The sequence below is a fragment of the Oncorhynchus nerka genome, linkage group LG16, assembly GCF_034236695.1.
Source record: "Oncorhynchus nerka isolate Pitt River linkage group LG16, Oner_Uvic_2.0, whole genome shotgun sequence".
Classification (NCBI taxonomy): domain Eukaryota; kingdom Metazoa; phylum Chordata; class Actinopteri; order Salmoniformes; family Salmonidae; genus Oncorhynchus; species Oncorhynchus nerka.
In genome coordinates, this window is record NC_088411.1 from 22,104,674 (window position 1) to 22,220,015 (window position 115,342).

Sequence of the window (115,342 nt, forward strand, 5' to 3'; positions counted from 1 at the left end):
ATTAAAAGAGATCTTAAAATACATATGTATAGCTTTGCTTTTAGGGTGCTTTTTAGTTCCGTTTGTGTCATTATTTGTGTCTGTGTCATAATTTTCTTTTTTTGTATAGTAAATATTTCAGCTTTTATTTACATTTTTATATTTGTTTTTCCTGTAAAGCATATTGCATTTCATTCCATGTCTGACATTTGCTGTATAAATAAAGCTTGATTTGATTTGCTTCATACATGTTTCTGTGAACACATACACACATAGTCACTGTTCTATTACCAATGGCAGTTCGGATAGGTGATTTCTGACACACAAACAGGTACCATGTTGAAGTTTAAATAGGTCAGATAAAACCTACCCAATTATGGTCCCTCCATCAAACAACTGAGGCTGCAATCTGGCATCTACAGTCTATCTGTATAAATAGGCAGAGTTGAGGCAGAGTTCATCAGTGACACATGGACTGAAAAGAGTGTTGCAAATACTGGATATTTCTGCTGTACTGTATTATTAGTAATCACTTTCAGTCGCACATTGTGGATGTGTTGAGTGCCAGGTCTCTCTCGACTCAGAGACGTCAGTATCAAGCCTGTCTGTTTGTCAGGACTCCATCACATCCTCTTGCAAGTCTCCAAGTGCTGGCTCCATACATTCTATTTATTACTGTTTTATTTAACCTTTATTTAACTAGGCAAGTCAGTTCAGAACAAATTCTTATTTACAATGACGGCCTATCAAAGGCAAAAAGCCTCATGCGGGGATGGGCTCTGGGATTAAATAAAAATAAAAATAAATACAATATAAATATAGACACACATCACAACAAGAGAGACTGGTAAAATGTTAAACACAGTGATCAGACTGGTTCCACTAGGCTAGGTTATGAAGGTGAATTGGGATAAAACTCCAGGTCAAATGTCACCAACCCGACTCAAGTGTCCTCCCTCTTCCATTTATAGGAATGCTCACAGCGAGGCCATGTCTGCGTGATGATGAGGGGCCCCTTACTGGTCTTCTCTATGTTGCAAACAATAGACAGCCAAGTGGTAAATTGCATTTTGTTATTAAGAAAGGCAAATGCTTTTTGATACCGCACTTCACAACCAAAATGACTCTACTACTTGTATCTGCTTGTTTGGGTAATTACCCTACTAATTTATCAAACCGTGTATTTTTTATGCAACATTTCACATAACAGACATTACCGTTGTTGATGAAGCCATCTGTGTCTTCATGGCAGCAACTCAGGTCAAGCTAATTCTAGGTCGTCACTAATTACCACAGTCATAAATGTGATTTTAAATGTAACCGTTGCCCACCAAGCTAGCGTTAATGTTGCAGAGTTGGGGACCGACGAACTACCACCACTTTTCCGCATGTGTCACGCCCTGACCTTAGAGAGCCTTTTTATTTCTCTATTTGGTTAGGTCAGGGTGTGATTAGGGTGGGCATTCTAGGTTTTCTGTTTCTATGTTGGTGTGTTTGATTCCCAATCGGAGGCAGCTGTCTATCATTGTCTCTGATTGGGAATCAGATATAAGTTGTCAGTTTCCTTTTGGGTTTTGTGGGATCTTGTCTTTGTTTGTTGCTTTATGCACGACTAGCTTTACGTTCGGTTTGTGTTCATTGGTTTTTCCCGGTGTTACGTTTTCAAATAAAGAGAGAATGTACGCCTACCACGCTGCACCTTGGTCACGGTCATTTATCATACGACGACGAGCGTAACAGCATGCTAGGTCCTTCAGCAGGGCTTGCAAGACATAGAACTTTGTCTGTGGAGGCATGCTCAATCCGTATAGGGCTTTTCAGTCTTAAACGGCCATGATCCTTTGAACGCATTAGGGCAATGAAACAACTGTGACGACCCTCCCACTCTGTCTGCCGTATTCTGTCTTTGTTCTTGTTTCCTTATTAGGATGCCGGTGGGCGGAGTTGGGAGGGTCGTCAGCTACATGGGAAACACCTGGGCCAGGTGTCTCCCAGGATAAATAGACCTCTTCCACATTCATGGAGGAGACTCTCTCCATGCAGACAACTTTGTAGATTGTGTTGTGATTCTTGGTGGCCTTTTGTTTGTTTGCTTTGGCACCTTTCATCACCCTGCATTATCACATTCATGCATGCAAAACACTCACTTACACTACTGATTACTGATTACACACACCATTGTATATTATACTTAGTTACTTATTTAATAAATATATATTTTGCTACGCCTTATCTCCACGTTGTCTCCCTTTTACGGGCTTTGAGCCGGTTCGTGACACAACAGAGCTCCGTTCAATGAAGGAAAGCGAAGTGGGCAGAGACAATTTGCACATGGACCTTGGCCAAAACGAGCACAATTTGTTGACATAATTGTAACCCATAATTGTAATCCAAACCCAACTTTCGACCTTCCCCGCTCTGCCCTTTCATCGCCATTTAACCGCTCTCCTGATCATTTGCTTTATGCCTCTCTCTAATGTCAATGTGCCTCGTCTACTGCTGTCTTGGCTAGTTTTTATTTCTTTATTTCACTGTAGAGCCCTCAGTACCGCTCAAAATGCCTTAGATAGCTCTTTCGTCCCACCCCGCACACATGCAGAGACCTCACCTATGTTAATTGATGCCTCCAGAGACGAAACCTCTCTCATCGTCACGTAACGCGTAGGTTTACCTCCACTGTACTCACATCCTACCACACCCTTGTCTGTACATTATGCCTTGAATATATTCTACCACGCCCAGAAATCTGCTCCTTTTATTCTCTGTCCCCAACGCACTAGACGACCAGTTCTTAAAGCCTTTAGCCGTACCCTTATCCTACTCCTCCTCCGTTCCTCTGGTGATGTAGAGGTTAACCCAGACCCTGTAGCCTCCAGTTGCAGTCCTATTCCCCAGGCGCTATCATTTGTTGACTTCTGTCAATGCATGTTAACATCAGAAGCCTCCTCCGTAAGTTTGTTTTATTCACTGCTTTAGCACACTCCGCCAACCCTGATGTCCTAGCCGTGTCTGAATCCTGGCTTAGAAAGGCCACCAAGAATTCTGAAATTTCCATCCCCAACTATAACGTCAAGATAGAACTGCCAAAGGGGGTGGAGTTGCAATCTACTGCAGAAACAGCCTGCAGAGTTCTGTCATGCTATCCAGGTCTGTGCCCAAACAGTTCGAGCTTCTACTTTTAAAAATCCACCTTTCCAGAAATAAGTCACTCACTGTTGCCACTTGTTACAGACCCCCTCAGCCCGCAGCTGTACCCTGGACACTATATGTGAATTAATGGCCCCCCATTAATCTTCAGAGTTTTACTGATAGGTGACCTAAACTGGGATATGCTTAACACGCCGGCCGTCCTACAATCTAAGCTAGATGCCCTCAATCTCACCCAAATGATCATGGAACCTACCAGGTACAACCCCAAATCCGTAAGCTTGGGCACCCTCAAAGATACCATCCTGCCCAACCTGCCCTCTAAATACACCTCTGCTGTCTTCAACCAGGATCTCAGCAATCACTGCCTCATTGCCTGCATCCGTAATGGGTCCGCAATGGGTCCGCGGTCAAACGACCACCCTTCATCACAGTCAAACGCTCCCTAAAACACTTCAGTGAGCTGGCCTTTCTAATCGACCTGGCCCGGGTATCCTGGAGCTGGTCATGGGTGCACCTCAGCGACGCTCAAGGTCCTAAACGATATCATAACCGCCATCGACAAAAGACAATACTGTGCAACCATATTCATCGACCTGACCAAGGCTTTCAACTCTGTCAATTACAGCATTCTTATCGGCAGACTCAACAGCCTTGGTTTCTCAATTGACTGCCTTAACTGGTTCACCAACTACTTCGGAGGGCCTGTTGTCTGGACCTCTGGCAGCCTCTATAGGGGTGCCACAGGGTTCAATCCTTGGGCCAACTCTTTTCTCTGTATACATCAATGATGTCGCTCTTGCGGCTGGTGATTCTCTGATCCACCTCTATGCAGACGACACCATTATGTATGTCCATTCTTTGGACACTGTGTTAACTAACTTCCAGATGAGCTTCAATGCCATACAACACTCCTTCCATGGCCCCCAACTGGTCTTCAATGCAAGTAAAACGAAATGCATGCTCTTCAACCGATCGCTGCCTGCACCTGCCCGCTCGCCTAGCATCACTACACTGGACGGTTCTGACTTAGAATACGTGGACAACTACAAATACCCAGGTGTCTGGTTAGACTGTAAACTCTCCTTCCAGACTCATACTAAGCATCTCCAATACAAAATTAAATCTAGAATCGGCTTCCTATTTCGCAACAAAGCATCCTTTACCCATGCTGCCAAACATACCCTCGTAAAACTGACTATCCTACCGATCCTTGACTTCGGCGATGTCATTTACAAAATAGCCTCCAACATTCTACTCAGCAAATCGGATGCAGTCTATCACAGTGCCATCCATTTTGTCACCAAAGCCCCATATACTACCAACCACTGCGACCTGTATGCTCTCGTTGGCTGGCCCTCACTTCATATTTGTCGCCAAACCCACTGGTTCCAGGTCATCTATAAGTCTTTGCTAGGTAAAGCCCCGCCTTATCTCAGCTCACTGGTCACCATAGCAGCACCCACCCATAGCACACGCTCCAGCTGGTATATCTCACTGGTCACTTCCAAAGTCAATTCCCCCTTTCCTTCCAGTTCTCTGCTGCCAATGACTGGAATGAATTGCAAAAATCACTGAACAGGAGACTCCTAGCTCCCTCACTAGCTTTAAGCATCAGCTATCAGAGCAGCTTACAGATCATTGCACCTGTACATATCCCATCTGTAAATAGCCCATCCAACTACCTCATCCCCATATACTTTTTTTCTTCTACTTTGCACCCCAGTATCTATACTTGCACATTCATCTTCTGCATATCTATCACTCCAGTGTTTATTTGCTAAAGTGTAATTACTTCGCCACTACGGCCTTTTTATTACCTTACCTCCCTAATCTTACTTCATTTGCACACACTGTATATAGACTTTTCTATTGTGTTATTGACTGTATGTTTGTTTATTCCATGTGTAACTCTGTGTTGTTGTTTGTGTCACACTGCTTTGCTTTAACTTGGCCAGGTCACAGTTGTAAATGAGAACTTGTTCTCAACTGGCCTACCTGGTTAAATAAAGGTGAATTTAAAAATACATATTTTTACTATTTGTGACTCACTGAGGTTCCAAAATCCCGAGAAATCCCGAGATTTCAAATAAAATCTCATTCACTTATATGGCCCTTCTTACATCAGCTGATATATCAAAGTGCTGTACAGAAACCCAGCCTAAAACCCCAAACAGCAAGCAATGTGGGTGTAGAAGCACGGTGGCAAGGAAAAAGTCCCTAGAAAGGCCAAAACCTAGGAAGAAACCTAGAGAGGAACCAAGCTATGAGGGGTGGCCAGTCCTCTTCTGGCTGTGCGGGTGGAGATTATAACAGAACATGGCCAAGATGTTCAAATGTTCATAAATGACCAGCATGGTCAAATAATAATAATCAGTAGTTGTCGAGGGTGCAACAAGTCAGCACCTCAGGAGTAAATGTCAGTTGGCTTTTCATAGCCGATCATGAAGAGTATCTCTACCGCTCCTGCTGTCTCTAGAGAGTTGAAAACAGCAGGTAACACGTCCGGGGGACAGGTAACACGTCCGGTGAACAGGTCAGGGTTCCATAGCCGCAGGCAGAACAGTTGAAACTGGAGCAGCAGCACAGCCAGGTGGACTGGGGACAGCAAGGAGTCATCATGCCAGGTAGTCCTGAGGCATGGTCCTAGGGCTCAGGTCCTCTGAGAGAGAGAAAGAAAGAATTAGAGAGAGCATACTTAAATTCACACAGGACATGGGATAAGACAGGAGAAAGACTCCAGATATAACAGACTGACCCTAGCCCCCCGACACAAACTACTGCAGCATAAATACTGGAGGCTGAGACAGGAGGGGTCAGGAGACTCTGTGGCCCCATCCGATGATACCCCCGGACAGGGCCAAACAGGCAGGATATAACCCCACCCACTTTGCCAAAGCACAGCCCCCACACTACTAGAGGGATATCTTCAACCACCAACTTACCATCCTGAGACAAGGCCGAGTATAGCCCACAACGATCTCTGCCAAGGCACAACCTTTCCGTTCACCTTCACACTCCTGGACCAGACTACACTCAATCATATGACCTACTGAAAAGATGAGTCTTCAGTAAAGACTTAAAGGTTGAGACCGAGTCTGCGTCTCTCACATGGGTAGGCAGACCATTCCATAAAAATGGAGCTCTGTAGGAGAAAGCCCTGCGTCCAGCTGTTTGCTTAGAAATTCTAGGGACAGTAAGGAGACCTGCGTCTTGTGACCGTAGCGTACGTGTAGGTATGTACGGCAGGACCAAATTGGAAAGATAGGTAGGAGCAAGCCCATGTAATGCTTTGTAGGTTAGCAGTAAAACCTTGAAATCAGCCCTTGCCTTAACAGGAAGCCAGTGTAGGGAGGCTAGCACTGGAGTAATATGATCAAATGTTTTGGTTCTAGTCAGGATTCTAGCAGTCGTATTTAGCACTAACTGAAGTTGATTTAGTGCTTTATCCGGGTAGCCGGAAAGTAGAGCATTGCAGTAGTCTAACCTAGAAGTAACAAAAGCATGGATTAATTTTTCTGCATCATTTTTGGACAGAAAGTTTCTGATTTTTGCAATGTTACGTAGATGGAAAAAAGCTGTCCTTGAAACAGTCTTGATATGTTCGTCAAAAGAGAGATCAGGGTCCAGAGTAACGCCGAGGCCCTTCACAGTTTTATCTGAGACGACTGTACAACCATCAAGATTAATTGTCAGATTCAACAGAATATCTCTTTGTTTCTTGGGACCTAGAACAGGCATCTCTGTTTTGTCTGAGTTTAAAACTAGAAAGTTTGCAGCCATCCACTTCCTTATGTCTGAAACACAGGCTTCTAGCGAGGGCAATTTTGGGGCTTCACCATGTTTCATTGAAATGTACAGCTGCGTGTCATCCGTATAGCAGTGAAAGTTAACATTATGTTTTCGAATGACATCCCCAAGAGGTAAAATATAGAGTGAAAACAATAGTGGTCCTAAAACGGAACCTTGAGGAACACCGTCATTTACAGTTGATTTGTCAGAGGACAAACCATTCACAGAGACAAATTTAAACTTTGCAGTCAATTTTGACACTAGAAGAAGTATTTCTGACTCATATCAATGCCACATGTAGGCCATTTAAAAGGGATATTTGCTTTTTAGGGGCACTTGCTCTTGAAGTATTTTTTCTCCAATTTATGCTTTGGCCACAAATACAAGCATTATTTGGGTATGAGTTAACAGAATATGAACTTTTAAATGTGTGATTTTCCCTTGACAGTTACTGTACTTTAAAATCAAAGAACCCTTTAATTATTTGAAATAGCCTACAAACAGTCATTTCAAGGGTTAGGCCCACACCAAAAACCTGGTTGTTACATACAGCGGTGTAAAGTGCTTAAGTAAAAAATACTTTAAAGTACTACTTAAGTAGTTTTTTGGGGTATCTGTACTTTACTTCACCGTTTATATTTCTGACTACTTTTTCTTTTACTACACTACATTCATAAAGAAAATTATGTACTTTTTACTCCATACATTTTCCCTAACACCCAAAAGTACTAGTTACAATTTGAATACTTAGCAGTACAGGAAAAAGGTCCAATCCACACACTTATCAAGAGAATGTCCCTGGTCATCTCTACTACCTCTGATCTGGTGGACTCACTAAACATAAATGCTTCCTTTGTAAATTATGTCTGTGTTGGAGTTGGCCCTAGCTGTCAAAAAAAAGGAATACCGAAAGGAAATTGTGCCGTCTGGTTTGCTAAATATAAGGAATTTGATGTGTAGCATTTACTTTTACTTTGTACTTTTACTCAAGTATGACAATTTAGTACTTTTTCCACCACCATACTTGAGTATTATTTAAAATGTGATACGTTTAGACTTTTACTGAAGTAGTATTTTACTGGGTTACTTTCACTTTTACTTGAGTAATTTTATATTAAGGTCTCTTTCATTTTAGCATGACAATTGAGTACTTTTTCCACCTCTGGTTAGATATTTATATTAGCCATTATCCACCATCAAGCCATTGATGTATGCTACAGTATCTACCAGTAATGAATAGATTTTTGAAAGGGGATTATCTTTGTCTTGAGCATGGTTCCACTGCATGTGCCTTTGCTAAATGGTTTTTGTATCTGGCTTTGTGAATGGCTTTTTAATTAGTCTGAATGTACAATCGCATCTGTTTTAGTGCAGCGGAGGAGGCCTCGGACTCAGCACACAGGCTTCAAATGGATTTTAGTTCAGGATCCATTCAGCACTTTTCCAGGCGTGGATGGGCTGTCGGTGCACAGAGAAAAAACAAGGTTTGGGGGGGGGAGTCCTATGAATGAATGTGAACCATAGGGCCTAATATGGTTTTATATAACATTGACTAACTTTAACAGTGATGTCGACCTGTAAAGATCGTTGATTGAAGCTCATTGTGGTGTTGTGCTCAGCTCATCTCATCTCATAATGAGACTTGTTGTTAAGGCTCTAACCTACCTGGAGTGGGTGATTCAATAGCTCGCTATCCATCTGCTCTCAAAAAACACTCATCACTCCATTACATTAGTGCACCTTTTCAGTGTGCAATAGCCTATATACCCTCTGGTGAGTAGGCCTATGGTATAACCTTGTAGCTGTCTCTCTTGTTGAGAGACTCTGCTTAGCTTCGATCCCCTGAGTGATGTCATCCTGAAAGGCTTCTTGTGTGCTCAATGATTCATGTGCACTGTGCACATCTCATACAGATATGGTAGTGTCTACACTAGATTTCTTATGTGTGATTTTTCTGAACAACTTTTTCCTGTCGGCTTTTCTTTTCTCTCCGTCTCTGAGGTGTTATTTTTCCATCCATAAATGATTGGCAGAAGGCAGCTCTGACCGATCCTGATGCCCCCCTCACCCCATAAGTAACTGTTGGGTGTCGACTCAGTGCAGTGACTAGGTGTTGAGGACAGAGGAGAGACTCAAAACAGGAGTAATAATTGGTCAGCAGCCAATCCCCAGTTGCTAGAACTAGGCCTATACCTACCTGATTGTCTCTTCCTCACCTTGTGAAGCCAAGGTGTTGATGGCGGACCACTGAGGCTATACCAAGGTCCTCTTGTACTTGCTCTGCCAATCACTTCACTGTGTCATTTTCTTGATATTTTCTCTGTACTTTTTGGCAGATAAGATATTTGACCAAATATATACAGTGGGACAAAAAAGTATTTACTCAGCCACCAATTGTGCAAGTTCTCCCACTTAAAAAGATGAGTGAAGCCTGTAATTTTCATCATAGGTACACTTCAACTACGACAGACAAAATGAGGAAAATAAATCCAGAAAAACCCATTGTAGGATTTTTTATTTATTTATTTGCAAATTATGCTGTTCAGCAACATTCCCCATCCAACCTGACAGAGCTTGAGAGGATCTGCAGAGAAGAATGGGAGAAATTCTCAAAATACAGGTGAGCCAAGCTTATGACGTCATACCTAAGAAGACTCAAGGCTGTAATCGCTGCGAAATGTGCTTTAACAAAGTACAGAGTAAAGGGTCTGAATACTTATGTAAATGTGATATTTCAGTTTTTTTTGTATATATAAATAAGCAAACAAGTCTAAAAACCTGTTTTTGCTTTGATATTATATTATTATTATATATTATGTTTGCAGATGGATGAGGGATGAGGGGTAAAAAAATAATTGAACAAATTTTAGAATACGATTGTAACCTAACAAAGTGTGGAAAAAGTCAAGGTGTCTGAATACTTTCCGAAGGTACTAATATATATATCAAATCAAATCAAATCCAACTATTTGTCACATGCGCCGAATACAACAAGTGTAGACCTTACTGTGAAATGCTTACTTACAAGCCCTTAACCAACAGTGCAGTTCAAGAAGAGTTAAGAAAATATTGGGTGTTGGTCAGTCCAAAATAATGATGATATTTTTTTTATTTTACCTTTATTTCACCAGGTAGGCTAGTTGAGAACAAGTTCTCATTTGCAACTGCGACCTGGCCAAGATAAAGCGTAGCAATTCGACACATACAACAACACAGAGTTACACATGGAATAAACAAAACATACAGTCAATAATACAGTAGAACAAAAGAAAACAATAAGTCTATATACAGTGAGTGCAAATGAGGTAAGGAAATAAATAGGCCATGGTGGCGAAGTAATTACAATATAGCAATTAAACACTAGAATGGTAGATTGGCAGAAGATGAATGTGCAGGTAGAGATACTGGGGTGCAAAGGAGCAAAATAAATAAATAAATACCAGTATGGGGATGAGGTAGGTAGATAGATGGGCTGTTTACAGATGGGCTATGTACAGGTGCAGTGATCTGTAAGCTGCTCTGACAGCTGTTGCTTAAAGCTAGTGAGGGAGATGTGAGTCTCCAGCTTCAGAGATTTTTGCAATTCGTTCCAGTCATGGGCAGCAGAGAACTGGAAGGAAAGACGACCAAAGGAGGAATTGGCTTTGGGGGTGACCAGTGAGATATATCTGCTGGAGCGCGTGCTATGAGTGGGTGCTGCTATGGTGACCAGTGAGCTGAGATAAGACAGGGCTTTACCTAGCAGAGACTTGTAGATAACCTGGAGCCAGTGGATTTGGCGACGAGTATGAAGCGAGGGCCAACCAACGAGAGCGTACAGGTCGCAATGGCGGGTAGTGTATGGAACTTTGGTGACAAAACGGATGGCACTGTGATAGACTGCATCCAGTTTGTTGAGTAGAGTATTGGAGGCTATTTTATAGATGACATCGCCAAAGTCGAGGATCGGTAGGATGGTCAGTTTTACGAGGGTATGTTTAGCAGCATGAGTGAAGGATGTTTGTTGTGATATAGGAAGCCGATTCTAGATTTAATTTTGGATTGGAGATTCTTAATGTGTGTCTGGAAGGAGAGTTTACAGTCTATCCAGACACCCAGGTATTTGTAGTTGTCCACGTATTCTAAGTCAGAGCCGTCCAGAGTAGGGATGCTGGACGGGCGGGCAGGTGCGGGCAGTGATCGATTGAATACCATGCATTTAGTTTTATTTGCGTTTAAGGTTAGTTGGAGGCCACGGAAGGAGAGTTGTATGGCATTGAAGCTTGTCTGGAGGTTAGTTAACATAGTGTCCAAGGAGGGGCCAGAAGTATACAGAATGGTGTCGTCTGCATAGAGGTGGATCAGAGAATCACCAGCAGCAAGAGCATCATTGATGTATACAGAAAAGAGAGTCTGCCCGAGAATTGAACCCTGTGGCACACCCATAGAGACTGTCAGAGGACCGGACAACAGTTCCTCCGATTTGACACACTTAACTCTATCAGAGAAGTAGTTTGTAAACCAGGCGAGGCAATCATTTGAGAAACCAAGGCTGTTGAGTCTGCCAATAAGAATGTTGTGATTGACAGAGTCGAAAGCCCTGGCCAGGTCGATGAATACGGCTGCACAGTAATGTCTCTTATCGATGGCGGTTATGATGTCGTTTAGAACCTTGAGCGTGGCTGAGGTGCACCCATGACCAGCTCTGAAACCATAGCGGAGAAGGTATGGTGGGATTCGAAATGGTCAGTAATCTGTTTGTTAACTTGGCTTTCGAAGACCTTAGAAAGACAGGGTAGGATAGATATAGGTCTATAGCAGTTTGGGTCTAGAGTGTCACCCCCTTTGAAGAGGGGGATGACCGCGGCAGCTTTCCAATCTTTGGGAATCTCAGACGATACGAAAAAAAGGTTGAACAGGCTAGTAATAGGGGTTGCAACATTTTCAGCAGATATTTTTAGAAAGAGAGGATCCAGATTGTCTAGCCCGGCTGATTTGTAGGGGTCCAGATTTTGCAGCTCTTTCAGAACATCAGCTATCTGGATTTGGGTAAAGGAGAAATGGTGGGGGCTTTGGCGGGTTGCTGTGGAGGGTGCCAGGCAGTTGACCGGGGTAGGGGTAGCCATGTGGAAAGCATGGCCAGATGTAGAGAAATGCTTATTGAAATTCTCAATTATAGTGGATTTATCGGTGGTGACAGTGTTTCCTAGCCTCAGAGCAGTGGGCAGCTGGGATGAGGTGCTCTTATTCTCCATGGACTTTAGTATCCTAGAACAAATTTATGTTTGAAAAAGCTTGCCTTAGCTTTTCTAACTGCCTGTGTATATTTGTTCCTAACATCCCTGAAAAGTTGCATATCACAGGGGCTATTCGATGCTAATGTAACGGATGTGAAACAGCTAGCTGGTTAGCGGTGTGCGCGCTAAATAGCGTTTCAATCGGTGACGTCACTTGCTCTGAGACCTTGAAGTAGTAGTTCCCCTTGCTCTGCAAGGGCCGCAGCTTTTGTGGAGCGATGGGTAACAATACTTTGTGGGTGACTGTTGTTGATGTGTGCAGAGGGTCCCTGGTTCTCGCCCGGGTATGGGCGAGGGGGCGGTTTAAAGTCATACTGTTACATTGGTGCCGTGACCCGGATCACTGGTTGCTGCGGAAAAGGAGGAGGTCAAAAGGGGGGTGAATGTAACGGATGTGAAACGTTAGCGGTGGTTCGCGTTAAATAGTGTATCAATCGGTGACGTCACTTGCTCTGAGACCTTGAAGTAGTAGTTCCCCTTGCTCTGCAAGGTCCGTGGCTTTTGTGGAACGATGGGTAACGATGCTTTGTGGATGACTGTTGTTGATGTTTGCAGAGGGTCGCTGGTTCGCGCCCGGGTATGGGCGAGGGGACGGTCTACCAGTTATACTGTTACACTAATGCAGAACGCCACATGATGTTTTTGTGCTGGTCAAGGGCAGACAGGTCTGGAGTGAACCAAGCACTATATTTATTCCTAGTTCAAAATTTTTTGAGAGGGGCATGCTTATTTAAGATGTTGAGGAAAGCATCTACTTCATGAGGATATCTACTTCATGAATTTGAATCAAGACTGTCACTTTTACGGCAAGCTTTCCATGATTGAGGTAGCAACTGATGGTAGTGTCTTCTTATATATATACACTGAACAGAAATATAAACACAACATGCAACAATTTCAAAGATTCTAATGAGTTAGAGTTCATATAAGGAAATCGGTCATTTGAAATGAATTCATTAAGCACTAATATATGGATTTCACATGAGTGTGAATACCAATATGTATCTGTTGGTCACAGATACCTTTAAAAAAAAAGGTAGGAACGTGGATCAGAAAACCGGTCAGTATCTGGTGTGACCACCATTTGCCTCATGAAGCATGACACATCTCCTTTGCATAGAGTTGATCAGGCTGTTGACTGTGGCCTGTGGAATGTTGTCCCACTCCTCTTTAATGGCTATGCAAATTTTCTGGATATTGGCTGGAACTGGAACACGCGGTCGTACACGTCAATGTTCAATGAGTAGCATGTCTGGTGAGAATGCAGAGCATGGAACTGGGACATGTTCAGCTTTCATGAATTGTGTACAGATCCTGAAACATGGGGCCGTACATTATCATGCTGAAACATGAGGTGATGGATGAACGGCACAACAATGTGCTTCAGGATCTCGTCACTGTATCTCTGTGCATTAAATTGCATTGATAAAATGCAATTGTGTTCGTAGGCCGTAGCTTATACCTGCCCATACCATAACCCCACCACCACCATGGGGCACTCTGTTTACAATATTGACATCAGCAAACCGCTGTCCCACACAACGTCTGCCATCTGCCCGGTACAGTTGAAACAGGGTTTATACCACGAAGAGCACATTTCTCCAGTGCGCCAGTGACCATCGAAGGTGAGCATGTTCCACTGAAGTCGGTTACGATGCTGAACTGCAGTTAGGTCAAGACCCTGGTGTAACGATCATCTGTGGTGGAAGAAGGTGAGGACCAAAGCGCAGCGTGGTAAGTGTTTATATTTTTTTATAAAATAACTAAACACTGAACAAAACAATAAACGACAAACGAACAGTCCCGTAAGGTGAATGGAAAAAAACACTAAACAGGAAATAATCACCCACAAAACACAGGTGGTAAAAGGCTACCTAAGTATGATTCTCAATCAGAGACAACAAACGACACCTGCCTCTGATTGAGAACCATACCAGGACAAACACAAAACCACAACATAGAAAAAAGAACATAGACCCCAACTCACACCCTGACCAAACTAAACAAAGATATAACAAAGGAACTAAGGTCAGAACGTGACGACGAGGACGACGAGCACGCAGATGAGCTTCCCTGAGACGGTTTCTGACAGTTTGAGCAGGACTTTGTTGGTTGTGCAAACCCAGAGTTTCATCAGCTGTCTGGGTGGCTGGTCTCAGATGATCCCGCAGGTGAAGAAGCCGGATGTGGAGGTCCTGGACTGGCGTGGTTACACGTGGTCTGTGGATGTGGAGGTCCTGGACTGGCGTGGTTACACCTGGTCTGTGGATGTGGAGGTCCTGGACTGGCGTGGTTACACGTGGTCTGTGGATGTGGAGGTCCTGGACTGGCGTGGTTACACGTGGTCTGTGGATGTGGAGGTCCTGGACTGGCGTGGTTACACGTGGTCTGTGGATGTGGAGGTCCTGGGCTGGATTAGAGTGGCCTTTTATTGTCCTCAGCATTTGAAATAAATAATATTTTTGTGTGTATGGAACATTTTTGGGTTCTTTTATTTCAGTTTATGAAACATGGGACCAACACTTCACATGTTGCGCTTATATTTTTGTTCAGTAAAGATACAAAGATATTCTATCTTTACCAGCTGAGCTCTGAGCCCTAATGCCAGTATGCCACACTGTGTCATAGATCACTAATTGGCTGGTTAGTGACTGTTTTGGATGCCACATCCAAAGCCAATCCCACCCGTGGTACATAGCTTCCTGTCTTCCTGTCCGTGCTCCTCTCTTGCTGTTAAGGTGCTATTGCCTTTCAGATTTCCCAGTCAGACGATGCAGGTGATTCTGCTAATTGTAGTCCTGTGTAGCGCAGTTGGTAGAGCATGGCGCCAGGGTTGTGGGTTCGAGTCCCACAGGGGACCAGTACGAAAAAAACATTCAAATCAATGCAGGCGCTCTGGGTAATTGTGTTTGCTAAATGACGTAAATGTAATGGATTACCCGCACATCCTTTGTCATGAACATTGGTAGATCACCAGTGTTCTTAAGGCAGGCTGACATAATCAGTGTGGATGGTGGCAATGCTAAACGAGCAACAGTGTATATCCTTATATAGTCCGGTTAGACATCTGTTCCCTTGTCAACTCTACTCACCTCATTTTCCATCATTCCATCGACTTTCCTATCCTCCTTTCCATCATCTTTCCGGCAGTGTCTAGTTTTATCACACCAGGCGGTTCTCGATTTGTCCATGGGTGGTATCAAGATTATTCATAACCCTCTCGCTGTGCCTGTCTGTTTAACAAACTACCTATCCTTTCACCCGTGGCCCCAGCAGCATGTAAGTCAAAAACTTTCCTCCAATCAGGAACTGGAGGAAGTAACCGTCTAAGCGCAGGGTTATTAGGCTATTGGATAAAGAGCCTGCCAGTACAGGTTTGATGGAACTGAACCATATGTGTGAAGCCTTTTCCTAATTTATTTAATACTATTGTTTTTCTAAGGATATAGAATTTTGGACTAGTGGACATTGTTTAGCTCATCTATTTCAATTGATTGGTCAATGATAATCTAGTACCAGGTAAATACACAACTCAAAAATGACCTGTCCATCATACAGACCCTACCTTTATGGACTGTAGTTACGTCAACATGCTACAACCAATCCAATCGCGCCATACGTCTGAAGGTATTCTTCTTAACACACGGTCGCTGTCCTTTCAGCACTAACGTGCGTAAAGCCAGGGATACCCAGACTTCAGGTGGTTTTACCATTTCCTAAAACTTTATTTTTCAGAATTTTCTGTCGTATGGATTGAGAACGTTTTGAAACAAAATATATCGATTAATCCGAGATTGACTATGGTATTCCTAGTAGATTCTAGTAGACACCGCTTTCTCGGTGTGCTTTACGCACCGGATTTGAAACGCTTAATCATCGGTTAGGTGTCCCCGCGATTACCCAATAACCTTATTTCACTAAAGCTTAACGACCAAAATACTGCCGCAGGTATGTTATTTCTTTTGAGATTGTTGTGTTTTTACGCACTGGGACTGGGCTATGGGAAGCTTGTACGTGGACAGGATGACACCCCGGGCACGGGAACCCGGCTCCTATGCCGAGTCATCCCCGTCGGCGCCGACACTTGTTTGGTCCCCGTAGGTCCCGAACCTAACGCAGCGGCACAGGAGGAAGAGTTGAGGAACACAGTCATGCAGCTCCGGGAAACGATTCTCCAACAGAAAGAGAATATAGTCAACCAACTTGGGACCATAAACGAGCTGACCGCAAAGCTCTCCCTTTGTGAGTCTGCCTCAGATGGAGGGAAGTATGATAACGGTGGATCTTGGAGTAAAAGCAAAGATAATCAGAACACAATGGGAGATTTACCCAGAGATCCCAATGATACAATCGACAACCTCGGGAAGACCATGCAGAGTCTGAAGGACCGACTAGAAAACCTAGAGGTAAGGCGCATGAGTGGATAGTAACCACATGACTCTGGTTCCTAAATAACGGAAAGGGAATGCTGAAAATGATCGGTGTGAATTAAATACATCTGAAATAGGCCTAATGTTTGTTTTACATTGTTGGCCCTTGCTTGATTGTCTGCTTATTAAGTCATTGAATCTAAAGTGAACACCGGTTCCCGTGGTCAGCGTTGAGTAGCCATTAACTTTGCTCCTATTTTGACCTGTAGCCTATCCATCTATTTTTGGCACCATGTGGAGGCGTACCCTAAATGGATTAGCCTTCTATCTCATTTACCCTCCAGTGATTAAGTTCCCTATGTCACCTTAATCAACAAATGTTGTATATCCTCTTAATGGCACAGTAACAACTACAGTGAACAAAATATGTAAACACAACATATAAAGTGTTGGTCCCATGTTTGATGAGCTAAAAACAAAGATGGAAAATAGAAAGGAAAACACACTGCTGCTCAAGCTCCCTGGTGATATTTATTTATAACAATGTTTCGAACATTAGGTCTTCATCAGGCATCCATGTCCCAGGTTGGGGTGGAATGTCCTATATATAGGGGCAGTACTCAATGACATCACTTCCTGAAACAGGAGGTAAAAAAATATATAACATAGGTTCCCAATTTTAACATACAATATTCAATTAGGATGAAAAAAAAGACAATAATTTGGACATTTTGAAACTATAAAAACGGTTTTAAGTTTAACTCCTCGTTAAGGCCAAGAGGAGTGTGTTGAGCCTGTAGATCCAAAAAGATTCCCTTTGAAGAAGTTTCCTCTCAATGTCCCCTCCAGTTTTCCCTTGTCAGTTCATGTGGCCCTTCTGAAGACATGACATACTGGTCTACACACAGTGCACTCGATTTCCACTCAGCCAATGATCTTTGAAAATTACGCTCTTTGCATAAACCTCTACTGATTGTCTTTGACCAACTTGTGTTTCCTCCACTTATTTAATTGTTTTGTGACATCTTCATCTTCCCCCACAGCAACAGCAGCAGAGAGCCAACACATCGGGAACGTCGTTCCCCAGCGAACTCAGAGACCTGCTGCAGAGCAGGCTGGGAGATCTGGAGAAACAGCTTCTCAGTAAGGTCAACAACCTGGAGGAAGAGAAGTCTCTGCTCTACAACGAGACCGCAGCCCACAGGCAGAAGACTGAGAGCACCCTCAACTCCCTGCTGACCAGGATTAATGAGCTGGAGAAAGGTAAATAACTGGAAATATATGACAGACCCACTCACACATGCCTGGCAGCATACCACCCTGCATGGCTTGCCTCTGAAGCTAAGCAGGGTTGGTCCTGGTTGGTCCCTGGATGGGAGACCAGATGCTGATGGAAATGGTATTGGGTGGCAGGTAGGGGATAATGCCCTGAGTAGGGTGCCATCTTTTGGATGGGATGTTAAATGGGTATCCTGACTCTATGTGGTCATTAATCTTCTTTGGGATCACTGTCCCTTCCACGGGATGGTTGAGCTAACATATGCTAATGTGATTAGCAAGTGGTTGTAAGTAACAAGATCATTTCCCAGGACATAGACATATCTGATATTGGCAGAAAGCTTCAATTCATGTTAATTTAACTGCACTGTCCAATTTACAGTAGCTATTACAGTGAAATAATACCATTGCTACTGTTTGAGGAGAGTGCACTATTTTGAACATGAAAAGTTATTAATAAACATTAGGCACATTTGGGCAGTCTTGATACAAAATGTTGAACAGAAATGCAATGGTTCATTGGATCAGTCTAAAACGTATTACATGCAATGCTGCCATATAGTGGCCAAAATCTAAATTGCACCTGGGCTGGAATAATACATTATGGCCTATCTCTTGCATTTCAAATATGATGTTACAAAAAAAAGGCAAAAAAACTGTTTTTTTCTTCTTTGTATTATCTTTTACCAGATCTATTATGTTGTATTCTCAAACATTCCTTTCACATTTCCACACATTTCAAAGTGGTTCCTTTCAAATGGTACCAAGAACATGCATATCATTGCTTCAGGACCTGAGATACAGACAGTTAGATTTGGGTATGTCATTTCAGGCAAAAATTGAAAAAAAGGGGCGGATCCTTAATGATCCCATGGCACTTTTTGTAAGAGTAGGGGTCTTAACCCCGGTGTCCTGGCTAAATTCCCCATCTGACCATCATGGGCACTGAATCATCCCCTGCTTCCAATTGGCTCATTCATCCCTCCTCTCCCATGTAACTATTCCCCAGGTTGTTGCTGTAAAAGAGAATGTGTTTTCAGTCACCTTACCGGGTAAAAATAAAACGCACAAACGTCTGTGTACACAATCAGATGACAGGAGTACACACACATGCAGCAGAAACAGGAAGACTCACATATTGTAAACTCAACGAGTCATTCAATCTACTTTCAATTGACCTGCTTTCTAACTGTCACACACTTACTAGTAGAAGTAGTAGAAGACTGAGGCTTTAGATCAAATCTGACAAACATTGGCTTATCATTTTGTTCTCTTATACCAGCATTTCCCAAACTTAGTCTTCGGGACCCCAAGGGGTGCAAGTTTAGGTTTTTGCCCAAACTACACAGCTGAATTAAATGATCAAAGCTTGATGACTAGTTGACAGGTTGAATCAGTTGTAGTGCTAGGGGAAAAAACTAAATGTGCAGCCCTTGTGGTCCCGAGGCCCGAGTTTGGGAAACCCTGTCTTATACTGTCTTACTACATGCATACTGCGTATACAGTATAGAGTTGACTTCATAGACAGCTCTCCCATTGCTTTCTCTGTAGGTGGCGGTGGTTTCAAGTCCCCTGAGCAGTTTAAGTTGGTCCTCCCCCTGCGTACTAACTACTTGTACGGCCGCATGACCAAGAGCCTTCCTGAGATGTACGCCTTCACGCTCTGCATGTGGCTGCGGTCCAGCGCCGGCCCTGGCATAGGCACCCCCTTCTCCTACGGGGTGCCAGGACAGGCCAATGAGATTGTGCTCATCGAGTGGGGCAACAACCCCATAGAACTGCTCATCAATGACAAGGTAAGGGCACTCTAAAAGACTCAATAACTCTCTGTGTTTATCAGTAGTGCTGATATTTGAGGGGGAGCTTACCTTGCTTGACAGGAGTCTTAGTTCTTACTTTTAAACTAGATCTGGCTTTAATGAGGTTGCAGATTTTTAGTTTTTGCATGCATGGTCTAAAACAGTGTCTGGTGTTTTATACGACCTTTACCAAACCCTAACCTTTCTCCCTCTAATATGCACTTCTTCTTTCTGTTTGTAAGCATCGTTACCTTCCTTACACTTCTCTGCTATTTTGTTACCTGTCCAGGTGGCTCAGCTGCCTCTGTCGGTGCGTGACGGTAGGTGGCACCACATCTGTATCACCTGGACCACCAGGGATGGTCTGTGGGAAGCCTACCAGGATGGTCAGAGGCTGGGGGCAGGGGACAACCTGGCCCCCTGGCACCCCATCAAGCCTGGAGGAGCCATCATACTGGGGCAGGAACAGGTGAATCTGCTGGCTAGTGCCTCCTATCTGTAGTATATATTATTTGTATGTGAAATATTTGTACCTATTTTACTCTTGGTTTACTAAACTGCATCCTCAGGTTTTCACAGATTTTAATTGTACAGTAGCTTAGCCATGACCATGAGTCCTGAGCTATAGGTTCTAGTGCAGTGGGTACCAGCCGGTCGATCTCCAAGGCATTCGTAGTCGATCACCGAATATTTCTGTAAAAGACAATGATAAAGCCTTTCGTTCTATTTCAAAAAAAATATGTTGCACTGTTGGTGTTAGGTGCACTTGATTCAGCAGCCCTATCGCTGGGAAGTCAAAGTATTCCCAGTTTGAACCATTTCCTTAGTCTGAAGGTAGAAGACTCCAGTCACCCAAGTCAGACTGTTCACTCCACATACTTTTGTATATTTGGTGTAGTTACACCTCAGAACATGTTCATACACATCACTGTTTATGTTCTTCTAAGTAATTGTCTGTACAGAAGCTGCAATTGAATTCTGCACTCTGTATCGCACTGCAAACAGTACAGAAGCACCAGGTCTAGGACCAAAAGGCTCCTTAACAGCTTCTACCCCCAAGCCATATGACTGCTGAACAATTAATCAAATGGCCACCTGGACTATTTACATTGACCCCCCCCCCCCCCCCCCACCCCACCTCAACTAACTGTACCCCCACACATTGACTCACATTTTCTTAATTCTATTTCTTGAACGGCATTGTTGGTTAAGGGCTTGTAAGTAAGCATTTCACGATAAGGTCAACACCTGTTGTATTTGGCGCATGTAACAAATACGATTTCATTTGAGAACGCCGCATACCCAGCAGGCTCAGAGAGCAAAACAAGTGCACCTATAGGTCTACCGCTGGCCAATAAGATTGCTCAGACCAAAGTGTCTGCACAGTTTCCTCGAGCCATAGGTTGTAAAAAGAAACCTGGAGTGCACAGAAATGTTAATACTGTGAGATTTCAAAACGTTTAAAACCAGAGAGAGACTCAACGAATACAGCAAAGAGCTGCTTTTTTTATAAGTTCATGTGTAAGTTGTTATTCAGCACTGTCAACACTTTTTCAACACTTTTATAAGCCATAATTGAGGAATATTTCACTTTTTCTGGTTATAAAAGTAACAACATGAATTGGTGCATGAGGCAGAGATAATGCAGTGCGACTTGTGTTTCGCCATCAGCTGGAAGACTGTGTCCCCTTTGCTCAGCGGAGGGAGAGCAGAGGGACGGTGAGTCTGGTGAGAGGCAGCCTCACCACTGCTCCCTCCCCTCAGACTGACCATCAGATGCTCCCTCCCCTCAGACTGACCATCAGATGCTCTCTCCCCTCAGACTGACCATCAGATGCTCCCTCCCCTCAGACTGACCATCAGATGCTCTCTCCCCTCAGACTGACCATCAGATGCTCTCTCCCCTCAGACTGACCATCAGATGCTCTCTCCCCTCAGACTGACCATCAGATGCTCCCTCCCCTCAGACTGACCATCAGATGCTCCCTCCCCTCAGACTGACCATCAGATGCTCTCTCCCCTCAGACTGACCATCAGATGCTCTCTCCCCTCAGACTGACCATCAGATGCTCTCTCCCTCAGACTGACCATCAGATGCTCTCTCCCCTCAGACTGACCATCAGATGCTCTCTCCCCTCAGACTGACCATCAGATGCTCCCTCCTCAGACTGACCATCAGATGCTCTCTCCCCTCAGACTGACCATCAGATGCTCTCTCCCCTCAGACTGACCATCAGATGCTCTCTCCCCTCAGACTGACCATCAGATGCTCTCTCCCCTCAGACTGACCATCAGACGCTCTCTCCCCTCAGACTGACCATCAGATGCTCTCCCCCCTCAGACTGACCATCAGATGCTCTCCCCCCTCAGACTGACCATCAGATGCTCCCTCCCCTCAGACTGACCATCAGATGCTCTCTCCCCTCAGACTGACCATCAGATGCTCCCTCCCCTCAGACTGACCATCAGATGCTCTCTCCCCTCAGACTGACCATCAGATGCTCCCTCCCCTCAGACTGACCATCAGATGCTCCCTCCCCTCAGACTGACCATCAGATGCAGGCCATCAGTCCAATAAAATTAAAAAAGCAAATGATGATGTACACTCAGCTGTGCCTCACAAGTAATACGACAAATGATCTATTATCTGACTTACCTAACATGTTGAAATATAATTTCAAAATGGTCTGAGAAGAACAACATTGGCAGGGCAATTCAAGCATAGCCAATATGCAGTGATAATAATTGGGCCTATAGCCTACTGCACAAACATCATTGCTACAGAACTGTTTTGAATATGTTAATGTTAATGTTGCATAGGCTTATTATTTTAAGTCCTGTTTAAAAAAAAAATCTGAGTGGTAGATATCGGCTTGCTTTTGGACTCAGAAAGTTACCGTGCTGTAACCAATAGGCTACCTATTGGGAAACCGTGCTGTAGAGTGTAGTCCAAATATGAATAGCCCAATCGCTAATAAAATTCTAACCATCAGTGACTTGAAAGCAAAACATTGTCTAGAGAGTACAGCATCCTTGAGTGTGACAGGTTGAGCCTGGTGGTACACAGCAAATAGGAGGATGATGTTATTATTGTTGTTTTTAACGAGGCCTGTCGTTTATGGCCTCAACAGGACATAGTGGGCGGGCGCTTTGACGCCACGCAGGCCTTTGTGGGTGAGCTGAGCCAGGTTAACATCTGGGACAATGTCCTGAAGCCATCCGACATCCTCACCATGGCCAACTGCTCCTCCTACACCCCCGGGAACGTGGTGTCCTGGCTGGACAGTGACGTGGAGGTGTTTGGCGGTGGAGCAGCCAAACTGCCTCTAGAGCTATGCCAGGACCGGCTGTCTGAGACTGAGTCTTAGGATGGTTGTCTCAGTCTGTCTGTGACTTGTTCAGATTCATGTTCTTGATTTGACGCATACTGTACATGTTACGTGTAATGCTTGTCATGTTTTGTTTGGCTGTTCGTGTAAGGAAAGGCTTTGATTGACCTAATTCGAGATGATTCTACTACACCGAGACAGTTATACTCACACACGTGTTGACACTCACATACAGACTTACACACCGGCAGACACAGACTTAATTACACTGGATTTGACATGTGAGGCTGGCTAAGGCTTGCGTGTGGCGTGGGCGGTGTAAGGCACAGATTAGCCGTCCCAGGACTCACATACAGTACAGTAGCCTAAGTCTCCTGGTCTCCTGATAGAGGTCAATATAGCCTCTCCACCTTGACCGGAGACAGCCTAAGCAGATCTAGGCAAATATCAAATCAAACTTGGAAGCCAGGTTTCCATGGTACAACCTATAGCAGAGATGATCAGTGACTAGCTATGATCTTTGAGTTAGTACTGGTAAACATTTCATAGTTATGTGTGGAAGTTGGTGTTCTTGTACTTGTGGCATGTCTGTTGTACTATAATGTTAATAAGGTTTTATTTTCCATTATTACCCATACTGTTTTCAAAACCCCAAGTCCACCTCAATGCCTGCAGCAGGATATGCTGTTGTCTCACAAAACTATTCCATAATTATCATATTGTTGTTTGGGACATGTTGGTTTGTTTAGGTCTACAATGTGTGCAGTGTATAGTTTAAGTACAAACAAAGACTAATTTATATGGGAGCATTGTTACTGTTAAATGTGTACATGTAATTTTTTAAGTAGATAAGAACAATTTATGTATGATATGAACAATATGTTAATGTGTACAAGTGTTTCTTTCCATGAAAACAATGTTCGGTGTGTAATGTGTGTAAAGCTATTACAGTGCTGACTTTTCATGTGGCCTTCTTTTAAGGATTTTGTGCCAGATGTGCTTTACAAACCTAACCTTTGCTTTGCCAATGAAAATTAATGTGAAAAATGTAGGAAAAATAAAACGCTATTGAAAAGCAGTCTACTGTTTATATAGCAGTTACATTTCATAGACCAGTAGCCTTAACCAACAAGTGACCAAAGCCTAGGTGGCATTAGTAATGCTTAATTAAGACATGACAGCAGCTCAAAGATCAACGGTGACATCACAGTCATTTAGGTACACTCCTACACACCAACTCCTACCGACTCATACAAACTAATGTGAAAACATCTCCCTGACTCTTCAGCAAAATAAATGGAATATGGTTATGAATAGAAGTGGGACAGGGTCAGTGTCCACACAGTCTTCTCTGTATCCACATGTTCATGCAATGCAGTCATGTATTACTTATTACAAAATCATTCACTTTTTATTCTATTCTACCAGAGACTATTTCGTTGAAGGCCAGTTTCTGTCTGGAATTCAAAGTCAGGGTAAGTAGCATTACTGAAGTACAAATCAAGTTACTTGATGGCATTGTAAGATACAATTCAAATGCATATGTTTTGGTACAGTCGTGAGCAGCAAGTACAATTGTAAGTAACAAGATACATACAAAGAAATAACAGCCACAGAGGTCTATTGCCTAACAAATACATACATTTTGGAGAACATAAGCATGTAAATATAACAAGTTAAATTGCTAACAAAGAATTGATTTGTTTAGATGTCCTGCTCCATAAAAACATTATTATTGTGTTATTGTGTTGGTGAGTCACACCCAACCCCAAATTCAGATGCTGCAATAAAATGTTACATCTCAATCAAGTCCATGTCTTTCAGCTCGAGGTCATTAGTCATGCGACTGATGAATTACTCTCTGGTGCTCTGTAGCCCAGACAGAGAGGTGGCTGGCTGCTGTGCTGGTGGGGCCTTTAGGTAACAGCCATTAGGACCGTTCCCTACAGTGTTACTGGCAGCTCTCATCTATCATCATAGGTGGATCCAATCCTCTAAAATACCCTGGATGGATACTTTGTTTTAGGGGTCAGACTTCTGGCTGGGTCTTGGGATCATTAAGGCAAATAGTAAAATTGTAAAATGCACACAAACAGAGGAAATGTAAACTGCAGTGGTATCAAGTTATAATGAATGAATCAATAGTTCAATGTTACATTATTCATCCTGAACTATCAATTTCTAACAAATGATATCAATATCAATATTTGACTTGAATCAGACAAGCAAAGCCCAAATAAAAAGCGTGTACATGAAGACTAGTTGCGGTACAAGTAGGCGTCAGCTCTAGTCCTGTGCTGCAACAGAAGGGTTTGGACCTCTCCTTTCTCTGCCCTGGACACATACAGTTGAAGTGGGAAGTTTACATACATCTTAGCCAAATATATTTAAACTCAGTTTTTCACAATTTCTGACATTTAATCCTAGTAAAAATTCCGTTTTAGATCAGTTAGAATCACCACTTTATTTTAAGAATGTGAAATGTCAGAATAATAGTAGAGAGAATTATTTATTTCAGCTTTCATCACATTCCCACTGGGTCAGAAGTTTACATACACTCAATTAGTATTTGGTAGCATTGCCTCTAAATTGTTTAACTTGGGTCAAACGTTTCAGGTAGCCTTCCACAAGCTTCCCACAATAAGTTAGGTGAATTTTAGCCCATTCCTCCTGACAGAGCTGGTGTAACTGAGTCAGGTTTGTAGGCCTCCTTGCTCGCACATGCTTTTTCAGTTCTGCCCACAAATGTTCTATAGGATTGAGGTCGGGGCTTTGTGATGGCCCTTCCAATACCTTGACTTTGTTGTCTTGAAGCCATTTTGCCACAACTTTGGAAGTATGCTTGGGTCATTGTCCATTTGGAAGACCCATTTGCGACCAAGCTTTAACATCCTGACTGATGTCTTGAGATGTTGCTTCAATATATCCTCATGATGCTATCTATTTTGTGAAGTACACCAGTCCCTCCCGCAGCAAAGCACCCCCACAACATGATGCTGCCACCCCTGTGCTTCACGGTTGGGATGGTGTTCTTCAGCTTGCAAGCCTCCCCCTTTTCCTCCAAACATAGCGATGGTCATTATGGCCAAACAGTTCTATTTCTGTTTTATCAGACCAGAGGACATTTCTCCAGAAAGTACGATCTTTGTCCCCATGTGCAGTTGCAAACCGTAGTCTGGCTTTTTTTATGGTGATTTTGGAGCAGTGGCTTCTTCCTTGCTGAGTGGCCTTTCAGGTTATGTCGAAATAGGACTCGTTTTACTGTGGATTTAGATACTTTTGTACCTGTTCCCTCCAGCATCTTCACAAGGTCCTTTGCTGTTGTCTGGGATTGATTTGCACTTTTCGCACCAAAGCACGTTCATCTTTAGGAGACAGAACGCATCTCCTTCCTGAGCGGTAAGACGGCTGCGTGGTCCCATGGTGTTTATACTTGTGTACTATTGTTTGTACGGGTGAATATGGTACCTTCAGGCGTTTGGAAACTGAGTTATAAGTGAAATAATCTGTCTGTAAATAATTATTGGAAAAATTACTTTTGCCGTGCACAAAGTAGATGTCCTAACCGACTTGCCAAAACTATAGTTTGTTAACAAGAAATTTGTTGAGGTTGAAAAACAAGTTTCAATGACTCCAACCTAAGTGTATGTAAACTTCACACTTAAACTGTTCAGATCACTACTGATATCAGGGATGTCCTGATGGGGCTGCAGTTCCATTTTAATGCTGGAGTAAGTGGCGTTAATGTACGCAGACATTTGGAACATAATCAATTGTGTCATAGCAATTTCAAACTGAACAAGTACATACACTGCGAAATTGTCACTTGACAGGGCTGCTGACTGCAGCCATCCTTAAGTCTAGGTATAGATTGCCCCCTTGTGGATAGTGTAGAACAGACTCCTAAGTAATCAAGCAGTGACTTTACTTGAAGAGAGGAAGAAAGTATGCTTTTTTCAAAGTTTTCAAACAGGGCCAAACATTTTTCAACATGACCAGAGATGTCAGTCTCCCACCTGTGTTTTGTTGTTTACTTTCCTAGGGTGACTGGCTATAACAGTGATGAAGGTAAGCATTGCCAAGATGATCCCAGCACAGGGAAGGATAAAGAAAAGGTTATTGGAGGCTGTATGAAAACAAACTCAAAGGCCCCTGCAACTCAATGTTTGTGATGGTATCTGGAAAATAGCAGAGGTATGGCAAAATGTAGATTTTGTCTCGTTACAGTAAACCCACTGACCTTCCCACAGACTGACCCACACCCCTGGGTCTGAGGCATATACTATTGAGTGGTGTGTGTTCCGTTAAACAATGTGGTAGAGAGAAACAAACAAAAATACCATTTCCATTGGAACATTCTGTAATGTTCAATTCACTCCCCTGAACAATGGAGAATATGGCCTGTTATTGTCATAGAGAAATGTATTCTGTGCAAGTGAGTGTACTCATGGTTCCCTCTACTTTTTTCGTGGTGGAAGGATGAGCAGTTCATGGTCACTGCAGCTGCTGGAAATGCCAGTTCCACAGAAACCTGCCGACGTGTCCACAAGGACAAACCCAAACTTCAGCCTTTATTCTGCAAAGAACCTCACCTTATCAGTACAAGAAGCTTGGCAGTGTGGCTTGAAATTCTCTTTCTGGATTTCCTCAAGGCCAATGTGATGATTTGGGGCGCCAGGGTAGCCTAGTGGTTAGAGCGTTGGGCTAGTAATCGAAAGAAAGACAAATTTGTCATTCTGCCCCTGAACAAGGCAGTTAACCCACTGTTCCTGGGCCGTCATTGAAAATAAGAATTTGTTCTTAACTGACTTGCCTAGTTAAATAAAGGTTAAAAATATATATATCAAAAATAGAAAGTAACCACAGAGACTAATCAACACCAACTCACACTCAGCTATGCATAGAAACAGCATGATGAGTACTGGCCTAGACAATAAAATATAACAGGCAGGATAAAGTGCTTCACTTTATTAATTAGGCTACAGCAAGCACGTAGACACTCATATGTCTGTCTGTAGTAGATAGCACCAGTGGCGATGATAATGTCCAACAACTCACTCATGTAAGGAGACCACCACAGAATAGTAGACCCCTCAGTAAAGTGCTGGAGTACATACATACTGCATATAGTAGTACCACAGTGGGTGGGCCATTGGATATGTAGGTGTGCTTTATGTATGGCACATTTCAAGGTGTACAGCACAGGGACAATGGTATGGATTGGGTCCAGAGCCCAAAGGATATTTTGCCACATCCTGAATCCAGGTAGGATGAAGTTGCTCCTGGACACAAATCTGGGGTTAGTTTATTCTAGATTTGAGCCTATGGGCAACTTCTTCCTGGATCCTACCCAGGGGCTTGTTCCAGTGGGGTAACAAGGGTCTGGGGTGCGGTGATGTCACGTAGATCCTGGTTGACCTCTGGTTTGCAGACTGCTGAAGTGGGCCTCCCTCAGGACACTGTTGATGTGGTCATAGGGGGTGTCGTTGCCATAAAGACTCAACGAGGAAATGGAAGGGTCTTCTGGCAAGGGTCTGAGGAGACCCTGGGATGTGCGGTTCTTCGTGTATGTGCTACCTCCTCCCGTTGCCCTCTCAGGACTACTGATACCACTACTGCTGTCACTGCTGGACGACTGGAGGACAGAAAGAGAAGAACAGGTATGACTTACAGAAAATACTTGTTGCCCAAACCATCACAAGTATGTGTGTGTGTTCTGTCACCTCAGAGTCCCAAACGTCTTGGCCCAGCTTGGACACCATGACGTGACCCTCCTGCCCACCTCCTGACCTTTTGGCCTGGGGGTTCAGCTGGTCCCCCTCATTGTCTCCACCACGCCGCCGCTTCCTGTACACAGTGAGAGAGTGGCCAGGGAGTAAAAAGTGAGAGAGTGATTATCTTAGAGTGAAAGAGAGGAAGTCTGTGGTCTGTGTGGCTCAGTCGGAAGATCACGGTGCTTGCAACAAAAGGCCATGGGTTTGATTCCCACTGGGCCACCCACACTTCAAATGTATACTGTAAGTCCCTTTGGATAAAAGCGTCTACTAAATGGCATATATTATTAGGACTATTTTGAGAGAGCAGGTGTATGTGTGAGAGAACACCAAGTACCCCAAATAGAGAAATAGGCGATCTCAGGCACAGCCTAGTTACAGGAGCAGACGTGCTCAAATTATCAGCCATGGGTATGACAACTTATTGATCAGTACACACAGGGAAGAAAACCACAAAGTGAGATATTAAACTGATACGGTGAGATCAGTTAGCTGTATTTGTCTCTCTTGTAGGCTAACAGTCACTGAGTTCGATAGTAATTCAATAAGGCGTTATTCTAAGAAAGAAACTCACCTGTTTTCTGTCAACATTTGGGAGACGATTGTCTATGGCTTCTTTTTAGTGAGAGAGACGTTCGTTAAGGCCCCTGCCCTGGACACGTCTGAATGAAAACAACTCCTCTCCCTGGAAGAAAATCTATTATCGTACGCACAGCAGCTCTCCCCAAACTTACCGCACAAGCTCAGTCAGGGCATTCTGATCTATCTGAATGCTAACGTTATATTGTTGAATAGCCTCCCTGCCCTGTTAGAAAGGTAACAACTCTTGACTGGTTGAGAATTGATCATTCACTGTCCCAGAATATGGATGCTAATTGTGTCAGTAAACTAGCTTCTCTCTCAATTAACCTTATGCAATGAAGTCTATTTCCAGTCTCTCTCTGCCAGAGTTGGCTACCGTTCACCGTTGTTAGCTAGCTAACGTATAGCCTACGCTACTTTGCTAACAAACTAGCATAGAAAACTGGCTAAACTATAACGAAACGAGAGATTCCTTCAAACCGTCAATTTAACTCGAGTGTTGAGTTTGACTGATCTCAAATAAGACTATCATTCCGTCTTGGTGAAATGACAGATCCGAAAGAAGTACAGTACCAGGAATCCAAGCTAGCGAGTGAGCTGCTGCTGCTAGGAAAAAGACCCAGCTGATAGTATTTACATGACGTTCGATGACGTTCGATCCACTTGAAACAGAAATCGACCGAATGCCATCTGCAAAATCTACAGTACCTTTTGCAAATCACATGTAATACCAAATATATTTTTTAGAACTAACCCTCATTGTTCTATCTACCTGGGTCACCGACGAAAAATAATGACTGTGTCATTTTGTGTTGTATGTGTTATGTTACTGGTGGTTGCAAAAGTTGACATTTAGAAGTTACTTTAATTCCTCCACCAGTTCTAGAATTATAGGGGCCATAATTCGATTTTTGCGTATCTGAATTATATGATTTCTGCATAGTGCAGCTTTAAAAACAAAAAAGTCAGGAGGCGTTCCCAGCTAGCACATTTGGTTCCTTGGAAGTTGTGGGAACGTATGTTTTTTGCTTCGCGTTGGTTGTGGGAACGACGTCATGCATTTCCTGACTAAAAATATATAGGTTTTACCAAACATTCTGAGAACAGAAGTGAACATTTTGTCTGGGACTTATTTTTTTCAGTTGCAGGAACGTTTTACTCTGGTTCCTTGAAAGTTGTCCTTGGAGGTTTTATTAGCGCTCTGAGAACAGGTATTATAGGTTATTTGGAGATTTATAACTTCCCTAAACATTTTATTGAATGTTTCAATAAGCCTTTTAATAACACTGCTATCTTATTTTGGGCTAACGCCAAGCATAGATAGGACCAATGGAAATTAATTTCCTTATGCATGAATAATGCAAACACATTTATTGCGACCCTGCATCAATCTTTGTCCACTTAAAAAGGTCATACAATAAGTGTTGTAGTTCTTCCTATGTTGTTGATGTAAAGAATATTTCTTGGTCCGTGGTGTGTAATGAGGAGCAAACCGATACTGCGCTTCACACATTTATGAAATAGCTTATTCCAGTTACTAATAAGCATGCACTCATTAAGAAAAGTACTAAAAACAGTTAAATCCCTGTGGATTGATGAGGAATTGAAAAATTGTATAGTTGAGAAGTATGAGGCAAAATTAAATGACAAATAAGTCTGGCTGCACAACCGATTGGCAAACATTTCAAATGTAGAAATCCTGTGACTAAACAGAATAAAAAGAAACTACACAAACAAGGATAAATTACATAAAGAATGATAGTCAAACAACTTGAGCAACTTAAATGACATTGTTGGAAAAAAGTCAAACTCCGCTCCATCATTCATTGAATCAGATGGCTCATTCATCACAAAACCAACTGATATTACCAACTACTACTTTAATTTAAAAATTCTCATTGTCAAGATTAGTAAACTTAGGCATGACATGCCAGCAACAAACATTGTCACTACGCATTCCCCTCAGGAGACAGAAAAGATTTGGCATTGGTCCTCAGATCCTCAAAAAGTTCAACAGCTGCACCATCGAGAGCATCCTGACTGATTGCATCATCAGGCGGTGTCAGAGGAAGGCCCTAAAAAAATTGCCAAAGACTCCAGCCACCTTAGTCATAGACTGTTCTCTCTGCTACTGCATGGCAAGCACCAAGTCTAGGTCCTAAAGGCTTCTTGACAGCTTCTACCCCCCACCCCCATTTTTATGCTGCTGTTACTCTGTTTATTATCTATGCATAGTCACTTTACCTCTACCTACATGTACATATTACCTCGACTAACCTGTGCCCCTGCACATCGACTCTGTACCGGTACCCAAAATGTTTCTTAAAACTGCATTGTTGGTTAAGGGCTTGTAAGTAAGCATTTCACTGTAACGTCTACACCTGTTGTATTCGGTGCATGTGACAAATACAATTTGATTGTAATTTTGAATTCCATAAAGTGAGCATGGAAGAGGTGAAAAAATTGTCCTTGTCTATAGACAATGACAAGCCACTGGGGACTGACAGCTTTGATAGACAATTACTGAGGATAATAGCAGATGATATTGCCTACTAGAAAGTGTATGCCCCCAGGTCTGGAGGGAAGCAAAAGTGATTTTGTTTCCTAAGAATAGCCCCCTTTACTGGCTCAAATAGCCAACCAAGCAGCCTGTTACCAACCCTTAGTTCTCAGAACGTTATGTTTCAGTTGGCTTTAGTTTCTGTTGTCTGAGCCCCACATATAAGGTGGCTTACCTGTGCAGTCTTAGTCTCACTTGTCGCTGTGCCATACAAGGCTCTGGAAGATGCTCTAAGGTACAAATATTAAACATCCTTCTCAAACCCTAACCAATGCCATTAGGAGGGAGGTACAGTGTCTAGGCCTTTAGGGCAACTTCACCCTACTCTAACTTCACCTTGCGTCGCACTTGTGTGCTCCCCTCACCTCCACCTGGCTGCTCCACAGATGCAGCACCCCCGGAGACACGTCGCACCGCCCTTGTGTCCAGGCACTGTGACCTGAGTGATCGCTACTGTAAGTACAGCCTACAAGAGCGGAGGCTCCTAGAGGAGAGTCTCCATCCGGGGGATGGGTCCTGGTTCCGGCTCATCACTGTGTACTCCGACTCGGATTGGATCCCCTCGCACACAGAGGAGCCGCTGGACTTCTAGTTTCTATAGCAACCCCTACCGCAGCACGCCCATAAAGGGTCACAGTACCATCTACACATAGACCATCGGTAGGTGGGTCCACAATCTCTCTCTGTCTTTGTCCTCTCTCAAGCCCTATGGCCTAATATTGTACAGGGATACAGTATCCCTGCAGTGGCAAGATCCTCTGAAAATAACAGTGAATCAAGATGCCATAAGCTGGCGCACCATGTACAACAAACTAATTAGTGTGTGATTGAGCTGACCACTACTGTTGAGCCACACACAGCAGCTACTGTAAGTGGCCGGATAGAGCATACACTGCCAGTGGATCTCCTAGTTTTACTTTCATTCTGAGCCAGGCACAAACACCACAGAAACAGCATTCAGGGCTACAGTGCAAACACCAGAATGTTCCATTGAACCCATTTTACAGAGCTATGTGGGAGAAGATATGCAAGGTTAAACATTGAGTGGTACCATTCAGCTGATTTCACCCATCTATGGGTTATTTCACAGGTTCCTATGGGGAGGGAGAGACAGGCCAGTACGTGGAGTGGCTGAAGGACTACTGCCAGGCCTTCTTTGGGCTGATGGTTAAGCTATTGCCTCCGGTGACCACTGCCGCCATGGTCTGTGCATTCAGGGTCAACTGCAGTTCACGCAACCTACAGATCCACACAGGTGAGAGAAACCACCTCATGGCATACCCAGGGGCATGGGCCAGGGTTCCCCTTTGGGGATGTTTCCAGGTGCTATGGCCCCCAAAGGGTCACTTTGAGTACAAAATATACTGAAATAAATTAACCTTTGTCTTATCCTCACATGGCCTCTCCTATCATTGCTATGCGGAAGACACTCACCTACTCTACTCCTTCCCCCCTTCATACACCCAGGTGGCAACACACATCTCTGTGTGCCTGGCAGACATCTCAGCTTGGATGTCAGCCCACAACCTTAAGCTCAACCTCGACAAAATGGAGCTGCTCTTCCTCCCGGGAAAGGCCTGCCCACTCCAAGACCTTTCCACCACGGTTGATAACTCCACATAGTGATGGGGAAACAAAGCTTCCTGAAGCATTGAGGTTTTCCAGCCAAGTGTGTCGAAAAGGTTCATTACTCAAGGCTTTAATCAATCAACACAGTGTACACTAGTGGCAGCTGCTGGTCAAAAGAATTTAGAGTAGCCAAATTATTATAGATGACTTACCACCACGTAGCGTGTGCGCAGCATAGTCTTTTTGTCTTCTACCAAACCAATACCAATCCAATCAGGTGGTTGTTAGACTAAACAAAGCTCCGGATGTCATTGATCACGTGCTTCTGATAAAGTGATACAGGCATCGGAACACCGCTTCTAAGTACACTGCTTTGCGTGCCTTGGAGCTCCGGCATAAGAGGTAACATCGCTAAATCCATGGTTTCCCCCTTCCAGAGTGCAAAGAAACTTGGCATGACCCTGGACAACATCCTTTCGTTCTCTGCAAACATCAAAGCAGTGAGTCGCTCTTGCTGGTTAATGCGCTACAACAGGTGTATTCAACTCTTACCTTACAAGGTCCTGCTCGTTTTCTTTTCTACCTGATACTAAATTGCACCCACCTGGTGTCCCAGGTAAAAATAAGTCCCTGATTAGGTGGGAACATCAAAACCCTGCAGCTTATCCAGAATGCCACAGCCTGCCTGGTGTTCAACCTTCTTAAGTTCTCTCATGTCACTCCACTTCTTCGAGGTGGCGCAATTACATATCCTGGAGCATTGACAGGTTTTTCACTTTGTCAGCTTTTGGATTTGAACTGGTGACCATTTGGTTACTGGCCCAATGCTCTAACCGCTAGGCTACTTGCTGCTTCCACTTTTGTGTCTATTCCTACCTTTGCCTCCAGACGGTCACCCATGCGATGGGCAAATCTTTGGGGTGAAGCAATGCCAGTGGCTGCAGTGTGTCATGCAGGGCTCCAACCACCTGGAGGAGTCAGACACCCAGCCCATGGACCCCTGCCCGCTCTGCCTCCGCAAGGTAAGCACATCATTTGCAGAAACTTTGATACACTACTATATTCTGTAGCCTGGTTGCAAGTCTATTTCCCAAGGTACAGTATAATGGGGTGACTTGTCTCTCTCAGGCCTTGCTGCGATGGATAGGAGGAGGGAGCAGCTAGCCATGGACACCTCACTGTCTCCCAGTCTGACTCTGAGCCACATTGTCCCAAACCCACCATGGCCTTCCAGACCTCCAGACAGTGGCAGATTTACCTCTAGATTCTAGAATGGTCACACTGCGGAAATAGATATGACTGATGAATGTACACAAGGATGAGATGAAGATCCTAGAATGTACATTTCTATTCAAAGTACTTTACTGACTTTACACACACTTCAAACCAAATTCAAAATTGTAGAAATTAAATAACAAATATTGAAAGCATTTAATGAGACAACTAAATATGTGCAACATGAAAATGCTGTCCCATTTACATTGTCATTTATTGACCGTCGCTAACTATACCCAGAGATGGGCTATCCAAAGTTAAACCAATTTCACTATGGTCGCATACCAACCGGCTGAAGCTAATTGGCTAAATCATTTAGCTAACTTTTCCCACCTGTGAACACACACAAGAGGCATCCACGTCAAATCATGTCCCAGGTTTTAATTCAGTCATGGCTGCTATCATTTCTTAATTAGCCAAATCTAAAACGAGGCCAACTCAGGAAGAGCAGTCACCCTTTAAAGTTTGTTCACTCAACAAACTCGAAGTGAGTTGAATTTAAAAAAAACTTTTGATTAAAATGTCAAATTCATGTTTGCCTTTGGAAGGCAGCACTGTATGTTGGTTCAACTATATGCCCAAACTCCCAATCCTGTTGCAGCTGGTTGCCTTACAATTGTACATTGATTCAGCAAATTATCCTTGAAGTGAGCTGAATTTGAACAAGCTTGTTGAGTAAAATTATAAATTTATGTTTGCTCAACCACTCAACCATGCCCATCATTATCACATTTCCCAGCATGCTCTAGTGCAGGTTGAATTTCAGAATTGTTTGTTTCAATACCTGTTTTTGCATGTTTGTTGATTAATCTTATGACACACAAACATAACATTTCTAAACTAATTCAATCTGTTATTGGTTGGACCTTTTGACCCATCACTGAGGTGGCTGTTCCAGTTTATGATTTAGGCCGTCTCACTAAACAGTTTTACTTATGCTGGCAGTCATTCTGAACGCAGGTTGCAGGTGATTTAAAGTTCCAGTTGTTGGCTATCCTTTGCAAGTCAGCATAATGTGAATTGCAGACGTAGCCTGTAAACCAGGAGTTTCAAACCACTGCTTTAGTGTGTAATTAGGCCCTCAAAGAAAGGTGTTGTGATTCATGTATTCTCATATTTCCTAGTGTAAAATTAAACTATGCGAATAGGGTAGAATACATTCTCAAGTTGAATTGTATACTGAACAAAAATCTAAACTCAACATGGAACGATTTCAAATGTTTTATTGAGTTACAGTTCATATAAGGAAATCAGTCAATTGAAATAAATGAATTAGGCCCTATTCTATGGATTTCACATGACTGGGAATACCGATATGCATCTGTTGGTCACAGATACCTTTAGAAAAATGGGGTGCTTGGATCAGAAAAGCAGTCATTATCTGGTGTGACCACCATTTGTCTCATGCAGCGTGACAGATCTCCTTCGCATAGAATTGATCAGGCTGTTGATTGTGGCCTGTGGAATGTTGTCCCACTCCTCTTCAATGGCTGTGCAAAGTTATATTTGATATTGTCTAGAACTGGAACACGCTGTCGTACACGTCAATCCAGAGCATCCCAAACCTGTTCAATGGGTGACATGTCTGGTGAGTATGCAGGCCATGGAAGAACTGGGACATTTTCAGCTTCCAGGAATTGTACACAGATCCTTGCGACATGGGGCTGTGCATTATCATGCTGAAACATGAGGTGATGATGGCAGATTAATTGCACGACAATGGGCCTCAGGATCTCGTCACGGTATCTCTGTGCATTCAAATTGCAATCAATAAAATGCAATTGTGTTTGTTTTCTGTAGCTTGTGCCTGCCCATACCATAACCCCACCACAACCATGGGGCACTCTGTTTACAACGTTGACATCAGAAAACTGCTCGCCCACACAACGCCATAAACATGGTCTGCGGTTGTGAGGCCGGTTGGACGTACTGCCAAATTCTCTAAAACAATGTTGGAGGTGGCTTATGGTGGAGAAATAACATGACAGTCTCTGGCAACCACTCTGGTGGACATTCCTGCAGGCAGCATGCCAACTGCACGCTCCCTCAACTTGAGACATCTGTGGCGTTGTGGGACAAAACGGCACATTTTAGAGTGGCCTTTTATTGTCCCCAGGGTGCACCTGTGTAATGATCATCATGTTTAATCAGCTTCTTGTTATGCCACACCTGTCAGGTGGATGGATTATCTTGGCAAAGGAGAAATTCTCACTAATAGGAATGTAAACATTTGTGCACAACATTTTAGAGAAATAAGCTTTTTGTGCGTATGGACAATTTAGGAGATCTTTTATTTCAGCTCATGAAACATGGGCTTTACACTTTACATGTTGCGTTTATATTTTTGTTCAGCGTATGTTCACTCAACCTAAAATTAAAAGTTGAGTGAGCATACATTCTCAAGTTGAGAATGTATGTTTGTTCAGCATTACTCCCAAATGAGATACAATTGTAAGTTGAATCAACTTTCATGTTATTTTGGGGAGGAAACTCAAAATCCTATTGCAGCTAGTTGCCTTACAATTGACCTTTTGAAATCAAGTGTGAGCGTAATAAGGTTTCCCAGCTGACTTCATAAATCTAATAACTGGCCTCTACATATTGTTTGTATATCCTCTCTAACAGTACCATGAGCTAAAACACAGTGTTTTGATATTCAGGGAAGCAATAATAACATTGTTGTCTCAGTTTACAAGGTTAGTAGTGCTAATTTCACCCCTTACATCCAGGATGTGCAGTATGCCCTTTCCTTTGTTCAGTGTGAGTGACTGGAGATATGAAACCTCTCCAGACTCCCGAAACCAGATCTGAAATCACAGGATAGAGATTCCTTATCCGTCCATGGCATTCTTTATTCACATATTTGTCTGATTTGTCTCAATCAGCACTAGCTTAGCCAAGACTTCAGTTCAGACTCTTATGGGGTTTCCTTCTGAGCTGTGTGATGTCTTTTCAAGTAGAGATTGTCATCAGTTGGCCTTTTTCAGTAATGATTTCCTGTTTCTGGTCCAAATCAAGGTCAACTTCTAGGAAGTCCTGAAGACTGTCTCTGTCCTGGGCCTCCTTCCCCTCTCGCTGAGGTACAGGGTTCCCTGGTTCTGGGCAATTTTGAGGCCCCCTCTTGCTGCAGCAGGGCAAGCCTCTCTTGGCTGGTCGTACCAGTCCCAGGAACACAGCTCCCAAACCCATACCCACCGCACAGGAGTAGAAAGCTGAGCCGTAGTTCTGAGTCAGGTCCACCAGAACACCTGAGAGAATAACAATTTTAAAAGTTAAACGAATTTGTAAAAAAGATGCACAAATTAATCAAGTTATTTCATTTGATGATAATGAAAATAAAACCAATGGTAAATCTATCATTAGTGAGAGAAAGAGAGAGAAAAAAAGACATGCCATGACAGAGAGCTGTGAATAAATATGAGACCAGAATTCATCTCTTACCTCCTAGAGGTGGTCCGGCCAGCCCAGCGAAGCTCTGTATAAACACATAGACTCCCGCGGCCGACGCCATCCTCTCTATTCCCACCACATCTTTCTCTGCCAGCATGGGTATATGCGTTGATGACACAGTGCCCATGAAAAAACCATAGAACCCACAACATATCGCCAGGCCCCAGAACTCCCACACCAGGGTAAAGGCCACCAGCACCAGGCACAGCAGGATTACACATCCTAGCAGCACCAAGGGCTTCCTGCCTCTAAACAGTTTCCTGCCTAGCACCCAACCAATGGAGAGGCGACCAAAGATCTCTGCAACCGCCATGGCGGAGAGCATGTAGGTTGCACGGTCACGCTCCACGCCACGGCTCACGCTCAGCTCAATGATGTAGAGCTGAGGGGCAAAGAAACCCAATGTGGCGAAGAGGCCGAAGAGAGCATAGCAAATGAAGCTGCCTTCTCTCAGCACGGAGAAGTCAAGGAGTTTGGGCTTTTGGGCGGATACTGTCCATGTCTGCTCCTCGTCCTTCTCCATCTCCTTCTTGCTTCCTAAGCACAGCTGTGAAGACGCCTCCTTCTCTCTTCTCTCTTTTCCCTCCTTTTCTCCCTTCTCCTCTTTCCCATTCAGAGGAATATCCATCCCTGCCTTGCTACCATCATCCAGGACCTGGTGATGGAGGGACTGGACCCCAGAGTCCTCAGACTCAGAGCTCAGGGAGTAACAATGAGTCAGCTTGTTCTCCTGAGAGTAGGAACTCTGCGGTGTGTAATAGCTATCCTTAGCATATGAAATGTCCTTAGTGTACAGTCTCTCCTTAGTGTAGGACTCCTCCTGTGTGTTCAGAGCCTTCAGCTCTTGGTCAGCCAGTCCACCTGTCTCTGTCTCAGTGGCTGATCCAGGTCTGATGAAGATTGGTCTTAGCAAAACTCCACAGATGATGATGATGCCCTGCAGAGCTCCGATAATCACCAGAGTGTAACGCCAGCCGATACAGTCCCTCAGAGCAGAGAATGCTGAGGAGCAGATGGGGGAGAACAAAGAGGAGAGTGTTTGAAATACAAGACTATAGTGGTCAGGGTTTGCAATCCAACCTCAAATTAAATGCGGGTTAATTTTAAAAGAAAAAGCAATTAAAAAAAGTGAGATTAAAGTAATGGGAAGGTTGGTAAACTGAAACATTGTATTTTTAAAAGAGAAACGTTGCTAGTAAGCATAGGCTTTTAGTCCCACTGTGACCTCTTACCTGGGGCGAGGGCGAACACAGAGAAGGACTCTCCCGTGGAGGCGACAGCTGTGACCAGGGAACGTCGCTGGGAGAAGTACTGAGACAGTAGGGTGACGGTGGGCAGGAAGGTCAGACAGTACCCCAGGCCTGTGGAGGGGAGAGGACAAACATGCACACCCACTGGTGACAACACTGGTGCCGCTGTGACAGTTATGATGGTCAATATCCTGTGTGTATTTGTTTGTCTTACCTGCAACGAGTCCGATGGTGATGTACATCTCGTTGATGGAGTTGGTGAAGCCACTGGCGATGGTTCCTATGGAGATGAGGAGTCCACCAATCATAACAACTGGCCGGAACCCAAATCGGTTGGTCAATATAGAAGCAAGAGGAGCTGTGAGGAGAGAGGGGATAGGTATCTCTTGTTAGCACTAAGATATGACACACTATAGAGCATCTGACCTTTTTCAGTTAATATCACCCTAAAAAAAATATTATGAGATCAAGCAGTCTGGCACAGTAACACAAGCCTTCACACTCAGCAGCTCTTCAGAACCAGAATTTCTTAAACTATGGGTCTGGACCCAAAGTGGGCCCTGGGCATGTGAGAGGTGGGTCACAAGTTATGAGAATACATCTATAATCATGCACTATGTCTTCTTAATTTGGAGAACCATTTGGCTCACGAGAGGACAGTCAATTTCTCATTTGGGTCTTGATCTGAAAAAGCTTAAGAACCCCTGCCTTAGACCCTCTCATCCCCCATCCCCAGTCTCACCAGCGAAGCTCATAGTGAAGACGCAGATGGAGATGATCCAAGAGACTCGGCTGTTGCTCTCCCCAAACTCCCCCATCAGGTCCTGGAGGAAGATACCCAAGCTCTTGATGACTCCGTAGGTGAACACTTCCACCAGGAAGAAGGAGACTGCCACCACCCAGCCCCAGCCACCATCTGGGGGAGCCGTGTAGACGTTAGGCCCCATGTAGCGCTTCACTCTGGACCCCCACACTGTCATAGTTGGAGCAGAAGATGCTGTAGGGAAGGGGGCAATAGAGAACTTTTAGAAAAGGTAACAAGTAAACAACGCTTGTAATTGGGAAGAAAATAAATACATAGTTAATAATGTCAATGTTATTGGTATGGTATAAGGTTAATATATTAACATTAACATTGTGTGTGTGTGTGTGTGTGTGTGTGTGTGTGTGTGTGTGTGTGTTTATATAAGGCTAGGATTAGCTGATTTATGAAGAGCAATTTTTTTTTTTGCAGTTTACATGTGACTTTCTGAGTCAGTCCCTCCCAACTGTAACGAACCCTCTGGTAACTGTGGGTATGTGTGAACGCGCATTGTTGGCGTGAACGTGCACGTTCTTCGAGTCTGCAATAACTCTGCAAGCAAGACGTCACTATAAATCGGTAATACAATCACTGTTACCTGTGGATTACATGGCAAAATTTCAATAAAACGTATCCTTTATCAATTTCATATGTTAGGTACATAGTTGCAGCTTGCAAACTATATTCGTTTTAGGTAATGTTATGATGAAAGTTGTTGCTGCTTACATCCGGAACAATGTAGCTTTTCAGGACACGTTGCTTGCTATATCAACGCAACTGTTACTTTGTATCAAGGATCCTAATCGGTCCTGCAGCGTAATTCGCACATCTTCAATTACGCAACAATAACCACAATTCACACACACATAAACCTGTTTCACTCACTGCCTTTTTATTGTCGTTCCACATATCCAGTTTGCCTTTTCTCAACGAATGAATGAGCAATGCCATCCCTTGATGTCATTGGTGAATAGCCTATGGCATTGGTAACTCATCCATTCCAACCGGCATTACCTATGCTGCACTTGTCTTCTCTGACTTGTCTGTCTTATAACCAAAAGTGTGTGTATAGATCTGTGGGTCGACCCACACCAATGTTTAATGTGCCAACATGTTATCTCATTCAGCCAGAGGTGGCCAAAGGAAAGACAACCAGCAAATAAAGTTAGGCCCTCTATAGACTTGACTTAGCCTAAAGTACAACAGCAATACTACTTTACTTGTCTTATCCCATGGCATCATGTTCTCTTACATTCTAGGGCCTTCTAGATATTTTGTATCTAACCGATTTGGCTATAAGCTGTAAGCTATAAGCTGCCCAAGTATTTTAATCAGTAATTAATGTTAGACCACAATTAAAATTATTATAACTAGGCTGCTACAGAGGTGATTATTGGGCCTCTTGAAAAACCTCTATTTATAGTAGGAAAATGGGGGAGGGTCATGCTTTTTCAATTTCAGTCAATGGGAGGGGTTAGTATTATTTAAATCTAGTCCAGGGGAAGGAAGGGTCATGTCATTAATTACATTTCAATATCTCGGAGTGTTTTATAATGAGTTGATTATTAGGCTACATATAGATGTGTGCCGGACGCTCAATATCATATTCTTTTTACATTTTAAAAAGTTCCACCTTTATTTAACCAGGTAGGCCAGTTGAGAACAAGTTCTCATTTACAACTGCGAACTGGCTATTTAGTGTGGTCTCAATCAAATGATCTATAGGCTATAGGCTAGGAAGTGCATGCTCGAAGATGCACAGAACAAAGTTGAATTATTAAGATAGCTGCTGGGATGGTGTAAATAAAACAAGGCTGCATTACACACATCAATGGATATTCAAACCCTGAGTGCTGCTTAACCAATAGCTGCACTGTGTAATGCTACGTGGCAGTTTACGAGGAGAGTCAAAGGTTTCTTCTAAAATAATTTTTGATTAGGTCTAGTCCAAAAAATGTGCACGGACTAGCCTATAGCCCAGGGATAATCAACTAGATTCAACTGCGGACCGATTTTTTTTCTTGAGAGGATGGTTGGGGCCAGAACATAATTATAAATCATTTGTAGACTGCAAATTGACTGCAAGAAGCCAACACATATATACAGTTGAAGTTGGAAGTTTACATACACTTAGGTTGGAGTCATTAAAACTCTTTTTTCAACCACTCCACAAATTTCTTGTAAACAAACTATAGTTTTGGCAAGTCAGTTAGGACATCTACTTTCTGCATGACACAAGTCATTTTTCCAACAATTGTTTACAGACAGATTATTTCACTTATAAATCACTGTATCACAATTCCTGTGGGTCAGAACTTTACAATCACTAAGTTGACCGTGCCTTTAAACAGCTTGGAAAATTCCAGAAAATGATGTCATGGCTTTAGAAGCTTCTGGTAGGCTAATTGACATAATTTGAGGCAATTGGAGGTGTACCTGTGGATGTATTTCAAGACCTACCTTCAAATTCAGTGCCTCTTTGCTTGACATCATGGGGAAATCAGCAAAGACCTCAGAAAAAAATGTTAGACCTCCACAAGTCTGGTTCATCCTTGGGAGCAATTTCGAAACGCCTGAAAGTAGCACGTTCATCTGTACAAACCATAGTACGCAAGTATAAACACCATGGGACCACGCAGCCGTCATACCGCTCAGGAAGGATATGCGTTCTGTATCCTAGAGATGAACATAATTCAATCCCAAAACAACAGGAAAGGACCATGTGAAGATGCTGGAGGAAACAGGTGCAAAAGTATCTATATCCGCAGTAAAACAAGTCCTATATCGGGAGGGTAGAAAGGCCGCTCAGCAAGGAAGAAGCCACTGCTCCAAAACCGCCATAAAAAATCCAGACTACGGTTTGCAACTGCACATGGGGACAAAGATCATACTTTTTGGAGAAATGTCCTCTGGTCTGATGAAACAAAAATAGAACTGTTTGGCCATAATGACCATGTTTAATGACCACGTTATGTTTGGAGGAAAAAGGGGGAGGCTTGCAAGCCGAAGAACACCATCCCAACCGTAAAGCACGGGGGTGGCAGCATCATGTTGTGGGGGAGCTTTGCTGCAGGAGGGACTGGTGCACTTCACAAAATAGATGAGGAAGGAAAATGATGTGGATATATTGAAGCAACATCTAAAAGTATATCAGTCAGGAAGTTAAAGCTTGGTCGCAAATGGGTCTTCCAAATGGACAATGACCCCAAGCATACTTCCAAAGTTGTGGCAAAATGGCTTAAGGACAGCAAAGTCAAGGTATTAGAGTGGCCATCACAAAGCCCTGACCTCAATCCTATAGAAAATTTGTGGGCAGAACTGAAAAAGCATGTGCGAACAAGGAGGCCTACAAACCTGACTCAGTTACACCAACTCTGTCAGGAGGAATGGGCCAAAATTCACCCAACTTATTGTGGAAAGCTTGTGGAAGGCTACCTGAGATATTTGACTCAAGTTAAACAATTTAGAGGCAATGCTACCCAATGCTAATTGAGTGTATGTAAACTTCTGACCCAGTGGGAATGTGATGAAAGAAATGACTGTTATTCTGACATTTTCACATTCTTAAAATAAAGTGGTGTTCCTAACTTACCTTAGACAGGGAATTTTTACTATGATTAAATGTCAGGAATTGTGAAAAACTGCGTTTTTAAATACATTGGAAATGTACAATTGTACACTGTCCGAATTGGACATGCTCTAATATACTGCAGAAATGCCCAATTGAATGGCTCGTTGAACTCAGGATGGCCGAGCGTTAAGAACTGACTGATATATAGAGGGTTGAATACAGTGTTTTTCACTAACTACAGGTTGTGAAATCAAAACCACTTTAAGGGTGAATTTAACCACTCGCGGTTGCTCCAGGAAGCTTTGAATCAACACAGGTAATCCTCATAGTGGCCTGATGGATTGTCATTGAAGACAGTTTGATTTGGCAATCGTAAACAACAGGTTGAATTTAGGGAAGGAGGCAATGTATTCCTATGGGGAGAGATGTCATTGCAAACTGTCAGAAGAAAACACCCTGTTTTCACTGTTAAGGGTTCATACTACATGGTCAATGTTAGGCTTGCGCAGATCGGGAGGACCTTAGGAACTTTCCTGTTGTTGAAATTTGTTTCTAGCCTCAACGGTTCTGCCGCTGTCACCCAAAAGGACCTCAAATTTAGGTCAGGCTTCATTTTGGGCCTACTTTCTGCAACGTCGCTGCAGTCAGACCGAGTGAGCTACGGTCAAGTGGGGCATCTCTTTGAACTCGGCATGGCCTAGAGACTATGGTGATGCCATTTGTTTTCCTTTTTGTGATGATTTAAGCCTCCCCATTTGATGGTAAAGTTCACATTTCCCCTTTAGGATATGAAGGGGACTATTCAATTCAATCTTTTAATGTTTATCTATAGAGGAACAGGTGACCCTGAATACGTCGCAAAAGTAAATTTGAAAATGGTCTGCATTGAAGAAAAGTTAGAGCATAACCTGTAAACACATGTTGTCCTTAGGTAGCAACTCGAATGTGTCAAACTACATGAACCAGCGAGCGCAGCTAGAATAACTCTGTGGCTTATCCATCCCAACCTCCCCCCGAAGAGCCCATCAAAAATGGTGTGTCTCTGTATGACCAGAAGGCCGCAATATGTCCAAAGCATGTTGAAATCACTACTAGTCAGGCTTCATTCTGGGCCTACTTTCTGCAACGTCGCTGCGGTCAGGCTGAGCGAGCTACGGGCAAGTGGCGCATCTCCTTGAACTTGGCACGGCCTAGAGACTACGGTGATGCACTTTTAGTGTTGATTTCAGTCTGTCCATTGGGTGATGGTTCATCACTGTTTAAACTTATTGGAAACAGACAAAAGTCAGCCATCAAGTCAGCATCCATCAGTCAATAAAATATCATTCTAACACCAAACTGATACATACTGACACCAAACCCAATTTGTCCAACTCGTTTAGAAGCCAACTATCACATATTTCAGAGCCGACTCAAAATTCACAGTGCCTTCTGTTAAAACCATTTAAAAAAATAATTTAACACGTAGTTACGTTCTAGCTGCGGTTCCAGTTCTGACAGAGCATAAATGCAATGGAAATTTAAAAAAAGGGGCGGATCCTTAAGAGGTTATTAATGAGGGATTTAACATCACCAAATGGACAGGCTGAAATCAACACCAATGAGCAGTGTGAACATGCTCTTCTGCAAGTTGACAGTGTCCATTGCCAATGTATAAGGACTTCCCATTACGAAATTACATGCTGAATCAACATCAATGAGAAATTCTTACTTCCTATGACTTCCTATGATCAAACATGTCAACTAAACCTTCTAGGTTGATTCAGGGCTTAACATAGTGATATATATAATTTGGTCAGTATATATGCCATTTGGACATTTCTTATGCCATTTGGACATGGTACACTGACTTTTTGGTTCGGAAGCCGACTTCCTATGATCATATATTGCAAATGGACAAAACATAGGCCTTATGGACAAACTCAATAAAATAAGACAAATTTGTGGCCGTACGGTTACTACATATGTATAATTGAACATAAAATATGTATAATTGGCAAATAAAGCTCTTTTTATGAGGTTTTAACATTCTGAAAAAAATTGAGATTTCACCCTTGGGACCTGACTTTGTAACCATTTCCCATATCAAAATCTATGGTGGAGTGCGCTCACCCCCTATGGGAATTTTGGTTTATCACACTTGGCATTTGCAATGTTCCCGGTTGCAGTATGGTTTTGATGAACTGCCGTCCATTTGAGTGGTATTTGTGAGTGTGGATATGGTTCTCCCAATGCCAATAAGTTACCATTCATTTTTTTCCATTTCATGGGGGTCTTACTAACAATGAGTGTTTTGTGTTGGAGCCTATTCCTTCCTATTTTAAGAAATAATAGGTAGGCCTTCATGTTTAGGCTATAGGCTGCTATATCCATAGATTTGTTGGTCAATTCCTCCACCCACCATAAAACTAAGACTCGAATTGAGGAGGTATGATGAGAGGATATGCCATAGGCATACCTTTTTATTACTGAAAATGGCAAAGGATTTTGAAGAATATCAAATGTATCCGATTATATAAAGTGATCTATAACAGCGTTTTGGTCTGCGATGCTTTATGTTAGAAACGAGATGTAAAATACCCAGGAAAGACGTGACTCCGATGCAAATGGGGATATCATTGTTTCGTTTCGTTGACCTTCAGAGGCTGACTTTGCTTGGGAAGTAATCTAATCCTTTCACTATCAATTGATTAAGCTATTAACTTTCTGTACAGTAGAAGATGTTTAAACCCAGACAGCTTTTAGGGAAACACTTGTGACCTTCTCTCGTTGGGTTAAGCCACGGAAGAAGAGTAGCCAGCAGTTAAAGCTTACACTTTTCTGTGTCAGTGGGTCTACTCTGTCTGGGTTAGAAATGTAGGCTTAACTTTTGAAAGTACAATGCTCAGATTCCTAATGACGTCTTGGATGTAATTATTTGCAAACGGACAGTTTCGTTGCAAACAAGACAGACTGATTTGGCATGGGAGAAATGTGATAAAATGAATACATAGGCCTATTTCTCTGTCCATTCTTAGGTTGTAATTTCGATAATTTGTGTGTTATAAAAAAAGATTCCTCTAATATGTCAAATTAATTAGAAAATGCATTTTTTTCTACATATGATGATAGATTAATGCAATGCTTTTACTATAAAGGAGATCTTTGCATCCCTACTCATGTCCACGGCGGTCTGCGTACCCACAACCTCCTGACCCGCAGTCCTGTGCACTATCAAAATTCCACATTGCCATGTAGGCTACTGGACAAAGAACAGTTTCTCATATCTGAGGCTCTGCCTGGTCTGTTCAAGAAGTGCGGGTAAACGCTGTCCACTTTTGTGTTAATTATTAATTTAGCTGTAGAGGAGGGTCTTCTTATTTTTTTTAAACTATATTTTGCTGAAGGGAGGACCATCCATTTTCTACATGTAAACCTTATTATAAATAACTTTCACTTTCTAACTGAAAAATCTCACTAATTTGGAACTGTCCGAATAATTATTATAATGAGAACAGAACTTTAGGCTCCTAACCTTATTCCTCACCTTTAGTGGACCGAATAACCACCGGTGAAAGCAAATACCCCGGGTGGGCCTCTGCCATATTGCTGCCACTTCTCCAATATTTTGAAGAATTAAGGAGAGGAGAGCTGAGGAGAAGAAAGCCCACGTCTTGAATTTAAAGGTAGCACGAGTTGGTGAAGGACAGCGTTGAACTACCCATTGTATAGGTCTCATGCTGTTGGCAACGTGGATTGTAGATAACTGTAGGTTTACTCTTTGCCAGCTCACTTGTTGCTCCTTTTCAATCAATACTTCTCAGTCAGATACAGAATATTTACTTCAAGATAGTAAAATTAGTATTGCATAAATCTTACCTGTTTTTCAGTTTTAGAGATAAAAGATCTGTCTCTATCCCAAATGTTTTTCACATTGTGCTGTGTGGTAATCCTGTGTGCTGTTCAGTTTATGACCGGTGAAACCAGTGACAACCTTACTGTGGCACTCACTTCTCTCTCTCTCTCTCTCTCTCTCTCTCTTCTCTCTCTTCTCTTCTCTCTCTCTCTCTCTCTCTCTCTCTCTTTCTCTCTCTCTCTCTCTCTCTCTCTCTCTCTCTCTCTCTCTCTCTCTCTCCTCTCTCTCTCTCCTCTCTCTCTCTCTCTCTCTCTCTCTCTCTCTCTCGCTCTCTCTCACATTCTCTCTCTCTCTTGCTCTCTCTCACATACTCTCTCACTCACACACACACACACTCATGAGGAAACACAGGGGTTAAGGGGATTGGGTTACAATCAGTCAGCTCGGTCCTATATCAGTCTACTGCAGCCCCCTGCACCTAATAACTGTCAGAGTGCTGTCTGTGTGCAGTTGACCATGATTGTTATAATTGTTATAATAATGAATAATACATTGTTCAACCCAAAGCTGCTATAAAAGTGTCTCTTGGGACCTTAGTTTTGATCAGTTCTTTGCCTTGTCTTACTCTGTCACTCTCCCAGGTCTTGAACCAGAATGGCAGGGAGTGTCTTCCTGCTCCTATTAGCTGGGACCCTGCTCTGTGGGCTACTGTTCCACACAGTGAGCCATAATGAAGCTGGGGACAGGACCCACACCAGGAGACCCAACTTCATCATCATTCTGGCAGATGATATTGGATGGGGAGACCTAGGTGCCAACCAGCAGGCGGGTCAGAGTACAAGCCAAACCCCTCATCTGGATCTGATGGCCCAGCAAGGAATGAGGTACAGCTCTTGTTAGCCTGTTCACTAACCAACTAGCCTAACTTAAAGTAGGCTTTTTCTCACAGGATAGAACTGTCATGGATAACTGCAACAGGAGGTGGAGGCTTTAGTTCCAGTCCTGGTGTCAAATACCTTTATTGAATCATGAGCTACACATTTCTTACTTATGTATTGTAACAAGTATTTGCACACCCTGTAACTGTCTAGTCTAGAGCCAGTGTTGGTCACCACCACTTTATTTGTTCAAAACACCATTTTGTCCTCCATAACCCCTTTCATCTGTATCCTCCAGGTTGACAGACTTCCACTCCCCAGCCTCCACCTGCTCCCCGTCCCGTGCTGCTCTCCTCACAGGCAGACACGGCCTGCGGAACGGGGTCACACACAACTTCGCTGTGGGGTCTGTGGGGGGGCTACCCCTCTCTGAGACCACCCTGGCCGAGATACTGCACCAGGGTGGATACTACACAGCCATGATTGGTGAGAGGCAAAGATACCTCTTCTATTTTATTCTATTCCATATTTGATTATGTTTTGTTCTATTCTATCCTGCTCTATTCTATTTTATTCTGTTCTAACCCGTTGTATTTTCTCTGTTGTAAGTGTAGGTAAATGGCATCTAGGGCACAATGGTCCGTACAGTCCCACCAACAGAGGTAAGAGGCATTGAGTTCTTGAGTTAAATGGTTGACATATTATATCTACTATATCTATCTGCACGAAGCCACAGTAGTGCAGGTGTTACAGTGAATGCGAGTTCTAAAACAATGAGTTTCTTATTGCTTTCTGTGGGCAGGTTTTGACTACTACCTGGGGATCCCATACAGTAATGATATGGGCTGTACAGACCTGCCTGGTTACGACCTGCCCTCCTGCCCTCCCTGTTACCCTGGACCACAGATACTACACAACAGGTGGGGGTCGTATGCTCATGGTTAACACAGGTACACAAACATACACAGGGGTCTTTGCTTGCTCTCATAGACAGATGAGTTTATACAGACTGAGCCAGATTCTAATTTGAGACCCAGAAATATTATTTTTCCTGCATGAATCATACATTTCCTTGCCAGAATTAGGGCTGTGGTGGCCACAAAATCGTGTCTTCCACACATAGCCTACAAGCCGCTGATGCAGACCTTTGGAGCATTTTAACAAGTCTAATAAATCCAAGTAATATAGCCTACACCTTCACAATAAAGCCATTATATTGTAGGCTATTAAGATGGCGCTGGAGAAGAAGGCAGACGTTTTACGTGCCCCCAACCGATTGTTTATTTTGTTCGTTTATTTGTGTTGTTTGTAACTTATTTTGTAACTTATTTTGTAGATAATGTTGCCGCTACCGGCTCTTATGACCAAAAATAACTTCCGGACATCAGGACTGCGATTACTCACCACGTACTGGCAGAATCCTTTTTTTCCTTTAATGAGTCTGACGAGGCCTACGCGAACGATATACTGCTTTCTCGGGAACAGGCCCAGATCCCAGTTATTTGCATGAAAAGGAGGCAGAGAAAAGGGGGCAGGAGAACTGGCTGGCCACTGGGAATTCATAGGCGATTGAATAAACCCCCACTTCCTTCCATTCTGCTAGCAAACGTGCAGTCTTTGGACAATAAAATAGATGACCTACACGGAAGATTAGACTACCAACAGGACATTCAAAACTGTAATATCTTATGTTTCACGGAGACGTGGCTGAACGATGACACTTTCAACATACTGGTTATACACTGCACCGGCAGGATAGAAAAGCGGTGTCTGGTAAGACATTTACATTTACATTTAAGTCATTTAGCAGACGCTCTTATCCAGAGCGACTTACAAATTGGTGCTTTCACCTTATGACATCCAGTGGAACAGCCACTTTACAATAGTGCATCTAGGTCTTTTAAGGGGGGAGGGGGGGAGAAGGATTACTTTATCCTATCCTAGGTATTCCTTAAAGAGGTGGGGTTTCAGGTGTCTCCGGAAGGTGGTGATTGACTCCGCTGTCCTGGCGTCGTGAGGGAGTTTGTTCCACCATTGGGGGGCCAGAGCAGCGAACAGTTTTGACTGGGCTGAGCGGGAACTGTACTTCCTCAGTGGTAGGGAGGCGAGCAGGCCAGAGGTGGATGAACGCAGTGCCCTTGTTTGGGTGTAGGGCCTGATCAGAGCCTGGAGGTACTGAGGTGCCGTTCCCCTCACAGCTCCGTAGGCAAGCACCATGGTCTTGTAGCGGATGCGAGCTTCAACTGGAAGCCAGTGGAGAGAGCGGAGGAGCGGGGTGACGTGAGAGAACTTGGGAAGGTTGAACACCAGACGGGCTGCGGCGTTCTGGATGAGTTGTAGGGGTTTAATGGCACAGGCAGGGAGCCCAGCCAACAGCGAGTTGCAGTAATCCAGACGGGAGATGACAAGTGCCTGGATTAGGACCTGCGCCGCTTCCTGTGTGAGGCAGGGTCGTACTCTGCGGATGTTGTAGAGCATGAACCTACAGGAACGGGCCAAGGGGCGGACTATGTTTTTGTAAATAACAGCCGGTGCACGATATCTAAGGCAGTCTCAAACTATTGCTCGCCTGAGGTAGAATATCTCATGATAAGGTGTAGACAACACTACCTATCTAGAGAGTTTTCATCTGTATTTTTCGTAGCTGTTTACTACATACCACCACAGTCAGAGGCTGGCACTAAGACTGCATTGAGCTGTATTCCGCCATAAGCAAACAAGAAAAAGCTCATCAGAGGCGGCGCTCCTAGTACCCAGGGACTTTAACTTCTCTAGGGTAGGGGGCAGCATTTGGAATTTTGGATGAAAACCGTGCCCAAATTAAACTGCCTTCTACTCAGGCCCAGAAGATATGATATGCATATAATTGGTAGATTTGGATAGAAAACACTCTAAAGTTTCCAAAACTGTTAAAATAGTGTGTGTGAGTATAACAGAATGGATTTGGCAGGTGAAAACCTGAGAAAAATCCATCCAGGAAGTAGGATTTTTTGTGTGTAGTTTTCTATTCAATGCCATTGCAGTATCCATTGACTTAGGACTCAAATTGCAGTTCCTATGCCTTCCACTATATGTCAACAGTCTTTAGAAATTGTTTCAGGCTTGTATTCTGAAAAATGAGGGAGTAAGAGCAGTCTGAATGAGTGGACCCTGCCGTGTCACAGAGCTTTTTCATGCGCACGAACGAGAGAGTGCCTTTCTTGTTTACCTTTTATATTGATTACTTTATTGTCCGGTTGAAATATTATTGATTATTTAGGCTAAAAACAACCTGAGGATTGAATATAAACATCGTTTGAAATGTTTCTACGAACTTTACGGATACTAGTTGGATTTTTTGTCTGTCTGTTATGACTGCGTTTGAGCCTGTGGATTACTGAAGAAAACGCTTGAACAAAACGGAGGTTTTTGAATTTAAAGAGACTTTATCGAACAAAATGAACATTTATTGAATAAATTAATGTCTTCTGAGTGCAACCATATGAAGATCATCAAAGGTAAGTGATTCATTTATCTCTATTTCTGACTTGTGTAACTCTTCTACTTGGCTGGTTACTGTTTGTAATGATTTGTCTGCTGGGCGATCTTCTCAAATAATCGTAAGGTATGCTTTCGCCGTAAAGCATTTAAAAATCTGACACAGTGGTTGGATTCACAAGAAGTGAATCTTTAAACCTATGTTTAAAAAAAATAGTTGTATCTTTTCTGAATTATTATAATATTTCTGAGAATTTCTGTATTTGAATTTGGCGTTCTGCAATCTCACTGGATGTTGGCCAGGTGGGAAGCGTCCCACATACCCTAGAGAGGTTAATACAGGGGAACTTAAATCCATTTTACCAAATTTCTATCAGCATGTTAAATGTGCAACCAGAGGAAAAAAACTCTGGGCCACCTTTACTCCACACACAGAGACGCATACAAAGCTCTCCCTCGCCCTCAATTTGGTAAATCTGACCATAATTCTATCCTCCTGATTCCTGCTTACAAGCTAAAATTAAAGCAGGGAGCACCAGTGACTAGATCAATAACAAAGTGGTCAGATGAAGCAGATGCTAAGCTACAGGACTGTTCTGCTAGCACAGACTGGAATATGTTCCGGGATTCCCCCGATGGCATTGAGGAGTACACCACATCAGTCATTGGCTTCATCAATAAGTGCATCGATATCTTTGTCCCCAAAGTGACCATACGTACATACCCCAACGAGAAGCCATGGATTACAGGCAACATCCCTACTTAGCTAAAGGCTAGAGCTGCCGCTTTCAAGGAGTGGGACTCTAACCCGGAAGCTTATAAGAAATCACGCTATGCCCTCCGACGAACCATCAAAAAGGCAAAGCGTCAATACAGGACTAAGATATAATCGTACTCTCGTACGACACTGGCTCTGACGCTCATCGGATGTGGCAGGGCTTGCAAACCATTACAAACTACAAAGGGAAGCACAGCCAAGAGCTGCCCAAACTATGCTCGCATTGGGGCAAATATCACTGAAACATGCATGAGAGCACCAGTTGTTCTGGATTACTGTGTGATCACGCTCTCTGCGGCTGATGTGAGTAAGACCTTTAAACAGGTCAACATTCACAAGGCCGCAGAGCCAGACGGATTACCAGGACGTGTACTGCGAGCATGCGCTGACCAACTGGTAAGTGTCTTCACTGACATTTTCAACCTCTCCCTGTCTGAGTCTGTAATACCTACATGTTTTAAGCAGACCACCATAGTGTCTGTACCCAAGAACACTAAGTAGGTAGGTAACAACACAACCGCCACGCTGATCCTCAACACAGGGGTCCCTCAGGGGTGCGTGCTCAGTCCTCTCCTGTTCACTCATGACTGCACAGCCAGGCACGACTCCAACACCATCCTTAAGTTTGCTGATGACACAACAGTGGTAGGCCTGACCACCGACAACGACGAGGCAGACTATAGGGAGGAGGTCAGAGACCTGGCCGTTGGGTGCCAGGACAACAACCTCTCCCTCAACGTGATCAAGACAAAGGAGATGATTGTGGACTACAGGAAAAAGAGGACTGAGCATGCCCCCATTCTCATCGACAGGGATGCAGTGGAGCAGGTTGAGAGCTTCAAATTCCTTGGTGTCCACATCACCAACAAACTAACATGGTCCAAACACACCAAGACAGTCATGAAGAGGGCTTGACAAAACCTTTTCCCCCTCAGGAGACTGAAAAGATTTGGCATGGGTCCTCAGATCCTCAAAAGGCTCTACAGCTCCACCATCGAGAGTATCCTGACTGGTTGCATCACTGCCTGGTATGGTAACTGCTCGGCCTCCGACCGCAAGGCACTACAGAGGGTAGTGCGAACAGCCAAGTACATCACTGTGGCCAAGCTTCCTGCCATCCAGGACCTCTATACCAGGCGGTGTCAGAGAAAGGCCCTAAACATTGTCAAAGACTCCAGCCACCCTTGTCATAGACTGTTCTCTCTGCTACCGCACGGCAAGTGGTACCGGAGTGCCAAGTCTATGTCCAAGAGGCTTCTAAACATTTTCTACCCCCAAGCCATAAGAGTCCTGAACACCTAATCAAATGGCTACCCAGACTCTTTGCATTGCCTCCCCCTCTTTTACACCGCTGCTACTCTCTGTTGTTATCATGTATGCATAGTCACTTTAATAACTCTACCTACATGTACATATTACCTCAACTAACTGGTGCCCCCGCACATTGACTCTGTACCGGTACCCCCCTTTATATAGTCTCGCCATTGTTATTTTACTGCTGCTCTTTAATTACTTTTATTTCTTATTCTTATCTCTATTTTTTTTAAACTGCATTGTTGGTTAAGGTCTTGTAAGTAAGCATTTCACTATAAGGTTGTATTTGGTGCATGTGACTAATACAATTTGATTTGATAATTTATTTTAGACAGGTCTAAGGCTCTATCACAACCGGCCGTGACTGGGAGTCCCATAGGGCAGCGCACAATTGGCCCAGCGTCGTCCGGGTTTGGCCGGTGTAGGCCATCATTGTAAATAAGAATTTGTTCTTAACTGACTTGCCTAGTTAAATAAAGGTTACATTTACAAAAAGAAAGATAAAAAAGAAACGTTATATGAAGAAAATAATTCCATGGCATTATTGTATACTATTTTATAGCATGAGGAATGAATACAATTGAACAAAGCTGAATAAAATAGGAAGGATATGTTCTTCAAACGATCTGAGCGAGTGAACACATGCGGCTATTCTGTGTTGAGCGGTTAACAAAGAAACAGCTACTCCTATACGCTTAATTTAGAGTTATTAATGTAACTTTAGTTGTGATACAAACATTGGGCCATATGTTTATACATTCTAAGGCTGAAGGATGTTTATACATTCTAAGGCTGCATTATGCGACTCTAGTGATGTTTGGAAAAAAGTAGCATGAAAGGCATGAGCTCTGCTTAGTTTTTTTGCGCAGGCTGTACACACTGCATCAGTCTCTCATTCACAATTTGACAAACATTTCATAATGCCTCGAATTTCCCGGCGGCATCCCCTTTGACTCTAATGCCCCCCCAAAAATCTATGCATTTTGTGGCCAGTGGTCATTGTGCCCTTGGGCTGAATATAATCATTTTAATTCCCTTCTCCCTATGTGCTGCTTGCTCCGAATCACCTCTCACTCACATGGCTCGTCACGTGATCGGGTCTTTCTCACAGGCTACAAGTGATGACAGACACATCGGGGACTCAACTGGAACAACTGTTCACATTTAATTTTTGTCAGCCAACAAGATGAGTAGGCCTAACGAAACAGCAAAAGCACTAGCCTATGTCAATCTACTATCCCCCATAGTACAAGAGTTGAACTATTCTGTTCTGTGCGAGAAATAAATATTCCAAACATAGTCTGGGACAGTTGTGGGATGTGACATATCCCAAATGAATACAACCACTAGCATAAAAAAATGTAACCAATGAGGCTGATGCACCAGATCAGAACTTTTAGCTTAAATGTCGATAAACTATAAGGCTATTTCTTCACATTATAAGCGCAGCAATGAGCACATGGCAATAGGCTATTAGCGGGAATGTTCCACTAAACGGTCACGTGGAATTTGACTGCCTTCATGACTCTTGACCGCTGGTGTGGAGGTCACCGTAACAGCCCTAGTCAGAACTCTGTATTCTCCTACTGAATATTTGTGTTGTCTACTTAACCAGATTGAAGAGGAGTGGTTACAGCAGCTGTTACACCAAAGTGGCTCTGCCTCTGTTTGAGAACAGGACCATTGTAGAGCAGCCTCTGGACCTGTGGAGGCTAACGCAGCGATACACATCCACTGCACTCAATGTCATACACACAGCCAGGTAAAATATGCCCATAAAAACATATATGTGACAGGAAAAAAACATCCAGCTATTTAATAGAACAAAACCCTCATATGCAGTACTGTAACTTGGGTTGCTGCCGTTGATATAGCCTACATACTCAGTGAGACCGTTGTATGTTGGTCATGGCGTGATATGTTTACAGTTTAGTGCAAAGGGAACATAGTTCTGAACGAATGTAGCCCAGATTGTTAGAACAACATGTTTTTGTCAGTGCGCGTGCTGTTTATTTTCAGAACCCAATTTCACAATCTGTCTGTGCCAACATTCTGATTCAGAAAGCAAAGATGGTGTTCCATTCTCGCATGTCAGAGCACAGCTGCCTAAACAGTGTGAAGAAATGTGTGTTAAGAGGGGGTTATTTGGGCTGAACAATATTCTGTAAGTCTGACTCTCTCTCGTTTTGCATCACACCTGTTTGAAGTGCCCATCGCTTACAGTATCAGGTTTCGTGACGGCTTAATACATTCTCACTCTGCCAAAGAGAAGAGCTTGCCCTTTCTCTAGCAAGTCAAGTGGCTATCTATAGGCATATACAGTAGCCTACCATACTCATAGCTCAAATATACATTTCTTCACAGTGCTCAAAAGTTTAAATGTGGGATCTTTTATGTTATCAATATCATGATATCATGTTTCTTCATAGGGAACGGGGACAACCTTTTCTGCTCTATGTAGCTCTGGCACACATGCACGTCCCCCTGTCCCCCCCTTCCTACGCCCCCCACCCCTCAGAGGGCGGTGTGTACGCTGCCAGTCTGCGTGAGATGGACGGTCTGGTGGGGGCAATAAAGAATGCCTCTGATGCCTCAGACAAGGAGAACACTCTCATCTGGTTCACTGGTGAGTGATCACTAACTACCAGCGATCATGTTTCCATTTGGATCATTGAACATCACTGTATTTTTTTATGTGTTTTTCTTCAGGTGATAATGGCCCCTGGGAGCAAAAGTGCCAGTATGCAGGAAGTGTGGGTCCTTTCCTGGGGAAGTGGCAGACCAGCAGAGGTAAATTCTTCCTGGGTCAGCACTTGCGTTCTAGTGCATCAACTCACTGAACTAAATTACGAACCTTATGGATATTGACATCATGTATTGGTCTGTTACCTGTCTGTCAGGTGGGGGTTCTGCCAAGCGGACCACTTGGGAGGGGGGGCACAGGGTGCCCACAGTGTCCTACTGGCCTGGCAGAGTACCAGCCAACAGCACCAGCTCTGCCCTGCTCAGGTTTGGTCATCATTACAGTAGATATATCTGAAGCTACCCCAAGCTCAGATACAAAACACAGGTGAATGAATGTTACACTTTTGCGTTATTTGTGCAAACTTGATCCCCTCTTTCTCCTGATCTCCCTCCCTCTTCCCTCTCCATTCTCCAAGTGGTCTGGATATCTTCCCCACCCTCCTCTCCCTAGCTGGAGTGAACCCCCCATCAGACAGACGCTATGACGGTATCGACGCCACAGACGTCCTCCTACACGGCAAAGAAACAGGAAATGAGGTATGACCCACTGAGCTATCAGAGCGAGTCTTAACACAAATGTAGTGACGTAGAACTACTCTGAAACAGGAATATGATCGGATGGATTTCTGGAACGAGTCTCTCTCATTTGTCTTCCTCTCCCTACCTGCAGTTCCTCTTCCACCCCAACAGTGGCGCTGCAGGGAAGTATGGGGACCTGCAGACTGTCAGACTGGGGCGCCACAAGGCCTTCTACATCACGGGTAATACAGCCGTTAAAGTAACGGCTAAAAGGGATCTGGATAAACTTCATTGGTATGCTTGGTCAGGTGCAGTGAGTGACTGACTGAGATTTGATTGGTCTGCTTTAGTATTGATAGTTTAGTGAAATAGTAGTATTGATAGTTTAGTTTACTGTAGTACATGTTGCCCCTACAGGTGCGGCTGAGGCGTGTGGGGGGTCTAAAGGGACGCAGGAGCTCCACGACCCCCCTATGATATTTGACCTGTCTGGGGACAAGGGCGAGGAGACACCCCTGGACCCCACCACGGAGGAGTACAAGGAGGTGGATGAGAGGGTGAGGAGGTGGAGGGAGGCGCTGCTCTATGACATTGCCACTGACCAATCAGTGTCCACGGCCGACTACGCCACAGACCAATCAGCAGCCCCCTGCTGTGACCCCCGGCACACAGCCTGCCGCTGCCTCACCCTGGGCTGAGGACACACACACATTCAGTGTTACACAGTTTGACATTCACAGAAAGACCGACTGATACGCAGACACACACACGCTTTAGTTTTAGTCCAATAATTGTTTGCTCTTGGAGGTATATGCGTGCCCCTGGGAATGTAGAAATCAGACCTGTCGCCTACATCTGGGTTACTGTAAACAACCCCAGAGACCAACCAGAAACATTCGCCAGAGTGAAGAAGAAAAGCAAATATTAGAACTAGCATCAGCCTGTTGTGAGGAGGCCGGACTGTGGGTCATTCTCCTGGAGGTCAGTACTGGGGATTGACTGAGACACATTGCTCACTGCTGCTCTGAGGGGAAACATGGGAAGACAGCTGCAGTTGCGTAGCAAGGACAATTTACTGTATTATTACCAATATTAAGTGTTTTCCTGTACACAGGCTTTTTGTAGTTATATAACAGAGGCTTCTGGGTTGCTCTAGCACTCTCTGGTGGGGTGTATATGACCATGCAATAAGTAGGATGAAGTTGCCAATACACTGATCTAAGACCAGTTTAGTTTGTCCCACGAATAACTTCCCTTTAACCCAAAATCAAAACATCCGAAGAACAAAAAGCACCACCCTTTGGCAAATCAGTCACAGGGTCATAACAATAGGTGTGCTATTTACATACTATATGTATAAATGTATATATACACAAACAATAAAAAAATCACTTTCCACCAAAACCACTTAAGATCTAATGTATTGATGAATAATACTAATGTCATTTTCCAAAAGAGTATTTAATACAAGTCAACATAGTTTTTTTACAAAGTAAAAAGATCCGTCATGTCTGAAATGTTACAATATTCAATATTATGTAGTCAATGGTGTTAATAATGAAATCAATGAAATAAAAGGACCTGTACGATCCTATAATACAGTTCTCTATTCAGTTTTTCACATTTCAGTATTTGACTCATTTTTCTTAGCGCTGTTCGAAAACTATCGCTTCAGACATGATAGAAGCCCCCCCCCTTTCTTTCTCTTCCCACCCCCTTCTCTCTCAGGGCGTGCCACAGCTAGAGCCCACTGATAAGCCTCAGTCTCTGGGCCCCTCTCTGCCACCCTACACTGGGTTCTAGCCAATCTGCATCAAGCAGCAGAATAGGACTCAGACTTCACTATCCAGTCAGTGTTATATATCACTTAACGATACTAAGAGGTTATAAAAGTACAATTGAATGGTTTTGCCTCTTCCCCTTTTGACAATGTTAAGCACTTTGATAGCTGTATATGAATGCAATTAAATATTAAAGTCCTTTTTTAACCATGTTAATATTGGTTAATATTAGACTAGAGGTAGGCTACAACTTCAGTGCCCAGACCTCCTTTCCTTCTGACAGTTAGGGAATGAAATGTTTGTATTCATATTGACCTTCAGGGCCAGGTATAAGACAATGTACAGAGACAGGTCTACTGTCTATCCATACTCTACTTCTGAGTGGCGCACGATAGTAACCAATCACCATTGTGGCTTCTACATTTCTCCTATCTGATTGCCTCATTGGGGACATGGGGGTGGGACCTGGGGGGGGTTCTCTGAATACTGATATCCCTTCTAGCTTGAATGGCTCCAGTTGATTGGTTCCCAGGAAAAGTCGGGTCAGTTGCTCTGGTTGTTGACTGGAGGAAACTCGTTCTTGTCATCCAGACAGACGGGTCCCTTGGTAAACTCATGTTCAGGGATCCCATCGCCTTTCTTAGCCCCTCCATCTAAGTAGCCTGGGAGGAGGATTGAGGGATGGAGAAGAAGAAGATGGAAAGAGAGGAGAGATGACAAAGGGTCACATCACCAGACTAAATTACACAAGGTAAGATAGACACAAACCATACACACAAACCATACACATAACCAAACACATAACCAAACATTCACATAATACCTGTGAGAGTGGTAGAAGAGGGTGGGGTCGAGGGGAGAGCCACAGTGGCAGCGTATGATAAGCTGTTTGATGGTGGGAGGGACCTTCTATCCTCAAGCTCCTCCTCTTCCCGTTGTTCTTCCTGTGGCTCCTTATCTCCTTCAAATAGTCTGGAGAAAACAAAAAGAGCCTGAGAGCAAATACACACGCACAGAAGCGCATATACAAACATGCTTCCACACACACCAGGGTTGGGGTATATTCTATTTAAATTCCAGTCAATTCAGAAAGTAAACCAAATTTCTGATTGAAAAGCAATGAAGAGAAATGAAATGGGACTTTCAGTGTACTTCCTGAAATTACCTGAAATTACTGGAATTTAAATGGAATTGACCCCAACCCTGTGGCTCACACACTTATTCACCTATGTTTCCTGACCAACACACACTCTCCTCCCTCCTGTGTGTCGATGTTATAGATGTAGATATGTCCATCTGATGACGCCACCAGCAGACGAGGCAGCTTCTGAACCCTGAAAATCATAACAAATAGGACTGTCAAATAAAGAGTTACCAAACATCGAAATGCACACAGACACACACCATCCCCCCACAAACACACACAAACTTACGTGGCCAAGGCGCAGATGTTCTTGAGACCGAACATGTTAAGTCGTACAGTGGCGAAGGCCCGGTCCTGGTGCATCATGTCAGAGACCTGGGAGGGAAGGTAGGTGCTGGCTGCTGTGAACATCTTTCCCACGTATGCACCCCACGTAGGACATCCCCCCTCTCGACTAGACAGGCAGAAGAGACATAGTCACACTCAAAAAGTCCATCACACTCCTCTTCCCAACTGACTACAAAGACAACTGTAACACAAAGCATCTTCCACTCCTGAAAACTAGCCACTGAGGACCAGAAAGGGCCAGGTTGTAACACAATCAACACAACAAACTCAAAAGAGAGTAAACAGTGTGTACCTGGGGCTGTGACGTTCCAGTTTGAAGATATGGACCGTTTCGGTGTTGCTGGAGGCACAGAGGAACTGGGCGTCTGAACTAAAGGACAATGAGCTGATACTCACGTACCTGAGACAAACACACATGGTAAAAGTCATCATCCCCAAGAGACCAAACCTACCCCTACAAAACCTTGTTGAGACATTCTAAAGTATTGTGTCTATCAGCTGTACTATTGTATGTGTTTCTGTAGTCTGTCTGTCATAAACTGACCTCTTCATCCCTCTGCGGAACTCAAACAGTCTTTGTCCCTCTGGGATGGTGAACACTCGGATCACTGTACCCTGGGGAGGAGGAGGAGGAGATGGTCAGACAGAACTATTGTACACAGAACGGAGTGACACACTGAGTGTACAAAACATTAAGAACACCTGCTCTTTCCATGACCAGGTGAACGTTAGGATCCCTTATTGATGCCACTTGTTAAATCCACTTCAATCAGTATAGATGAAGGGGAGGAGACAGGTTAAAGAATGATTTTTAAGCCTTGAGACAATTGAGTCATGGCTTGTGTATGTGTGCCATTCAGGGGGTGAATTGGCAAGACAAAAGACTTAAGTGCCTTTGAACAGGGTATGGAAGTAGGTTCCAGGCGCACCGGTTTGTGTCAAGAACTGCAACGTTGCTGTGTTTTTCATGCTCAAAAGTTTCCTGTGTGTATCAAGAATGGTCCACCACCCAAAGGACATCCAGCGAACTTGACACAACTGTGGGAAGCATTGTAGTCAACATGGGCCAGCATCCCTGTGGAACGCAACTCAATATTAGGAAGGTGTTCCTAATTCTTGGTATACTCAGTGTATATATAGAGAGATACAGTAGAAAGACATGCAGAGATAAACAGAAAGACAGAGGGAGGAACAGTCAGACTCACCCTCTCGGAGGCGCTGGCCAGTTTGGTTCCTGACACGTTGAATGCGAGAGCTGCAAGGGGACTGTCATGGGCTGGGATCATCGTCACCGTGCTCTGAGGAACACACGGGTCATACGTCATTGACATTAACCTGTGACCACTTCAACAGCTGTGACATGCAATGACTGTACTCCATGTACTCAAAAGTATTAAGGCATTTCCACTACCACTGCAAACACTCTACAACCTAATCGCAAGCTGCCATTGAGATCAACATGAATACCCCCTGCGTTGTGCTGTGTAGACTGACTTGAATAGCAGCGGTGGCAGAAGAAGTTTGAATGTCAGGTCTTACCAGGTTGTTGGCGTCATAAACCATGATCTCCCCGATGGTCTCACTGCCAGGGTACGCCAGGTAGGAGTTACCATGGTTCACAGAGAGGGCACAGAGACCTGACGGGTTGGAGGGTGTGTCTGTGTTTAAAAACGGAGCATAGTTGAGGGTACGCATCGTGTGTGTGTGTGCCTACGTGTGTATTCAGTACCTGAGGGGTTGTGTGGTATGTTGAGCAGTGTCTTGAGCAGCTTCATGTCTTTGATGTTGTGGATGTAGACTGACTCCTCCAGACATACTACCATCCTCTACAGGGGACGGAGAGAGAAATGTTACTGCAGAGCTATAAGGTTTGGAATGGGAATCCCTCTCAGGTGGGCCTCAATCTGGGGTGAGGAGTGGCCTCCGATGGCCATTACCTGTCTGTTGAGCCTGACTGAGAGGATGTTGTTGGAGTAGCTATAGTTGCAGATCTCTGTTCCTCTCTTGAAGTGGTAGACGTTCATACGTCGGGGCATGGAGAGACTGACCACCACCACCAGACTGCTGGAGAACAACCGCTCCACGATGTACACGTCTGGAGACTCCGCTGGGAAAGGGAGGTAAGGAAGTGGGCGGGAAGGGTTAAATCACATAGATGTGCTTATATAAAAACAACACTTTGCATAGAATACACACACACACAGGTAAACATGTGCATAGAGCACACATGCACAGGTAAACATGTGCATAGAGCACACATGCACAGGTAAACATGTGCATAGAGCACACATGCACAGGTAAACATGTGCATAGAGCACACATGCACAGGTAAACATGTGCATAGAGCACACACGCACAGGTAAACATGTGCATAGAGCACACACGCACAGGTAAACATGTGCATAGAGCACACACGCACAGGTAAACATGTGCATAGAGCACACACGCACAGGTAAACATGTGCATAGAGCACACACGCACAGGTAAACATGTGCATAGAGCACACACGCACAGGTAAACATGTGCATAGAGCACACACGCACAGGTAAACATGTGCATAGAGCACACACGCACAGGTAAACATGTGCATAGAGCACACATGCACAGACACGCAAACACGTACACACTCCGCAGGCGCACATTCCATCACATTCATTTCATAGTTTAATATTTTCTGAACTTTTATTTTTCTTAAAACTGCGTTGTTGGTTAAGGGCATGTAAGTAAGCATTTCACGGTAAGGTCTACTACGCCTGCTGTATTTGGCGCATGTGACAAAATTGTATTAGATTTTTTTATTTGACACTCAAGCCAAAACATTAATACGCTGACACTTTCCTCTCACCGTGATAGGAAACACTGATAAAATACTTGTAGAATGCATTACTGGGAACAGGTTTATGGTGTAACACTTAACTCACAAACATTGTTTACATAAGTGGGAGAGGGTGGACTGTGTCAGCTTAGAACTTGTTCTCTGGTTACAGACTACTGTACAACCACGCTGGTTGACCTGACCACAGCTTACTAGGTGCTTGTTTTGTCCCTGTCCTTATGATACCAGTTTAGTGAACATCTGCCAGTGTTTAATTGTAGTTACTAGCTACCAGTACACACAGGCTATAAGGAAACTCACTCACCTCCTTCATGGATGCAGTCCATCTTGTCCACCGAGGTGACAGAGAAGAGTCTGTAGCCTGACTTAGTGCCCACTGATAGAGACCTGAGACACAAAGAGAACACTTTTTTGGTTACTACATGATTCCATGTGTTATTTCATAGTTTTGATGTCTTAACTATTATTCTACAATGTAGAAAATAGTAAAAATAAAGAAAAACCCTTGAATGAGAAGGTGTCCAAACTTTTGACTGGTACTGTAGATGTTAACTTGTGGTGCCATAATCTATGTAAATCATATACCATAGGGGTCTTAAGGTACGGAGATAAATGCACATATAACAGAAAAACAATACAATAAAAAAATGAGATGACACAATGTTTATGAGTGGAAAGGCTGACTGGACCAAGGCTGATTGTACCACTGAAGGCAGAGGATGTTGTTTTCTAAGGACAGTCATACACACACTCGGCTAACCGGGAAATGTAGGCAATACGTGCAATGCCTCACTACCCAGTGAGCTATATATAGCAGTCATGGGGAAATTAAGGATACACAGTGTGCTGTATAGCCAACACAACAAGAGTTGAATCAAGAGTTGAATCAGGTCATGTATTATTACAATTTTTTTTTTTAGGATCCCCATTCGCTGTTGCGAAAGGATGTGATTGCCCTAAGCACTTCAAACAGCACTGATAATCAAGCACACTATCAATGGGCATACACAGAAATACTGTGTAGAGAAAAGGAGGGGCAGGCATCTGTCAACAGATGGAATAGGATGGAGTATAGGATATTCATTCTAGAATAGACACTGATTTAAGATTAGTTTAATGTTTTCCTCCCTTATGGTTTAGGTTACGCTATCGGGAGGGTGAGCTGATCCTAGATGTGTGCCTGAGGGCAACCGCTACCCAGAGTTGATCAGGTGTGTGGTTCAGTGGGATATAGGCTTGCCCAGCCAGGCAACAAATAGCCTAATTGCTGAGAATGATTGAAAATGGGAGAGTTAATGTCAATGTGTCTGTTTGACCACCTGGATTGTTTATGACACCAGACCCCAGCCAAACAGCTGTTATTACACCTGTAATTGACCTGTAGATCAACAATGTCTGGATGCTCCGTTCTCACTCACACTAATGTTGCCATTATCCAATACATCCAACCGCCCCATGCATGCAGTTGTGATAGCCTAAGTAATTGACAGTTCCAAAACTCATTGCATGTGTCCTCATCTGAGACAAATACCAGACTTGCACAATACACACAAAAAATGTGGGTTCCTCAAGTGTTCTTGGCGAAGAGTGATGGTTCTATGTGGAACCATACTGACCCAAAGAACCCTTTGAGCCCTTCAATAGTTATTTGCTGTTCAAAAAAATGTTATTTCCTTTTTTTGTGATAATTAAAATGTAGGGATGGCAGCTCATTTGAATATTTTGGGGCCTGGTTTGCTCACAGATATTTCTGTGCCAACGTGAGTGAGTGTCATTGCAGTTGATCTAAAATGTTGTGTTATGCTATCATATGTTATACAGTATATGACTTAGACCAGTGACCGTGTTTTATGAACAGTTGACTAAGTCAGTAGTTCTCAATTCTCTCCCCAGGGACCCCCAGTAGTTCCACAGCTAGCACACCTAATTTAACTTGTTAATAAACATAATAAAACCTGTGGAATTTTTATAATATAATATGGCTATTAAACCAAAATGTAAAAAACTTGTACGGCTCTAAAATTGAAATAAGAATGAATAGAACAGGCATCTCCATTCAAGTAAATTACAGCATAAAAGAGTACCACAGTAAGAGTCATAATGCCCATAAAACATAGAAGTCAAACAGGGAAATGGTTCCAATCGTTTTTCCACCATTCATTTTTCCCATATGGTATTTTATAAACACTTAAAATAAGGGCTGTGTTTCGTGTAGGCTTACCCTGGCTTGACATTTTGATAACCACGTAAATCTCTCCAGGGCAAGGTGACTTTTATCAAGATTGCATGATATTGCCCCCCATAAAAAAAAAACATTACATGCTGATTAGCTGCTAATGTGGCTATCATAAAGAACTAAAAATGCCATGATGATCTGGACAACAAGACTGCCGAATCGAGACAAAGGTAAGAATCTCTGGATTAACTATCTAATATGTTAGCTAATGTATTAATCAATACATTGATTACATTTCTTTACATTGAAAATTCTGTGAATTGACAAAATACATGTTAGCAAAAGTGTTAGCTAGAGATGACGTGCAGGAGCTTACATGGATTTGTAGTTTTACATGATGTCTCTTTTGATGCTAATTAGCATTTTCGAATCTGAGAGTAAATACAGACGAATATATTGATAAATCACCTTATCCGAGAGAGATTTACATGGTTATCAAAACGTCACGCCAGGGTAAGTCTACAGGAAACACAACTCTTATTTTAAGTGATTCTAAAAAACCCTTATTCCCCTTTCTAGTGGCGCACATATTAATTATGATAATGCACGAGCGTGGAGTTGTATCCATAGTTTCCGGGTTTGGCTTCCGTGTTTTAAAAGCGTTCGAGAATGAGGTGGATATGTTAGAGGCCAAATAACCCTGATTTGGCACTATATAGAACCATGTGTTTTTAGTGTGTAGTCTGCTGACCAGTATCTCCACTGTAGGTCAAATCTAGATTGGCTACATTTATCTGGCTATCAATAGGCCATAGTAGTGTAGTGGCCTACTTCACAAGCTAGTAACCTATATTTTAGGAACAGTGTTGAAGAGACACCATGGGACAATTGGATTAACAGCGATAAACAAACTGTACACGTGGGTGAGGTTTGAAGATACAATTCACACACTAACATATTTCTGCTACAGACCATATTATAGCTGGAAGCATAAGGATTTACTTCGGCCCTAGATTATGCAATTAGAATATATCTAGCAGTATGACAAGGAGAATCCGCTAGATTACGTGGTGTCCTGGTTGAACGAGGAGCTGATCAAGTCTTGAGGCCCTCCTGGACCGTCGAAGGTCTCCCGGTCCTCCATCTCGTCCACGGTTATTCTCCAGCTCCACTGCCCTAGTTTGGAGAGCTGGGTCCTGATCGATCACTCTGTAACCCAGCTCCTCTACACACGTATGCGCTAGAGATGAGTTAATACAATGTAATAAATGCTATACAAATTACAAACAGTTGGTTTGAATCCTGAAACTATAATTCCTGTTATTGTTTTTTACTTTTTGAGGAAGGCGCTTGTATTGCTCGGTTTTTATCCTTAACATCAGTAGTTAACAGGAGACCGATAAGTGAAACAAAACCGCTGAGGGCTGTATCCGTGACTTTTGCCTCGTTTTCTATTGGCTGGTTAGAACATTACCTCTGCATCACTCAGATTGGCCGGCCTTTTCATAGCTTGTATCTGATTGGTTTACAAGAAAACAGTGCAGAGAGCACCGCCCATTACACGATTGCGATTGATTCACTTTACCTTCTTCGGGCACGAGGAATTGTTTTGATTGTTTTGATTGGATGGACCCATCAAGTGTTTTGCTGACCGCATCTTTGCTACATCTCTCTGTTAAATTTTGCAGAGTTTGCACAAAAGCAATACATACATATATAGGATTTTACTTAAATTGATCACTGTTTTGTTGCAGAAAATTTTCCTGCTATGCAGGAAATGCACATTTGTAGTGTATTTGAGTTTTAAAAAGGATTCTAAAGTTTGTAATTTCCACTTTGAAATGTCAGACTTGATGTGCCCTAACGAAAGGGTGTCGACCCCTACAGAAATGTACTTGAATTATAATCCACTGAATAATTAACATTTCCTTTTGCTCCATGATTATTTTACTGCTGTAGCAAACTGGCTCTAATTAAGATCCTACATCTTTTTTTCACCTTTATTTAACCAGGTAGGCTAGTTGAGAACAAGTTTTCATTTGCAACTGCGACCTGGCCAAGATAAAGCATAGCAGTGTGAGCAGACAACACAGAGTTGCACATGGAGTAAACAATTAACAAGTCAATAACAACACTGTATTTGACATATTCCTTGGCTGATCAGTCATTAAACATAATCTAATCCAATGGCACTGCGATCAGCCATCTATTGTTTATATTAAGGTTAAACTGCTGAAGCACAATGTGCAGAACATTTATCTTCATAAAACAACAATATCCTCCCAAAATATTCATGCATCGAGTACTGTAACGACCCTGGGTTTATAAGCGCGGAAATCGACCCTGCCGCAGGAGCATGCTTTTGCGGCACAGTCGATAGCTAGAAGGTCGAGGGTCATTACAGTACTATTTGAATAGAGGACGCTCCACCGTTCATGCGAAATTAATGAGGCTATCAGGTCCTTATATCTGCTATTGATTTCCCATTGACGTCATGATTTCCATGCGTTCCCCTTTAATGTTGCCAAGGGTTACGGCTCACGTGTCAGAATGAGGCGAATTGACGTCAATGACGGCTCGTGATTGGTTCTAAAACCCATATCCGGTGGGGCAGTGGTCCAAGTTTTTGGAAAAATCGAAGGGAGATATTTGGTGAGCTTGTGGAAATAACATCCAAATCCGAGTTAGTGTCAAAGGGCTCGCCAATAATTTGCGGATTCTTGTAAGTATTGCGCCACATAGTTTGAAATTGATGCCATTGCGATCGCGGGATATGTAGCCTCCGCCTTGTATTTGTTTATGATAGAGCTCAAGATGGCGTCATTGGCAAGACTGGCCAGAATTGAAGTATCTCTGGACTGACTGGCTTTGCAGGCCAAAATGCCAACTAGGTTTCTAGCTACCTAGCTGGTTGATAGATTTGATATCCATCAATACAGTTTTAGAAAGCTAGCTTCGTCATGATTATGTTTATATAAGTTCGCTAACGTACTAGTAAGGTGCGATCAAACAGCCATCTGATGCGTACTAACTATAGTAACGTTAGATGGCTAACGGTAGAGTATTATAGGCCAGGGCAGTTAGGTATTGGTTGCTGTCATCTCTTATGCTCCTAGCTAACGTAGCGTTGTATCTTTAACAACGATATTATCAGAGTTGCCTGGCTAGCTAGCATTGATGCAACCGAAATGTACCTTGTTTTCCATGTTTGTTGGTAGCCAACCATAGTTTGCCTTCTAATTTAACGAAGTTGTAACGTTACTGCTCCAGTCAACGTTTTGAAAGCAAGGTCATTTTGAATGTTTTTCTTTTTGGTGGGGGATCTGTCATATTATTCCAGGAGACAGTTCATGGGCAGTATTGAAAACGCCAGAGCAAAAAGCATTGCTAGATAGCAGGACATTCAAGACCTGTCTGAAATCCTAATCAGCAGTAGCTCGGTTAACTATTTATTTTATTGATACTTGATGTAAATGGTTGTTTCTATCATTTGACTCTTCATCATCTGTACTTGGGTACACCACCAAAGGGTTGCATTGTGCACCAGATCCTCTCGTTTGTAGTAAAGCAGCATGTCATACTTGCTACTGGCTCCCATTTATTTTGCGTCAATATTATACATCTAAATCTACTTTGACAGATTAGTAATGACATGGTCCTATTTAAATGGCATATGATACACAGCAATCCAGACCTCAGCATGACGGTGAAACTGATAAGAAATGTAACTTTTCTTCCCCCATCAAACAAGGATACAGTTTGTTTTGTTGTTTGGGCCTATCTGTTTACCACCACTTAAGACTTAATCACATCATATGACCAAGTTACCCTCAAGCATCCCTGAAATGCCTATCTCTTTTTATTTCTGTCTCACACTCTCCCTCCCTTCCTCTAACCCCTTCCAATTAGTCCCTCCCTCTCTTCGCCTCTCGCATCTGCATTTTAGCCAGTTATCAGATGTTATAAGACTATAACAACCACATTAGAAGAAGATTGTAACTATTTAAATATATATATATATACGCGTAATAGAAGTACGCGTAATAGAAGCAATCCAAGTTGTCTCTCTCAATCTCTAGTTTCGAGGCCAGAATTCGCCAGTTCACCAGGTCGTAGCAGAGCAGTAACGCATCTTCAATCGTGATGGCGTCGGGCAGTACGAGCAGCGAGGAGGAGAGGAGTCTGAGGGAGTGTGAGCTGTACGTGCAGAAACACAACATCCAGCAGCTGCTGAAGGACTGCATCGTCCAGCTGTGTACCTCTAGGCCTGACAGACCCATGGCCTTCCTCAGAGAGTACTTCGAGAGGCTGGAGAATGTGAGTCTGGGCGGGTAGTGTGTGTCCAACTGTGGGCATCATCCAGCTGTGTGCTTCATCCAGCTGTGTGCCTCCAGGCCCATGGCTTTACATGAAACTAGTTTTATAATTGTAGTGCCTTTATATTGTAAAGTCTTGCCCTGGCAGCTGATTGGCTGTGTGTGACCTCTGACCTGTGAACCATGCAGGAGGAGGCCAAGCAAATCCTGAACCAGCAGAAGGCCAGCAGCCGTTCTGACTCCCGGGATGAGGAGGTATCTCCTCCCATGAACCCTGTTGTCAAGGGTCGCCGGCGGAGAGGAGCCATCAGTGCTGAGGTCTACACAGAGGAGGACGCTGCATCCTATGTCAGAAAGGTGAGGATGCACAGACACTCATACAACATACCGTACGCATACATCACACAACTGCACACATAAAAACTTACATCATCTTGAAAAGCATGGCTCTACTAAAACAACAAAGCATCTGACAAAATGCAGTCATTTAGACCAGCCCACAAAACAATATTCTCTACTTACAGTCATATCTATAGGCTGGCTGGAGATTTTGTGAATACTTAGGGTGATTTGCTTAAACATGGATGGTTTTTGTTTTCAAGGTCATTCCTAAAGACTACAAAACAATGGCTGCCTTAGCTAAAGCTATCGAAAAGAATGTGCTTTTCTCTCACTTGGATGACAACGAGAGGAGGTATGTTGTTAACAGGCTTTGTTGTTAATTTTCCTTGATTTGTCTGTAAAGATTGGTTGTCAATGTGAGTTTAGATCAATCCCACTGATCATGACACAAACCTGAAACTTTACAAACACAATCTTTATTCACAGCGACATCTTTGACGCCATGTTTTCAGTTACCTACATCGCTGGAGAGACTGTTATTATGCAAGGTACAGTAGGTTCTCATTGTCCTTTTGATTCAGTGGAAATTCAAGTAGACCTGAAGTGTCTTTTTATTCCAGAGAAAAGATGAACAATGTCTTCCTTCTCTCTCAGGTGATGAGGGAGATAATTTCTACGTCATCGACCAAGGAGAGACGGATGTAAGTCTCTTGATGTATTTTAGGAACACACACACATTTTTTTGCACAATGACTCTTGTATTAATAAACCAACATTCTCACACAAGCATTCCAGTTTGATAGAAAACAGGCCCCCAAGTTGAAAGCTTGCGTTGTTTTTTTCCCTCCTGAATGTGACAGGTTTATTTTTGCAACTGTCTTTTTAGACTGTTTTTTGTTGTTGTCATATGTTACTTTGCTACTCAGATCCCTATTATCTGTTACCTTAGCGATGCCTACTCTCATAGATCTAGCATTCTAATTGTATGGCTACGTCACATTATTTCTATATCATACAAGAAACAACTTACACATAGGCAGTGAACAACATCTAATAGAGACAGTAACACACCGACGTTACCTGATCTTAATGTCTAAATACATTTCTCCCCCTTCCTGCCAGGTGTATGTGAACAACGAGTGTGTGACCAGTATCGGGGAGGGGGGCAGCTTCGGAGAGTTGGCCCTGATCTACGGCACCCCCAGGGCTGCCACTGTCCGAGCCAAGAGCAACGTCAAACTGTGGGGCATCGACAGAGACAGCTACAGGAGGATACTCATGGTGAGCCTCGCCCTGCTCTGCTCTGACACTTCACCTGACTGACATGCTTTGATTTACATTTGGAGTGATTAACGATGAGGACATGTAGAATTGCTGCGATTTTTAAATAGTATTTTTATAACTGCTGGATTTTACGAATTGAAAATACAGACAACTACAATGACCAGTTTATGCATGATGTTTGAAGGCTTACAACAATTGTCAGAACTCAGGAATAAACATTATGACTTGTTGTTATTCTTTACAGGGAAGCACTTTGAGGAAGAGGAAGATGTACGAGGAGTTCCTCAGCAAAGTTTCCATCTTAGGTAAGGTTCACTGTTTATTTAGCTTTTTGACATTTCTGCTCATAACAATAATAATAGCCACTGTTAACAAAAATTGGTCCACCAGCCACTGACATGTACAGTGCATTCAGACACCTTGACTTTTTCAACATTGTGTTATGTCACAGCCTTATTCTAAAATTGTCTACACACAATAGCCCATAATGACGAAGCGAAAACAGGTTTTTAGACATTTTAGCAAATGTATAAAAAAAATTAAAAAACAGATATTTACGTAAGTATTCAGACCCTTTGCTATGAGATGTGAAATTGAACTCCAGTGCCTCCTATTTCCATTTATCATCCTTGAGATGTTTCTACAACTTGATTTGAGTCCACCTGTAAATTCAATTGATTGGATATGATTTGGAAAGGCACACACCTGTTTATATAAGATCCCACAGTTAACACTGCATGTCAGAGCAAAAACTAAGCCATGGGGTCAACGGAATAGTCCGTAGAGCTCCGAGACAGGATTGTGTCGAGTCACGGATCTGGGGAAGGGTACCAACAAATTCTGCAACATTGATGGTCCCCAAGAACACATTGTCTTCCATCATTCTTAAATGGAGGAAGTTTGGAACCACCAAGACTCTTCCTAGAGCTGGCCACCTGGCCAAACCGAGCAATCGCGGGACAAGGGCCTTGGTCAGGGAGGTGACCAAAAACCTGATGGTCACTCTGACAGAGCTCCAGAGCTCCTCTGTGGAGATGGTTGTCCTTCTGGAAGGTTCTCCCATCTTTGCAGCACTCCACCAATCAGGCCTTTATGGTAGAGTGGCCAGACAGAAGCCACTCTTCAGTAAAAGGCACATGAAAGTCCACTTGGAGTTTGCCAAATGCACCTAAAGGACTTTCAGACCATGAGAAACAAGATTCTCTGGTCTGATGAAACCAAGATTGAACTCTTTGACCTGAATGCCAAGCGTCGCATCTGGAGGAAACCTGGCACCATCTCTACGGTGAAGCATGCGGTGGCAGCATCATGCTGTGGGGATGTTTTTCAGCTGCAGGGACTGGAAGACTAGTCAGGATCGAGGCAAAGATGAACGGAGCAAAGTACAGAGAGCTCCTTGATGGAAAAAGCACTCCGACTGGGGTGAAGGTTCAACTTCCAACAGGACAACGACCCTAAGCACACAGCCAAGCCACTCCTGCGTTTTCTTCGGACAGGTCTCTGAATGTCCTTGAGTGGTCCAACCAGAGCCCGGATTTGAACCCGATTCGAAAATCTCTGGAAAAACCTGAAAATAGCTGTGCAGCGACGCTCCCCATCCAACAGAACAGAGCTTGAGAGGATCTGCAGAGAAGAATGGGAGAAACTCCCCAAATACAGGTGTGCCAAGCTTGTAGCATCATACCCAAGAATATATATATATTTTTTAATCTACCATTCACTCAGATTTTTTACCAGCCAAAATATATTATTTTCTGCTAAAGTTACACAAAAAAACAGATGAGCATGCTTTGTAATGTTTCTAAAATAATACATGTATTATTCGTAAGAAGAAATGTGGTATTTGTTTCATTACATTTTTTGTGACCTGTCTTTTAACCAAAATATTAGATGACACAAAAAGGCAGGATGTTACCGTGGTAATGCAACTCCAGTCATGTTTGTGCCTGTGAGATTGAGTCTGACAGGTAATAACGTTATCTTCTCTTACCTAGCAGTTGAAACTCAAACATTGGAAAAACAACCCAGCTTGTGAACAAAACTATGTAAATAGCCAAGAAACACAATGACAAAGTCTCACTTCAGTAGACTTTCGTTTCAAGTAAATTAGACCAACTTTTATGCCTGCGCTTCTAAAAATGAATATTTGACTCAGCGCTTCATGTGCTTACAGCCCCTAGCCAGGCAGTGTTGCAGCGCGAGGTGGGATAGGCTATATAGGATTCATAGTACTTTTACTTTTTAAAGTTATTTTCCCCATCTATGAAACATGGCAGAAATACTTTGATCAAATCTACTGCAGCATTTGACTATAAATGTGATCATACTTGACCATTTTTATTCACAAATGCAAGTGAAATGCTTGCATTGTGGAGGACTGACCACCCGGCAACGTGATTAGTGAAATAGACATCTTACCCACCAATGCCCAAATCTACCCTCCATTTAGCAGGTGGCGGATGTTAATTTTAGGCCCTGATTATAGCCACATGCATACAGTGGCTTTCAAGACACGTTAACAACTCTTCCTCCACCACCTAGGTGTACTGTACAGTGTGTGGTTTCTTTATTGTGATGTCACTTATGTCCCTGTCTTGTGATTCCATCCCCTTAGAGTCTCTGGACAAATGGGAGCGTCTGACGGTGGCAGATTCTCTGGAGCCGGTGCAGTTTGATGACGGACAGAAGATCGTGGTGCAGGGAGAGCCTGGCGACGAGTTCTTCATCATACTGGAGGTATGTACGTCACTCTAGGGTTTCATTTAGTTTGTTTCGGTTCTCCCTACTGAACACTACCCTGATGTTCGTGTTCTGTAGGGCTCTGCAGCTGTGTTGCAGCGTCGCTCTGAGAACGAGGAGTTTGTGGAGGTTGGGAGATTACAACCTTCTGACTACTTTGGTAAGAAGAACCTGCTCAGGCTTCAGCTCTCCCTCTCTTCTCATCAACTTTCTTTCTTAATTTGTTTGTATATGCACTTTATAAGCCTGAATCTCACATTTTTAAGGTGATATGATGAAAAAAGCACAAAGCTCTAACCTGATTTGGCAAGCCTCTTACATATTTAGATGTTATATTAGCAGAAATTAACCCAATTTGTGAAGCCTGTTTTGTACTGACCATGTACTCCGTTCTCCCAGGTGAGATTGCCCTGCTGATGAACCGTCCCCGTGCTGCCACTGTGGTCGCCCGCGGTCCTCTGAAGTGTGTGAAGCTGGACCGACCACGGTTCGAACGCGTCCTCGGACCCTGCTCGGACATTCTCAAACGCAACATCCAACAGTACAACAGCTTTGTTTCACTGTCTGTCTGAGGGGTTGTAACCCCTAATCCCCTGTAACCCCTAATCCCCTATGTAACCCCATAACCCCCCCCCCCCCCCTCCTTTTTAGACCCAGGGTCCACCAATGCAATTTTACTTCAATGTCAATTCATTTGGTCATCCGTTTGAGTCAGCTGTTTTTAAAAACTCATATTCATTTAATGCTACCCATCAGCTAGCCATCCTAATCACCCATACATGACCAGTTATGTTACAGTTTGTTACATGTACCAGCTTCATACAGTATGCCTTCACTGCATTCACTGATATTTATATATATTTTTTACTCTAATTTAAACACGAACAGTGATTAGTAGGGGATCGGCCGAGGTTAGGCCAGGCCAATGATAAGATGGGACAATCAAACATGGTGAAGTAAGGATCCATGATGAGTATTATGCAGATATTTTGGTTCCATATAAAAGTGTCAAGTTTGGCATTCTCACAAAATTCTCACATTTTCCTTTCAGAATGAAAAGAATGCTGGAAGCATAAGGATTCCATCTAATTTCTTATGTAGCTTTCATGTTATGATCTCCTGTTTATCCTCCATTGCTACATTAAATCAAATTTATTTTTTACATTTCTCATATTGTTTCCATTGATTGTGCCATCAATCTAATTCACTATTGTTTTATCTAGTTTGAGAGCGTTTGTACAACTTAATGCAACCAGAAGGTTTTCTGTTGTACAGCTATCAAACTAGTGCCAAATGTTGATAATTTTTTTCACAACTCGGAACCCATAGAAGATTCTTATTCTATAGTCCGAAACAGTGGAACTCAAAACGGGAAGTATCTATCACCATGTTAACACTCACCTCTGTTTGGTTGGTACATTATTGGCTACAATGGGGGGAAAACATGGAGTATTAGTGTATTTCAGTATTCATCATTTTTCAGTATACACCAAATAATTTCATCACTAAAATTCTTTAAACAGAATTATTCTATAGTTATTCAATTATTATTAAAGTTATTATTATCTTTATTGACTGAACAAACTAATGTTACGCTATATGGTTTGGAGTGATGGTAATCTGAAGTACGTTTTAAATGTCTTTTTGTAAATGCTTATTTTTCCATAAATTCTATTTTAGGTGTTCAGTGCCACAGCGTAAATAAATGCTTCTTGTCAACTGACAAAACAGTATGTAGTTGTATTGTGAAAAATGTAAGGGGTTAACCTTTTAAAAGTAGGCGAAAGGGCTTTAAAATAATTAGCATTTTAAGTCTCCAAATTGTAGATTGTTTTATGGGTTTAAGACTTTCAATTATTTATGTATTTGAGCACTGAAGTTAAACAAGCAAAAGAATCCCAGTGACTGGTGACTCAGACATCAGATTAAATTGTCTTGCGTTTTAAGATGATATATTTATTTTAAAGCGGCTTCGCTGTTAAAGCTTTGTGAGAATTATTTGAATGTGGTTTTGAAGCAATCTGTGATCTACTTTATGCTCACCTACAGCATAATGTAAGGTGATGAGATGGTGTGAATGAAAGCGTATTCTCAAACTGGTATTCCCTGTGTTGGTCAAACAGTTTCACCCCTTCAATCTTAAGAATGCAATGTAATTCTGACAAATGTATTTAGCATTTTTTTCCCCTATTAACTCCTGCAGAAATATATAGTCTCAAGGTTGTATTCCTTTGCACTCCTGCCCCACAGCTTGCCCCTCACCCCCTTCTTACAGAAAGTACCTTTACATACGGTAATGCTATTATCCCTTTCTGAGGTGTTCTCCTTGTTTAGGCTCTGTCATGTTTCCAATCTTAATCTTGTGTACAAAAACAGTATGGCTGATTGGATGGATGGATTGACTTGTGTAACCGTTTGTTTGTATGTCCAAACCAATCAACATGATCCTGAGTCGATTGCAGTGTTGCCTACTTGGTCCAAAACCTTTGTCGTGCTTTCAGATTCCGTTGATGTTATGGAATTTTGCAGTCGTCTATTTGCTGACAGTTCAAACTCCCACCAATGATTTGCTTGTGTTTCTTCTGTCACATAGCAATCAACATAGAAGTACTGATGTGGTAAAACACATCACCACAAGATTACTACTAACTAGTAGGCACACTGCAATTGACCCAGTTTGCCTTAGCTTATGTAACCTGGGCGTAGGCACTCCTGCTAGCCCTTCAGCAAGTTTGTGCGGCCTGCAGCAGGCTCTGAGAGCTGCAGGTCATCTGAGGACCATTCTTTTTATATTCTACCCAATGACTGTACTCGGTTTGACTTCATGTATGTGCAAAGACATTTATCCTTTTGGTATAGATTGTTCCAGATGGCAGTTTAAGCAATAAAAGGTCAAATCACCGGCTGAGTCATTTACTCAGTGGTTGTCTGAATATGTCCATACGATAATATTAATGAATAGTCCTAACTCTGGAGGGCAGTGTAGTACCTCTTCTCAATATTCTTCAGTGGTTTCCTTTACTCACTTGATCCGACAGAACAGGACAGGTGAAGGCAAAATCTCCAGGAGGGCCTCTTGACATTCTGTTTTATTGGTTCAGTGCATATGAAGAAAATAGATGAGAAAAGGACTCCACTGTAGCCTATTGGTGTTTGGTGAAATTAGATGTTTAACTGCCGGTGGATGAAAGAAAGCCACCCACTTCATTGGAGAGCTCATAAAGTTAGTAAACCCAGAACCCACTCCTGCATGCATTTAAGATCAGTCACTGTTGCACAACCAATAAATGTTCTGAGCGTTTTTGCTGCTGACACCTTATAAAACAGTCTTCCATAAGCTCCCTCCAGCATTGTTGGACAGAAGCCCAACTTCATTTGGTGTGATTTCACTTACTCAGGCTCTTTAAAATAGTTGTGGTTATTCTCCCTCTTCAAAAACATCAGGATGCATTGGATTTGTAGTCAGGACAACAATGAGAACAGCTCGGAGCAAACGGTCCAGACATGTTGAGATGAAATGGCATCAAACAGAATGTTGTTTGAAGACAATACTTTGTTTCAGACTAGTTAGAACAAAGTATAAGCTGCATGTACACATACAGTACTGTAGCTGTGATGATGATGAGGTATTTATGGCAGGGTGTGTTGTGAAAGTGCTTAAAGGGCAGACAGACAGATACCTGATTAAATAGAGACAGCCACCTCTTGATGAGACAGAAAGACACCTGATGAGACAGTCAGAAAGAAAGACAGACGACACCTGATGAGACAGACAGGCGGGCATTAGACGTCTACGTGCTATCTGGAAAAACCATGGGCCGTTTCAATGGAGGTTTAATAGGTAACACTTTCCTGTAGGAAGAAACACCTCATACACACACTTTCTTTTTCATCCATGCACTTTCTCTCAATTTGTCTTTCCTTTTAATTTTCACTATGTGTGTCTAATGTGAATCCAGATCAATCAACACAGTTACACAACAGAAAGCAGTAGAAATGTAAGGAGTATTGAAGTGTCATCATTTCTTCGTATTAAAGTTTTATTCAATGGATTACCTCAAATCATAACCTTTATTTACAAATGTATATTTGATTAAATATCTGTTGGCACAAGGTTACTTCACAGAACTGATGTGCAATCATTGAAATGAAATTGAAATGACAGAGTACTGAAGAAGGGTGTGAAATTGTGAAAAAGCAGAAATAATCTTAAATTATCCAGTGCTTCTTCCACAGTCATTTGGCTCCTTTGACGCACTGATACAGTAGGTCCATTTCAATGCACTGCAAGGCAGAGGGGATCTTCAGAGAGGGTGGAAGGTGACCTCAGGTGACCTCATAGCCCAAGGCCATGTGTGACATTTTGACAGTGCAGGAAAGCAGTGCTGCTGTCTATTGTCAAAGCAGACCGTATCATTCCAAAGGTTTGACTTCAAAGACTAGTTCGGAATGCATTACTCGGTGAGAGGGACCAGACCCTGTGGTTCCTGCTTTTACAGGACAAGGTCACCTGCCATCATGGTCCTCAGGCTGTCCTTGGTCTTATGTTACCTCCCCTTGTAGGACTTGGGGATACGTCCAAAATGTCATCCTATTCCCCTATTATAGTGCACTTCTTTTGAATTCCTTGTTAACCTTAGTTACCTCTCCTTGTTGGGCGCAGACACTGGTTTGACAGACTCAGGCATGGCGGAGGTATCAACAAAGTCTGTGGTGATCACCTGAGCCTCTCCCAGCCTGCGCACACACCTGTGGACTGTCTTCAGGACGCGCTGCAGCCGGCGGTCCAGGGCCTGCAGGTGGGGCTCAGTAAGGACCGGCTGCAGTGCGTCTCCTCCCAGGGACTCCCTCATCACGTCACTGAGCCTGTAGCGGTCCTGGGAGAGGAGCTGCAGCCGCAGTAACGTGGAACGCTTTATACTGAGAGGTGAGGAGAGGGGGTAGAGGGAGGGGAGGGATGGAGGTGAAGAGGGGGAGAGAGAATGAGGGAGAGATAGGCAGAGAGTGAGACTTGACTCGAGAGTTGCCATGCCAAGTTAAATATGAATACAGGTTCAATGTTGGTGTTAGTTCATCTGTGTTAGTGACTATAGTGTATGCTCTCCATATTTACATGCAGCACTGTGACAGTGGAGCCAGTATGGACACCTCATCTTGAGAATGCTTCCCAAACCTGAAACACAGGAAGTGATGTCATCATAAGAGAACTAGAAATATTCCATCGTGCAATGACTGAAGTTATAAAGCAACTCTAGTACCCACCCTCTGGCGTTGTCAAAGTGAAGAAGAAAACCTTCATCGCCGAACTTGGTGAAGATCTCATAATGGTGCCTGTCCATGTTACCTGAGGGAGAGTGCCAAGAACAAATATTCACTCACATAGGGCTACAGACAAAAGTAGTGCACTGTAATTGGGAATAGGGAGTCATTTGTGACACAGCGTGTTTATTCAATGTATAGACAAAGGCAGTGCACTACATAGGGAATAGGGTGTCATATGGAACAAGGACAGGGATCCATCAGGGGTGATGGGTGGTCGTACATACCAATAAGGAAGTCAAAGATGGCCATGTCTATGATGTTGAGCAGTCGGTTCCCTGAGTTGTAGGGATACAGCTGCTTTATGGTGTCACAGTACAAGGGGTTCACCTCCCACCTGGTGGAGACAGACACATGCAGATTGTAACAAGATAGTATAACAAGATATTCATTGTACCAAGATGTTCAGTCTGCCATATTACCTTATCAAAATACAGTCAAATGGATCACTTTCAAAATGGAAATGAGAGGCTCCAAATTGGTATTATGGGAAGAGATGACAGTAGGTCTCAGGGTTAAGTAAGGGTTGTATGCATACTCCTCCCTGCCAGTGAAGGTGTATGATCGTATCCACGGGTTGGGGATGGAGATACGAGGGGCAATGCTGAGACCGGGGAGGTAGGCTGACATGGAGCCCTCCAGCAGGTCAGGGCTCCCACACACTGCATACTCCGTCTTACACACGTACAGACACTTAGCAAAGAAACACGTGTTGTTCGCTGTTTGAAAGAGAATATACATAGATATACTGTAGATTAGTTTAAACCATCAGTATTCCTCCTCGCCTTTTAATCACAGACTGATTCATTAAGATCTAAGTAGCAGGTGTGTAGACTCTCAAGCCAAATTGTCTTATTATGGAACTATATTGCTCTAGTAGGGTAATGCCTACCTGGAGAGGTAAAGAACACACTCCTTAGGTCCTCATTGTGAGTGGTCAGGAGAATCTCCCCCGTCAAATTCACCAGCCTGCCCACCACCGGCGGTACCCTCCGGAAGTCCAGGATTCTAGGTGAGAGAAAGATAAGAGTCCCATTCTGATGAAATACATGAAATACAAACTCATACATCTTCTACTACTCCGAGTTCGAGAATAAAGAGTTCCATTCTGAACAGAACAAACAATAGAAAGTCAGATGAACTCATAGCTCCTGCAATCTCTCACCTCAGTTGACATACACAAAGTCACAGGAATTGAATTCAACTTTACAGATTTTTATCCATAATAACGCCTATGTAATTGCCTCTGTTCCCCGCGGTGTAGTCTAGCAGTTGTTGACGTGTGGCAACAGCCCCCAGGGCCATATTTACAGTCTGACAGAATTGTGTGTCTCTGTAACAGTCATCAGTGTGTGTATCTGAGACTAAATACTGGAGATGTTATTGAGGTGCTGCATATCTCACCTGCTGATTGGGCCGTATAATGATAACGCCTCTGGTACAACACAGAGACAGAGACACAACACAGACATTGGTGGGAACACACAGACATACTAGACATACAGTATCTAGTCTTAGACAGTACTGTAGTGTACAGTCACAGTGTTCAATTCATGAATGATAACCGAGCATTTAGTCTTTGTTTTATTTCTCTTCCTTTCCACTTCGTGAAATTCGAAATGGACTAAATGGTATATTGTGAGGTAAAAATGTATGGAACGTAATAACTTGATAACTTCTTTGAGCTTTATTAGCCAACACCCATGTACACCCATCCATAATGTCGTTGTGCGTTAAGGTACATCAACCACGTTGACTTGCTGTCTTGTGTGGTTTTGGGTTGATAAGCTGTGACTCAAATGACTGTATGTGACTGATGACTCACTTCAGTTAATGTGCAGTAACCTGGAGGCATGGAGGTTAGAGAGGCTTTACAGTAGACAGCAGTAATTACACCTAAGTCTGTGGAAATGAAATGCTTGGCTTGGGAAGGAGACATGTTGAAATAGTGGAAAGGCCTTAGTCTCCCCAAGGACACTCTTTCACAGTCAAAGGTATACAGAGGTACACATTTTAGGATCTGTTTGTTGGGAGGCAACTTGGGAAATACAGTATGCTTGAAAATCATTCAATTTGAAGGGTTCTTATATGCTTTCTCAGAAAATAGATTGAATCGGAGAGAGAGTTCCAGGTAAGATAAGGTTGAATAAAACAAAATTAAATAAATATGAGGAGAGTACAGGTTGCCAAGGTTACCTGTCCAGGTGAAAGGCAGCAATCTCAGCATTGTGTCTCTGGAAGTCGACGAAGTAGAACAAATCATCAGGAGTCTCCTGGTCTCTCTGCTGTCTGAGAGAAGGAGATGAGAGGAGAGAGTTGCTAACGAGTGGTTCATATAACTACAGTACTGTTCAAAATATCACTACAAACCAGAGCACTCCCCCTGATTGATTTCCTCAAAAAACAATCACCTCATGGGTTTGAACATGGCCTTGCCATAGTTCTGCATCTTCAGGGCCAGCTTGAGGTGGTATCCACTGGGCTTTACCACTGATACCGAGAAAGAGAGAGAAAGAGATAGAGAAAGAACATGAAAGATAAAGAGAGAGAGACAGTGATGGATCAGAAATTAAATTAACTAAACAAGGCCTTTTCTCTAACCAATCACTCAGCCAACCACCTGCCCTCAGTTTCTGTGTCTCTCTCGACAGCTCTTCGTCTCGTACAGCGAGAAAGCTTGGCAAAGCTAAGCTCGCTAAAAATCCTATCCAAAAAACACATAGTTGGCCGGAAATCTGACCCAAGTTTATTTTGCAGCTCGAATCCTTGGGGTTTCTATTTGATTCTGTTGGATATTATTTTCTCTGCTCTAGATCTGTTTCAGCCTGGACCTGTTCCCAGTGATAAGACCATGACAGAGGCTGTAATGGTTCCACAGATGGAGAACTACACTCAGTAGGGTTTCTCTAGTATGTCAGGGTATTTAGCATACCGTGGCAGAAAGCAAGGCTAACCAGTAACCATAAAGATACACACTTCTCCTCCTGATTCCAGCTGACTCAGCTCAGTCTTCTGAAGTTCTGGCTTATTAATAGTTTACAATCTCTTTCCGCTGTGTTTAACTGGAGGGAAATCAAACAGACACAAACAAGCTTTGAAGTGCAAAGGGAACATTGTCGCTATTTCAACTGTTCAAGAAGAAGTGGTTGAAAAAGCCATTAAAAAAAAAAGCGGGACAGAGGAATAGAGGGATTTTGGGTTCTTGGAAGTGTGTTTGTGTTGTTGCTGAGGTTGGAGACACCTGTGTGTTTTTAGGGAGTGTGGTTGGAAGCTCTACAAATCTTGGAATGCAGCCGGCTGCAGGCCCTGTTAGATGAGATTGCTGTGTGTGTGTGTCTGTCTCTCTGTGAGCGTGTGAGTGTGTATCCATGGTCTGAGTTGTTTGTTGCTGGAAGGTATAGCAAAGCTGTGGAGATTGCCGGTGTGTGGGCTGTTGTAACAACTCCCCACTCTCCTGCTTCATGAGATAAAGCTTTTTAAAGAACACTCTTCCTTTGAACTAAATGAGTCGGTCTCTGCTCTCTGTCTCCAGGGATGTGACTTATGAAGATCTGGAGAGTGTGAGAAATTAAAATGATGCTAATTTATGGAGCTTGGAACCAGATGAAAACAAAAGTCTTGTCAGTCCTGCGACTGGGTGTTCGGTTCTGATAGCACGGCTGAGCACCAAAGGAAATAACACAGGGAGCAAAATTACAAAAGAACCAGTCATGAAGATGACTGTGTCAACTGATTCTCCCTTTTCTCTCCCTTTTCTCTCCCTGTCCTCATGGGAAACTTTTTTAAGCAAATGGAATGCATCTTAGAACTGTGGTAGCAGGATTGTAAGATGATGTTATATTTATGCACCAAATGGTTGTTTTATTTAATAGAGTAAGGTTCTCTCTCCTTTCTGAGTTAACTGAGAGGAGCCTTTATGGAGCTTGGGCTGGCAACTGATTAAGTGATGGCTTGGTGATAAAAACCTACAGCTGGCGTACCATAGATCAGATGTGGTGGGTGTCACTGAGATAGAGATAGCCTGGAGGAACAGAACAAATGCCTCAGTAGTCCTAATTATCCTGGCATCTGGGAGACAATACCAGCAGCAGGTGACCTCAGGATGAACCCAAAGTGGCTTATGGTGCCCCCAATCTATATGGGGGGGAGTTGAAACAGCTATGACTGAGCAATCTTGGTATCTGGTATATAAGGAACAGCATGGTCTGTAAAGGGTACGATCTCGACCCAACAGTCAAGATTGTTGAGTGGACGGTGTAATTATTGCAATAATTAATCGATATTGAATAAAGATGATTGTTTGAAGAAATGATCAAGTCTCTATCACTTGAATAGAATATTCCTCCACAGAACACAAAACACCTAAATCATAGAGGAACAAAACAGAGCAGATACGTAGACAAGACAGCACTGGACCTTACCCCGGGTACAGTCACACGCTCCTTTGAGGGCCTTTTCGTCTTGAGTGTAATCTGCATAAAGACATTTCTGCAATGAATACCTATAACAATCATATAAATGGTTCAAGCTTCGGGTCCTATAGCACCTGCATTCACAGTTGACAGTGACTATAATGCAACACTCATATGAGTACCGCTTATATGAATGGTTATAACGCTCATACAACAGGTCCAACCTGCGCTGATGACGGCATTGGACTGCATGTCCTTCAGCAGGCGGGTGATTGTGGGGTCCTCGCGGGCATACAGAGCGTAGCGATTAATGCCCAGGTGGAACTTCAGCCAGCTGGCCTCAGGGTCAAAGGTCGCTTGGTGTTCCAGCAACGTTGCTGCCTCGCTGTACAGCTTCATATGCCTGGGGGGGGGGGTGTTACAGTGGTGTTAAGGTTATGCATAGCCTTGCCGTTGCTGCACTACGTCATAATGTATGCCTGAGGTGGTGAGAGAAGCGGTCAAAATGAGGTCAGAGTTAGGGTATGCAAAACAGTGGAGTTATCCTTGAAAGCCTGTGATACACATACAGTATCAAATCAAATAAAACTGTATTGAAAGCTCCTTTAAAAATACACTTGCAACAACCATGGTGAGGACAACAGTTCCTTCACCGGACAAACAATCATCCAAACCTTTAGGGTATCTCCACAGAGGAGAATAGAGTCAGCGGTAATCAGTCAAAGACACATACAGATTATTCTCAGAGGAAAACATTTGTAGTGGCAGCATTCCAGACAAACTAAAGCCTAGTAAACAGTCGCCACCTCTCTCTTGGACTCTCTGACTCCTTCTCGAAGCTTCCGAGCTGTTCGCCCTCACTTAGAAATCCCCCTTCCTTCCTCTCCTCCTCTCCTGACACTTCCCCACAGAAACATACACTTAAATTAAGGGCAGGAATCACCCCGGATCCAAAGCAAACATTCAAACCATTAAGGAGGTTTGGGAAGCATGTGGCACTGGTGCACCGTTGTGCCAGTTCTGACCGCGGTGGGTGGGAGGGTTGGTTGCTTCTCTACGCTCAAACATCATCAGTTGCTGTGGTCAGATGACAGGAGGGGTCGTCACAGGAAGGCTGACCACAGACCACAACCAGAGACCACAAACCCAGAAACTAGAAACTAGGAACCAAGCAGCTGGCTGCAACACCACATCGCCTTCCTCTTTCAGTGGTCTTGATTCAAACTATTGTTGTATGCCACACACACACACACACACCATAAATCGTAGTGGTTGACTTGTAAGCCAGTAAGCTATAACTGCTCTATTTCAGCCTCCAAATAAAACAGTCAAAACTTTCCCCAGAAGTCCCTATGAAAACCATCCATCCTCTTGTTAAGTCCATTTCTCTTCTGTTAACAGGCTGCTGCAAGATTTTTGCAAGACCCTAAGCCCTGGGGTATCTATTGTTATGTGCCATTTAGAAGTAAGCCAAGGGGGTAGAAATCTCCTCTCTTCATATTTCTTCTGTTTTTCCACTAGTGAAGCCCAAACAGGATCTCTCTGAGGGGAATGCACTGAGCTGTGATGGACACTGTTAGACAGGAGCCAAGACAGCTACAGTCTGTTCAGCTCTCACAGGTTTAAAGGATTTCATCAGGTTTAAGGGTCTTGTTTACCTAGCACAGGGAGATCCAGACATAGGCTCTCAAATGATGTTTGAGTGCTGGTTCCAGACCACCATTAAATGCTGTTTACAACATCGACTTTAAAGACATTTTATGGGGTTAGTCTTTATGGAAAAATTGCTTGCCTAAGAGAAAACGTTGACGTGCTTATGCTTGAGTGTCTGTGCGTGTGTGTGTGTGTGTGTGTGTGTGAGAGAGAATAAGAGAAAGAGGGAGAAAGAGAACGGTGTGTTTATGCATGTGCCAGGGATCCACAGCCGTAATGTCAGGGACCTTACCCCTCCACCACATCGAAGCCACCGTAGGGAAACACACGTCTCCTAACATGTCTAGTCCCACCAAAACTAAATCACAACCATAACAAAATTGAGAAATATCTCAACTCAGGGTAGTGTACTCACCTCTCCCAGCGCGAGACCTTCCTCCTGTAATACCCCATTACCTCTTCAGACTGTAACAGCCTCTCTTCTCGCACCAGCTCCGGTGTCTGGATGTTATACAGGGGTTGAGCAAACAGCCTCTCCAGCTTCGAGCCCAACTCTGTAAGGTTGTCCGTAGCTCTGACCCCCATCCCCTGGAGGTCCATGGAGGTGGTGTTGGAGGGCCAGGGGGTGGTGAGGCCGCTGTACCCAGCAAGGGTGAAGTTAGTCCCCCTGGAGGAGGGACAAATGCAGCCTCCATCATCTGGTCCTGGTTGTCTGTGGCGGAGCTTGGGGAGCAGGACGAAGTAGAGGTCAGCAGTGAAGATGGCTGTGAGGGTCACAGACAGGAGCAGACGGTCTCTCCTCAGCATCATAGCGGGAGGATGTGAGGAGACAGAGAGGAAGATGGAGGGGAGAGACAGAAGCGAGACTAGATAGAAAGACTGGAGGAGAGAGATAGTGGCTAGGGAGAGACACGGGAGAGAACAAGAAGATGTAGAGAGTAACCAAAGAAGTCTTAAAAGACAGAAGAGAGAGACAAATATAATAAACTAGACAGTGAGGCTAAAGAACGAGACCATGTAAGGAGCGAGACTAGAGAGAACAGAGAAATAGAGTAGGTGCTGCTCCACAGTAGACAAGCCGTCACACCGCCAGCCACAGGCTGCAGGTGAGAGGTCAGAGGCTAGATCCGGGTCTCTGTCTGTGTGCAATCCTCCTGGATGAACGTGGTCAAAGCCCAAAGCATGTGCTGGACACAGTCAATGTTCTAGGTTCCAGGTGCTTGGTTCCGTTCTGACTCAGATCAGATGAGAGACAGTGTGTTACTCCAAGTGACAGGTTGTTTAGTGGCTCCAAGCAGAGGTCCTTGGCTGTGTGAAGAGAGCGTGTGTCTATCTCTTGTCACAGCAGAATGTAGAGTGCAGTCCAGCTTCTGTCCTCCTGGTCTTGCTCTGACGGTGTGTGTGTGTGTGTGTGTGTGTTTGTTAAAACGCCTGTTGGTGGGAGATTGCAGGTCCAAGTCCAGTGTGTGTTTCCTGGTCGCCTCTCGTCCTCCTGAACACATTCCTCTTCATCTGGACATGGCAAACAGTGTTCTCTGAGAAAAGTGAAAGTCTGTGTGTTTGTCTGTGTGTTTGCTTGTACATGGGTCTGAACAGATTTATACAAGTCTTTGTGCATGTGGCTGAGTTGCTCTCTTTAGGTGTATGTGTGGTGTGTGTGTGTGTGTGGTGTATATGTGGTATGTGTGTGTGGCATGTGTGTGCGTTGGTGGGTGTGTTAAGTCAACCATCTCAGTGGGATTGCCTTGTCTCTGGTCATCTGTCTCCTGCTCTCTTCTCTTCCGTTGGGTGAGTCGTGTGTGAACACCACTCTCAACACCCTCTCTCCTCTTTTCTCCTCCATTCTCTCTCCTCTCCACCTCTCTCTCGTCTCTCTCCACTCCTCCCCCTTTCCACCTCTTTTATTCTATTATTCTCCACCCATCTCCTGTAATCTCAACTCCTCTCACCTGTTCCTCAGTCAGATCCACTCCCCCTCTTCCTCTCCCCTCTGCTCCTCTCGGTCTTTCTCTCCTTTACTCCTCTGTTCTAGACTGCTCCCTCCCTCCTGCCCTCTTCCTCTCCTCTCCATTGCTCCCGCCCTCTTCCTCTCCTCTACACTGCTCCCGCCCTCTTCCTCTCCTCTACACTGCTGCCGCACTCTTCCTCTCCTCTACACACCTCCCTCCTTTCGTCTCTGCTTCACTATGTTCAGCTCCTAGGCACTGTTCCAACAGCACTTTCCTCCCCATCCCACTTCCCATGAACACACACACACGGACAGACTCCTCCCTTACTCTGTCATACTTGCAAGAGGGAGAGAGGGAGACAGAGAGAGAGAGAGAGAGAGAGCATGGTGAAGAAAGCTAGAATACGTCTACCCACACAGAGTAAGACAACGTTGACAGACACTCACACTCATACACTCTTTTTTATGCTTCTGCTGTTTCAGTGGGTGAAAAGGTTCTTCAATGGCACTACTAAAAGTCACAGTAGACGACATTTGTTATTCTAATTCCCTGAGCAGCAAGAAACTCAGAGGGTATTTCCCAGACTCCATCTGTGTGTTGTTGTTAGTGTGGTATTTTAGAAACATCTGTCGTGTGTTTGGGTGTGTGTGTGTGTGTGTGTGTGTGGAACTCATTCCCTGAGGGTTTTCACTCTCTCTCTGAGAAGGAGAAAATGGACTCTCCTTGATTGATGTTGGAAATGAGCGAAACGCGTCCGTAACCTGACCTTTTAGCTGTTAAAGTGCTTCTGTGTGAAGACACTAAAATGAGTGAAGTGAACACTCCCTAGAAGTGCTAGGAATACCACAACTATGAAAATATGAGCAGCTATTGTTGTTCTAACAAACCTAAATGTTTGATGTAAAAATAAGCATTTTATTTAGACAGACGACGACCACTCTTTTTCATAACAGACTGAGCTTTCCATTTAATTAAACTGTTGTTTGCATGTGACTCCTTAAAAGGCTATTGTCACAGTCCCCCTAAAATAAACCTTGGTAGCCTGACACTGATAGAGAGAATCATTTTTAAAATAATCATATGGGTTCAATTCATAATACCTCCAGATTATCATCTGATAATTCCTGAAATCAACATATAATGTCTGTGTTAGTATGAACCGAATTACTTGCTTTAAGATAACCCTGTCTGTTTGTGTTCTATCCCCGACACAAACACTGCTCTGCGCCTACTAGAAATGTCCTTTCCCTCTCTCTCCAGAAAACCAAGTGTAAAATAGCACAACTCTGGCTTTGGGGAAGATACACAAGGAGGACACACGCAGGCAATTAATAGGGAGAAAATAGAATAAGAAAACAACACAACAAAACTACCCCAGGTTGTACGTCCTTGTTTTTACTAATATAATTAAAATGTGCTGTGATGAGGATGGGATGGATAATATTGTAAAACATGTAATTGTGCTGATAAAGGTTTAGTCTCTACCCTTTTCTTCTTACACAGTGAAGCACTGCGCACTGGGCACACACTGGTTGAATCAACGTTGTTTCCACGTCCTTTCAATGAAATTACGTTGAACCAACGTGGAATAGACATTGAATTGACGTCTGTGCCCAGTGGGTGCTGTATTTTATGTACACCTGTCATCACAACTCATCCTGATTCCTGTTATTTGGTCGTTGCGATGATGTCATGAGAACCAGAACATGTTGTGGGAGGTGATAGTGCCAAACAGGTCAGACAGAGAGATGGGGAAAATATGGGAGGGGGGAGGAAGAAGGGGAGGAAGAGAGAGAGAGGGAGGGAGCGAGAGAGGGATAGAGGGAGAGAGAGAGAAAGAGATAAGAGAGTGGGGGAAGAAAGAGACAGAGAACTGGAACAGATAAAAACCAATGAAGAAGTAGAGAAAGGACAAGAGAGGAGAAAAAAATGACACAGCGACTGACCTTGGATGCTCTAGAGTTCCTTGCAGTAGTTTAGTCAAAGTGGTATCGCATTACCCTTTATGGACGCCAGCCCTGCCATAGCATAGTAACGTTACCCTGTGACGTGCAGTAAGGGTAGACTGTGTTTACCCTGTGATAATCTAATTTAAAAAAGCTGTTATCAAAAGCCAAATATTTTTTTACATTATATAACACATTTGAATACTTTATGGTTTATTTAATGTTTTTTTGATTCTGGTCGTTTTTATGAAAAAACAAATCTAAAAATGTGCTTAAACTGCATTAAAGAAATGAGTACTAGATTGTCCACCTGTTGTAAAGAAGTGCTATTTCTTATGCAGGTGACCAACCTACTGCTATTACATTGCTATAACTCACAGTAAAGCCTGTGGGGCCCCCTACAGGATAGCTCCCACATTACACACAATAACTGCCAAACCAGAGCACACCCATAATCTCCTTTCTAGCCGAACATTGTGTGCCCGAAGAGGATTCTACGATGACGGACAGACAACTGAGCCAATGGCGGAAGACTACAAACTACACCCCAGCCTGAACCAATCCAAAGATCCGATCTTCTAGAATCAACCTACTTTCTGTTCTGTATATTAGGGTTGTGCTGAATGTTAACGGTCTCTTTTCCTGCTGTTCTGTGCGAGCTAACGGAAGAGCCGTAATTACGCTGTACCAGATATCTTCACTCTGAATAAACTGTCGCTTGTCATACAATTTACCACTTTGTCTGAATCGATCCTTGACCGGCTCACCCTTCTACATATCTAATTATCAACAGAACTTGGTAGCAAGAGGATGGTTAACTAACGGTCCAGTCGAAGTGAGCTGATTTGGGTGTGAGAGAGGGGGTGAGTGGGTGAAAGGACGATTCACGAAGGACGGGTGAAGACTTTTCGGGGGGGGAGGACAACAATTCTGCTCAACTCGGGAAACTGATCTAAAGGTGCACCATAAATAAGGTAAGCAAAACCTGTTAAATCAAACTTTGCATATTGTCGTATAGTCTGTCTAAATTTTGATCAGTATTACCGAGTAAGTATGAATTCTTGTGTAAATTTATAATTTGCTGACGAGTCGAAAGAACAGTGAAGTGAACATATGTAGTAACAAACCGGCGACGGCCGGAGTGATATAAATCATTGATGAGATATCAGTAAGGGAATAAATTAAATTTTATTCATTAAATCTGGCGCCGAGGGGATAAATTGTAATTTTGTCCCGCGACCCGGTCAGCACAGTCTGATAGCTTTCAATTGATGAGAGATCACTTTAAGGCCTGGATAGTTCCGATAGGGGTCAGGGATAGAGATCATTGAGGGGATAGCTAATTCCTATTCATTAAACCTGGCGCCGAGGGGATAAATTGTAATTTTGTCCCACGACCCGGTCGAGGCCAGTCTGATAGAGGTCCACTGATAGGGGTCGGACATGTGTAATAATTCTGATAGGGGTCAGCACGATAGGGGTCAGGAATAGAGATCAGTAAGGGGATAGTTAACTACTATTCATTAAACCTGGCGCCGAGGGGAGAAATTGTAATTTTGTCCCGTGACCCGGTCGAGGCCAGTCTGATAGAGGTTCACTGATAGGGGTCGGCTTTCAGGGGTCAGAGATATAACGTGTTGTTTTGTCTTGTTTTGTCTATTTGTAACTGTTTATATTAAAATGCAATGTGGTTGTAATTGTTTCCATTAAGATTGTTGGTGGTTAGATAGAGAGAGAGAGATAGAATTATAATAAGGGTTATTGGATAAATCCGAAACTTCTATGTTGTATGTACCTATGACTTCTGTGTTAAATGTATAATCAGGAACAAAATGACTGATGTATAATTGAAATAATATCTGAATATAATATTTAAATATTGAGACTAAATAGTCGAATAGATCCCTTGGTTGTGCGCTCCACAAATGCTATACCAACCCATTCGTTTTTCTCGAACTAAAACATACTAAGGAGAAGCTCAGAGATAAGACAGAGCACGAGCAGCAGTGTCTCTTCGAATACATCGTGGGTATTAATCAACGTCGGGCGAAGTATATGCTAACTATATTCAGATAGCCTGAGAGAATTCCGATTAAAACTACGATTAAATTCCGATTGAATTAAATTAAATTACGATTAAAGCAAATTCACAATGGCGACCCCCAATACTCCAAAGCTGAGGTTTAATGAGTTCCTAGACCAAAAAATGGAATATAGATCAGGGGGAAAGGAACAATGGAAGCACATAAAGAAAGTTTGGGAGGGATTAAAGTTAGGGTGGACACAAGCAGGTTATTTAGGAGGGGGACCGCCAACCGGGGTCCAGCTGAAAACAATGGAATGTGGGTTAAGAGAGACGCTGCAGGAAGCTAGAGATAAAGAGGCAGAAAAGAACAAAAATCACGTGTTTAAGAAAGAAGGGACTAAACAGAGAGAAAGGGCAGAAGTGGAACTGAAGATAGGAACTTGGGCCATCGAAGAGGCGCTGAGAGCACAACTGAATAAAAAACCTGAAATGATGGGGGTGGCCACTCCCTCAGAAGGGGAAGATGAGCAGACGGGCCACCACCAGGAGATGTCGCCAAATACATTTCCCTCTGCCCCGCCAACACATGTGCCCTCAACGACCCGACCCCTTTACCCGGTCCTATCAAATTTGCCTCCACCTTATACTGATAAGGGGAAAAGGGCCGGGCCCGCGTCAACACAGGCCCCTGTGTTCCTTGTAAAAGAAGGAGTACTCCGAGGGGATACGTTGATCAAAGGGGGCCACCTGGAGTGTGAAGAATTAAAGCCTGGCCCACAGGGTTACTCCACACCAGGGGGTGCACAAAGGTGCACACCAGGGCCATCTGACATGCATGCCCCTCGATCTATGCGAGAACAGCTCCACCCCAGTGGCCACACGAAGAATCCATTCACAGATGGAGCATGGGGCAACGGGAGCAGCTTGAAGTCAGAGGGGAGGGGAACCCCCACCTCCTGCACATCCAGTGTATACAGAGAACATAGAGGGGAACCAAGGAGCGATATTAGTAAGGAGTATTTCACAAGTGGCCGCCGACAAGAAGAAAATTTAATGACTTTCAGCGAACCGGAAGAACAGGGAGGAGATGATATGGAACTACAAGAGGAGACAGAGGAAGACGTTCCCCTCACGGCTGCAGGTGTATGGGAGGCAAAAAGCCAACTGAAACTCTTGGAAGAAGTCGCAGCAGAAACGGGTGAAATAGTCCTGATACAAGGAGTTTTTAAGGGAAAATCAACCCCCGTTGAAACGGCAGTAAGACGGTCGAAGCGCATCATAGCCAGACAAAGGAGAGAAGAAGAAGAAGAAGCCCAAAGACGACATGGGCTGTATCAAATGCCACTCAGGATGGACGACACAACGCACCGAGAGGAATACGTTGCCTGGAAGATGCAAGATTTGACGGCCCTGATGGAACAGCTCCCGAGCTTACATGGGGGTGCCTCAGCCTGGCTGCTTCAGCTTCAGTCCCTAACTTCCGGGGTCCGGCTTGCCTTGGGGGACATGAAGGCCTTATTGGCTAGGTCAACCGACTACACGACCATGAATGCCCTAATAAACACAGCAGGACTGGGAACATTTGGGTCAGCAACAGAACCTGAGAAATACAGAGTATCACTGTGGAACGAGCTCATATCCCACCGAGAAAAATTATGCAACCCTTACCTCTTTTGCCATGGAAGACGGGGAGCAGGCAGCTCAATACCTAGATAGGGCCAAGACCACCTGGAGGTCAGTCCACATTGAACCCCATGACCAGAGCGGAACCACTCTCAGCATGTGGAAGGAGATGGTGGTGAATGGGACGCCCACAGAAGTGAAAACCAAGCTTAGGGCCACAGTGGGGCTGATGGCCTTTCCCACTGCCCAATTCAACTCCCATGTCCACCATCACATCTCTCAATACAACAAAGACAAAGGCACGGCTGATTCACAAGTTCAGTCGCTGCAACTCCAGTTGCTCAAATTACAATTGAATGAGGCCCAAAAGACCGCAAAGCCTAAAAAGCAAATGGTGGCGGAGGAACCCACTGATATAGCCAAGATTGTGACTCAGACCATGAACCAGATGTTGGTGGCCGCTCCAGCACCACCGACCCCCGCACAGGCACCGGTCGTATACGCCGCCCCTCCAAATCCAGGAGCCAACTACGGATATGAGGGTTACACCCAGCCTGGATTTTCCAACCCACCTGGACCGACATGGGGGGGACCGCCGCAAGCTAGAAGAAATTGCTACAACTGTAACCAAGAAGGGCATTATGCAAGGACCTGCCCCGCTCCCCTCTCACAGCAGCGCCAGTCATACTTGGCCTACAGGGGGAGGAGAGGTGGACAACGGGGAAGAGGGGCCCCAAGGTACCCAGCCCCTGCCCAGGGATATCCACCAGCCCCTGCCCAGGGATATCAACCAGCCTACAACCCAGCGCCCCCTACCGGTCCCACCTTCCAGGGGATGTCCGAGGGATACCCCCCATGGGAATGAGGCTGCCCACCACCACCAGTCGGGTTAGATGGCCAACAATTCTCTGTCCACACGGAACCCACTATTACATGCGTAGTACAAGGGGTCACCCACAGGTTCCTTGTGGACACTGGATGTACATATTCCGCCATCAATTCTCATCAACCCCTCTCTTCAGACAAGGTAAAGGTGGTGGGGGTTTCAGGAAATCCTGAAGATCAATACAAAACTACTCCACTATTGTTCCAGTGGGGCCCTTCCAGTTTGAAACACCAATTCCTATATTGTCCAAATTGCCCAATCAACCTACTAGGTCGAGAACTACTCTGTAAATTAGGATGCGCAATCTACCTAACTGAATCAGGTGTGGAGGTGTCGCTCGATCCACCGCCAAGGGCCCGAATCCTGATGCTCCCAATTCTGCCCGCACCTGCTCTATCCACCACACATGAGGTTTACTGGCTCAAATGCCTACCATCTGGACCTGGAACTCCTGCCATCCAATTTCAATTCAACCAATGGAGGAAGCTAATATACACCTTTCATCCCTATAAGACACCACAGGCAGAGTTGCACTGCACTCTCAACGTCACTGACGACGAAGACACGCCGTACACACAAGATTGGGATGAAAACATGATGCATCTTACCCCAAACATACGCTGCCTTACCATCGTGTGCGGCCCTGAGGGGGTGGCAGCCCCAGTCATACTCCCACACCATATTAAACCTTGGTATCAACTGGGACCCGACTCTGCTCCACACGTGACCCTCGCAGTAGGGAATGGACACGAGGCCCGAAGTCTGGGTCCAATGATAAAAAGGGCCTCGAAACTCACTTGGGAAGCGACTCATACACCTGTTGAAAGCAACCACCGAAGAGATGTGGCGTCTGACTATGGTGGACACTGAGGAACAGTGCCAGCCTGAGCGCCTCACTCTCCCCAGGCATCACGGGAAACCATATTCTGATCACCCTTCCTCCCCTGCTGTCTTGGACTCCATAGACAAGGCAATATGGACAACCACACCATTTGACGTGGGAAAGTTACAGGTCCAACCAGTGTGCATTACCCTAACCAATCCGGCACAGGTACCAATATTTCGAACCCAATATCGACTGAAGCATGAACAGACAGAGGGGATCAGACCCACTATCGAAGGCCTCCTTGGAGCTGGGTGCATATACAGGACTCGGTCACCCTGGAACACCCCCATACTTCCTGTTCTGAAGGCAGGAGGAGAAACATACCGGATGGTGCAGGATTTCCGGGCTGTAAATGAAGTTACCACACCTATCGATCTCCCTGTTCCAGACCCACACATCATACTGAGCAACCTGTCACCCAAACATCGGTATTTCACCGTAGTGGACTTGGCCAATGCCTTTTTCAGCATCCCATTGGATGAGGCTTCCCAGCCACTTTTTGCCTTTACTTACGAGAATCAGCAATTTACCTATTCCGTACTTCCCCAAGGTTACACTTCTTCCCCTGGAATCTTCAATCATATTCTGAAGACTCACCTGGCAGAACTGAAAATCCCAGAAGGAGTGATACTCATACAATACGTAGACGACCTGTTGCTGGGGGCTCCCACCTCAGACCTCTGTCTAGAAATGACTAAAACCCTGTTAGACTTTCTGGCAGTCAAAGGCTACAAAGTCAAGATGTCAAAAGTCCAATCATGCAGACGAACCGTTCTGTTCCTGGGAAGGGAAATCTCAAGCGAGGGGGCCGGCCTCTCTAAATCACACCGAGACTCAATCCTACACCATCCCAGGCCCATTACTGTTTCAGGAATGCTCTCTTTCCTGGGGTTGACGGGTTACAGCCGTACTCACATCCCAGACTATACTGAAAGAACTGAACCTCTGAGAGAAATTGTTCGAGAAGCTGGCCCAAGATTCCTACAGGCCCCACTTACATGGACTCCTGAAGCTTCAACGGCGTTTGGGCTCCTAAAGACTGACCTGTCTGTGGCTGCTGCTCTCACGGCACCAGACTACGGTAAAACATTTCACCTGGATGTTTCTGAAAAGGAAGGCTTTGCATCCGCCGTCCTTTTCAGAAACATGAGGGGGAGAGAAGAGTACTCATGTACCACTCTTCAAAACTTGACCACATTGAAACCGGCCAGACCGCCTGTTCCAGATACGTTGCGGCGGTAGCCAAGGCGATTGAGAAGACAGCCCATCTGGTAATGTGCCACAAGATGCAAATACACACCCACCACGGGTGGCAGCATACCTCATCAGCAAAGAATTTACCTTCAGTGCGGACAGAAAAAACAAAATCCAGAACAAATGCACCCAGTCACACATCACTTTTGTGAACACCGACAAGAACATGGCAGATGCACTCACCGCAGAAGATGGCCTAGCACACTCCTGCCAAGAGAGGGCAGCACTAGAGCTCAAACTGAGACCAGACCTGGAAAATGAACCACTGACATCTCCAGACCTATGGCTGTACACAGACGGATGTTGCTACAAGGGAGACACAGGAAACGTAGCTGCCTATGCGGTCGTACAGCAGCTGCATGACAAAACACATGTCACGTTGGAATCAGGAATTATCCCCCAGCCAGCATCGGCACAACTTGCGGAAATTGTGGCTTTGACTCAAGCTCTAGAGAAAGCCGAAGGAAAAACTGTAAACATTTACACGGACTCGGCATACGCACACGGAGCTGTGCACATAGATGGACCACAATGGGTTAGGCGCAACTTTACCACCACAGGTAACCTACCCATCAAGCACCGAGCCCAAATGGAACGTTTGATGCATGCCGTGTCCTTACCAAAGACAGTGGCCATAATGAAATGCCGAGGCCACCAAAGACTGACCAGCAGAATCAATCAAGGAAATGATGCCGCAGACCTGGCAGCCAAGGCCGCAGGAGGATACAGCCCCGACAGATGGTGCTCGGGATAGAACCGGCAAGGACTGAATTGACAAGCCAACACATACTAGAACTACAGGAAGAGGCAGGCCCTTACGAACATTCGGTTTGGACACAGAAGGGAGGCTCTAAAGGACCAGATGGAATATGGAGATGCCATGATGGCCGACTGGTGGCTCCGGCTAATCTCTGTCCAGAACTGATAAGGGAAGCCCATGGACCCACTCATGAAGGGAAACTCAGAACTTTACAGAAGGTTTCGTACATATGGTGGCACCCCACATGAAGGACATGACAGATTTATTCTGTGACGAATGCAACATATGTGGGAGCCACAATCCAAAGAAGCCTTACCAAACCCCGATGGGGGCCTACCCGGTGCCAAACGCATGTTTCCAAGACATCAGTATAGACTATACAGACATGGGAGAAGACAATGTAAAGAACGGGAAGAGGTATTTGCTAGTAATGGTAGATAGATTCTCTAGATGGGTAGAAGCAATTCCAACAGCTAAGGAGGATGGGAAAACGGTCATTAAGTGGCTACAGACAGAACTCATACCTAGATATGGGGTCCCTAGACATATCCGTTCTGACAATGGGTCCCACTTCGCAAACAAACACCTGAGACAGGTGGAGGAGAGGTTCGGCATTATACACAAGTTTGGTTCCGTGTATAAGCCGCAGGCCCAAGGCCTTGTGGAGCGCTGCAACCAATCTCTGAAGTGTAAGATAGCCAAAGTGTGTGCTGGTACAAAACTGACATGGGTGGAGGCCCTGCCACTGGCGTTGATGGCCATGAGGTCATCACCTGGGGCAGGGACTCATCTCTCACCCCACGAAATAATGACAGGGAGAGTAATGCCAGGTCCACCAAGAGAGGGAGGTCATATGCCCCCTCTTGATGTACACCAGATAGGTATGACTGACTATGTAAGAAAATTGACGGAACTGTCCGCAGCTCTTTCCAAACAGATACACAAAGTCCATGAGGGGGAGCTGACGGGAGATCCGGAGCAACTGAGGGTAAAGGTCGGCGATTGGGTAAGGATCAAGGTCCACAAAAGAAAGTGGGCGGATCCCAGGTGGACTGGACCGTACGAAGTGAAGGAGGTTACTTCACACTCAGTCCAGGTCAAAGGTAAATCGGGCGCACCTTGGCACCACTTGACTCATTGTACACCAGCACCGACTCCTTCCAGAACTCTGACTGAAGTCAGGGTCGATTTGAGCGACCTAAATTTGATTACAACCACAGAACCCTTAGTTGGTGAGGATGTGGGAGCGACTCCCCAGCACACCAACTAACCGGTCGTCCAGAGATAGGGGCTATCCCTGGACGAGATTGGGGATATCGGGCCCCGTGTTTGTTATTTTTATTGTAGTCACAGGAGTTTCCATGGGGATTCTCCTGTGGGTATTAGAGCATCATACACCTACATTACAAGCAGATATAGGACCCTCTAATGGGTCATCCAACCTGACCACATCCATGGCACATATAGAACTGACCAATCATTTGTGCAAGAGGCATTCCACCACCCCTGACACTGATTGTAAGGCCAACGACATACGGAGCACGACCGTTTGCGTCCCCGCAACCGCAACTAATATCATTAACATCCCTTGGGGGACTTTAGGGTACTCTAGGCAAAAGGGGAGGGAACAGGTGGGGGCCAATGCACTCTGGTTTGCCGGACATGTCTGGTATATGACATTAGGGAAGGTTGGCGATTGGTCTTGGAGGAATTTGGTGGGGGAGACAGGTAATGGGTGGGAAGACTGGACAACAAACGAGGAGGCAGTGAAATGGCGGAAGCGACTGACTTTAACTAAGACAAATACGGGACTGAAACTTACTGTTAGGCCAGGGGGCCAGCCCTTAGGGTGTTATGATTTCATACTGGCTCCAGGGAATTCCGGGGTCAGTTATTGGTTGTGGCGAATTTGCGTGACTAATAATCCTAAACCGACTTCGGTTACAGTAAGGAATGACATGACCGCACCCGTAAAAGGGTCCCCGTCATCCCCACTGTTTGGCCCGGTGGAGGCAATATCCAGGCTTAAAAGTCCGGATGATGTAATTTTAACAGCCACAGGAGTCTCAGGTTTTTCCAATAATTGGCTATTGTTGACCGAGGAAGCTGCAAATACCACCAGGCAGAGTTGTGTGGTGTACATGGGAGCTCGTCCATTGCTCCGCATTGTCCCAGCAGTAGTGACTCTAGCATGTCTAATCCCTCTTATGACTACAGATAACCCCAGGGATAATTGTACTGCCTGGGATGATGTCTATCCGGTTACTAAATTCACCACTAGGAACCCAGTGTTTTCCAACCAGGTTGCAAGGGCAAATTTTACTTGTGTCAATATGACGGGAGGAGGAACCGAGGTGGGATGGATTCCTGCGGATTGGTGTCTGGATACAGTTAATATTAAGGGGAGCCTCAGGCCAATATCCAGAGCAGATGTGTGGTGGTGGTGTGGTAGTACGGTCCTGTTTGATAAGTTACCCTCCAACAGTACTGGACGCTGTGCACTTGTTACTCTCTTGTTGCCTGTTTCTATCTACCCTATAGGAGCCGAGGACCTTGTTCTGCGGATCCAGGAGTGAATCCCGGATATAGGGGACGTTCCAGGAGAGACACCACCCCATCTAGTGGAGACCCCTCCTACATAGACGCTATCGGAGTCCCTAGGGAGTGCCTGATGAGTATAAGTTAATAGATCAGGTAGCTGCAGGGTTTGAATCATCCATCTGTTGGTGGTGCACAATTAACAAGAATGTTGATCGTATTAACTATATACATTACAACGTCCAAAGACTAGGCAACTGGACTCAGCAGGGTTTTGAAGCAGTACATGGTCAACTGGCTGCAACCAGCCTGATGGCTTTCCAAAATCGTATTGCCATTGATATGTTACTCTCTGAGAAGGGTGGAGTTTGCTCTATGTTTGGTGACCAGTGTTGTACTTTCATCCCTAATAACACAGCCTCGGATGGTAGTTTGACGGTCGCTTTGGAGGGTCTGCGGACGCTTAATAGTAAAATGAAATCTCATTCTGGGATAGATACCTCGATGTGGGACTCCTGGATGAGTGCGTTTGGTAAATATAAAACCCTGGTTTCCTCCATTTTGGTATCCATTTCGGTGTTCGCTGCCATTTTAGTTCTCTGTGGATGCTGTTGCATTCCATGCATCCGTTCCCTTACCACTAGGGTTATCTGTAGAGCTATTGACCCTTCCTCCCCTTCCCAGATGTTTCCTCTGCTGGATAAAGACCTACTTGAATTCGAGGATGAGGAGGAGAGTGCCTATTAAGTTTACATTATATCTGCTGTTGCCTTGTGGGGATGTATGTATGTGTTATGCAAGTGGATCATTCCGCCTGACTTGCCTAGTTTAAGTCACATCTCTTTGGAGATGTGAAGAGAGGGAATCACAACTTTTTCCTGCTGGAAAAAGTTGGCTTATGTGGACAATCATTTTATCTTTATTTTTGAGCTGTTGTTCTCCGCTCTGTTAACCTGTTGCTTCTACTCGGGACGCTTGCGTCCCAACTAGAGCTCTGGAAATGCAAATGCGCTACGCTAAATGCTAATAGTATTAGTTAAAACTCAAAAGTTCATTAAAATACACATGCAGGGTATCGAATTAAAGCTACACTCGTTGTGAATCCAGGCAACAAGTCAGATTTTTAAAATGCTTTTCGGCGAAAGCATGAGAAGCTATTATCTGATAGCATGCAACACCCCAAAAGACCCACAGGGGACGTAAACAAAATAATTAGCATTTCGGCGTTACACAAACCGCACAATAAAATAGAAAACATTCATTACCTTTCACCATCTTCTTTGTTGGCACTTCTAGATGTCCCATAAACACTATTTGGGTCTTTATTTCGATTAAATCGGTCCATATAAAGCCTAGATATCGTTATATGTAGACTGTGTGATAAACGAAAAAAACATCGTTTCAAAACGTAACGTCATTTTTTAAAATTCAAAAAGTCGACGATAAACTTTCACAAAACACTTCGAAATACGTTTGTAATGCAACTTTAGGTATTAGTAAACGTTAATAAGCGATAAAATCATCAGGAGGCGATGTAAAGATCATTAGCTGTCCGTCTGGAAAAATGTCCGGCTAGAAACTCAACGAAAATATCCGGTCCTAGACCGGAGGAGATACGGTGTCCTGCATGTGTTTGACCAAGAAAAAACTCGAAGGGAAATGACAAGACTCTAGACACCGTGTGGAAGCTGTAGGTACTGCAACCTCAGTCAATTAATTGTGGTTCACCTTTATCAATGGGTTCAAATAGCGCATGGATATATTTTCCCATTTTCAGTGATCAGTTTTTCCTGTGCTTTTCGATGTAAATGCCGTTCTGGTAAAGCCACAGCAGTGATTTAACCAGTTTTTTAAACGTCTGAGTGTTTTCTATCCACACAGACTAAGCAAATGCATATACTATATTCCTGGCATGAGTAGCAGGGCGCTGAAATGTTGCGCGATTTTTAACAGAATGTTCAAAAAAGTAGAGGGTCGACTTAAGAGGTTAAATGAGGGTTGTAAGTTCCTAGGTGGCTGGTAGCCAACTTAGTACATAGTGGGATTGAATGGAGAACATGATGGTAATACATATATATCTATTTCTGTTTAATACCGTGCCTTATTTCATAGTCCCTTTGGGAGAAGTTTCTCTTTCTGTCTGGATCTAGTTAGGTTGTGTCACGTCTCTGGGGAGATGTGAAGAAAGGGATTTGTAAAGAAGTGCTATTTCTTATGCAGGTGACCAACCTACTGCTATTACATTGCTATAACTCACAGTAAAGCCTGTGGGGCCCCCTACAGGATAGCTCCCACATTACACACAATAACTGCCAAACCAGAGCACACCCATAATCTCCTTTCTAGCCGAACATTGTGTGCCCGAAGAGGATTCTACGATGACGGACAGACAACTGAGCCAATGGCGGAAGACTACAAACTACACCCCAGCCTGAACCAATCCAAAGATCCGATCTTCTAGAATCAACCTACTTTCTGTTCTGTATATTAGGGTTGTGCTGAATGTTAACGGTCTCTTTTCCTGCTGTTCTGTGCGAGCTAACGGAAGAGCCGTAATTACGCTGTACCAGATATCTTCACTCTGAATAAACTGTCGCTTGTCATACAATTTACCACTTTGTCTGAATCGATCCTTGACCGGCTCACCCTTCTACATATCTAATTATCAACACTGTCTGAAAAGTCATTATCAGTTACTTTTTACCCAGACTTTTTCACATCTTGGACATTTACTTTTGCTTTGTAGATGTAAGGAATGGGAATTACTTTTTGTGTCAGTGTCAAGTGTGAACCTCGTATTTGCATTCACAAAGTGGAAAGAGCTAGCTAGCTAAATTTAGGGTTTAAAAACCGACCGGCTGAAAAGGTAAGACATATCTTATATATCTTGCTAGATATTTAAGTGATATGTTGCGTTTGCTATTTAGTTGTAAATATGTATGCGAGTGTTATAGCTACTATGGAATACTTTGATTGTTGTTGTCAGACCACGTTAGCAGCTAGCTAGCTGACTATGCCATGCATTGGTTTGTTTCATTTGAATGTAACATTTCGCTTAGCTATTTAGTTGTAACTCGCTATATCTATATGTATCCTGGACGTTGTGTTATATTTATAATGTCTGTGATCTGAAAGCCGTGCATCAAATTAGCTACTTCACTTCACACTAGTGGCACGGAAAAGCCATGATCATTGGCTCATAGGTAAATCCTCCGGTTAGAACACCTGACAGTCCTGAGAGAGAAGGATGACAGGGAAGAGGGAGAAAAAGATGGGAGGAGGGTAAAGGAGGTGAAGCGTGATATGGGGATGAGAGGGAATGGGAGGAGGTTAAAGGAAGAGTGTGAGGTTCAAAGTTCAGGTTGAGAATACATTTGTCATGCAGACTGAGGACTGACGTTCGAAGAACGAAACATTTCTGCCATTCTTTGTTGGAATAATTCCCTCTAAGCCTGAGAATCTTTTCAAACCTCTCTTTATCTTGCTCTTTCCATTCCTCCCTCACTGACCATCACTGAGTCAGCAGGTCAAAATCCCTCACTTCAGGCAGAGCATGGCAACAGACACACAACAAACACAGGGAGACAGAGTGTAATAGAGGGAGAGACAAATAGAGGAAGAGAGAGAGAAGGAGAAATAAAGAAATATGGTGAGAGAGAAGAAACTGCATCCAAACTCCGTCAGTGCAGAAAAATACATTTTCTCCCCAAAAACCTCTCCGAAATAGAACAGAAATGTTCTTCCTCCTCCTCCGCTCCCTCTTCTACTCCAGTCCTTCTGATCACGGAATATTTGCCTAAAGGATGTGGAGTTATGCTGTAAAATTCCTTCTGCATTGATCATTGGTCTTTTTCAGTTATATTACTGGTAATAGCTATTATAATACTGGTGTAACCCATATTTAAATGTCAAGTCACTTAGCAACCAAATGTGTATAAACCCAGTAACAATACAATGAAATCCAATACATGAATCAACTATAGCTCGGAGGGAATGCTGGTTTGTGACATTTGACCTTGAATCACCTGCACAGCCAGGGCTTGGAAGGTCGTGCACACAACCCCAAACACTTGCCTCCTCTCGCCTTCATCATCCTCTGGATGTCCCCATACAGCTGGTGACACAGAGACACCTGGGGGAGAGGGACAGGAGGGAGGGAAATAAGGTTCTGGTTGTAAATGGCAAACAGAGAGAGAGAGAGAGAGAGGACAGTGAACGAGAGAGAGAGAGAGTGGGGGGAGAGAGAGTTCCAAGCTCCTTTGTGTCAGGCTGTCTGTAGTGCTGTTATTGTTTGTTACTAGTGTAAGTTTCAGTGTCAGTATCAGTGTGTGTCAGTGTCACTGTGTGTCAGTGTCAGTGTCACTGTGTGTCAGTGTCACTGTGTGTCAGTGTCAGGATCCGTGTGTGTCAGCATCAGTGTGTGTCAGTGTCAATATCAGTGTGTGTCAGTGTCAGTGTGTGTCAGTGTGTGTCAGTGTCAGTGTGTGTCAGTATCAGTGTGTGTCAGTGTCAGTGTGTGTCAGTGTCAGTATCAGTGTGTGTCAGTGTCAATATCAGTGTGTGTCAGTGTCAGTGTGTGTCAGTGTGTGTCAGTGTCAGTGTGTGTCAGTATCAGTGTGTGTCAGTATCAGTGTGTGTCAGTGTCACTGTGTGTCAGTGTGTGTCAGTGTGTGTCAGTGTCACTGTGTGTCAGTGTCAGGATCCGTGTGTGTCAGCATCAGTGTGTGTCAGTGTCAATATCAGTGTGTGTCAGTGTCAGTGTGTGTCAGTGTGTGTCAGTGTCAGTGTGTGTCAGTGTGTGTCAGTGTCAGTGTGTGTCAGTGTGTGTCAGTGTGTGTCAGTGTCAGTGTGTGTCAGTATCAGTGTGTGTCAGTGTCAGTGTGTGTCAGTGTCAGTATCAGTGTGTGTCAGTGTCAATATCAGTGTGTGTCAGTGTCAGTGTGTGTCAGTGTGTGTCAGTATCAGTGTGTGTCAGTATCAGTGTGTGTCAGTGTCACTGTGTGTCAGTGTGTGTCAGTGTCAGTGTGTGTCAGTATCAGTGTGTGTCAGCATCAGTGTGTGTCAGTGTCAGTGTGTGTCAGTATCAGTATCAGTGTGTGTCAGTGTGTGTTAGTATCAGTGTGTGTCATTATCAGTATCAGTGTGTGTCAGTGTCAGTATGTGTCAGTGTCACTGTGTGTCAGTGTCACTGTGTGTTAGTATCAGTGTGTGTCAGTGTCACTGTGTGTCAGTGTCACTGTGTGTTAGTATCAGTGTGTGTCAGTGTCACTGTGTGTCAGTATCAGTGTGTGTCAGTGTCAGTATCATTGTCAGTGTGTGTCAGTATCAGTATGTGTCAGTGTCACTGTGTGTTAGTATCAGTGTGTGTCAGTGTCACTGTGTGTCAGTATCAGTGTGTGTCAGTGTCACTGTGTGTCAGTATCAGTGTGTGTCAGTATCAGTGTGTGTCAGTATCAGTGTGTGTCAGTGTCACTGTGTGTCAGTGTCACTGTGTGTTAGTGTCACTGTGTGTTAGTATCAGTGTGTGTCAGTGTCACTGTGTGTCAGTATCAGTGTGTGTCAGTGTCACTGTGTGTCAGTATCAGTGTGTGTCAGTATCAGTGTGTGTCAGTATCAGTGTGTGTCAGTGTCACTGTGTGTCAGTGTCACTGTGTGTTAGTGTCAGTATCAGTGTGTGTCAGTGTCACTGTGTGTTAGTATCAGTGTGTGTCAGTGTCACTGTGTGTCAGTATCAGTGTGTGTCAGTATCAGTGTGTGTTAGTATCAGTGTGTGTCAGTATCAGTGTGTGTCAGTATCAGTGTGTGTCAGTGTCACTGTGTGTCAGTATCAGTGTGTGTCAGTGTCACTGTGTGTCAGTATCAGTGTGTGTTAGTATCAGTGTGTGTCAGTGTCACTGTGTGTTAGTATCAGTGTGTGTCAGTATCAGTGTGTCAGTATCAGTGTGTGTTAGTATCAGTGTGTGTCAGTGTCACTGTGTGTTAGTATCAGTGTGTGTCAGTGTCACTGTGTGTTAGTATCAGTGTGTGTCAGTGTCACTGTGTGTCAGTATCAGTGTGTGTCAGTGTCAGTATCATTGTCAGTGTGTGTCAGTGTCAGTATCATTGTCAGTGTGTGTTAGTATCAGTGTGTGTCAGTGTCAGTATCAGTGTGTGTTAATATCAGTGTGTGTCAGTGTCAATTTCAGTGTGTGTCAGTGTCAGTGTGTATCAGTGTGTGTCAGTGTCAGTGTGTGCCAGTATCAGTGTGTGCCAGTATCAGTGTGTGTCAGTATCAGTGTGTGTTAGTATCAGTGTGTGTCAGTGTCACTGTGTGTTAGTATCAGTGTGTCAGTATCAGTGTGTGTCAGTATCAGTGTGTGTTAGTATCAGTGTGTGTCAGTGTCACTGTGTGTCAGTATCAGTGTGTGTCAGTGTCACTGTGTGTTAGTATCAGTGTGTGTCAGTGTCACTGTGTGTTAGTATCAGTGTGTGTCAGTGTCACTGTGTGTTAGTATCAGTGTGTGTCAGTGTCAGTATCAGTGTGTGTCAATATCAGTGTGTGTCAGTGTCAATTTCAGTGTGTGTCAGTGTCAGTGTGTGCCAGTATCAGTGTGTGCCAGTATCAGTGTGTGTCAGTATCAGTGTGTGTTAGTGTCAGTATCAGTATCATTGTCAGTGTGTGTCAGTATCAGTGTGTCAGTATCAGTGTGTGTTAGTATTACATTTACATTTAAGTAATTTAGCAGACGCTCTTATCCAGAGCGACTTACAAATTGGTGCGTTCACCTTAAGACATCCAGTGGAACAGCCACTTTACAATAGTGCATCTAAATCTTTTAAGGGGGGGGAGGTGAGAAGGATTACTTTATCCTATCCTAGTATCAGTGTGTGTCAGTATCAGTGTGCCAGTATCAGTGTGTGTTAGTATCAGTGTGTGTCAGTGTCACTGTGTGTCAGTATCAGTGTGTGTTAGTGTCAGTGTCAGTATCATTGTCAGTGTGTGTCAGTATCAGTGTGTCAGTATCAGTGTGTGTTAGTATCAGTGTGTGTCAGTATCAGTGTGTCAGTATCAGTGTGTGTTAGTATCAGTGTTTGTCAGTATCAGTGTGTGTTAGTGTCAGTATCAGTGTGTATCAGTGTGTGCCAGTATCAGTGTGTGTCAATATCAGTGTGTGTCAGTGTCAATGTCAGTGTGTGTCAGTGTCAGTATCAGTGTGTGTCAGTGTCAATGTCAGTGTGTGTCAGTGTCAGTGTGTGTCAGTGTCAGTGTGTGTCAGTATCAGTGTGTGTCAGCGTCAGTGTGTGTCAGTGTCAATATCAGTGTGTGTCAGTGTCATTGTGTGTCAGTGGCAGCATCAGTGTGTGTCAGTGTCATTGTGTGTCAGTGTCAGTATCAGTGTGTGTCAGTGTCATTGTGTGTCAGTGTCAGTATCAGTGTGTGTCAGTGTTAGTGACATGAGAACATAACTGGTAGTCAATGATTTACCCTCTCCTGAATATGTCAACATGGTCTGAACAATCTCTTGAGTTTACATGACCTGAAAGCAGAATAATGCAGGGTGTGTGTGTGTGCGTGTGTGTGTGTGTGTGTTGGAGTCAGCCTTACCTTAGTGTGTTGAAAGCAGGGTTTTCTTGGGTGCCGACAGGCCCTGTCTGGTTCTCTGGTGTTGGGGCTTCCTCCATAGGCCCTGTCTGGTTATCTGGTGTTGGGGCTTCCTCTACAGGCCCTGTCTGGTTCTCTGGTGTTGGGGCTTCCTCTACAGGCCCTGTCTGGTTCTCTGGTGTTGGGGCTTCCTCTACAGGCCCTGTCTGGTTATCTGGTGTTGGGGCTTCCTCTACAGGCCCTGTCTGGTTATCTGGTGTTGGGGCTTCCTCTACAGGCCCTGTCTGGTTATCTGGTGTTGGGGCTTCATCTACAGGCCCTGTCTGGTTATCTGGTGTTGGGGCTTCCTCTACAGGCCCTGTCTGGTTCTCTGGTGTTGGGGCTTCCTCTACAAGCCCTGTCTGGTTATCTGGTGTTGGGGCTTCCTCTACAGGCCATGTCTGGTTATCTTGTGTTGGGGCTTCTTCTACAGGCCCTGTCTGGTTCTCTGGTGTTGGGGCTTCCTCTACAGGCCCTGTCTGGTTCTCTGGTGTTGGGGCTTCCTCTACAGGCCCTGTCTGGTTCTCTGGTGTTGGGGCTTCCTCTACAGGCCCTGTCTGGTTCTCTGGTGTTGGGGCTTCCTCTACAGGCCATGTCTGGTTATCTGGTGTTGGGGCTTCCTCTACAGGCCCTGTCTGGTTCTCTGGTGTTGGGGCTTCCTCTACAGGCCCTGTCTGGTTCTCTGGTGTTGGGGCTTCCTCTACAGGCCATGTCTGGTTATCTGGTGTTGGGGCTTCCTCTACAGGCCCTGTCTGGTTCTCTGGTGTTGGGGCTTCCTCTACAGGCCCTGTCTGGTTCTCTGGTGTTGGGGCTTCCTCTACAGGCCCTGTCTGGTTCTCTGGTGTTGGGGCTGCCTCTACAGGCCCTGTCTGGTTCTCTAGTGTTGGGGCTTCCTCTACAGGCCATGTCTGGTTCTCTGGTGTTGGGGCTTCCTCTACAGGCCCTGTCTGGTTCTCTGGTGTTGGGGATAACTCTACAGGCCCTGTCTGGTTCTCTGGTGTTGGGGATAACTCTACAGGACTTGCAGGGAGGAAACTGCTTAATGTGTGTGTGTGCCCATGTGTGTGAGTGTGTGAATGAGTGTGTGTGTATTTGTGTGTCTGGAAAGGGGAGCACAGCTAATTGCTTATTTTGGCAGGGACAAGGAAATAGACAGACTGGGAGAGGAAAGTGTAGGAAATGTTCTACACACACATGAGCGCACACACACACACACACACACACACACACACACACACACACACACACACACACACACACACACACACCTGCTCAGTTCTTCACTTCAATTCCAGCCTCTGGGTCCTGAGTAAAACGTTGACCAAATGTACTAAACTCCTGCTCCAATTCTTGTTCAAGAATGTCAAGAATGTACAGATTCCATGCTTCATAAATCAGTTAAACTGAGGGTGATTGAATTATAGCATCAGGTTTTATTGGGTCTGGCTATGACCTGTCTGGCTTTACAGTAACCTTTCTCCTTTCTCAACACTGCCACTGTATGTTAGACTCCTGTCATAGGGCCCCTGGGTGTGCAGGTTTTCATTGTGTGATTTTACTGCTTGCATGAGTTACTTGATGTGGAATAGAGTTCCATGTAGTCATGGCTCTATGTAGTACTGTGCACCTCCCATAGTCTGTTCTGGATTTGGGGATTGTGAAGAGACCTCTGTTGGAATGTCTTGTGGGGTATGCATGGGTGTCTGAGCTGTGTGCTAATAGTTTAAACAGATAACTCAGTACATTCAACATGTCAAAACCTCTCACAAATACAGGTAGTGATGAAGTCAATCTCTAATCTACTTTGAGCCAGGAGATATGTACATGCTTATTATTAATGTTAGCTCTCCGTATACATTTAAGGGCCAGCTTTGCTGCCCTGTTCTGGGCCAACTGTAGTTTTCCTAAGTCCCTCTTTGTGGCACCTGACCACATGACTGGACAGTAGTCCAGGTGTGACAAAACTAGAGCCTGTAGGACCTGCCTTGTTGATAGCGTTCTTAAAGAAGCAGAGAAGTGATTTATTATGGACAGGAGTTGAGGCTGCTGAAGGGAAGACGGCTCATAATAATGTCTGGAACTGTCACGCCCTGACCTTAGAGAGCCTGTTTATTTCTCTATTTGGTTAGGTCAGGGTGTGATTTGTGTGGGCATTCTAGTTTTCTATTTCTTTGTTGGCCGGGTATGGTTCCCAATCAGAGGCAGCTGTCTATCGTTGTCTCTGATTGGGGATCATACTTAGGCAGCCTGTTTACCACCTGAGTTTGTGGGATCTTGTTTTTGTTCAGTTACTGTGTAGCCTGCAGAACGTTACGTTTGTTTATCTTTTGTTGTTTTTTGGTGTTCATCTAAAATAAAGAAAGATGTACACTTTCCACGCTGCGCTTTGGTCTCATTCCAATGACGGACGTAACAGGAACGGAGTAATTGGAATGGCATCAAACACATAGAAACCATGTGTTTTATTTGTTTGATACCATTCCACTAACTCCACTCCAGCCATTACCAAGAGCCTGTTCTCCCCAATTAAGGGGTCACCAACCTCCTGTAATGGACAGACCTCTCCCAATCTACTGTTGCATCAATATGTTTTGACCATGACAGTTTACAATCAAGGGTTACTCCAAGCAGTTTAGTCTCCTCAACATGCTCAATTTCCACATTATTCATTACAATATTTAGTAGAGGTTTAGGGTTTAGTGAATGATTTGTCTCAAATACAATGCGTTTTAGTTTTAGAAATATTTAGGACTAACTAATATAATATTTAGGACTTATTTCTTGCCACCTGTTCTGAAACTGACTGAAGCTCTTTGTTAAGTGTTGCAGTGATTTCACTTGCTGTGGTAGCTGACGTGTATAGTGTTGAGTCATCCGCATACATAGACACACAGCCTTTACTAAGAGTCATTAGCAGGAAATTAGTAAAGTTTGAAAAAATAAGGGGCCTAGACAGCTGCCCTGGGGAATGCCTGACTCCATCTGGATTATTTTGGAGAGGCTTCCATTAAAGAACACCCTATGTGTTCTGTTAAACAGGTAACTCCCGATACATAATATATTCAGGGGATGTAAAACCATAACACATACGTTGTTCCAGCAGCAGATTATGATCGATAATGTCAAACTGCACTGAAGTCTAACAGCTCCCACAATCTTTTTATTATTAATTTATTTCAGCCAATCATCTGTCATTTGTGTAAGTGCTGTACATGTTGAATGCCCTTCCCTTTAAGTGTGCTAGAAATCTGTTGTTAATTTGTTTACTGTGAAATAGCATTATATCTGGTCAAACACCAATTTTTCCAAAAGTTTACTAAGGGTTGGTAACAGGCTGATTGGTCGGCTGTTTGAGCCAGTAAAGGATGTTTTGCTATTCTTGGTATAGCGGAATTACTTATGCTTCCCTCCAGGCCTGAGGGCACACACTTTCCTGTAGGCAAGATTGAAGAGATGGCAAATAGGAGTGGCAATGTTGTCTACTATCATCCTCAGTCATTTTCCATCCAAGTTGTCAGACCCAGGTGGCTTGTTATTGTTGATAGACAACAAATATTCTTTCACATCTTCCACAATCACTTTAAGGAATTTGGTCAGTTATGCATAGATGTGTAGGTTCAGAATTGGTTGTTGTCATGCCTAAAATGTCATTTAGGTGCTCCAAAGCTCTTTACTATCATTCTTTATATCATTCATCTTTGTTTCGTAGTACAGTTTCTTCTTCTTCAGTTTCTCTTTCTCCTCCCCTGTCATGTCATTCAGTTGGTCTTTGTATAGAAAACATAGCTGTTGAAAAGTTTGATGAAACTTACATGTAACCTTTAATTATCATTGATATAAATCACTTTCAAGAGAGACTTTGTGAAAAACATTTAGAATAATGATCTCTTTTTTGAAAACCTATGTTTCTAGGGAGCTTAATTGGCCAGCAGACATATAATGACATGCTTTTTTATCCTACACAGCCTATACTGGGGTTGCACCACAGTGACCTCATAACCACTAAAACCAGCACCACACACAGTGTCACTCACATCAGGTCTGTTCTCAGAGATGGTAGTCATTATGCCCTCATAGAACATATTGATGAGTAGATGTGTGTGGGAGCATGTGTGTGCATGTGTGTGTCTTTTCCTTGGGTTTCAACATCATGGGAAGATTGATGATGTTCTGTTCACCACATCCCCACAACAACAAACGGTCGCTACGGGTGACTCTCTCTGTCCACACACACACACAGACAGACACAGACACAAAAAGACACACATGCACACACACACACACACACACACACACACACACACACACACACACACACACACACACACACACAAAGACACACATGCACACACACACACCTACTGAAAACTGTCGAAACCGAACCAAACTCCATCTGGTTTAACTCAGCTGTGCTTACAGTAAACTATCAACAGAAGTCAGCCATTGTGGTTGTTGAAACAGTTAGCCAATTCATCAGGATGTCTTTCTCATTGCTTCCCATCAGAATTGACACACCCACCCACGCATGCACGCACTCACACATACTCACACACACACACACACACACACTGTGTATACAGTGAGTCTTTACAGTTCAGCCTAGCCCTGTTTTCTATGCCTTCGACAAAGCCTCTCCAACATTCCAACATCCTCATTTATTTGATGCAAATCTTTAATTTTGTGCGTTTTTCCCAGTTTTAAATACACCACGGTCTTACAGAAATACTCTCCAGCCAACAGCGGCACACCAGACCAGACTGCTTTGTTCTGGGGTATTTAGTGATATATGATGGCAGCCTTTTAGGGTTATATATAAAAGACTACAATCCTCTGCAAAGGAGCAGATTAAGAAAGACTGTGGTAGGCCTAGAGGTTACAAAAATAAGTTACAAAAAATGGATCCAACTCAATCTCCCAGGGAAAGGTTTGTACAGTTGTAATGGGGGAACTATTCAATCACTTAAATTCAGCTAGCAGATAATGTTCTCCAAGATCCATAAAACAGTAGATGTTAAGAACTTTGTGAGTGATGTGTATCCAAATGGGCCATTTATGGAATACTGACAGAAAGAGTACTGCACAGCACCTAAAGACCACTTCAGTTCAGTATCTGTAAGTATGGTAAGTGGCTGCGTCATTGAGGCTGTAGTTACTGTAGTTACTGAAGGAACCTACATGCCCTCCCTCCCCCGTCAACAGTCTGGTGGTCCCATTCACAGGGCCAGAGAGGAAGAAAAGTCACTCTGTGTACACCAGCACCTCCACACTCGTGGGCCCTCCAGGACTGCAGGGGAGGAGGGTGGCTGGAGGAGGGCTGGAGGAGGGGAGGAGGGCTGGGGAGGTGAAACAGACAGGTAGACACACCTGAAGATAGAGTACAGTGTAAAACACATAAAACAGAGATGAATAAAGAGATGTATCCTAAACTTGCATATATACTGTCCTAAAAACAGAGGTGATGATCCTGATAATAATGTATACCCCCGACCAGAGAGAGACATACTGTACAGTACATACCAGTGGAGGCTGCTGAGGGGAGGACTTCTCATAATAATGGCTAGAACGGAGTATTATGGCTGGAATGGGGTGAATGGAATGAATGAATTCCATTCACTCCATTCCAGCCATTATTATGAACCTTCCTCCCCTCAGCAGCCTCCACTGGTACATACAGTATTCACACACCCACACAAGGACAATGAACATAACTACTAGCTGTAGTTGTGAAATTTAAGGTGAATAACGTTCTTATTGATTTTAGAGTAATTAACACAATGCTTAGCATACCCCCCTTTCTGTAATTTTCATGACCCCCCCACACACACACACACACGCGCACGCACGCACGCACGCACGCACGCACGCACGCACGCACGCACACACACACACACACACACACACACACACACACACATGCCATAGGGCACACGCGCGGCACGAGCACGCAGCCAGGGATCAGATTTGGAACAGAATGGCTGGTTATTAATTTTTACATATTTCCTTATTTAAAAATACAAAAATGCTTGAGGGGCCACCCTAGCCCCGGTATAGCGCCATGCCTGATGGGTTCTCATATCTGTTGATAGTGATTAACGCTAGACTGGCCTGGATGTACAAGGACCGAGGACACTTTATGTTTTTGTATTCTGTCACATTGTGATTATGTAGCAGCTGATGTTGTGACTTCCTGCAAGTCTCTAGGCGGGTGTCACAGAACATTTGCTGCTGTGAGATTACAATATAAGGGGCCTGCTTAGAGAAGGCAAGTTAGACTTTTTCTATGATTCTATGCTGGAGGTTGTCTCCCTGTTGCAACTTGGAATTCATCCAGAATATTTTTTTATTAATTAGATCAACGACTGCTCTCCTTTTGTTCACCTGGAAATTCCCACTACAGTAGAGATGGGGGAGTATTATTTTTGACAATATCGCAATATATTTTTGGGCTAGCTGGCTGTACCTGCGCCAAAACTCAGGTATTTTTCCTTCTATAGCTTGTTCTCCATCTTGTTTCTAAATGACAAGCCAACTGACACTTTTTTTAGCCCTTTCATTTCCATGACTGATCAAAACTCACTTTCTCATGGCTCTCACATCCCTGCAGAAGACTTGGTGAGCAATATTTTTGGAACATCGAACAGCAATAAAATCGCAGTATCGAGTCGCAATACGTATAGAATCTTGAGAACCGCAATACATATTGTATCGGTACCAAAGTATCGTGATAATATTGTATCGTGAGGTCCCTGGAAATTCCCAGCTCTAATAAATAAGTTGATTGATATCATGAGTAATATAATTTGTCTTGACTCCCCATTCCTCTTCGCCTCCACTTGGATGACACCGCACCACCACACAACTGTCATCATAATCACTTTCAGATTTACTACAGCCCACCACTAAACTCTCTCTCTCTCCTTCCTTAGCTAGTCCTTTTTTCCCCTGATCCCTGTCCCTCTGCCACCTCCTCTCCCTCCTTCCCTCTCTCACCGTGTGTGTGTTCTGGTTACCGTGTGGGCGACCAGTTTACAGTGAGTGTGTGACCAGGTTACTCCCTATGAGGGGCGCTGTCCTGGACACATACGCACACACATCACATACACAGACAGCAAACACATTATGAAAATGTGATTTACATTTATGATGAAGCATTGAGGTACAAAGGAAAACATGGTCAATTGTTTCACACACACACACACACACACACACACACACACACACACACACACACACACACACACACACACACACACACACACACACACACACACACACCTCTGGTTTGCCTGTCCCTCTGCAGGCAAACCAGAGGTCTCTGTGTGGCCCAGCTCCAGATGATGACCTCTACATCGTGGTTACCCGTAGCAACGACCCCCAGGGCAGGGCAGTGGTCAACCGCCAGGATGTCAACCGCCAACTCCCAAGACATGTCTGCCCTCACATATACATCCCATGACACACCACACACAAGAGGCCATATAACAACATGTCCGCCCTCACATACACATCCTACACCAACACACACAGGACGCCATATTGGAACCATACGTTCACCAAAATAACATACTAATTTGAACCTTGGTGCCAACATGACATCCATTAAAATTGGAAAACAAACCAGGTTTGCCTCTGTATGTAGTATGACTTTATATCTACCCATCTAGTGAGTGATACTAGATGAGAGAGAGACACAGCTGTATAACAAGACCCAGAAGTCGTACTTTGAGTCAACCAACTGCACTGTTGGTTAAAAGCATTTCTTTTTTATTATTATTTGTATTTATTTTGACCCCTTTTTCTCCCCAATTTCGTGGTATCCAATTGTTTAAGTAGCTACTATCTTGTCTCATCGCTACAACTCCCATACGGGCTCGGGAGAGACAAAGGTTGAAAGTCATGCGTCCTCTGATACACAACCCAACCAAGCCGCACTGCTTCTTTACACAGCGCACATCCAACCAGGAAGCCAGCCGCACCAAATAATAAAGGTTGATTTGATTTGATTCACTGATATAGTTTACATACACCACCTCTTAGCCAAGTTGTTATAGCATAAAAATGATGTGTTCTCAAAACCCCACCAGGTTCTGCTGATGTCTTACAATAAGAAACCTCAGAACTAAATATGCTATATAAATAGATATTCATTCATGA

At 43.9% G+C, this 115,342-nt stretch overlaps 7 protein-coding genes and 1 pseudogene across 15 annotated transcripts; 4 read left to right on the forward strand and 4 right to left on the reverse strand.

Moving 5' to 3' along the window:
- The first annotated feature begins 15,850 nt into the window (after nt 1-15,850).
- Nucleotides 15,851-24,048, forward strand: LOC115144249 (neuronal pentraxin-2-like). Its single transcript, XM_029685141.1, has 5 exons — nt 15,851-16,600; nt 17,608-17,827; nt 19,394-19,638; nt 19,931-20,110; nt 22,773-24,048. Exons 1-5 carry the CDS (start codon nt 16,145-16,147, stop codon nt 23,007-23,009), a joined length of 1,338 nt encoding a protein of 445 aa, XP_029541001.1. The 5' UTR covers nt 15,851-16,144; the 3' UTR covers nt 23,010-24,048.
- Nucleotides 24,049-27,923: 3,875 nt separating this feature from the next.
- Nucleotides 27,924-30,098, reverse strand: si:dkey-21c1.1 (uncharacterized protein LOC100150256 homolog). Of its 2 annotated transcripts, XM_065002509.1 has the most exons (4): nt 29,900-30,098; nt 29,319-29,429; nt 28,694-28,817; nt 27,924-28,605 (listed from the first exon to the last, which is right to left on the reverse strand). In XM_065002509.1, the coding sequence occupies exons 2-4, from the start codon at nt 29,333-29,335 to the stop codon at nt 28,369-28,371; spliced, it is 378 nt and encodes a 125-aa protein (XP_064858581.1). In that variant the 5' UTR covers nt 29,336-29,429; nt 29,900-30,098; the 3' UTR covers nt 27,924-28,368. The 2 variants fall into 2 exon arrangements, with proteins under 2 accessions (XP_064858581.1, XP_029541012.1); XM_029685152.2 differs by having other exon boundaries at nt 29,319-30,098.
- A 1,150-nt stretch (nt 30,099-31,248) lies between these two features.
- On the forward strand, nt 31,249-34,786 carry LOC115144489 (archaemetzincin-2-like; annotated as a pseudogene).
- Nucleotides 34,787-35,937: 1,151 nt separating this feature from the next.
- LOC115144242 (monocarboxylate transporter 7-like) lies at nt 35,938-47,789 on the reverse strand. Of its 2 annotated transcripts, none has more exons than XM_029685129.2 (6): nt 47,662-47,789; nt 40,173-40,427; nt 39,645-39,788; nt 39,413-39,541; nt 38,172-39,182; nt 35,938-37,978 (listed from the first exon to the last, which is right to left on the reverse strand). In XM_029685129.2, exons 2-6 carry the CDS (start codon nt 40,408-40,410, stop codon nt 37,683-37,685), a joined length of 1,818 nt encoding a protein of 605 aa, XP_029540989.2. In that variant the 5' UTR covers nt 40,411-40,427; nt 47,662-47,789; the 3' UTR covers nt 35,938-37,682. The 2 variants fall into 2 exon arrangements, with proteins under 2 accessions (XP_029540989.2, XP_064858582.1); XM_065002510.1 differs by lacking the exon at nt 47,662-47,789 and adding an exon at nt 42,693-42,844.
- On the forward strand, nt 40,728-58,946 carry LOC115144244 (arylsulfatase G). Of its 4 annotated transcripts, none has more exons than XM_029685133.2 (12): nt 40,728-40,811; nt 48,280-48,522; nt 48,815-49,002; nt 49,131-49,178; nt 49,319-49,436; nt 55,701-55,847; nt 56,515-56,711; nt 56,795-56,875; nt 56,986-57,094; nt 57,247-57,367; nt 57,501-57,591; nt 57,767-58,946. In XM_029685133.2, the coding sequence occupies exons 2-12, from the start codon at nt 48,293-48,295 to the stop codon at nt 58,045-58,047; spliced, it is 1,611 nt and encodes a 536-aa protein (XP_029540993.2). In that variant the 5' UTR covers nt 40,728-40,811; nt 48,280-48,292; the 3' UTR covers nt 58,048-58,946. The 4 variants fall into 4 exon arrangements, with proteins under 4 accessions (XP_029540993.2, XP_029540995.2, XP_064858583.1 ...); XM_065002511.1 differs by lacking the exon at nt 40,728-40,811 and adding an exon at nt 46,856-47,468; XM_029685135.2 differs by lacking the exon at nt 55,701-55,847.
- On the reverse strand, nt 58,792-67,063 carry LOC115144248 (WD repeat domain phosphoinositide-interacting protein 1-like). Of its 2 annotated transcripts, none has more exons than XM_029685139.2 (12): nt 66,702-67,063; nt 63,763-63,845; nt 62,560-62,729; nt 62,352-62,448; nt 62,162-62,259; nt 61,828-61,920; nt 61,167-61,237; nt 60,915-61,022; nt 60,564-60,728; nt 60,357-60,464; nt 59,954-60,102; nt 58,792-59,792 (listed from the first exon to the last, which is right to left on the reverse strand). In XM_029685139.2, the coding sequence occupies exons 1-12, from the start codon at nt 66,776-66,778 to the stop codon at nt 59,674-59,676; spliced, it is 1,338 nt and encodes a 445-aa protein (XP_029540999.1). In that variant the 5' UTR covers nt 66,779-67,063; the 3' UTR covers nt 58,792-59,673. The 2 variants fall into 2 exon arrangements, with proteins under 2 accessions (XP_029540999.1, XP_029541000.2); XM_029685140.2 differs by lacking the exon at nt 66,702-67,063 and adding an exon at nt 66,011-66,029.
- prkar1ab (protein kinase, cAMP-dependent, regulatory, type I, alpha (tissue specific extinguisher 1) b) lies at nt 65,789-77,216 on the forward strand. 2 transcript variants are annotated; one of them, XM_065002512.1, is made up of 11 exons: nt 65,789-65,864; nt 69,714-69,951; nt 70,140-70,307; nt 70,553-70,644; nt 70,779-70,840; nt 70,947-70,993; nt 71,415-71,573; nt 71,821-71,881; nt 74,191-74,312; nt 74,394-74,475; nt 74,715-77,216. In XM_065002512.1, exons 2-11 carry the CDS (start codon nt 69,778-69,780, stop codon nt 74,885-74,887), a joined length of 1,140 nt encoding a protein of 379 aa, XP_064858584.1. In that variant the 5' UTR covers nt 65,789-65,864; nt 69,714-69,777; the 3' UTR covers nt 74,888-77,216. The 2 variants fall into 2 exon arrangements, with proteins under 2 accessions (XP_064858584.1, XP_029541003.1); XM_029685143.2 differs by lacking the exon at nt 65,789-65,864 and adding an exon at nt 68,058-68,356.
- Nucleotides 77,217-78,222: 1,006 nt separating this feature from the next.
- On the reverse strand, nt 78,223-87,748 carry fam20a (FAM20A golgi associated secretory pathway pseudokinase). Of its 2 annotated transcripts, none has more exons than XM_029685131.2 (12): nt 87,649-87,739; nt 86,115-86,598; nt 84,271-84,449; nt 84,056-84,106; nt 82,046-82,124; nt 81,831-81,923; nt 80,527-80,642; nt 80,173-80,353; nt 79,862-79,971; nt 79,578-79,659; nt 79,429-79,488; nt 78,223-79,235 (listed from the first exon to the last, which is right to left on the reverse strand). In XM_029685131.2, the coding sequence occupies exons 2-12, from the start codon at nt 86,507-86,509 to the stop codon at nt 78,956-78,958; spliced, it is 1,626 nt and encodes a 541-aa protein (XP_029540991.1). In that variant the 5' UTR covers nt 86,510-86,598; nt 87,649-87,739; the 3' UTR covers nt 78,223-78,955. The 2 variants fall into 2 exon arrangements, with proteins under 2 accessions (XP_029540991.1, XP_029540992.1); XM_029685132.2 differs by having other exon boundaries at nt 78,225-79,235; nt 86,115-86,422; nt 87,649-87,748.
- Nucleotides 87,749-115,342: the final 27,594 nt, after the last annotated feature.

What these genes read in the sequence shown, in the direction of transcription:
- LOC115144249 (XM_029685141.1), top strand. Translation starts at nt 16,145, where the DNA reads ATGTTATTTCTTTTGAGATTGTTGTGTTTTTACGCACTGGGACTGGGC. An exon ending in GATTAATGAGCTGGAGAAAG is followed by an intron (nt 17,828 to 19,393) that starts GTAAATAACTGG and finishes CTTTCTCTGTAG; the next exon opens with GTGGCGGTGGTTTCAAGTCC. An exon ending in TCATACTGGGGCAGGAACAG is followed by an intron (nt 20,111 to 22,772) that starts GTGAATCTGCTG and finishes TGGCCTCAACAG; the next exon opens with GACATAGTGGGCGGGCGCTT.
- LOC115144242 (XM_029685129.2), bottom strand. Translation starts at nt 40,410, where the DNA reads ATGACAGTGTGGGGGTCCAGAGTGAAGCGCTACATGGGGCCTAACGTC. An exon ending in TGTGTTCGCCCTCGCCCCAG is followed by an intron (nt 39,183 to 39,412) that starts GTAAGAGGTCAC and finishes TCTGCTCCTCAG; the next exon opens with CATTCTCTGCTCTGAGGGAC. An exon ending in GGCCGGACCACCTCTAGGAG is followed by an intron (nt 37,979 to 38,171) that starts GTAAGAGATGAA and finishes TTATTCTCTCAG; the next exon opens with GTGTTCTGGTGGACCTGACT.
- fam20a (XM_029685131.2), bottom strand. Translation starts at nt 86,509, where the DNA reads ATGATGCTGAGGAGAGACCGTCTGCTCCTGTCTGTGACCCTCACAGCC. An exon ending in CAATGCCGTCATCAGCGCAG is followed by an intron (nt 84,107 to 84,270) that starts GTTGGACCTGTT and finishes GTCTTTATGCAG; the next exon opens with ATTACACTCAAGACGAAAAG. An exon ending in ACCTTCACTGGCAGGGAGGA is followed by an intron (nt 79,972 to 80,172) that starts GTATGCATACAA and finishes TGTCTCCACCAG; the next exon opens with GTGGGAGGTGAACCCCTTGT.
- prkar1ab (XM_065002512.1), top strand. Translation starts at nt 69,778, where the DNA reads ATGGCGTCGGGCAGTACGAGCAGCGAGGAGGAGAGGAGTCTGAGGGAG. An exon ending in AGAGACTGTTATTATGCAAG is followed by an intron (nt 70,841 to 70,946) that starts GTACAGTAGGTT and finishes CTTCTCTCTCAG; the next exon opens with GTGATGAGGGAGATAATTTC. An exon ending in GCTACAGGAGGATACTCATG is followed by an intron (nt 71,574 to 71,820) that starts GTGAGCCTCGCC and finishes TATTCTTTACAG; the next exon opens with GGAAGCACTTTGAGGAAGAG.
- LOC115144248 (XM_029685139.2), bottom strand. Translation starts at nt 66,778, where the DNA reads ATGGAGGACCGGGAGACCTTCGACGGTCCAGGAGGGCCTCAAGACTTG. An exon ending in AACATCTGCGCCTTGGCCAC is followed by an intron (nt 60,465 to 60,563) that starts GTAAGTTTGTGT and finishes TATGATTTTCAG; the next exon opens with GGTTCAGAAGCTGCCTCGTC. An exon ending in CTCTTCTACCACTCTCACAG is followed by an intron (nt 59,793 to 59,953) that starts GTATTATGTGAA and finishes TCCTCCTCCCAG; the next exon opens with GCTACTTAGATGGAGGGGCT.
- LOC115144244 (XM_029685133.2), top strand. Translation starts at nt 48,293, where the DNA reads ATGGCAGGGAGTGTCTTCCTGCTCCTATTAGCTGGGACCCTGCTCTGT. An exon ending in ATACTACACAGCCATGATTG is followed by an intron (nt 49,003 to 49,130) that starts GTGAGAGGCAAA and finishes TTGTAAGTGTAG; the next exon opens with GTAAATGGCATCTAGGGCAC. An exon ending in GAAGTGGCAGACCAGCAGAG is followed by an intron (nt 56,876 to 56,985) that starts GTAAATTCTTCC and finishes CCTGTCTGTCAG; the next exon opens with GTGGGGGTTCTGCCAAGCGG.
- si:dkey-21c1.1 (XM_065002509.1), bottom strand. An exon ending in AAGACGTTTGGGACTCTGAG is followed by an intron (nt 28,606 to 28,693) that starts GTGACAGAACAC and finishes TCTGTCCTCCAG; the next exon opens with TCGTCCAGCAGTGACAGCAG.